Raw genomic sequence first — 143,854 nt, forward strand, 5'->3', positions numbered from 1 at the left:
GGAGTCAAAACTCAATAAAAAAATAAAAAACGAATCTTGTATTAAATTGTACGACAACAAGTATAAAAGACTAAAAATCGACATATTACTGTATTCGAAATCGATTAACTGCTTTATTCGATTGTATAACGAAATAAAATTTTAGTTCAAGGGTACTTAACTCATAGATTATTTTTACTTTTTCTGATGCAATAGTTTATAAAACGAGTTCAAACCAACATTATAGATTAGGTAGCTTCAAACGTTAAACAACGCAGAACAATAAAATTACTGTGCCGTTTTTTTGAAAAAAACATACATCTATGACAAAGATGATAGATACTTTATCATACAACAAAATAATATTTATTAAATTTTCATTAGTAGGTCCTATCCTTTTTAAATATTAATTATTATTTATGGTGTCATAGTCTTAACGTATTTCAAATACTGACAACCATGCTACATTTAAAAAATATAATATTCTATTTGTCGTTTAAAATAAAATAAAAATCAATAAGCACGATTGACGAAATGTGGAAGAAATATGTGTAACAAAAAAAAATTATAAAATAGAGAAAAAAATTGTAAAATTTAGTAAATTACAAAATAATTATATTATATTTATACATAAAATTCCTAAAAAAGAAAGCTTAATTTTTATGTGGAGAAATAAAGAAGATAGTTTTAATTTGTAGTCAGTGTAATGGCGGACAGAAAAAAGTAAGTATCATACTGTTCCATGCATAAAGAAAAGAAATCAAAATCATTATAAAATGAACTCGCCCTCGTTCCGGATCTAAATTTTTTTAACCCAGTAGGAACTTGATAGTGTCCCTCTAGTCTATATAAATAAAAATGAATGTTGCTAAGCGCATAATTCGAGAATGGCACGACCCACGAAAGGTTTCGATACAAAAAAAAAATTTTTTTTTTACTATTAACTTTTGACAGAACGAAGTCTGTCCGGGCAGCTAGTATTTAATAAAAAATGTTTAGAAAGATTCATAATATCCAAATCCTTAATACGTAACAAAATTATTTTGTATCAGAAACGCGCGTATCAGCGTATGTATGGAACAACATATGCTGAAAAGTATACGCTTTTTTAAATAATTTAGTTGCAACAATATAATATGAAATGAACGCTCTCAAAACTGCTGCCTGAAGCAGATGCTCCAGTTTGTCACTTCTCTTGACTTAAAAAAAAGAAGGAGATTTCTTAATTTGAATTTTTTGTGTGTCACAGCTTTATACTGTTTGTACTAGACTTTGAGTTTAAAAAACACTTTATGTTAGCTATCTTAATAACTAATTGTTTGAAATATTAGTAATTAGTTTCTTTTATTTTTAGATCACAAGCAGCTGGCGATGCGCCGGAAAAGAAAAAAGATGACAAAAGTAAAGTGAAGATAAAAGAGGAGCCCGTGGCTGAACCGGAGGAACTACCTAAAACACAATCGCAAATCGCGCGCGAGTAAGATGTCACAGTAGTAGATAATAACATGATTTATATGTAAAACTATCTGATCCGGCGAACTTCGTGCCGCCAAAATATTTCTGGAGCCTTCTATATTAAAAACGATATAATACGTACGTCGATAATTTGGCCATGCAGTAGATAACAGTAGTTTTCTAATTTTATTTTGAAAACCGGATGTCTGGCACGAACTTGGGGAGGAACTTTTTTATGTTTGTCCAGCAGTGGACTGCAATAGGCTGAACTGACTGATTGACTTTTTGATTTTTACGCGAATTTCACTCATTATAATGAAACAGCATTGTTTGGATTTTATTGTGGTTTATTATTTTTTTTAAATGCCCGACGTTTCGGATACTTTACAGCAACCATGGTCACGGAAGGAGGTGAGGTGTCAAACGTCCTAACGTTACAAAGTTATTCGAAAGTACCCTATGTTGCATCAATATTTTAATTAGTCTTGAGAGGACTTATACACAGGTTGGGTAACTATAGTGGTGGGGGTACGTCGGCTTAATAGTTTACAGCCGCCAGAGGCATGACGATCGATGGTCTTCACTCTTCACGCATTTATGTTTTAAAATATAACCAATTACAATGAAACATCACTAAATATAACCAATTAAAATGAAGCGACACTCAACCGGCGTGCGCAGTGCGTACTGCGCAGCGCACCACGTTACAGCACACATCGATAGCATTGACCAATGCAATACAACATATAGACAGTGACATACAGCGGCGTTAACGCGAACGAAATGTTATGACATTATCGTGCTAATTTCTCACCATTGAAATTGGACTTAGTTTCCTGACCTGTACATAAGACCGTGTGTTCTCTCTACGCAGAAAAACGATAAGTTAAAATTTAAGTATCTCGTAACTGTCATATACCCTTACAAGATACAAGAGTATACAAGCTTGATTGTGACTGTGGTCTCTCTTATATACGCCAAACTAAAAGATTTAATCGAAGTTTGGATGGTTTGTGTAAATTTTATGCATCCCACTTGTGGGACAATTCTTATCAAAAGATTTATCGATCTGTGAAGAAGCTGTTACTGATACTGTAATTCAAGGAATGAGATGTTTCATTCCAGATGCATTTGTCCGTGTTGGTGAGAGGTTCCAGCCCTGGTTCGATGCCTTTTGCTAAAGGGTTTATGGCTCAAAGCAGGAGATTTATCGGGCTTGGGCTACGGGATTGGCTGAGACCCACGGGCACACAGTCTCAAGACGATATTTAACAATGCTTCCAGGTCTTGCACAAAGCCAACTTCTAGGGCAAAGTTCGCAGATTGAGCGATAGGCTATTGAGCTTCCTAACTGGGACCCGTGCACTTCAGTCTCTTGCAAAAGCTGTTGGAGATAATTTCTGTGACTGATTACTACCATAATTACGTGAACCTGAGAAACATCTGGCATATCTTGCGAGAGGGAAAGTGATCCTTCTTTATACTCTCTTTGCATTGAATTCTACTTTTGGCGACGAGGGAAATGCATTACTGATCATCCCTTGGTACATTCATGCGATAACGTAATGCGCGCTTAAAGCAAATTGCTGAATGTCATGCTCTACATTTTCTCGACATAAAGACGTCCAGAGTCTTCGTGGTATTCCAGAATTCGTGCTTGCAGATATTTGCTTTGGGTCTATTACGGTTATTCCGACTCTCCTACACCACTGTTATAGTATTTGTAGAAAGTAGCAATTGTTCATCCTATCCCCAATAAGTGCGATAGCACAGATTCCTCCAACTTTCGGGCAATTGAGATTACCTCCTTGCTTTCTAAGGTTATGCAATGTGTAAATTTTACTTAGCTCCGGTTACCTAAAAGACTGCCAGCTAATAACTATGGTCGCAGTGCTGGAGATCTTTTAGTGTACTTGAAACGCCGCTTAGTAAACGAATTTGAAAGCAAAGTGAAAGCTATGACTGTCATCGAAAGCCATCGATAGGGTAATCTAGGTATAAAGGATCTAGCATAAAGATCTTTTAGCGAAATTACTCAAATCAAATCAAAATAACTTTATTCAAATAGGCTTTAAAAGTACATTCATCGTTATTATACAAATTAAAATTATAATTGTTTGTAAGAGAATCGCAGACTTAGATAGATAGATACTCTTTATTGTACACAACAACAATCAACACAATAACATATTACAAATAAAAAAAAAAAGTGTACAAAGGCGGTCTTATCGCTAGAGTAGCGATCACTTAGTAGGTACTCATAGTACCTTTTCACAATATCATGATTCCAGGGAGGCAGAATACAGATCGATGTTAAGAAAACAACGTTTCAAACGAAGATGGCCGGAAATAACCAAGGTCAAGATTCGAACCCGACCGTGGCACCCACCTCCACCACCGCAAAGAATGCCGCGGATTGTATGTCATTGATTTCTGAGTAGTATTTATCGTAGTTGATGTAAGTCTTCAAAGCATTTACACAATGAGTATCAGAAAAGCTTTCAGACCACAAGGATTCTTTTTTTGGACAAAATCAGTTTATTGGAAGTTAAAATATCACGCGGTGTGTCTCAAGGCGTCTGTAACCGTGGTATTTGTATTATGTGTATTCACCATTTCATCATTACATCAGTTACATCAATTTATTGTTTATGCTCACTAATAGGAACTACTAGGGATGCAGAGAATTTTCTTATAGGCTCCCACAGACATGTCTGTGTAGGCTCCATACGAATTATTTAAATTGCAATACTATGCAAGGCAAATTAAAACTAGCCCTTTTTAAAGTAACCGTTTAACTAACAGATGATAGATTTACCTGAGCTGATAACTCGTAAGTGGGTCCCCCCTTACATGAAGAGGAGAAGCAGAAGACGGAAGTTACCAAGAATACCGCCAGAAGAAATGACACAACCGTTGTACGAAGGAGCTAAGCTCAAGAAGGTAGGTTCTAGCAAATAGGTAGACTCTTGACGTATTGACGTATCGACGTAAGTTTTGTCCGAATATAATATACAAAGCACTTTATCATAAACTATTCTAAAATTCCCATAAAATGTCATAACTCTGTTTATATTAAAAATATTTTAATAGTTAAAGCATATTATTAAGTAGTCAAAGTAATAATTATGTTTGCTCGCAAACGAAAAAAAAACCGACTTCAATTACATAGACAAGTAATACAACGTAAGGTGACGAATATAATTAAAAAACGCACTAGTCGTCACTACGATTTTCTGGAGTTCCTCTCGATTTTTATGGGATCCCATCATCAGATTTTGGCTTCCTTATCATCGTACCTCCCTTGGTATATCTCCTTTTTAACAAAAAAAGAATTATCAAAATCGATTCATAAACGGCAAATTTATCCCCGAATACAAAAAAAATATGTATATATACATACGGTCGAATTGAGTAACCTCCTCCTTTTTTGAAGTCTGTTAAATAAAAGAATGGATTTTTCAAGATCTGGCACAACTTCTGTCAAGTCGAGAAGAATAAGATGATGCTTCAAGGTTCAATTGGTTGCAACTCGAAGAAATATTCGTCGACTGCTTGCGGTATGATCTTCTTCACAAATACACTCGTACTATAAACTGCCATGTGATTTCATCCGATAGTATTAATATGATCAATATTTATGTAACCTGCTTTGTTCCTACACTCCATGATGTGTAAAGCCCATAAAGTTGAACCGGATATAAATTTTCAATTTTATTTGATGTAAATGTTACTCGCCATGTTAATTTAAAGGCTGCATATTTAGTGGAAACTAAAAACATTTATATCACTGGTTTTATCAGAATTAGTAATGGAAAAAAAAACAAACTGTCTCCGTCGTGTCATAGAGTTTATATTTTTTTAAACCACTAACTGTAAAGCAAAATAGGTTTTCTTAAAAAGAATTTGCTTCTGCAGTATAAGTAAATTAGGTCCAAAATATCGATCGAGTCAACTTGTAACATCCCACTGCTGGGGATTGGTCCTTTTTCCTTATGTAGGAAAAAGAGGTTTAAGCCCCAGTAGAGTATAACAAAGCTTAATTCACCGCGCTGCTCCCCTGCAAGTTGGTGGATAACTCCGGTATCGGATGCGTTTAAAATGTAATCAATACCTAACAGTTCCTAAAAGTAATCCACCAATGTTAAAAAAAATTATTCTACATTATTAAAGGTTCTCAAACAGCATGCATAGCAGTTGTATGCAGAGCTCTTCTAGAAGAGAAGACTCCCGCAGAACTTGTTAAATTTGATGTAGATGATATTATTGAATCTGGGGATAGATACTACAGGCAATGTATGCTCGCTTTAAAGTGTTATAAAGGTAAGATGGAATTTGAACATTTCGTATGTTTTATTAGGGTAGAGAAAAGCAAGAAATATCTGGCATATAATTAAAACACTGACTAGGAAAGTACTTCAACCTTATAAAAGATTTCAGTTGTATTCCTGGCTTGACTAAGGTAGCTAGAGCTCCTGCAGAGTTTAGGTACACCTACAGGTTGGCAACGCGTTTGCGATGTTCCTAGTGTTGCAGCCCATAAAGTACAGTGACGTTGTTTGTTACTTTAGTTTTATAAAAATATATATTGTACTAATCTAATATTGGGTGTCTCATTTCTGGACAAAGTCTCTTTTTCAACTTCCAATTTGTTCATTATATTGTTAATGTATGTACTACTAGACGTTAGATACGGAGGCCTATTACTAAAGTCTCATTTACACGTTTGCCAAATCCCATCCAATTTTTCAGGCAAACCCCAATTGAAACTGAATCAATTATTGACGTCGTTCTTTTTTCACGACAACAAGTACACTGTCAAGATGTCTGAGATTGAGAGAGGGTTGCTCGCTAAGCATCCGGATAATATACAGGCTGAACCGGATTTAATGGCGTTAGTTGATTTAGTACTATTATTCGAATAATTTGCTTTGTGGTTACGGCATCAAAGAATATAGCCACCCCCTCTTTTCCTGTGGGTGTCGTAAGAAAGAGGCGACTAAGGGTAACACAGTTCCACTACTACCTTGGAACTTAAAAAGCCGACCGATGGCGGGATAACCATCCAACTGCTGGCTTTGAAATACACTGACCGAAGACGGGCAGCAGCGTCTTCGGTGCAACAAAGCCAGCCCTGTGGTCACCAACACGCCTACCCATCGTGTTGCCTATGGGCAAAACACATGAGTTCACACCATTTTTGGCGTGAACTTGTGTAGGCCTATGTCCAGCAGTAGACTGTGAAAGGCTGCTGTGATGATGATGATGATGATGATGATGATGATTAGAATAATTTAAGTTTTAGAGGACTTCATTAGTTCTTTTCAGAGTAGTGTGAGAAGTTCAGCACTTACAGATTTTCATATAGGTTTTTATTTCTTTTTGACAAAATAGTAAATGGTCTGTACATTTAAGATATATGAGAAAAATATTATTGGACCTTTATCAACGCAAATAGCATCCAAACAATGATTTTTAGAAAATTTGTCCGTTTGTCTGTGCGTTTGTGCACGCTAATCCCAGAAACAGCTTATCCGATTTAGATGTGGTTTTTACTTATATATATAATGTTATCTTAATATATGGACACGACCGTTCACCTCTGAGGCACCCAAGAGAGAGCGATCTAATCAACTGTCAACGACATTGACATATTATTATGTCCGTAACGTCCCGTTACTACATACCGTACCCTTGTTTGCTACCCTATAACATAAAAATATGAGACCTAGTTTGGGAGACGCTAAAATAATAGACCATAACATCATCAGATTTATGGAGAAACGTATAGGAACAACATACATGATGATCTTGTCAGCTGGTGACAGACATTTCCTGATATGGGGTCATCCCCCAGAATCTGAAAGTGGGAGTCAAGTCAAGACTGTCAGCTATATCTTCGACCCCCATATGTTGAACGAGTTGGGACAGCCGCATAAATTGTAAGTTTTTTGGGTTTACGTATAGATAATTCGGTCTGTTCTGTTTGCGTATAAGATAAAAAAAATGAAAAACCAAGTGGTGTCATGGGACACCAGACTGGAACGAAGTTCCTTATTATAAAATATTAATTTCAAGTTCTATACGAGATAAAAAGAAAATAATTATTTGGGTAAAAATCAAAACAACTACTTTACAAAATTACCTTAACACCTTTATTTTATTTACAATTATTTACCACTACATAGTATGAAACAAAGTCGCTTCCCGCTGTCTGTATGCTTACATTTTTGAAACTACGCAACGGATTTTGTTGCGGTTTTCTTTAGTAAATAGAGTCCAGAGGAAAATTTATATGTATAATACATGCACATTATAGTAAAGGAACACTAATAGTTTAAGAGGTTTCTAATGTGATGTCGTAAATAAACACATTTTATAGAGATGGTAAGAATATGAAAAAATCAAGACATAGGGGCGTGGTCATGTCAGTCAAAGGTTTTATGTTACAAAAATATTTGATCTACTGTCATTATCCATTCAGGAAACAGTCGACTACGTTTGTATGGATTCCGCAGTCAATCTGTTGTTTGTTTATTTGTGTATAATATAATAATAAATCAATTTGAAATTATTCTTTTTCCTTACATAGTGTGTATTTGGACTATACTCAGCAGTGGAATGTTAAAGATTGAATCAATCATAAAAAATGATCAAAGTGTAACGTGTTCTTCAATTCAATTTGTCGTTTTATGGCTTCTAGTTCGCCAATGTCATGTGGAAGATTTCTACTCTTTTTTTTTAACAGAGCCACCTAGCGTGTACTATAGAAACTACAAAGGTTGTTACATTAATATCGATAGTATTAAATATACGCGGTATCAAAACAAAAAAAAAAAAACTACATGACAAGCATTAACGTTCGATTAAAGTAAGAAAATTTATGTGGTTTGTAGCTATATGTAGCTTGCTCAAGAGTAGGAAATTCGAAAAATTTATATATATATACCCCGGACACTAAAATAAATGTTTATTCACAATTAGTCTAAATAATGAGAAAATGTTTTCAATAAATATTTTACTTATTACGTCATAGTTTTTTTTTTTCATCTACCGTTTAATCTCATATCAACTCCCGAGCGAAGCCCGGATCATAGCTAGTAAATATATTATGTTTTTTTTTGTAATCGAAATTACAATATTTTTTAAGCAGAAATCTGGTTTATCTTTAATTACTTACAATATATATTTTTTTTTCATTGTAAAATCGTTCTTGTGCTCGTATAAATACGGTTCTCAGACTGAAAGATACCTTTTTCCCCCTCAGTATTTTGATGGTATAGTTAGAAAACATTGTTTCATTAGTTACAATGTTCTTCGTATTAGGTGTCGATAAGTAGACGACAACTCTGGTGTAATAGTGCATGTTCCGTGTCGCCGGCGCCTAAGCAACGATGGTCGCGTTTTCGATTCCCGCTCTGAGTGAATATTTGTGTTTATACAAATATTTATTTTCCGGTCTGGTTGGTTGGCAGTCCTAGTGGGTCTCCCCACCGTGCCTTGGAGAGCACGTTAAGCTGTCGGTCTCGGTTGTTATCATATACACTTGATAATGATCGTTATTCATAGTCGGGAATATATTCGCCAACCCGCAGTGGAGCAGCGTTGTGGATTATGCTCCAATCGTCACTGCATGGAGAATGAGGCCTATGCCTAACTGTGGGATATTACAGGCTGAAGGTTATATTAGTTGCGATGGCATTTGCTGTAATCGAATTATGACTCACAGTACCATGTTTTATGGCCTATCATTCTCATTTAATCCCAAACTTCCTTTTTCATTCTGAATTATTTCCTGGCCTCAACATAATTATATATTAAAGAAAGGAGATAAAATATTTTGCTTACATAACAAATACAGTTAAAAACCATACCTACAATAAAGAAGAATTCACTTAAGTTAAAGACGGAAATCCATACAAAAAAGTAAAATTGGAGTGTCTCTTTGTAATATTTAAATAACCACTTTTTACTAAATGCATGTGGATGTATACACGGTACATATTCCAAAATAACATTTTTTACAATTTTAACTGTCTGTTTGTTCCGGCTAATCTCTGAAACGGCTGGACCGATTTTGGGATAAGGAGTAACTTAGGCTACTTTTACTTTTAAAAGTTATTTACTTTATAGCTCTGCGAACTGAATAATAACTCTATTGTTAAATTCCACGCGGACGAAGCCGCGGGCACAGCTAGTGCAAAATATAAATTATTTTGTAGATTCGGTGCCGGCGCCTTCCTTCGTTACGCTGGGATAACCTCATTCGTTCTAGACTTTTTGTCAAACTATGGAGACCTAGATGCAGCCAAAAAGGGCACCCCCCGACCTGCCATAACATTGACTAGCGTGGAGGTAAAATAACAGAATCACTTGTAACATTTTCTCGTTCATCTACTATAAACAAATAAAAAATCAAATAATAATAATAAATTCCTTATTTTAACCGAAAATTTACAGATTTCTTCAGCGTACAGATATTAGAAACACGTGCATTACAGTTAACATAATATATTTATAAATTATATATAGGTAATACGATAATAGTACATTTATTACATTGCCATTTATCATAGGAACATAACAATAGTCAATGACAAAAAAAACTATAGTTTTATACAACAACTCAATAAATAATTTACAACAGTGAGTAAATAAAGAGTAATGGCATCGTCATCGTAAACAATTTTTTTTTTTGTAATGTGCAGGTAATTGTGAATACACTGCCGCAAATAGTAATCCCTATAATATTGGTATAGAGATACGATACATCCAAGATAAATTTTGTATTTTTATATAAGTTTTAATAAATTCTATAGGTGGTCCAAAAGGAACCGCTTCTACGTGACCCTAATTATGAGCTTGATTTGAAAGCTCTCAAAGTCCACTGTCAGAGCGAGTGGGAAAGCATGAATAGGAATGCGCTGATTGAGAAAAAGTTGAAGGAGGTATTTTAATTTTATTTCATCCAACATTAATATCACTTAAAAAACGAAATCACATCAAAAAGAAAAAAAAAACAAACGATTCAGACAGGCGTTCTGATTTACTACGATTCAATTGGTCAAGGAGCCTGGCTGAGCAAAGTGATAGCGATGACTCAATATTTTCTTTACTGGAATCTCTCCTCGGTCGTTTGCTTCATTTCTCAAGGTCGTGTCCACTCTGATCCAGGGTCTGGGTCACGATGTCTATGAATTTTCTCCAGTCCGTCCTGTCCTCTACTTTCCTCACGGCTTCGGTCACTTGGAGACCAGTGAGTTTGGCAACTTGGTCCGACCACCGTGTGGGGCAGCGGCCACTTGGTCGTTTCCCCTCTACTTTGCCAAGCACCATCAGCTTGTCTAAGCTGTCAGGCTTTACTGGAATAGTCTCCTAGAATAGATTCTTTACCAGAGAGAGTATTAAAGAAAAATAAGCCAGATATATTATTGAAACGTACCTTTAGTAGATGACAACGTATGCATTGAACTGCTCATTGCCAAGAGAATAGGCAATAAATTATTCTTGTCACAATTCTCTTCGAACATGGCTTGAACTCGTACAATCTTTTTCAGGGTAAATATCCTCAAGGTTCTCTAAGTGCGGTGAGTTTGGCCACTTCAAGAGCCACTTCGAGGAAGAAAGTTCAGGATTTCTACCAAAAAACACCAAAAGAAGTAATAGAAAAGTCCAAACACTATTTTGTTATTGTTTTTATATCGAATAGAGAATAGTTTAAAAAAAAATATGTAGCCAATTTTTGTCTAGCTTAAATAAATATCGAATTCCTTCCTTAGCTGCCTTACCCGCGGGTTCGATACTCGCTTATGACAAACATTGTCCATTGTTACACATACCATATGCATGGTTTTAATGGTATATGCGTTTGTGCTTGTCTATTATGTATGTTTCTGCAATATGGCTGCTGTTGAGTGTGAAGTGTTTATCATTAGCTTCTTACTCTTTTTCATCCTTAAAAGCTAGAAATGTATATAAAAAGGGATTTAGTACATTTAGAAAAGGGGTAAACGAGCGAAAAATACCACAGATCTTAAATAACTATTGCTGCCACCTATTGTCATCTGCAACATTAAAAAAAAAATTGTTAATTCGTTGCTGACCTTAAGGTTGAGTTAGTACTGAATATAGTCACTTAAGAGATACTTTATCAGCCATTTAATATATCTTCTAGCCTCCCCTCCAACTCCCCGTCCCCCCAGAACGACCACCCCCTGCCCCCACTCAGGAGCAGATAATGCAATTGAGGGGCGAAGATTTCTTCCTATACTGCCCCAAATCAGACGGGCATGCATATGGCAGGTATGGTAAACATAAGTTAAATTTAAAACTTAAGTCAAAAAATCTTAGCAATGCTTAAATAACTATACAAAATAGTTTTTATAATAAAAGGCGCTAATCATGGTTAAATTAAATTTATATAATATAGAAAACTGCTGAAAACTACTGTGTGGTCACGGCAGTAAAGAATATAGCCACACCCTCTCTTCCCGTGGGTGTCGTAAGAGGCGACTAATGGATAACACAGTTCCACTACCACCTTGGAACTTATGAAGCCGTCCGATGGCGGGATAACCATCCAACTGCTGGCTTTGAAATACACAGGCCGAAGACGGGCAGCAGCGTCTTCGGTGCGACAAAGCCAGCCCTGCGGTCACCAACCCGCCGCCCAGCGTGGTGACTATGGGAAACACACACGAGTTCACGCCATTTTTTGTGTGAACTTGTAGAGGCCTATGTCCAGCAGTGGACTGCGATAGGCTGAAGTGATGATGATGTGATGAATATAGAAAACGTATTAAAAAGAATTGACTTTAAGTAAGTTACTATTGAGGTAAATTTTGTATATTGCAGCTTCGTAATCAATTAAAGATGATTTATAAATTTCAAAATTTGTATAGATGTAGTTACAATTGTTTGGATGTAATAGTGCTAGATGTTGCTTTAACGACGGTCGTCGTCGTAATCAGCAATTGCTTACTCTATCGGCTTCAAGAACTAAAAAATTTATTGTTGCTTTTGTTTTTGTAAATCAATTAATTATTGAAATTATGTGTATATGACGGCTTTAATTTTGAAACAACGTCAACATGATTGACGGTCGGAAATTTTTTACTTATTTGCTAGTTTATAGTATTATATGTATCTGGTCTAGCTGATACTGGGTCTATCGCCGTGTATCCCTGCCCTGAAAGTACGTAAGATTGTTATATCTGGTTGTCATCATTAGACTTCTGCGGGGGTAGTCGAAATAATCGAGAAATATTTCACCTACCCGCAATGTAAGATGTAAGGTATTTACGACATAAAATTATTGCGTTAAAACCTATTTTAATTATTTTATTTAGTAGTTATAATTTTGCAATAGAGATGACATGATTCCACGACCGAAGTCCGAGACAGTACTACACAGCGTGGTCGAGATAGCCGATCAGAATTACCATTCTCAATATCATCAAATAGATGTGGATAAGTTCATACTTCGAGCCACTAGACACATGGCTAGCTTAAGGTAAGGAGTGAGTTTTAGGTAAATATGTACTTTTCATATAACTAGGTTGTTAAACAAGCGAACGGCTCACCTGATGGTAAGCGATTACCGTGGCTTATAGACGCCTGAAAAACCAGAAGCATCGTAAACGCGTTGCCGACCCTATTCCCAAATCCCCCCCAGGAGCTCTGGTCACCTTACTGACCAACAGGAACAAAATACTACTTGAAAACAGTATTATTTAGCTGTGGTCTTCTGTAAGGTCGAGGTACCCAAGTCAGGCTGCTCCATATTTTGGGCAGGGAATTCCTGCTGTGCCCTACCTCAGATTAATAATAATGTAATATTATTTATCAAACAGATATCAGACATTTAAAACGTATACGGGGGTAGCGTGTTGCGTGGCGGCGCTAGCGATGTTGAGGAGATTTAGAGCTAGAGCCTGGAATGAGGACATCTTGGACGAGACATTGGACCTTGGATATAATTTATTTAGGGTTAGAGAAAACATATATATCGTATACACACAGTATATGAAATATAACAATATCACCCATTATGATATATACTCGTTTGTCGACGACGCGTTGGCGCAACGGTCACAGCACTGGTTTGTGGCTGTTCCGCTGGCCATTGAGGGTTCGATCCCCGCACATGACAAACATTTGTATTGGCCATACAGGTGTTTGCCGTGGTCTCGGTGTTTATGCAGTCCTTGTGGGTCTCCCCACCGTGCCTCGGAGAGTACGTTAAGCCGTCGATCCCGGTTTTTATCATGTACACCTGATAGCGATCGTTACTCATAGTAGGGAATATATCCGCCAACCCGCATTGGAGCAGCGTGGTGGATTAAGCTCTGATCCGTCTCTTTCATGGGGAAAAAGGCCTATGCCCAGCAGTGGAATATAACAGGCTGAAGCGATTACTCATATAAAAGCGGAGTTTGTTGCCGATTCATTACTGCTGAATTTACATTATGAATCGACGGGATCTTCACTTTTAATTATAATTCATTTGTATAACGACGATTCGTAAGTGCTTTCGAAGCCTACCTAAGTAATTCTTGATTTTGATTCCATTATCTACAATAATATTATAAAGCTAAAAAGTATGTTCGTCTGCCTAAACGAGCTGATCTCAGATCTACTGGTTCGAATTGAAAAAAAAATTTTTGTTCTGGATAGCCTGTTTGTGGAGGATGGCTATAGACTTGTTTCCTTAAATTAACTCGGGTAAATCTGCGGGGCGCAACTTGTTGGTGATAAATGACAACCGCCTTTGGGTAGTGATATAAGTAGTCCACGTAGTCATGGGTACCATTCATACTCTGGGTAGGCATTTATAATTCGTACAAATATTTGTTTCTGGTTTGGGTACATTTTCTTGTGGGGGGTATATTCTCTTCACGGTACCTCGGAGAACATGTTTAGATACTGCCTGAGTCGTTTTATAATGGAACTATTAATAGTTCCATACTCGATTAAGATAGGAAAATATCCGCTTGCAGTAGAGTAGCGATTATATTAGAAGAAAAATAACCCACTGGTTTCTTAAAGGGTTTTCTGCCGAATGCACCAGAAAATAATTTTGCAGTTAGTAGTGAGTGGTTTAGTATTAAATGGCAATAAGCGGTATTAAGTAGATGATAATATATGTTTTAGGAATCGCTAGTTGAAAGAGGGGGACCAATAAGAAGACTTGTTTTAGGTGAACTGAAAGAAACGTTCGCGATAAGAGATAAGAAGTATATGCACAAGGTAAATTAGTATTTATTTATTGTGGTAATTGTATATGTATTAAAATTTTTTTATACAAACAGGTAAGCGATTACCGCAGCCATAGACGCCAATACCAGAAGCGTCGCAATTTTATATGGATTTTAATTTTATCTACTATATACAGCTGTCCAGATCCGTAGCCAGAACAGTAGAATCATCTGAGTGAATTACATTTTATAATATTTTTGAGTACGAATTCCTAACATTTGTTAAAATATAGCTTGAATTCATTAATAACCGTAGCATCTTTTTGGTAAAATAATTTTCGAAATCAGCAATTTTTATGTTTTTCCAATAGCTACATCTAATATATAAAATTCTCGTGTCGCGGTGTTTGTAGTTAAACTCCTCCGAAACGGCTTGACCGATTCTCATGAAATTTTGTGTGCATATTGGGTAGGTCTGAGAATCGAACAACATCTATTTTTCATCCCCCTAAATGTTAAGGGTAGTCCACCCCAATTTTTTTTTTAATTTTTTGATAAATTATCTATTCTTTATTTTATTATGATTTGACGTTCAAAAATACATACAACCCTAAATTTTCACCCTTCTACCTCCAACCCCTAGTTTTAAGTAGCGTTTAGCGGCAAGAGAACGTTTGCCGAGTCAGCTAGTTTAAAAATATAAATCTATATTCTTTGTAATAACAGTGAATCAAAATTAGTTTTTCTCCAGGAAAGGGGTATAGCTGTTTGGGGTAAGCTTATATCGACAAATACAAAAGTTTTAGATCTCTGTCGAGGTATCGAAGCTTTCTTTAAGGAATCCGATGCTGGTTTACTTCAGGTAAGATTTAATGTACTACTTTGTGTAGTTCTTGTAACAAATATATAAAAGTATTTTAAGCTATTGCATAGCTTCTATCGCGGGCCTTGAGCGCGTGGACCGAATCCAGAAATTCCGTAACGAAAAAACCTCACGCTCCCCACTCCGACGGGCACGGAGGTGTGGCTTGAAGGCCGTGTATCGTCTAACGTCGTTTCAGTTCGGCAGTCTTCGACACGGCGTTGTGTGCGTGCGATTAGACGTATTGTACGACTCTACGAAACTCGCACGAATCGAGTCGAGCTGCTCCGAAATCGGACGAATACATAAGCAGCTGTTTATGAGAAAGTATATAGGTGTATAAAAAATTGTAAAATAATAAAAAATATTTTAAACAATATTAACTTTTTATTTATTTAATCAAAGAAACAAATCTGTTTTCTTATCGGTCACCACGCTCAAAAAGTGTAACTTGAATTAATATCAAAGAAAAAGAAATACTGCATAAATAAAATAAATAAATAATTATAATTGCATAAGTTGATACAAAATGCTATGCAATAGCTTTTTTTGTTTATAAAAAAATAAATTGTACGTGTATATATACTTAGTATATATTTTTCAAGATCATTGTTGATATACTAAAATGAAACTATATATATAATGTGTTGTTTGTTTAGTCTAAAAATTTACATAACCTAAAATTTTATCTCTTAAAACCATTTAATTTTTAAGACAATTTTTTCAAACAAGCGTACGGCTCACCTGATGGTAAGCGATTACCGTAGCTTATAGACGCCTGCAACACCAGAAGCATCGCAAGCGCGTTGCCGACCCAATCCCCAATCCCCCCAGGAGCTCTGGTCACCTTACTCACCAACAGGAACACAATACTGCTTGAAAACAGTATTATTTTGCTGTGATCTGTAAGGGCGAGGTACTACCCCAGTCGGGCTGCTCCATATTTTGAGCAGGAAATTCCTGCTGTGCCCTACCTCAGTTAAACTACTCAGTTACTATGTGAGAGCAGTGTTATTTAGCTGTGATCTTCTGGAAGTTCTAGGTACTTCCCCAGTCGGGCTGCTCCGGATTTTGGGCAGTATATTTCCTGTCTTGCTCCAATAATGCTTTTAATTGATCGAGTTTGGCCTTATTTAGATTCCTGGTGAGTTTGAAGTTGCGATTTGGAATGAAGGTGGTAAATATTACGTCTACCATCCGTGGCCCGCGGACAGATATGGTTACAAGGTAGGGGAAACGACTTAGCCTATAACACTACATTGCTAGACATAGGCCTCTTTCTTATCAGATGTTCATGATAATAGTCAAGATCGATATATTTAAGTACTCTCCGAGGCACGGTGGAGAGACCCAAGGACAGACATCCAAAGAGGAAAGTACTTTGTAAAAATACAAATATCTATCCCGAGCGGTAATCAAACTCGCAAATCTTGAAGCGTCTACACGACACAAACAGCGCGATTGCAGTTGAAATATATGGAGCTTATATATTATTCCTAAAACATATAATGCCAGAGAAACTAAAATTTATCGCAAGTTTTGTAGTATTTCCCCTTTTCTTTTAGAATTCATCAGCCATCATTTTGACCAAAGTTCATCGGAGGATTGCAATATTTTCTCCTTGGATTTGATGAAAATTGCAAAAAATTAGATTACAATACATTTGCTAATAGCTATTATTTACCGAATTGCGGATATGTGCAAAAATTTAAATCGCGTCGTCGTAATTGTAAATGTAAATCTTTATTGAACTTTGTACATTTTAATTTATCGTGCCCACAACAAAAATTAAAAAAGACGTGATCAACACACATAGTGGAGTGTTTCATCATTCCAGCCTATACAGTCCACTGCTGGACATAGGCCTCCACAAGTTTACGCCAAAAATAACGTGAACTCATGTGTGTTGCCCATAGTCACCACGCTGGGCAGGCGGCTTGGTGACCGCAGGGCTGGCTTTGTCGCACCGAAGACGCTGGTACCCGTCTTCGGCGGGTGGAGTATTTATAGGAATAATTACTATAAGTTGTTCATAACTTCATTCAAAGAAAGAGAGTGAGAAAAGGTTTTGTAGAAGAAGTGAAGTATGTGGGGTAATCTGCTATAAGTTAATCTCACATCATCAGGTTGGACTTCAAGACGGCGGTAAAGCCTGTCTCCTGAACTTCAACAGAGTGACTCGACTCTGCGAACATTTTCTAGACAGTGTTGCCGATTTGAAGAGAAAGCCATTTAGTATATCAGATATTTACGTGACTGAGCGAGGAGTTATGCCCGAGCCGGTTAACAAGTTGAAACGTTAGTCGTAATATTTTAAAATCTTTAATATACACAAGGTCGTATGTTCCTAAGATAAGCCATTTAATGTTTGGTATAGGTAAACAGTCTTTTGATATAGCTACATTTATTTTCGTAGGTACATACATATAAATATTACAAATATAAATTAATAATAATAATAATAATAATAAATAAATAATAAATATCTACACAATACACACACGGTCGTCTGTTCCTAAAGTAAGCAACTTAATGCTTGTGTTATACCTAACAGCCGACTGGTATAGCTACATATTTTTTTTTGATAAACATACTTATAAATAATACATATATAAATATATAATTAAATATATACATTAAACCCATACTCATGGTGGGAATCGAACCCACAACCCCCGGAACAGAAAGCAGGGTCACTACAAACTGCGCCAACGGGCTAGTCGCTAGTAGGCTAGTAGATTAATATATATATTAATTTGCTTATGTATATATTACGTTCAGATTCGGTGTGGGAAACGATCCCACAACCCCCTGAGCAAAAGCACGGCACTACACTGGTCATCGGGCTGTTTTTTTTTTAAATTGACTATAATCTGTGTGACAATCAGCTGTTACATTTTGTGGATATACTCGTACTAATCCAAAATAAAATTTAGATTTGTAAGCCAATCTCAGCTTTAAACTAAAATAATCTTCGTATTTCATCCCAATCCCAACGATACATACATAAAACTTTTATGAGACTACTTTTCATGATATCATTTCCTATGATATTGGTATGAATATTCTTTATTCCTAAATTTATGTTAGGACTTAGTATGAACGCCGGTATTTCTTAATCCTCTAATTGCGGAAGGCGATAATGTATCACATCTTGAAAGACTTAATACAGCTCTCAAACAGTGCGTACATGTGAGTAAGGTGGAGAGCTCCTGGAGAGGATCGAAAGTAGGATCCTGGTGTTACTGTCATCTAACTATAAGTTGGGAACTTGTCATCAGGTGGGAAGTATCCTTTTTTGCCTTTCTAGTCTTATAAATGGTATATAAATGTATTTTTAAACAGCGGTTGCCCCCAATCGTTGGGTGGTTCGAGGTCGCTTCCACGAGGCCGACGTTCGATTTCCGGAAGAGCATCGTGGAAAGCAAGCTACACCAGTGTCGATAGCTGCCATAGCTATGGCACATGTCCTGGAACCATCAAACTGGACGCCTGATGATATTGATGAGGTTTGTATCAGAGTAGTTTGGTTGGGTAAGTGCCTCAATTCTAAAAAAGCCCACAGAAAACCAATGCTTCTTTCTAGCAGTATCGTGTTCCAGTGGTGAGAAAGGTAGCCAGAGCTCCTGGGGAGGGTCGTGGATAGGGTCAGCAACGCACTTGCGATGCTTCTTGTGTGGCAGGCGTCTATAGGTCACGTTAACCGCTTACCATCAGGGCCGTACGCTGTTTGCCACCTTCTTAATATAAAAAAGGATCTTGATGTAGGTGACCTTACCTTTCTTCTACCTCTTTTTTTTATATATCACTAGGTCGGCAAACAAGCGTACGGCTCACCTGATGGTAAGCGATTACCGTAGCTTATAGACACCTGCAACACCAGAGGCATCGCAAGCGCGTTACCGACCCAATCCCCAACCCCCCAGGAGCTCTGGTCACCTTTCTTATCAACAGGAACACAATACTGCTTGAAAACAGTTAAACAGTCAAACCTCCTATTTAGTTTGGTTCTGAGAGACATTTTTCTTTATTCCGAAAGTTACCAGACGTTTTCTGTAAGTAGTTTCGAAAATAGTCAAATACAACCTAACCAAGTTTTACGTAATTACTATGACTAAAATTTACTAGATTTTATACATGGCTTTAATGATTTGTCATTTTGGTTGAATATCTTTTGCTGCTAGTAAGTATTGTAATTTAAGTTCGGTTTAGGTTGGACTACTTAAATATAATTTAATTTATATCTATGACCTTTTGCTATGTTTTCCATATGTTTTCTATAAAATTTTATTTTGACATATCTATAGAAACAGTGTTATAAGATTTACTGTCAATTACATAATTTTGACGGAACGGTTTTTGCCCATTAAAGTAATTGTAGCCTATTTCTCAGTGGTGACGGCGTATTCTCCTCAAAAAAGAATTTTTAGATTATATCCAGTAGATTTTGAGTTTATGTACTACAAACAAAAATCAAATCCCCTAGTCTTCATCAATCCTTACTAATCCTCATCAAAAATCAATCTAAAAGTAAACTAGATATATCAATGTATCGTAATTTTTCCTTAAAATCAGACTCTCGTCCGAGGCGACATTCTGTATCAAAACACGATGGAACACCTCGAACGCATGGGCATCAATTTGGAAACCCCTCGCAGTGGGGAAGAGGGAGAGGAAGAGGAAGTGGGGACCACGGGCACGTTGGCGGCTGCCGATGTACTGACTAGATTCAGAGTGTCTGAGTACGATTGTATTGAAACTGAAGTCATGGATTGCGCTTATAGTGGTTAGCTGATTTTTGATTTGTCATCAAATTTCGACGATCGACGTAAGATTGCCAGTGTAGACTGAATGAGGATTGTGGAAAACCGGGATGTCTGGTGCGAACTTGCGAAGGCCTATGTCTAGCTGTGGACTGCAATAGGCTGAGCTGACCAACTGATTGACATCAAATTTCAGACTTTTGTTGATGTTTGTGCAAAGAAATTATGGTATCCATCATGTCATTTAGCAAATTTAAAGTTAATACGAATAAATAGTACCTAAGTAGTTGGTAAAAGATTACGTAAATGAAAAAGAATTTATAAAATTAATAATAGGATACATGACATATGTCAAAGTCAGTGTTGTGCGAATTATAAAGCTAAAATACTACATCCGAATAGAAACTCGGAGTAACATAGTTATCTTATTTTTACCTATTTGGAGATTCTCCAAAATGTATTCTTAATTTCCATTCCAAGTTCAACTCACAACTATTTTTCTTTCATATTATTAAGCTATTATATTTATTGAGGTAGGAAACAGCAGGATATCATTACAGCCTACACAGTCTACTGCTGGACATAGGCCTCCACAAGTTTACGCCAAAAATAACGTGAACTCATGTGTTTTGCCCATAGTCGCCACGCTGGGCAGGCGGCAGGCGGGACACGGCAGGATATATCTTGCTCAAATCTATAGTAACCCTTCTGGGGGAGTAAATAACAATACTCATAAATAGTGTTCTTGTCCCGTAGTGAGTAAGGTAAAATCTTTTAGGAAGGGTCGAAGGTAGGGTCGGCAATGCGCTGGAAATGCTTATTATCATGCGGAGAGTCCCCTTACTTGCCATCTCTAAAATAAATAAAAGCTAGGTATGCAAAAAATGACGCCGCGTTGGCGCAACGGTTACAGCTATGAATTGCACCTGTTGCGCTGGCGGTTGCGGGTTCGATTCCCGCACATTACAAACATTTGTATTGGCCATACAGATGTTTGCCGTGGTTTGGGTGTTTGTGTAGTTCTTGTGGGTCTCCCCACCGTGCCTCGGAGAGCACGTTAAGCTGTCGGTCCCGGTTGTTATCATGTACACCTGATAAGTGATCGTTACTCTAGTAGGGAATATATCCGCCAACCTGCATTGGACCCGCCAACCTGCAGCGTGGTGGATTAAGCTCTGATCCTTCTCCTACATGGGGAAAGAGGCCTATACCCAGTAGTGGGATATTACAGGCTGAAGCGTTATGCAAAAAATACTTCTGCTGTAAAATACTGAATCTATACTTTAAAAATCTAGGTCAACTCAACCCAGAACCGGATAGTGGTGTCCTTTCCCTCAAAGACTCAATACGCCAACTCTTTAAAGAGCATACTCATGCAGTAGTAACGGCTAGAGGCGGTTCCACCGCTATATGGAGATATGATGACAGTTACTACTTCTTCGATCCTCATGGCTGTGATGAGAACGGTTAGTAAAATAGAGTTTTGTGACTTAGTTGTGACTTAGTAATAATATTTTTACTCAGAAATTATTGGACCCTATGTCTTCTAAGACATGTTAAATATAATTGTGTTTATTCTTTAATTTACATGGACAAGTATTGTACGTACGTTGTAGTTGGGTGAACTCAAAAACTACTCGCCACATCTATGTCAAATTAAAACTGGATCACAAAAAAAGCATCAGCTTTTCAATAAAAAATAATAAAAAAAAACGTCAAAATCGTAAATCGGTACACCCAGTAATAAGCTATGAGGTAAAATAAGCAAATGCAGTCGAATTGTGAACCTTCTTTTTTTTTAATCCGTTATTTCGTCCATATTAAAGGAAATAGCAACTGAAAAACACAATAATTTATGTATATATAAAGGTTATCCTTCCGAAGAACCAAGATCAGCGGCGTGTTTAGTAAAAGTCAAGGGTTCTCCTGATGACCTAGCTAACGTGATCCTAGGAAACCTAGCGCCTGGACTAGACGACAGTTTTAACTTATCTCCTATAAATGTAAATGCAAGTAAGCTTAATGCTGAAATTGGAGCACCAGAAACTAAATTAGAGGTAAGAAGAGATATTAAAGGGAAAGAAATGAATGAGTCTGAAATTTAAGGCCAGAAAGGAAATGTTCTAACAGATATAAGCTGTGTAGTTACGGGAGCAAAGAATATAGCCACCTTCTCTCTTCCCGTGGGTGTCGTAAGAGGTGACTAAGGGATAACACAGTTCCACTACCACCTTAGAACTTAAAAAGCCGACCGATGGCGGGATAACCATCCAACTGCTGGAATGGAAGGATATGGCTTTGAAATACACAGGCCGAAGACGGGCAGCAGCGTCTTCGGTGCGACAAAGCCAGCCCTGCGGTCACCAACCCGTCTGCCCAGCGTGGTGACTATGGGCAACACACATGAGTTCACACCATTTTTGGTGCGAACTTGGAGAGGCCTATGTCCAGCAGTGGACTGCGATAAGCTGGTGTGTGTGTGTGTGTATGCTGTAACTGATATAATACTTTGAGAACTTTTTTGAGGAGAGTTATGCAAATGGATATTTTCTATGGTGTTTATTGAGTTTTGAGTTTGAGTTTTTCATATCATATTTTTAAACGAGAGAAGATTTTAAGTTAATAAGCTTGAGTTACTTAACTACTGTAACTTACCGTTTCTGAATAAACTCCTTTTCTCTTAAAAAGAAACTTAGTATAATATATTAAAAACTAGTGCAAATTTATCAAAACTTGTATTAAAAATTCCTCTCAATTATTCAGGTTTCTTGAACTTTTCCTTCACTGTCAAGAACAAATTTCTCTTCTTTTTTTTTTCTTTTTTTGCTGATCTTCGACTATTCTCTGTATTTTATTTTCTTATACACAGAGTAAAGCGTTCAATTGGATAGCAAAAGGCACGGCCGCTATTATGATGGGTCCAAGAGGAGAGAACACAGCGATTGGAAAGGCTGCTGAAAAAGCTGGTATTGGGGTAAGTGGTGCTAAATTTAATTTTAAGCTAGCTGAAACGACAGAGGTTTTTCTGTCTTGCCTCCCCAATTTCGCATCAAACTTCCTGGTTCTCCGTTATCCTCATCCAGCACCACCTGTGATCTTATGTAGATCATCGGTCCAGCAGGCCGGAGGGCGTCCTACACTACTTTTGCCAACACCCAGTTTCACTCTAGGATACGTCTGCTCCAGCAGCCATCGGTCCTTGGACCGAGATGGACAATATATTTATCAAAAATTAACACACACATATGGATATAAATAATTTACTTATAATTTAAATTTTACAGGCGGAAGATATGGCAGGTCGAACCTTAGCACTACCAGCTGCGGCAGCCTTCGCAGCTGCCACTGAGTCAGTGCCACCTCCTCATATGCATCAAGATCATATGTACAATTTCTTGGGTTAGTGTTAGTAGATACCTCCCCTCAGTTCCGTTTCTATCGTAAGGACACACTAGCCCCTGTTCATGGTCCCAGACCTTACGGGTGCCTCAGAAAGCTGATTAAATTTACCTTTATACCTGCCTTAAGTGAATGGTAAAAGGTATAATTTGAAGAGAAATTAAGCTATAAGCCTAAAAGATGGTAGAAATTTTTCAGAAAATAAAAATTCAATTCAAATTGTCAATATTTTTTTTTCTTTCTTTGATATGTATTATTTCTGTTTTTGGTGTACAATAAAGTGTATTATTATTATTATTATTATTCTGTTTATTCTCAACATACAACATATATCCATATCCGACATATATCAGAACGCCTATTTTACTAACTTTTTAAATAAATTACACGCAAACATACATAAACATACGTAGCAGTTTCATTTGAAACGATTTGAAATAATGCACCAAAGCCAGCTACTATCGCAAATTATAATTTACAATTTGTGAAAAATTAAACAATTGCCTCTATTTGATGTTCACATCGTTAATCATTCGCAATAATCGCCCACACTTGGTATAATTTCCGTTTGATCGGGTCCTTCTCGATGGGTTTGATGTAACGTGTGAATGTAATTTCTCTGATTAATATTATATGAGATTTGTTAAATTACGTAGTTGGTTATAATTTGCTACTTATAAGCTTTCTAGCTGGGCCCAAATTTATATATGCCCAAGGGCGACATGCCCTAAGACGGCTTTGCTTCCTCTGCACCCAATATAATATGTTAAAATGCGTTGTCAAATATTTAGCAACACAGATGTAGTTATAAATGTCAGTTAGACGAATATAACTAGAAAAAAACAAACATTTAACTATTACATTATTACTAATGGACACTCGGGTTCGATCCTAGCTCATGACAAACTTATATTGACCATACAGTTATTTTTCCAGTCAGATCGTTTAGTAACGGATAAAAGCTTGCCAAAAATGAATTTCAAATTACTTTTACAATTAAAATAATCTTAACCACAGATGCGGGTGTCGACTATTACCTAAATCATCTAAAAAAGACTGGTCGCAAAGAAATCGAACCCAATGACTTGACGGAGAAATTCGAAATGGGAGCAAATACGTTCTCCATCGAACTCGACGAACCTATACGACTACCTCTGAGACTTCCCGATGAGCCGGCAGGGGTAAGATATTACTTTATTCAAGTTGGCCTTAAAATAACTTTATCGCCACTATCTTAATATATATAAATCTCGTGTCACAATGTTTGTCCTCAATGGACTCCTAAACCACTTAACCGATTATAATAAAATTCGCACACCATGTGCAGTTCGATCCAACTTGAAAGATAGGCTATATTTTATTTTGATATATTAATTATTATATTTAAGAAAAAAATAAAGAAGGCGGTACAAAGTTCGCCAGGTCAGCTAGTATAATAATATATGTAATTTGTAACTACCCTCAATTCGGTATATATATTCTGCTCAGGATAAAAAGTAATTTGTTCAAATTTATCGTATTTAAATTTTATCAACAAATAATTGTGATTGCTCGCAAACGAAAAAAAACCGACTTAATTTACATTACTACTTTTTTTTCTTTTACACTAACAGAGGATTTTAAGCAAAATATGACTAAATGTTTAATTGTTTATTAACCGATTTAAAAAAAGGAAGAGGTTACTCAATTCGACCGTATAATTTTTTTAATGTATGTTCGGGGATAACTTCGTCGTTTATGAATTTTTTTTGTTGGAAAGAAGATATTCCAAGTGTGGTACCATGATAAGGAAACCAGGATCTGATTATGGAATCCAAGAAAAATCAAGGGAAACTCTCGAAAATCGTAGTGACGACTAGTGAGTTTGTTAATTTTTTTCATCAACTTACGTTGAATTACTTTTTTATGTAATTGAAATTGTTTTTTTTTTTGTTTGCGAGCAAATATAGTTATTTGTTTTGCAAGCAAACAATATTTCGAAGTCGGTTTGAAAGTACCTATTCAAACTTCTAACTTGTAATGTAATTAATAAACTCGATGTAAAGGAAGGTGAAGAAGAAGCAGCTGAGAAAGAACTCGGTGAAGAAGAGGAAGAAGAAGAAAAAGAACAACCAATGAAACGTAAGGATGTTTTATCCTTACTATAATAGAGCAAAGATTCTGACCCCGTATAGGGTAATATTTAAAAATTTTAATCACATACAAATATCAATTCCTTTAGTAAGGATCATTCAGAAATAGGATTAAAGATTAGAACCCTCACGCTTCCGTTAGATAAGCATACGTATTTGAAGAATTCTCGCAAAACAAGAAAACTTTGGAGACTGTTTCTAGTCATACCATTTATCCCAAATAATCACTTACAGAAATCAAGGACGCTCTGTTCAAAATGTGGAACGATCCCACGAAACCCACATCAGTCGCTCTGCTGGTTGGTGACTACCACCAGCTCGGGGTGTGGGTGTCTGCGGGAGGGAAGGTGGTTGCATTTGACCCGGCCCCCACCATGGCTAAAGGAATGTTGACCTTGCAGAGGATTAAGAAGGGTATGTGGAGTAATTGTTTCATTAAGTTTAATAGACAAGATTGTTAGTATAGACGCTTTTCAAAGCATATTGCCAGTCGCTTTACACTTGTAGTCTGTGGGTGAACTACACGAGGAAGGCATACAGTGGTCTGCGCGTCCATTATAATAATGCATTTAGGCTATTGATGGGGTTGTCTTGGCGGTGCAGCGCTTCAGGTATGTTCGCCGAAGCGGGGGTGGACTCTTTTGGCGCTATAATGCGCAAGCGTAGCGCATCAATGTTGCGACGGGTGCGAGCCAGCGCCAACACCATCCTGGGCGCACTGACGGATAGTTTTGACTCGCCGATAATGGAGCACTGGATACGACTGCACGCAGTCAAGTAGAACTTCTATCCTACCATCGGCCAGTCAAAAGTATCCTATTTTAGTATTTAGTATTTAATATTATGTAATTTTTCTAATTTTGTTTTAGTATTGTTACTAACATAGTTTTATAAGATCATTGTTACTAACACTTTTTATGGACAATTTTTGTCTGAAATAAATGATTATTATTATTATTATTATAGACTATAGAGAAACAAAGTATAGAATTTAGTATGTATTAAAATGTAAATATGCTATTATTTAATCCAAATGTTGAATTTATTTAGCAAAATAGGGTAGAGCAGGAATCATCTTACTCAAAATCAGGAACAATCCATCTGGGGAGGTACCTTAAAGAATATCGCAGCTAAATATTACTGCTTTCAAGTAGTGTTGTTTTCCTGCGAGTAAGGTGAAGAATTCCTGGGGGGATTAGGAGTAAGTTCGGTAACGCGCTTGCGATGCTTCTAGTGTTGCAGCTGTCTATAGGCTTATGGTAATGGCTTTCTATCACGTGAGTCGTACACTTATTTGTTGGAATGCTCTAGAAAAGAGGACTACCAGTAGCATTACAAATCATCACTCATCATCATCATCACTTCAGCCTATCGCAGTCCACTGCTGAACATAGGCCTCTACAAATTCGCGTCAAAAATGGCTTGGACTCATGTGTGTTGCCCGTAGTCACCACGCTGGGCAGGTGGGTTGGCGACCGCATTACAAATATACACAATGTTTTTCCTGGTTTTACGTAAGGTAAAGTTAAAAATAATATTTGTTACTTGTATCTAGTATTATTAGTATTCAGTATGAGAGAGGAAATAGAGGAAAAAAAATATTGTTTATAGCTTTTAGTTTACCTTGTTTGTATAATTGTACAACGTAGTAAATGAATAAATTATCATTGAAAAAGGTGATGAACTACGTATACAACGTCTCAAAGAAGAGATGGCGGGAGAAGGTGGCGGTGCAGAGGAAGAAGATGAAGAAGAGGCTGAAGGAGGTGAGAGGGAAAATGATGATAATGATATAAAACTAAATGACATATAGAATGGTATATTGACTACTACTGAAGCACAAGAAACTGCTATTAAAGTATTAGAAACTACTACTAAATACGTTCTTAACACGATGGATGTCTAAACCTTGATAGCTAATGGAAAAAATAAGATGAAGTCTATTTTTAATACTTATTCGTGCTGTAATTTTAAAAGTGAAACTTTGTGATGATGGAAGGATATTCGTTACTTTTTCACGCAAAAACTACTGAACTAATTGTAATGAAACTTGGTGTGTAGATTTATTCAAGTAGGCAAAAGCACCTCAAATTCGTTATTATCACCTGGCCTTAATCTACTCGAATTACATTACTTGAATTGTGAAATGTTCATATCTCCTAATCATTTACACCAGGGGTTCCCAAACTTATTTTGACTACTGCCCACTAAGAGAATAAATTATTTTATAGTGCCCCCTTTAGGCAATCTTTTAATGAATATTAGTTCATGTTCACAAGCTGTAGTCGAGAGTCCTTATAGATTGAATGACAAATTGCCCCCCGAGTCTCTACACAACGCCACCATTTTTTTTCTAGGTCTCTTACCCCCCTTTAGTACTGCAGCGTGCACAAGGGGGCGTTATAACCAACTTGGGAAACACTGGTTTACACCTACCAGTCAGCTGTATATATTTATCCTATTGTATTAATATTATAGAGGTTTGTGTGGGTGGATGTTTCTGATTCTTTCACGCAAAAAATACTGAATTGGTTGTAATGAAACTTGGTACGTAGATAGCTGGTTATCCAGAATAATACATAGGCTACTAATCTTGACATTCGCAAGGGATCAGGGGATTCCCCAGGGGAAGGGGGGAGTATTACGTGGACGAAACCGCGATGTGCAGATAGTTTTTAACATACACAATAAATTAAAAGAGTCTATTTAATAATAATGTATGTACGTAAGAAGTTATACTTCATTGGCTAACTAACTTCTTCTTCGTTGACTAGCTAACTTCAGGGTGTCGGTTTTTTTATGACGGTGTGCGCGCGCATCGTAAACTTACATCCATACAATTATGTATTTGAGATGTCAATTATAAATTGTTTTCAGAGGGTGAAGAGCAACCGGAACCGGAACCGGAATTCGTACCGCCGGAATCCTGTCCGGCTCTGATGGTGTTCGCCAGTCCCGGAGAGTTTATTGACAAACTTAGTAAGATATAAGTTTAATTGTCACGCTTAACTTGACTATACGGGACTTACAGGTATTGTCATTTTGAAACTTAGTTATTAGTTTATGGCTGAGATATGGCACAGCAGGAGACATCCTGCTTAAAATCTGGAGCTGCCCGACTGGGGTAGTACCTCGACCTTACAAACGATCACAGGTAAATAATACTGCTCCCAAATAGTCTCAATAGTATAGATTCTGGTGAGGGTTGGATGTACAGTCGACAACGCGCTTGCGATGCTTCTCTTGTTGCAGGCGTCTATAGGTTATGATAACAGCTTATTATCATGTGAGTCATACGATTGTTTGCCGACCTAATTGTATAAAAAAAATAGAAACTTAGATTGTCAATTATTTTTGTCTCCATGTGTATTTAATTTAAATATTCGCTCTCAAACGCCATCTCTTGGAATCTATGTAAAAGCATCTGTACAGCGCCCTTGATGTGATCCAAGTTATCAAAATATTAATATTCCTAATTAGATTATTGAGGTACCAGACTTAACAACAACACGAATATGAACTTTTGTCTTTATTTGAATAATAATAATTTATGTATCTAACTCTCAAAATTTTTGTAAGTATACACCAATATTTTTCATGATAGCTCTTCAAGGAGGCCTCGACCGGAAGCAGTGCTTGGCGCCGTACAAGTTGTATCCGGTTAGAGTGACGAACGAATTGACGTCAGTTTTGAAGGAGAGGAAGGGAGGGGCTCCTAAAAGCGGTGATGATGAAGCCGCAGCTGATGAAGAAGGTGATCTAGATACATCACTCTACACAATATTATCTGCCTCTATAGTTATAACTTTGATTTTTTTTTTGTAAGTAGAAGCTGGATCCAATTTGAAAGATTAAAACACCTTTCATTAGAAGAAGCATTTCGTGAAGTCATCTTATGAACCATGACGACCTACGAACCCTAATGTAGTGGTGCGCGTACCATGTAAGCGCATAAATAAAGGTGGTTGCAGTTACGATTTCCGCTCAGGATAGATATTTGTATATCTGCAAATATTTGTCTCCGGTTTAGATATCTGTCCTTGTGGGTTTGGTGGGTTTTTCCACTGTGCCTCGAAGAGCACGTTAAGTTCTTTGTCCCGGTTATCTTAATAGACACCCGATAGTGATCTTTACTCACAGAAGGAAATATATCCACTCACCCGCAGTGGATCAGCGTGGTGGATTAAGCTCCAACCCTTCTCGTACTTAAAGATAGAAACCTATGCCTAGGAGTAGGTTATAAAATTCTGAATCAATCAATAATTCTGAACCAACAACAATTTAATTAATTGAACACCATATCTATACGACTGGCCATCACATCTATACAACTGACCCGAACAACTCTATAATCGACCACCGCATCTAAACAACTAACCACTGCAACTATATAACCGACCTCTGCACCTATGCAACTAACCACTACATCTATATGTCGACTGACCACTGCAGCTATATGTCGACTGACCACTGCAGCTATATGTCGACTGACCACTGCAGCTATATATCGCTATCCACCCCATCTATATAACTGACGGTCACACCTGAATCAAATCAATCAATCAATCAAAGCAATCAACCAAAATAATGAGATTTAATTTGTAAGATTCGGTCTAGAGTATCACAATCAAGGTTTTAAACAACGAATGAGCTTTAGGCTGAGGTTTTCCCTCTGCGCTATAATTTAGGAGTTTTCAAGCGTCGAGTGTGACATCCTTTAAGGCCACTCTTTTTCTTCTTTTTTTCACTCTTCTCCATGTTGCACATATCCATAGGTGACAGTAGCCATATAACATCAGATTGCTTCATCTGCTCTTGTTATGCTATTTTTATCTGTTATTGTTATTAAAAAAAATGACAACATACCTTACTCTGAAAACTAACAACTAGTTCTCAAATATTAAAAAAATATCTTTCCTACCAGAGGGTGAGTCTCTGATAGAACCACTGGATGACGAAGCAATAGGCAAGTATTTTACACGCCTCGGTCGAGCTGTAGCGTCGGTTCGAGGCCGGGTAGCGCAAAACGAAGATTACTTCCTCGACCAACCGAATAGGGATAACCAGGTCAGTTGGTCAGGTTGAATAAATAAATCTATATCTATACATCTATACAAATAAATAAAATTGGAATGTCTGTTTGTAATATTAAAATAACCCCTTTTTATTAATGTATACACGGTACATATTACCAAAATAAGATTTTTGCCAGTTATGACGACGACGTTGTCGTTGGCATAGTAATATAGTAAATCCATCATAATCAGCTTATAAAAGAATTTAATTTTATTCATCATTGCAAAACAAGTGGAATTAGAAATTCCAAGATATTCTATTATTTTTATAGTCCCGCGGATTAACCAACGAATTCAGAAAAAAAACGTATTAAACGTTTACATAGGTATAGTAAAAGGTATTCAGAACAAAAATATTTTTTTCGAACCTTTAGTTCCTGAGAGTTGCTGCAAACAAACTCATCAGCTTTATAATATTGGAATTATCAGAGCTTGTCAAACTATTTTCAAACTACCTTCTTCTTTAAAGAAAAACCAACCTAACGAATCTATCCAACTTTATACAGGATGCAGCGAACGCAGTAATGGGAATCGTGGTAGACCACATAGAGCCCTATATACACTGGAAACCTAAACTCCTTGATGCTATACTAAAGTATGGTGATCGACTCTACACGCTGTCTCTACCAAATGCCTCTTCGCCTCCGAAACTTTGTCCCACTGAGATCCAGAAGGAATTTCATGTGACCAGCTTTAATGTAAGTTGGTAAAATATATTTATACTAGTCGCGCCTCGTTTCTTTGATTGTGTGGCTTTTAATGATTTGGAAATTTTGGAAGAAAAATTTATTTCATGTTATTTGGGTTTTTAGATTTTCAATTCATATTCAAGTTCATTTGTAAGAAAGCTTGTTTGTGAGAAAGAACATCCTTCTTTTTTTTTTGAAGTCGGATAACCAAACTGTTTACTTTGTGTTTGATAGATTTAGTTTTCTACAATAGTTACTATATTAGTTTCACCTCAAATTATCGATTCATCTTGTAACATCCTTTTGCTGGGTGAAATCCTCTTTTTTCCATGAAGAATAAAGGTCCTAGCGGTATTCCATGTAGGAGATTGTCCCATGACGGTATTTGTTACATTTAGGTGAAATTGGAAATAGAAGCCGATGCAGTCACCGGTGATATGAAGGCCCGTGAGACTGGAGCTGTTCTTAACCTTCGCAGAGGGCTCCTGAAGTTCTTTGAATCGGTTTGTACTTTTTTTGCCAACTAAGTTGTATGAATTAATATAAGTTAATATTGGACACTTCCTATCTGTCACTACTATATCATGTCCTGTGCCCAAAGGTTATCTGGAAGAAATCGCTCTTCAGCGATAAGATCGCCTTTGTACATCTTTTTTTGTAATTACTACTGTTTGTTTATATTTTGGTGTACAATAAAGAATATATTATTATTATTATTAGGTCTGCAAACAAGCGTACGGCTGACCTGATATGGTATAATGATAAGCAGTTACTGTAGCTTATAGACGCTGCAACACCAGAAGCCCTACCCTATCGCCCCATTCTCACCAGGAGCTCTGGTCACCTTACTCACCACAGGAACACAAGACTGCTTGATAGCAGTGTTATTTAGCTGTGATCTTCTGTGAGGTTGAGGTACTGGGGATAGTCAGGCTGTGCCAGATTTTGAGCAGGATTTTCCTGCTGTCTCCTACCTCAATAATTAAATTTGAAATGTACCTACTCTATATGGGAAAAGAGTTGAAGATTTATTTGCCACGTTGCTCATCAGCTAAGTTATGAAATCAATTATGGGTTATTATAATTTCATTTTTAGGTATTTTTTTGGCATAAAAATTACTATTTTCGTTCTCCTTTTACTGATTAAAAAAACCTCTTTCTTTCAGATTTACTTCAGTGATACCAAAAAAAAAAAAATCATGCTTTCTGACCAAACTTTCTCACAATCACAATTTCCCAAATATTCTAGAACAAATACGGCGTCCTGTGCGCCAAAGGCTACTGTGTGGGTATCTGGCGAGCGGTGGACGACAAAAGTTTTTGCCTGTGGGAGTCCCACGCTACGGGACCCACTGGGTGTTCGTCCCCAGGGGGGGCGGCGGCTCTGGTTCTCTTTGCGAATGTAGATCAGCTCGCCGATACATTTGCTAAGAGTCTGGAGAAGCTGGCGAGGCCTGGACCGAACAGGTACGTGAGATATTCATCGGGAGAAATTATTTGCCTATTAGCAAGTCTATTTACCGATGACGGCTATAGGCTATAATTATAATATTTTAGCATGTTTTCTTTTTCTTCTATTCTCTCTCTCTTATTTCTATTCCCTATATGGCCTACGTAAAGGCGTTTATTTAAGAATTTATTTGCATCCAGGTATACGATATCATCGGTGAAGGTGTTCTGGGAACTATCCAAGATTCCTAGTGCCGTCACTGCCCAGGGCGCTGTACCTGATGAGGGCTACGAGTGGAAGGTATTTAGGAATGTTTTATATTGCCTGTAAATTATAGGCCTACATGTTGTCTAAATACTGTAGGGCAATAATCACGTTCACGATTCAGCATGTAATATCCTACTGCTGGGCATTAGTATCTTTCTCCATATAGGGGGTAAGGAAGGGTGTATATAACGGCGGGGCGAGGTGGCGAATGCTGGCGCGACCTTATTTCGCTCCACCCAGGCGGACGACTGCTTACACGTGGTGGTTTTTGGTTAGTAGTAGTCTGACATAACCCTCTAGTGCCATCGCGCCGGAGGGTATCCATGATGGATTTTCCTGACGTAAAAAAAAGGTCACGTCCCATAAGGTGACGAATATTAGTGCGGCCCCATCTCACCCCACCCAGAGAGATGACACGCGGTGATTTTTGGTCAGTAAAAGTCTGACATAACACCTCCAGTGCCTCTGGCCTGGGGGTTTATTCAGGAAGATTTTTCCCACGTAAAAAAAGGTCACGTCCCTTTGATGCATTTCTATGTCGAAAGGGGGATTTTAGTGGCTATTCCGGAGCCTAACGTTAGTGTCAGTGAGTCCCATATATTTGCCCCGAGGGGAAGAAAGCGTAAAGTCTGATATAACCCTCTGGCGCCCTGGCGCCGGAGGGTATCCATGAGTGATTTTCCCCTCTTAAAAAAAGGGGGTGTATATAACGTGACCATTTTTATTTCAGTTCAAATCGGGACATCATTTTTTTTATCAGTAGGTTTATTTCTTTTCCAAAAAAAGGAAGAGATTCTCGACTCGACAGTATTTTTGACGTGTTTTATCTCATAACGTTTTGTTTTTCAAACTTTTTTTATTGGAAAGCCTTGAAGTTGGTTGTAGATCGATTAGTTTATAAGTTATTCTTAGTGACGGGATTTACTACACTATAGAGGTCATATGGTAACATACCTTTCATCCATAATTCCCTCGGGATAAGGAAGGCGCTGTGTAAAAAAATAATGAGCGTCCAGATAGAAATTCTTTGTTACAAAATAAAAAAAAATCTGCACTAAAAAGGACTGCACAAACACCCAGACCACGGCAAACACCTGTATGCCCAACACAAATGTTGTCACGTGCGTGGATCGAACCCACAACCGCCAGCGCAACAGGCACAATTCATGGCTGTGACCGTTGCGCCAACGTGTCGTCGTCCAACCTAAGAGCCCGGGAACGTAAAAATAAATTAACAAATAATACCTGCTGTTCAAGGTCTGAATCGACGACGCCTTTCGCATTCAAGTCGCAAAGTTTAGCAAAAATTATAAAAAATGTTATTTTGGACTTTGGTATATGTACCGTGTATACATACAATTGAATTTAGTAAGAAAGCGGTTATTTCTATATTACAAACAGACACTCGATAATACGACCTAAATAGTAATAGAAGATGCGTATTTTCAAAAATATTATACCCACGTACCGTTCTAATTCAAATAGTTTTAAGAATGAATTAAAAAATATATAATTAACATACAAATGTTGAATATATAAATTATTTTTACACATATTTCAAACATAGCGTTAGGTTGTAGGTATATAAACACTGTTTAACATACAAACGATTTATCAATCAATGTAATTAATTAGTTATGTAAGCACTTCAAATTACTGCAAATACTGAAAATTTTACATTTTTAATATTCGTAACATTTATGTAGATTATGATATTTTGCGTTTTTTGGTTCTGGTTCATGGTTGTTTTTCAATTTATAAACATTTCTAAATTTTTCTATATGACGAAATAAATCTTTACCCAGCAGTGGAATTACGTACCTTACGATATCAATCACACCAGCCTATCGCAGTCCACTGCTGGACATAGGCCTCCACAAGTTAGCGCCAAAAATCGGGTGAACTCATGTGTGTTACCCATAGTCCCCATGCTGGGCGGCGGGTTGGTGGCCGCAGTACTGGCTTTATCGCACCGAAGACGCTGCTGCCCGTTTTCGGTCTGTGTATTTCAAAGCCAGCAGTTGGATGGTTATCCCGCCACCGGTCGGCTTTTTAAGTTCCAAGGTGGTAGTGGAACTGTGTTATCCCTTAGTCGCCTCTTACGACACCCACGGGAAGAAAGGGGGTGGCTATATTCTTTACTGCCGTAACCACACAGCAGATATCAATCAGTCAATCAATAATATATAATTCTACAAAAGGTTCTGACGGCGTTCGTTGAAACAGCGAGAGGTCGAACAATACTCCGAGGGACTCGTCCACCAGATCTTGTAAAGTTAGTCATTATTATTCATTATGCCCACAGCTTGCCCTATACTAATATTATGAAGCTAAAGAGTTAACCGTCAAACGCGCTTATTTCAAGACGCACTGGTTTGAATTCGTGAATTCATTTTCAACCAGTCCCATACTCACGATTTGTCAAAATTCGAAGACGACATGTATGAAATGTAACCATTCGTTAGATTAACGAATCGTTGTTTGTATTTTGGAACCGGAGAGAGAACATTAGTCTTTGATAGTCCATTTATCGAGAAATTTAGACTAATACATCACGCAACCGATAGGAGCGTAGCATATATAAAAAATGTTGCATAAATGACGTTGGTGGGTAACTTTGGCGTAGTGTGTAGCTGCTTTTGGCTCCGAGGGTTGTGGTCAATTTATGATGTGATGACCCGAATCTGAGTGTAATATATGTATATATTTATATATGTATTATTTATATATATGGGGATAAATGTTTTACCAATTTTTCTTTTAGTTATACTTTGCGAATTGCTTGGGAAAGTAATGGCTAACTATCAAGGTTCTTAAAAGGTTATGTTTACGATTTTTTGGTATCGATTTGGAGTCGTCCAAAAATTGCACTTGCTAATAAAGAGGACGCTTTGCTTGACGCAGTGGTGTAGCGTGGATTTGACCGCTTGGAGCCCACCGAAAATTTGCCGCCCCTACTAATCATTTCATTTTTTTAACAAATCAATTTAAGACACTCGTTGCAAGCACAATTTTCATCATGTATATTAACCGAATTCAGTAAGGAGAAGGTTCTCATTTCTACTGTATTTTTATTTTTACATTGCGAACGCGATTTAATACCGAACGCGATTTTTGTCAATTTAAAAAAATCGTGATGATTTTGCCATACCCCTTCCGTGTGCCTTTCGACGCCGAAAATATGGCAAGGAAGGGTGCAGAGGTGAGAGGTGTATTTGTTTCTTTTAATATTGGAACTTCTTCTTCGGTGCGACAAAGCCAGGCCTGCGGTCACCAACCCGCCTGCCCAGCGTGGTGACTATGGGCAAAACACATGAGTTCACGTTATTTTTGGCGTAAATTTGTGGAGGCCTATGTCCAGCAGTGGACTGTATAGGCTGTAATGATGACTATTGGAACTATTGCATTTTAGATATGCCTGTAAGATTGTATCGTTTGTATTACGTTTTCTTAGTGTAGGAAAGTTTATTGTTAGAAATGTTTTATTGTCGTCACCGTAGGTTTACTCGCGACGCCTTGTTGCAATCGTCATGTGGAGCTATAGTAGGTGTGTGTATGTCTCACGTGAGACGACCACATCTCTGGACGAGGAATACTGTGGATGAGGTGATGACGGTGGCAGCTCAGCTTTTCTCTGCCTCCCTGGGCTCTTTGGGCTACGAGTTCAGACCAGGGGAGGATGTTCTGCTACCCTTGCAAGTGAGTGGAAGATTTGATTTCTTTTTTATATGGCCAAGTCGCAAAACAAGTCAATGACCCACATACGCTTCAGCCCGTAATATCCCACAACTGGGCATAGGCCTCTTTCCCCGCGTAGGAGAAGGATCAGAGCTTAATCCACCACGCTGCTCCAATGCGGGTTGGCGGATATATTCCCTACTATGAGTAACGATCGCTATCAGATGTACATGATAACAACCGGGACCGACGGCTTAACGTGCTCTTCGAGGCACGGTGGGGAGACCCACAAGGGCTGCACAAACACCCAGACCACGGCAAACACCTGTATGGCCAATATAAACGTTTGTCATGAGCGGGGATCGAACCCGCAACCGCCAGAGCAACAGGTACAATCCATGGCTGTAACCGTTGCGCCAATGCGGCGTCATAATGATAATGACCCACATATTGGTAAGCAATCACCGATGCCTATAGACGCCTGAAACACCAGGAGCATTGCAAGCACTTTGCCGATCTTACCCTCGACCCTCCCCAGGAGCTCTCCACCTTACTCACTATAAGTACACAACGCTTCTTGAAGATTCTACATATCTGTGATCTTCTATAAGTACTTCCCCAGACGAACTGCTCCAGATTTTGAGCAGAATCATACACTGCTGCACCCTGTAATTTTGTATCAAATGTTCACCTGCTCTGGTGTAGTAATGCTAGGAGCCACCTAAACATAGACTATCAGCTACGTAACTGCTTGCTATTATGTATTATTGAATCGTAAGTCAATTTGCGAACCTGCGTTGTATAAATCTTTTTTTTTCTCCAGGTGTTGAAGCGCTTCATCCTTGGCGTGAACTACGTTCGTTACGATTTACAGCAGGTGTATAGTGGGAAACTGGAACAGAGGGAGCCAACTGAGATGACTGTTAGGTTAGATTTTATTGTTTATAGCCATAGACTATAGGATAATAATTATTAAAGTAATAAGTTTAACTGAGGTAGGACACAGCAGGAATTTCCTGCTCAAAATATGGACCTGCCCAACTGGGTAAGTACCTTGACCATAAGAAGACCAAATCTAAATAGCAATGCTCTCGAGTGGTGCTGTGTTCCTGTGTGAGTAGGGTAGAGAGATCTTGGGGGTGATCTGTGTGGACAAGGGTGTAAGGGTTCTGGTTAAGTTAGGATGCCCAATTTCCATCAAGTGGACCGTGTGATTATTTGCTACACTGTTGGTAAGAAAGATGCGTCATTATTAGCAGTCCAAATACTTGGATTGTTTTTTATTGTACTCATATAATCGAATGATTTTGGATTAATTGAAAATTTTTATTATTTGACGTAACTTAGTAACTTGGCTTACTGCCGTATATCCACAACGACTCGTGAATAATGAACACCTTAATCTAATCAGCTCCCAGTTGGTGAGATAGTTTTGTTGAACATCCCAAAATGCAACGCACAAAGCCAGATCAAGACAAACATCTGCACGGTCTATATTATAGTTTACCTTTACTGGGATCAGAATCTGGGTACAGATCTCAGAAGCTGTGACCGCTGCATTAATGCATATACGGTGTCCAGTTGTTCGAGCGTCACTCTTGCTTTCTCTATTTCTAAGATTTGTTATAATTATAGTCTATTTGGCTATTATTGGCTATAATTGGTATTACCAATTTTATTTTATTTCAAAACACAGTTTCTTTGTAACTGCAGATTTTCTTACCGATTCTTTCTGCAGAATCTACATTCCGAATTGATAATAGTTTCACTTTTTTAATTTACTGACGATTGAAAGGTGCTATTGATACCTATTTGAATAAAATTATTATCCAGATGTGCCCTGGAGCGGTTCTTTGAGCATCATACACATGGTGTGTTATGGTCGGCTCCCCACGCGGTGGCTCTATGGCGTGTACAGGGTGCTCCGCCCTTTTACATGCTGGAGCCCCATGCCTGTGGACCAACAGGACTCAGGGTCGACGCTCAGGTCTGCAGTCTAATACGATACTTTATCGCTGTCAATAAAAATGTATGTTCGCAATACGCACATAATTTTCGAATGATTGTAGAAAATTGTTGTTGGTGAGTAAGGTAACCAGAGTTCCTGGGGAGAATGGGGGATAGGGTCGACAACGCTGGCGATGCTTCTAGTGTTGCAGGTTTAGTGATTCAACAATATATTTTAGTTACAGTTTAGCGTTTTAACAGTATAGATTCATTATTCACAATTTTATTTATTCAAAAACCAAATTACGTTTTTCTCGCTAGCCCTTGTCAAAAATCTTGGTCATGCGCTCTGAGCTCTTTCTAGAGCGTTCTTTTAGAAATACCAAATTAATTCTAATTTAAAAATTACGAGAGAAATAACTTGTCAAATACGCCGTATACTACGGCTATCGTGCGGACATGCTTGTTTATTAAATATATATAAAGTAATATTTTATAAATTAAATAATAAAAGTTGATATATGTATACAAATAATATACAAATAATATACGTAAACAAATAATAAATGCCAGGTAGCCTTCACAGGCATCTATAAGCTACGGTGAACGCTTACCATCAGGTGAGCCGTACGGTTGTTTGCAGAGTGCCTAGTGCGAGTTTTATTCACAAAAACATGAGAGAAACTCGTTTATACGTGAAGATTATTTTGCATGGAAATTTAAACACTGCAGCCTAGACGATAAAGAATAGTTTACTATACAATCGATACAGAGTCATCTAGCGGCAAACGCGAGAACTATGTTGAAATGCCGAATTTCCCATACAAAATGAAATTAAAATTTACGTCCGTTATTGCGAGATGGATTAAACAAAACTCGCACTAGGCACTCCGACCTAGTTATATGTAATTATATTTAAAAAAAATGTTTTTTTTTTGTATCCCTCAATATCAGAATAAGGTTTGAGTAAAACAAAATATTTAAAAAAATCATGGATTCATAAAAAAAATATAGTGTTACTAAGTGCAACACACTTCAGCCTATCGCAGTCCACTGCTGGACATAGGCCTCCCCAAGTTCGCGCCACACATCCCGGTCTTCCGCAATCCTCATCCAGCCTACACCGGCAATCTTACGTAGATCGTCGGTCCAACGGGCCGGAGGACGTCCCACACTGCGTTTGCCAAGACGCGGTCTCCACTCTAGGACCCGTCTACTCCAACGGCCATCGGTCCTGCGACACAGATGACCAGCCCACTGCCACTTCAACTTGCTAATTCTGTGGGCTATGTCGGTTACTTTCGTTCTCTCGCGGATAGTCTCATTTCTAATCCTGTCTTTGAGAGAGACCCCAAGCATAGCCCGTTCCATTGCACGTTGAGCGACTTTAAACTTGTGGACCAGTCCCTTGGTCAGTGTCCACGTCTCGGCTCCGTATGTTAACACAGGCAGGACGCATTGCTCGAAAACTTTTGTCTTCAAGCATTGCGGAATCTTCGAAGTGAAGACTCGACGGAGTCTGCCAAACGCCGCCCAGCCCAACCGAATCCTCCTATCGGCCTCCTTCTCGAAGTTGTTGCGGCCTAGTTGGATAGTATGGCCTAGGTAAATATAATCCTGAACAACTTCGAGAAGGGTACCATCGACCGATACCGGTATCGGTATGACTTGGTTGTTAAACATAACTTTCGTCTTATCCAAGTTCATACAGAGACCGACACGTCGGGAGGACTCGTTTAGGCCGGCCAGCATTTGGCCTAACTCATCCAGCGTCTCCGCAAAGATGACAATATCGTCGGCAAAACGAAGGTGAGAGATGAATTCACCGTTGACGTTGATGCCCCGTTCCCCCCAATCCAAGGTCTTAAAAACATCCTCTAGCGCAGTGGTAAACAGTTTCGGTGATATTACATCCCCCTGTCTTACCCCGCGCCGGAGGGAAATAGGTCTTGTTCTTTGGTCATTGACATGAACGGTCATCGTCGTCGCATCGTACATAGATTTTAGTACCTCGATATATCGCCAGTCGATATGACATCTCTGCAGAGAGTCCAGGACAGCCCAGGTCTCGACGGAGTCGAAGGCTTTCTCGTAGTCCACTAATGCCATACACAGCGGTTGATTATATTCTTCCGTCTTTTGGATAATCTGCCGAACAGTATGGATGTGGTCCACGGTGCTGTAGCCATTTCGAAACCCAGCCTGCTCTGGTGGTTGGAATTCGTCGAGTCTTCTGGCGAGACGATTCGTAACAACCCTCGAAAATAGCTTATAGACGTGGCTCAGAAGTGAGATCGGTCTGTAATTCTTTAACAGAGACTTATCGCCTCTCTTAAAGAACAGCACCACCACACTCCTGGACCACGCCTCCGGCGTGGTACCTCGGTGGATGACGGCGTTAAATAGTCTTGCCAAGGCTTTCAGGACAGGTCGCCCTGCGGCTTTAAGGAGTTCAGTGGTAACTCCGTCATCCCCCGGGGCCCTCCCGTTTTTAAGCTGCCCGAGCGCTGCACCAATCTCATCCTCTTCGAAGTCCGGGATACACTCCGAATAATGGCGCAACAATGGTGCCCGTGGATCTTCGGTGTCCCAAGTCGCAGGCTTGCGTGCGCTCGACGAGTACAGCTGTCCATAAAAATTCTCAACCTCTTCTCGGACCTGAGGGCGAGAGCAGACGGTTCTGCCATCTGCTGTTTTAAGCTTCGCAAGAAGGCTTCTCCCCAATGGTCTTTGGAAAACTTTGGACCCCCTATTCTGCTCAATCAGAGTAGCAACCTCTCTCGTATTTGAGCAGCGGAGGTCTCGGCGAATAATTTTCCGTACCCTCTTGGAAAGAGCCCTCTGTTCTGGCGAAGCAGCCGGCAACTCGCGCCTCTGCCGCATCAGATCCAAGGCTTCGGGAGAAAGTTTGGACTGCTTCGTTGGCTTTGTTGGTGGAAAGTGCCTGCGACCCAGTGTACACACCGTCTTCACCACGTTGTCGGTTATCTCGTCCACGTCGCTAGTAGTTTCCAGCGAATCGAATCGGTTTTGGAGTTCCAACTGAAACTGCTCGGAGCCACATAGTATTTGGGGCAGCGTAGGTCGGAGAGTAGATTTCATCAAGCGGGTCCGCTCCTTTCGGAGACATATATTCAGAGTGCCCCGTACTAGCCGGTGGTCGCTGCCGGTGTTAAACCTGTTAACCACTGAGACATCTCTGAATATATGCCTTTTATCCGCTATGATGAAATCTATCTCGTTCCTCGTCACAGTATCGGGGCTTTGCCATGTCCACCTCCTTTGGGGCTTCTTCTCAAAAAATGAGTTCATCAAGAAGAGCCCCTCCGATTCGAGGAAGTTGACAAGCGTCTGCCCCCTGTGATTCCTGTGCCCCAATCCGTGTGGTCCGATGCTCGATCCGTCGCGGCCTTGTACTCCCACTTTAGCGTTGAAGTCTCCCATAACAACGCTGTAGAAGGTCGAAGTAGTGCCATGTATGGCCCTTGTAATATCTTCATACAAGGCTTCGACTTCATCGTCAGAGTGTGCCGAGGTCGGCGCATATACCTGTATCACTTTCAGGGAGTACCTGTCGGTGAGCTTAAGTACAAGGTACGCTACCCGGGTCGACACACTACTGACTTCCACAACGTTGTTAGTGAGAGTCTTGTGAACCAGAAAACCGACGCCACCTTGGGAAAGCCCATCACCTTCACGGAAGTAGAACAAGTGCCCGGAGTCCAGGATCATCGTGTCCTCTCCCTCTCTTCGGACTTCAGACAACCCCAGTATGCTCCACTTAATGTGACTAAGTTCTACCTCAAGTTCGGTGAGGTGATGGTCCAACCGTAGCGTGCGTCCATTATACGTAGCCAGGAATATTTTTCTATGGCAGCCTCCCGTACCCCGGTGATTCTTAGCACCCTCTACCCCACCGTTACCATGGCCGCTGCCGTAGCCGGGAATAGTGGGGCTGCCGGGAACTGAAGGCCTTATTTTTAGGTTCGAACTCATGGGGGTTTTTGCCCATAGTCACCACGCTGGGCAGGCGGGTTGGTGACCGCAGGGCTGACTTTGTCGCACCGAAGACGCTGCTGCCCGTCCTCGGTCTGTGCATTTAAAAAGCCAGCAGTTGGATGGCTATCCCGCCATCGGTCGGCCTTTTAAGTTCCAAGGTGGTAGTGGAACTGTGCTATCCCTTAGTCGCCTCTTACGACACCCACGGGAAGAGATGGGGTGGCTAAATTCTTTAGTGCCGTAACCACACAGCACTAAGGGCAAGAAGTCAGGCAATTTACTCGTACTATAAAAGTATGATATATTTTTTAAATTTAATTGAAAATTGTCACAGGACGACGGTGCTGCTTGTGTTTTGACGTTTACATCAGCAAAGATGATGGCTTTTGCGTAAGTTAATATTTTCATGTTTCTTAGCTTAGTGATATCTCTAGACGTTCATACTTAGATGTTCTATTTATGGTGAACGGGAACGTGATGAAAAGTCTTAATTTCCATATGATCCATCATCCATATCATTAAGCTAAATCTCAGCAATAGCTCAGGAACAACTAATTATAATTGTACTGAGTAATAATACTGAGGTAGGGCACAGCAGGAATTTCCTGCTCAAAATATGGAGCAGCCCGACTGGGGTAGTACCTCGACCTTACAGAAGATCACAGCAAAATAATACTGTTTTAAGCAGTGTTGTGTTCCTGTTGGTGAGTAAGGTGACCAGAGCTCCTGGGGGATTGGGGATTGGGTCGGCAACGCGCTTGCGATGCTTCTGGTGTTGCAGGCGTCTATAAGCTACGGTAATCGCTTACCATCAGGTGAGCCGTTCGCTTGTTTGCCGACCTCGTGATATAAAAAAAATTGTAAAATTATTTTGGTGTTGGCTAGTCCATTTACCGAAGAAGGCTATATTTTAGTACAGCTTTCCTCAAATTAACACGAGCAAAACCACGGGGTATAAGTAGTCATATGAACAATAGTGAAAATACGCAAAATTAGGTAAAATATATTGAATTGCTAAAGCAAACGACCTAGGGACCTTCAAAAGAAGAGCATATTCCTTTTTGAAAGGCCGGCAACGCGCCTGCCAATACTTTGATGTAGCGGGTGTCTGTGGATGTTGTTTTTCACTTACCATCAGGTGAGACAACTGTTCGTTTGCCCCCTCTTCTATAAAAAAAAAGCAAAGACTTAATGAATGTTTGTCCTTTTCATGAATTTTGGCTGGTTGACGAATTCTTCATAAATCTTTAGCTTCGATTTGTATGATATGTATACTTATCGAGGTAGGGCACAGCAGGCAATATCTTGCTCGTTATTTGGAGAATCTCGATTGGAGTATTACCTCAACCTTACAGAAGGTCGAGAAATACCTGTTCTCAAGTAGTTTTGTGTTCCTGAGGTGAATAAGGTAGTCAAAGCTCCTGGGGAGTATTATGGTAGTCTCGGCTTCTTGGGAGCTCTCGAACGCGGACATTGACCTTATCCACCAAATTATTATTATATGAAAACTAGCGCCTCGGCTTCGCACGGTTGCAAAAACTATCAGTGTTCCTCTTTTATATTATACATGTATTATATATATAAACTTTCCTCTAGATCCATTCTATTTACTAAAAAAAATCGCATCAAAACCCGTTATATAGTTTGTAAGATCCAAGCATACAGACAGCGGGAAGCGACTTTGTTTTATACTTTGTAGTGATATACTTTAATCGTTAATCTTTCCCAAGATATCTCCAAAACATACCAGTGACGGAAAGACCTAAACATAACTTCCAATTATATGCCATCTCGGTGACTGTGCAACCCATTAAGAAATTGGGTGGTGTCGACCCACCACTGGTCCGAGCACCGCCTGGAATCAAACTTGTACCGGCCACTAGTAAGGTAAGATTCAGTGTAGCTGAGGGCTAAGAGGGACCGCGTGAACGTTGAGGGCACAACGGGACATATCCTGGTCAAAATTTGGAGCAGTCCGATTGGCACAGCACCCTTTATCTTTATTTTCTCTGCCCATTTGTGTGTGCCTCGTAAATAGATCGATTGTATCTACGATAAATATCCTTTGGAATAACGGCATTAGTACTGTTCGGGTTACCGCACACTCAGCAATTGTCTTTGCGATCTAATCACTTCACTATCAATAAAGTCCACTGCTAGACATAGACCTCCACAAATTCGCGCCAAAAATCGCGTGAACTCATGTGTGTTTCCCATAGTCACCACGCTGGGCAGGCGGATTGGTGACCGCAGGGCTGGCTTTGTCGCACCGAAGACGCTGCTGCCCGTCTTCGGCCTGTGTATTTCAAAGCCAGCAGTTGGATGGTTATCCCGCCATCGGACGGCTTCATAAGTTTCAAGGTGGTAGTGGAACTGTGTTATCCCATAGTCGCCTCTTACGACACCCACGGGAAAAGAGAGGGGCTGGCTATATTCTAATTACCGTAACCACACAGCAATGCGATCTAATAACCTTCTTTAATTTGGGTCAGTTTTTGTAAAATTGTTGTTTTTGTACATAACTTAGATTTCCGTACTACACCTATGACGTCTGTATTTCTGCCTACATGCTTCTGTCCGTGATTAACTTTCATTGTTCTTGGCTTACCTCATTGACCTTCCCTCATGTCACCTCTCACTCATATGTAAACTGTACACATTACAAGTACAATTACAAGAACGTTTGATAGTGTGAAGAATCACGTCGGCCATCGAAAAGGGAGGATCCTCCGACCAGACGGTTGTTGTGTCTGGTGGGCTACTGGCCCCGGCGGTTGTTATCGGGATCTTATATATATACTCCATCACTTTGATAACTTTAATAGCGCGATATAGGATACGTCAGTTTTCTCTAGTTTATATGCCGCGCAATAGATGTCGCTACAAACGTTTAAGCTCTTATCTCATCTTATATGGATAATATAATAACAACTTGGTAGGTCGGCATCGACGGTACCAAGCGTCGTGCCTCTGAATCAGACCGGAAGCATCCGCCGGGAAGTGCCACCTGTGTTGACGCTCAACGCGCTACCGAGAAGAGGGACCAGGAAGAGGGCAAGCTGAAAGGTTTGGATTGATTCGTTTCATTCGGACACCTGGTAGCTATCGGTGCTCATGGTAGGGAATATATCCGCCAATCCACTGTGAACAGCATGGTGGACTGCGACTTTTCTCCTTTTGGTTCTGATGAGTATGTATTGAAAGAGGCCTTTACCCAGCAGTGGGATGTAACAGGCTTATTCAATCACTAATCTAGAAAGCTATTTTTGAAGTTAAATTTCTTTGCCCTCGCTTAACTTGGGTAATAAGACAGTACGTCACACAGTTATGTGGTAGACAAGCAAATTCTAGTGAAGATAGAAAGAGAAAGAAGAAGTTTTACTTCAGCCGTGTCATCTAAAGCACTCTCGTTTTTTAAAATATAGATTTATTTATTTATTTCCATAAATATACTACCATTACAGGCTTATATATAGCCTAATGCGATAGTACATATAATACTAAAATATTGTAACCAAAAACAACCACTAACCATAACATATAATAAATAAAGCAGCTCTTGTGAATTCATTCAGAGTACAACAAAATATGTCCGATAATGTCAAAATGATGTCTAAGGATTTTAAATTATATTAAACTTGATTTTAAATGCATTAAATTTATTCCAATCTTCAGCAGAAGAATTTCAAATGTACAAAAAAAAACCTTAAATTAAAAAAATATTACTAAAAAGTAATATTTTTGAAAGTTGCTTCCTAATATTCCTGAATTCCCAAAGAGGTAGGGCACAGCAGGATATATCCTCTCATAATCTGGAGCAGCCCACCTGGGGAAGTAATTTTATATTCTATTGTAATGTATTCTAATTTCTATGACAATTATTTGTACACTTCCTAATCGCTTTTCTATGCCCTGCCCTATATATACCCAAAGGTTGTCTGGAAGAAATCGCTCTTTTAGCGATAAGACCGTCTTTGTACATCTTCCTCTAATTGTACTACTTTTGTTTGTATCTTTTAATAGTGTGCAATAAAGAATATTATATTATTATTATTACCTCAATCTTACAGCAGATCACAGCTAAATGATACTGCTTTCAAATAGTCTTGTGTTCCTGTGGTGAGTCAGGCAATCAGAGTTCCTGTACGGGATTGGGGGTAGGGTCGACAAAACGCGATGCAATGCGTCTGGTGTTGCAGTTGTCTATGGCTACGGTAATCGCTTACCATCAGGTGAGCCGTAAGCTTTTTTACCGATCTAGTTGTATAAAATAAATAAATAATATTTTCTCAAGGTCAACGCAACACAAGCGGTTGGCTGGTCCTCAACGACGGCACTCAATTCCTCTCGGCCCAGCATTCCATGAACTGTAGGAAATTCCCATATGGATCTAGAGGGAATCAGGTAAGAAGTATACATTTTCACTTTATTGAAGTAGGAGATAACTGGAAATATCCTCCTTAAAATCTGGAGTAGACCAACTGGTAAGTCTGATTGACATTGACATTGCTGTCAAGTGTTGTGTTCCTGTGAGTTAGTTGACTAGCGCTCCTAGGATTAGGGATGGGGTCGGCAGCGTGCTTGAAATGCTTATGGAATTACAGGCGTCTATAGGTATTGCCCTGCCATTAGTCGGACCTTAAGCTCGTTTGCCGTCTTTATAGTATAAAAAGATTTTTTTTATGTTCTTCTCTTCTTAAATCAAGCCATTCTTCTCCGTTAAGGCGTTAGCGTGCTCAATAATGGCGGTCGCGATGTCCCGCATCGAAGACGTTTGTCGGTGGTGCTCGTCAACGCTGGACCAGATCCTGGAGAGCGGAGACCAGCTCTACCAGGACAGCTACCTGCACTTCCGACCTCCTTCGAAGATACTCGCCATTGATCAGGTACGATATCTGGAGACTTGGGGGTTTCGGTAATTATAATTTTAATAACAGAGCTTTTTCTGGAAATATCTGGTTTTTCCAAAGAACTGATTTCAAGACATATCCGAGAATTGTATTCATAGAGATTAGTGATATTTGTTCGAAATCTAAAGCAGCCCGAGAGGGGAAGTAACTTAGTCTAGCAGAATATCAGACCAACTATACCTGCCTTAATATTGTTTAGCTTCTGGAGGTGCTCTGTATTGATAGCAGCGATAGAATACCGGCTGACTAAGTGCGTATATATTTCGAAACAAAAAATTAAATCTACATTTGCACTCATAATAAATTGAAAATCCCGTCTTAGGCTCCACTAAAAATCAGTTGGTATTGGACCTATGTTCACTATGTATTATTTTATCTGGATTAGTAGTTTTGTTATTTTTATTGATTACTGTTATAAGTTGTGATCAAAAAAAAAAAATCTTGCTTTCTTTTCTCTCTATCACATATTCTTTCAAAACCGTATGGGTATTTTGTTGCCGTGTACACAGGGTACATGGAAAAAGTGGCCAATGCCCACTAGTGGGATGTTAAGGGCTGAATATTTGCTTTTTATATTTTATGATGATTGATGAGGTTTTTTTGATAAGTTTGGTTAATATATTTTTTAGATCCTACGTAAATTCTACACACCAGGCAATTGCGTCTGTCGCGTCGTAGTATACAGGCCGCGACAAAAAGGCGTCGTCGACTCTGACCTTGAACAGCAGGTATTATTTGAGAATTTTATTTTTTCATTCCCGGGCTCTTAGAGGAGTGGGGAGGCCCACAAGGAAGAGCACAAACATGTAGAGCAAGAATCGAACTCGCTACTGTTGCCATTTAGGTGGCTTGGAACCTACTTATTAGTTCTTTCCTAGAATTGTTGCCTATATCTTTATTTTGCGCATATCAAATAAAAAACAGCCCAAGGTACCAAATTCGTGAAGTTTGATCAAAATCATCAAAAGTGGACGAAGCGAAAGAAGTGTGTAAGGATCGTAGCAAGTGGAAAGAAGTGGTCTCTGCCTATCCCTACGGGAAAGAGGCGCGATTATATGTATGTATGTATATCAAATAAAAAACAGCTCAAGTTACCAATTCGTGAAGTTTGATCAAAATCTTTTTAAAATAAAATAATACTTTAAATGATTGCGTTTGCTCGCAAACTGAACCAAACCGACTTCTCACACGGTAAAAACTCATACAGTGTTCGACAGTTTTTTTTTATATCACTAGTCACGGCAAACAAGCGTACGGCTCACCTGATGGTAAGCGATTACCGTAGCTTATAGACGCCTGCAACACCAGAAGCAATGCAAGCGCGTTGCCGACCCAATCCCCAATCCCCCCAGGAGCTCTGGTCACCTTACTCACCAACAGGAACACAATACTGCTTGAAAACAGTATTATTTTGCTGTGATCTTCTGTAAGGTCGAGGTACTACCCCAGTCGGGCTGCTCCATATTTTGAGCAGGAATTCCTGCTGTACACTACCTCAGTTAAGAAGTTCAGATATCGTAACACACAAAATACAGTCGAAACGAGAACCTCTTACTTAATTTCGAGGCCGTTTTAAATCATGATAATTATAACATTTTGAGATAAGTTGTCATATTTGAACTTTATTGTATTAGATGATGGAATTCTTCCGGGAGGAGAGATCGGGTGTTCTAGTCGCCGGGAAGGGTGATTTCGCCGTCGCACTCTTTAGGACGCCAAGAGGTAAAATAAACTCAAATATAAGGACTAATGCCCAGATCACGTCAAACGTCTATATGGACAATATGTTTATCATATGCGGGGATCGAATCCGCGACCGCTAGCGCAACATACAGTGCTATGACCGCTGCGCCAACGCGTCGTCATCAACATTAATATTTATGTAGCTTCCTTAATATACGATTACGTGAACTTTGTTACCTTATCAAAAAGACACACCATCGACAATATCAGTATAAATCTTTATATATGACTATCCCGTTGTCGTTTGTAGTGGCCCTGCTTTCTGTTCCGCGGGTTGAGGGTTCGATTCCCGCGTGAGTCTGGGTGTAATATTTGTATTTATATATTCATATATGTATTATTTCTATGTATATTTATCAACAAAAAAAAATTGTTATATATTGATATTTATTTATTATTATTTATTTTTTATTTATTTATATAAAAATTTCGTGCCACGATGTATGTTCCAGATAAACTCCGAAACTATTGAACCAATTTTTATCAAGTTTTGTAAGCATCTGCAATTTGGTCCAACTTGGGAGATAGGGTAGTTTTTATCTCAATTGGACCTGGTAGGTGGCGCTGCTATTGGTATGTAAAAAATCAAATTTGGTAGCTGTTTTTGGAAGGTCTGCCGGGTCCGCTAGTATTAATATAAAAAGAAATAATTATATTAGACTCAGATCCAGTCATTGCAAACTGCGCCAACGCCCTAGTTAAGTAAAAAGAAGAAATATACTTTATTGTGCATAAAAGTTAAAGTACATAGGTATCTTAAAGAAATAAAAACTTACAAAACAATAATATGACTAGCCCGTTGGCGCAGTTTGTAGTGCCTATTCTTTGCCTTGCCCTGCTTTCTGCTCCGAGGGTTGGGGGTTCGATTCCCACCCCTGAGTCTGGGTGTAATATAAATATTTATTAATATATTTATATATGTATTATTTAAAAGTATGTTTATTGGAAAAAAAAATGTAGCTATATACCAGTCGGCTGTTACCTATAACACAAGCATTAAGTTGCTTACTTTAGGAACAGACGACCGTGTGGGTATTGTGTAAATATTTATTTATTTATTTATTATTTATATACACAAAGGCGGTCTTATCGCTAGGTAAGCGATTTCTTCCAGACAACCTCGGGGTAGAGGAGATTTTAGAACAAAATAGAGTAAGTAAATGTCATTTACGACAGGTTATTACATGTTCGACGCGGCGGACCGCGATCGCTACGGACGGGCCGTTGCCCCGCCTTGTATAGGACATGCCCGGGCTTGTTTCTCGCAGTACCCCAATGTTAGTATTTACTTATTTTAATTGAAACGACTTGTATCGCTTTTGTAACTAGGAAAATAGGAAAATCCAAGTTCATATTGTTTACAAAATTTTACGATAGATGTCGCTACTAGTACTAAGAAAAAACATACGAAATACATAAGTTTCATTTGTGTCTCGTTCTCATTCGTTTGATAGGCTTCGTGCAAGACGTATTTATAAAGCTTTGCTGTTAGATTACTCTTAATTCATTTATATTTATATATCTTAGTTACTCCTATAGAGTTTACTGCTTTAAGAAACAATATGAGGTGGTACGAAATATAGGAAGTGAAATCGTGCGAAACAGTAACGCTTAGGATGACGTTTTACAACGCTTTGTCTCCTGTCAACCTATCTCTTGTCATGTAATGTGTACATGGCCGAAGACGGGCAGCAGCGTCTTCGGTGCGACAAAGCCAGTACTGCGATCACGCGATTTTTGGCGTGAACTTGTGAAGGCCTATGTCCAGCAGTGGACTGCGATAGGCTGAAGTGATGATGATGATGTATGTGTACAAGTATACCTACTTGTATACAACAACATATTTCGGTCAATAATTCATCAAAACAAAAGTATTGATTCATTAAATATTTAATTCATTTTAAAGGAATATTTTAATTTTTAAATACATACTTTAACATAATAAGTTATTTGTATTGTTTATATATTCAAGTGTTTTGTTTTAAGCAAACAAAATGTTAAGGTCACTTTCATTTTTATAATAATAATACCCTTTATTGTACACGACTAAAAGAAAAAAAAAACAAAATAATAACATAAAATGAAAGATGTACAAAGGCGGTGTTATCGCTGAAAGAGCGATCTCTTCCAGACAACCTTTGGGTATAGGACACGAAACACAATTTGCAGTTAGGAAGTGAACAAATAATTGATGTCCAAATTAGAATATATTCGAATAAATTACATATAGATAATATATAATAATGAACATACTAATTACATAATACTTACATATATAAAATACATATATCGTACAAAGACTATATGATATTATATCTAATATATATTTCAGATAAAATCATTGGTTGAGAAATTAGGTCCCAACATACCGCCAGTTATCAAAGAAGTTACTGAAGATGATGGTAAAGAGGTAAAACAGAAAAAAAACATGTATAATAATTCAGCCAAATTAATATATATATATATAATTTATTGATATAGTGCAAATTCTGCTCGAGATCTGGAGCAGCCCGTCTGGCGATGTACATCGACCTTACAGAAGATCACAGCTAAATAATACTACCCTCAAACGGTGTTGTGTTCCTTTATCTCCAGAAGTTTCTTTTTACTTCACTGTTAAATCTTTACATATATATATAAATATATGTTTCTTGTGTGCGTGTGTATGTTACTAAACTCCTCCTAGACGGCTGGACGGATTTTGATGAAATTTTTTGTGTGAGTTGAAGGGGATTCGAGGATGGTTTAGATTTCACAATTTTGTCCACTGGAAAATGTTTATTTAACTAATTTTTCATTTATAAGTAGTTGTTAATTTTGGAATGTTTTACATTGGATCCGGTAGACTGCGCTACCATCGCAGCATCAAATGTTAAATATTATTCTATTTTAATTTCAGTTTATCCCGATAGTTGGTGCTGCGATCGAATTGAGAAAAATATTTGTAATTTTGTGTTATGGCAAAACAACGTTTGCGGGGTCAGCTGGTTATTTATAAACTAGCCGCACGGACAGACATCGTTCTGTCAAAAGTTGATAGTAAAAAATTAATTTTTGTATCGAAACCTTCCACGGGCCTTAAGCGACATATAAAAAAAATTGCCAAATTGGTCGAGCCGTTCTCGAGTTATGCGCTTAGCAACATTTATTTTCATTTATGTAGATTACAATTTCAATATTATCCCCTATAAACAGGTGAATGTGATAGTGGACAAATCGAAAGGAGAATTGAAAAACGACGATGAAACAAACAAGGAGGTATGATTTGCAATTTTTTTTTTAAATGTATGATAATTCATTCGTATGGATAATATACAACTGTAGAGGTGAACGAATTTGCAAATAAGTAGGGGGCAATGATTTTGATTACGGCTGTTTAAAAAAACTTAAGACTCATTTATTTATTGATAAAAAGACACACTTTTTACTCACTGGAGCATTTGTAGCATCACCGCAGACAGTTCCGACTTAAGAACTATTCGGCATTTGGTTCCGACTCACTGGAATCTTCCACTGTCCCGGCAAGCATCATGAGATCTATGGACATGTGGATATGTGGCGACATCTATCTCGCGACATATAAACTAGAGAAAACTGACGTATCCCACATCGCGCTATCAAAGTTATCAGAGCGATTGAGTATATATACCAGAACCCGACAACAACCGTTGGGGGCAGAAGCCCACCAGACACAACACCCGTCTGGTCGGAGGATCCTTTTGGATGGTGGATGAGGAACTTTACGCCTCCAAATACATTTATACAATATCTCAAATAAAACTAAACAATTGAAATAAAATATGAAAACCCGCCTGCCCAGCGTGGTGACTATGGGCAAAACACATGAGTTCACGTTATTTTTGGCGTAAACTTGTGGAGGCCTGTGTCCAGCAGTGGACTGCATAGGCTGTAATGATGATGAAACACTAAAATAACACAAACTACATGTGTATTTATAAAAATTTCGTTTCATGGTGTTTGTCGGTGGTGCGATAAACTCCGAAACTACTGAATCAATTTTTATTAAATTTTTGTAAACATCTGTAATTTTGTCTAACTTGGGCGATAGGGTAGTTTTTATCTCAACTGGACCCGATAGGTGGCGCTGCTATTAGTTTGTACCTCCGAAACTACTGAACCAATTTTTATCAAATTTTGTAAGAATCTGCAATTTAGTCTAACTTGGGAGATAGGGTAGTTTTTATCTCAATTGGACCCGGTAGGTAGCGCTGCTATCGGTATGTAAGCAATCAAGTTTGGTAGCTGTATTCCGGGCAGGACAACGTCTGCCGGGTCCGCTACTAAAATTATATAAACATTTTTGAATATCATATCAAAAATTGACCACTCCAGCGGGGTTCGAACCCGCGTCTCCGACTGACCATGTCGGACCGACACGGTCAGTCGGTGACAATTTGGTCAAGTCAATTTTTGATATGATATTCAAAAATGTTTAGAATTCCTAATGTGTGGGTAACACAAAAATAAAATCGTAGAAAATTATATAATATTTGTCCGTCAAATCGGATGCAGCTGGTTACGGTGGAATAAATCGAAAGATGATATTTTTGTACTTGACCGCATAGCTCCAATCCTATCTCACATTTTTAATTGCTGTCTATCCTGTCATAAGTTTTCTAGTTCTTGGCAGAAAGCTCAAATAATTCCTACCCATATCATATATATCTTTCTACTTTTTTGTAATATATATTTTTTCTCTACTATGTGAATGTGTTTATTGCCTGTAAAGTAATTTAAAAAAATCCATAATTTTTACGACATTCTGTGATATTGAATCTGTGTACGATTTTTATTTTTGTGTTACCCACACATTAGGAATTCTAAACATTTTTGTAAATCATATCAAAAATTTACTGCTCCAGCGGGGATCGGACCCGCGTCAGTTTACAGAGCCACCGAGCCACCGTTAAGAACTCACTATAGACGGCGCCACGGTTCGCTTAAACCGAATATAAAAATCATCATATCGAAACTCTCGCTCTAGCGGGTACATCGTTCCATAGCTTAATTGGCTAGAGCGCCGACACGGTCAGTCGGAGACGCGGGTTCGATCCCCGCTGGAGCGGTCAATTGAATCTGTGAATTTTAAACCCAGTTGTTGTAAAAAGACACTCATTGTCTCCTGCCTTAATTAGAATTTCTCATTTGACGAAAATTTTTGGCAACTTTTTTAAGTAAGTAAAGGTTCTAAATTAGGCGAATGAGCTAATTTGGATGGCAGTTCGAAACTACAATCACCAAATTAGTTATAATTTCGACAGACGTTTGAATGCTTGCATATCCTTAGGAAACAAAACTTTCTTTGTCAGAAATTCTTGATGTTTTTACTTAACTTCTAATCTTCAATGAGAGTTCTTTCAACTCATCCAACCTAAGAATACCTTTTAGCACCCCTCTCCATTCGAAAATCATATAATATGTCCAGCGTTTTTTTGTTTCCTACATGAAATAATTGTTTGCAGGCGATATATCGACAAGTAATACAACGTAGGTAGGTGAAAAAATAGTCAAGTAAAAACGCATTATCAAAGATTACTCCAAAAGTTGTAATCAGATCTCGATGAAATTTAAATGTGACCACATGATAAACATCGACTTTTGATTAAATTAAAAATCATCAAAATCGGTACACCCAGTAAAAAGCTATGCGGATTTTCGAGAGTTTCCCTCGATTTCTCTGGGATCCCATCACCAGATCCTGGTTTCCTTCTCATGGTACCAAACTAGGGATATCTCCTTTCCAACAAAAAAAGAATTATCAAAATCGGTTTATAAACGACGGAGTTATCCCCGAACATACATATATATATATATATATATATATATATATATATATATATATATATATATACACACACGGTTAAATTGAGTAACCTCCTCCTTTTTTGAAGTCGGTTAAAAAAGAGTCGTATACGTAGCAGTAAGATGTTACAAGCTGAATTAATAAATCCAACCTAATAATACCTAGGCTTTATTAAATATAGTCTTATTACTATTTCCTACTTATAATTTTGTATTTTTTTATCGTAGGTGAGATTTGAAGAGCCCTCCACGTTTGTGATATACGGAATGGATGTTACAAGCTTAAGGAGGCTTAATCAATATGAAAAATAATAAAAATAACTTAGCAATGGGATACAAAATTGTTCGTTTCAAGGGAAACGGTTATTTTGACCTTTGAAAAGAAAAACCTAAAAACGATGACTGGAAATTTTGTATTCTTTCATTTTTTAAAAAGGGCTTCTTTCTAAATTCAGTTACCTAAATATAATCTTTTAACAATATTGTATTTAACTAGTACTCTGTACAATTATAATAACTGTGTTCAGTCAGTTGATCAATTAGTCAGTCAGGATTTCAATCAGTCGGTCAACCAGGAAATCAGTCAGTCGCAGTGAATACTAAAACGTGTTCGTCAGTTAGCATGACAGTACATATTGTCAACATCATAACAGTCAGATTAAGCTGGACTGTTATGACTGATTGATTGATCAATCAATTGGAAGACAGTTAAATTGAAAGGCTTATACTTGTATAAAAATAATATCGTCTTGTCATTGTGACCACATTTCGTTGATTATGTATTGGTTTTAAATAAAAATGTTTATAGTATTATTCGTTTAATTTATCTAAATAAATAAAATGTAATCCCAGAATTTCATGATTGCGCATAACTTCCAAACGACCACACCAAATTGAATTTTTTTTCTGCTGGTGAATGCGTGACGAGAGCGTTACGAAAAGTGGGATCGGGCGTGGTGCGAGCAAAAGAGAAAGGTGCGAGCGCACATTTTCTTTCTATCTTTCTCTGCTAGCCAGTTACGTTTCGTATATGTAAGACACAGTGCAGGCCTATTGTGCAGAAGTTTTACTTCAGTCGTGTGGTCTACAGCACACTCGTTTTATATTTTAACATTTTTATTTACTTACTAGCTGTGACCGCGGCTTCGCCCGCGTTGAAATCAGTGTGTCACAACGTCGTCAAAATCGGCTTAGCCGTTCCGTAAACGTTCCTCTTGAAGCCCTCTCCCCATTGGTGAAACCGCATGAAAATTCGTTCAGTAGATTTTGAGGGAATTTTATTAACCTCCCAATTAAACCCCCTTAGCGGTGGAATATCGCAAAATACGTTCTAAGCGGACGTCTACTAACTATAATCTACCTCCCTGTCAAATTTCATCTTTGTCCATCCTGGATGGATCCTCCAGCGGTTTTTGAGTTCTCGTGATGAGACCTTTCTCTTTTATATATATAGATTACAATACATTATTTGGACACCTCCTCACCATCAATAGATTCTATCATTTCATCTATTTTAAATTTCAAGTCTTTTACTTCAAAAACATAGGACTTTCATACAAACTTCCAACCTGTTTTATCTCCTTAGAGGTCGAGTTTTATAAAATCCGTTCTTAGCGGATGTTTACGCCCTATAAAGAACCTACCTACCAAATTTCAAGTTTGTAGCTGTTATAGTTTTGGAGATTTCGTGATGAGCGAGTCAACCTACCATCCCCGGTTTTGGGAGTTGGGAGTTGATTTCTAAAGATACATTATGTGAACACCTTCTCACCATCTATAAAGTATACATTTTAAATTTTAAGTCTCTTACTTCAAAAACGTAGGACTTTCATACAAACTTCCAACCCCCGTTTTATTGTCTTAGGGGTCGAGTTTCATAAAATTTGTTCTTAGCGGATCTTTGCGTTCTATAAGAAACATACCTGCCAAATTTCAAGTTTGTAGGTGTTATAGTTTCGGAGATTTCGTGATGAGTGAGTCAACCTACCATCTCCCAAAAGGAAGTTAATTTCTAAAGAAAAATTATTCGAACATTTTCTTACTATCTATAGAGCATATATTTCAAATTTCAAGTATCTTACTTCAAAAACATAGGACTTTCATACAAACTACCAACCCCCGTTTTACCCCCTTAGGGGTCGAGTTTCGTAAAGTTCGTTCTTAACAGACGTCTACACCCTATAAGGAAACTATCTGTCAAATTTCAAGTTTGTAGGTGTTATAGTTTCGGAGATTTCGTGATCAGTGAGTCAACCTACCATCCCCCGTTTTAACCCCAAAAGGGTGTTGATTTCTAAAGATACGTTATTTGGACACCTTTTCATCATCTACAGAGCATACATTTTAAATTTCAAGTCTCTTACTTATGAAACATAGGACTTTCATACAAACTGCCAACCCCCGTTTTACCCCCTTAGGGGTCGAGTTTCGTAAAGTTCGTTCTTAACAGACGTCTACATCCTATAAGGAAACTATTTGTCAAATTCAAGTTTGTAGGTGTTATAGTTTCGGAGATTTCGTGATCAGTGAGTCAACCTACCATCCCCCGTTTTAACCCCAAAAGGGTGTTGATTTCTAAAGATACGTTATTTGGACACCTTCTCATCATCTACAGAGCATACATTTTAAATTTCAAGTCTCTTACTTCAAAAACATAGGACTTTCATACAAACTTCCAACCCCCGTTTTACCCCCTTAGGGGTCGAGTTTCGTAAAATCCGTTCTTAGAAGATGTCTACGCTCTATAAGGAACCTATCTGCCAAATTTCAAGTTTCTAGGTGTTATAGTTTCGGAGATTTCGTGATTAATGACCTTTCGCATTTATATATATTATAGATAGATTAAACTCACTTAATTTCGTTACACGCGCTTCTTCATCCGTACTTCTTTCGTTTAAATCTAATATATAAAATTCTCGTGTCGCAGTATTTGTAGTTAAACTCCTCCGAAACGGCTTTACCGATTCTCATGAAATTTTGTGTACATATCGGGTAGGTCTGAGAATCGGCCAACATCAATTTTTTCCCCCTAAGTTATGAGGGAGTGGGGGGGGGATTGAGAAGGTTCATAAAATATATGGTAAAACAACTTTGCGGGGTCAGCTAGTTATAAAATAAATATCTACACAATACACACACGGTCGTCTGTTCCTAAAGTAAGCAACTTAATGCTTGTGTTACAGGTAACAGCCGACTGGTATAGCTACATATTTTTTTTTCGATAAACATATATATAAATCTTCTTCTTCTTCTTACGGTGCCTCTTCTCTACGAAGGTTGGCGACCATCATGGCTATCTTAATCTTCGAAGCTGCAGCACGGAAGAGAGAGCGAGTACTTAGATTAAACCATTCACGGAGGTTCTTGAGCCAGGATATTTTCCTTCTGCCTGGTCGGCGTTTTCCCTCGATTTTTCCTTCAATCACAAGCTGAAGAATCCGATATCTGTGTCCTCTCATTATGTGACCAAAATACTGCAGCTTCCTTTCCTTCACAATCCTCATTATCTCCAACCTTTTATTCATTCGGCGCAGAACCTCAACATTTGTTATTTTCATGGTCCAGGATATTCGGAGCATACGTCTGTATATCCACATTTCAAAAGCTTCTAGTTTTGAACATAATGACGAGGTCAAGGTCCAACTTTCGACCCCATAAAGTAGAACACTGAATACACAACAGCGCACGAGTCTCATGCGGAGTTTTAGGCTAAAGCGTTTATAGCACAAAATCTTTTTCAGCTTCATAAAGGCACTACGGGCTTTTTCTATACGGACTCGAATTTCCTGTTCGCTACTCCATTGTTCATTTATGTAGCTACCTAGGTATTTAAATTTTTCTACGCGTTCAATTAGGTTATCTTCCAAGAATAGATGTTCATTAATCACTGGGGTCTTGGATACTATCATAAAATTGGTCTTTTTCGTGTTTATTTTTAGTCCGTATTTGTTGCTCGCCACGTTTACAAGATCCAGCAACTTTTGTAGTCCTACAATATTCTCCGCAATAAGAATCGTGTCATCAGCATATCGAACATTGTTCACGACTTCTCCATTTATCACTATACCTTCATCGGTTTCATAGAGGGACTCGGCCATGATTCTTTCGGCATAGAGATTAAATAGTAAGGGTGATAAAATACACCCTTGTCGAACGCCACGCTTGATTTTAGTTTCTGTGGATAGTTGATCTTCTACCTTAACCATTGCTTTTTGAGCCCAGTACAGATTAGCAATCACTCTAAGGTCATGCTTGTCGATACCAGTATGTTCGAGAATCTCAATTAGCTGTTCATGTCGTACTCTATCAAACGCCTTTTCGTAATCAATAATATATATAAATAATACATATATAAATATATATATTACACCATCATACATTATTTGTTACTTTCCTAGTTTTATTCAAGCGTAACTTTTAAAGTACTTAAGTTGTTTGCTTAGAATAAATATCGCACTCGTTTATTCTAACAAATAATATAGGAACTTGTCACAGCTATAGAATAGATCTTGGAAAATAACATAGTCTACATTTCTGGCGAAAAAAGGCTTGAAAGCCTAGGGAAATATATGAATATTTATATGTTACTAAATACTAATAAAACGCAGACGACGTCGCGGGTAACAGCTATAGTAATATTTTAAATGCGGTAGTTTGTGAGGATGGATGAATATTTGTTACTCTTTCGAGTAAAAACTACTGAAATGATTGCAATGAAACTTGGTTAATAAATAGTTAGACCATCGTTAGAACATGGTCGACATACATACACGGGTAAAACAGTAGGCCACAGCGAATTTATTATAACTTATTAAAAATTACACGAATTATTGAGTTCCAAAGTTATGGTAAATACTTAAAACATTTTATAATGATCAAAAGTTTCTTTCACGGCATCTAAAGACGCGTACATTGTTAGTGCTTTGTATTCTGATGTATGTACGGTCGGCCAAGAAAATGGTGTACCAGTTTTGATTTAGTTTCCTGGTCATCGTAAATTACAACAAGGTTCGTTATTAAAAGATATTACTGAAAGAGACATATAATAATGACGTAAACCTAACTGATAAGTATTCATACATCATTATTATACATGACATTTTAAACCCTATTAGGTATAAATCGTTATCAATAATCAAATAAAGACGGCAATAGAAGTTGTTAGATCGATCTGCAAGCGAAACTTACCTTTATCACCTATGAATCTGCAAGCGGCATCCAACCTTAGTGTGCTACACCACTTTCATCGCCGACGGTACGTGTATTTATGCGAGTATATACATATTTTTATTTTAAACGTTATGCCACTTTGGTTACAGAGATATTACACATTGTATATTGTATTGTTGGTGGGAGTAGTCGCTTAAAACACTCACGGCTTGCGTTTTGATTCCCGCTTGGATTTGTACTTGTTCTTTCCGGTTTGAATATCTGTCCTTGTGGGTCTCTCTGCCGTAAATCGGAGAGCACGTTAAGCCGTCGGTCCTGGTTGTTATCATAAATACCTGATAGCGATCGTTACTTATAGTAGAGAACATATCTGCTAATCCGTAGTGGAACAGCGTGGTGGATTAAGCTTAAATCCTTCTCTTACATGAAAAAAAAGGTCTATGCCCAGCAGTTGGATCTTACAGGCTGAATGCGTGGGTCGACACACTGCTGACTTCCACAACGTTGTCAGTGAGAGTGTTGTGAACCAGAAAACCGACGCCTCCTTGGGAAAGATATCACCTTCGCGGAAGTAGAATAATTGCCTGGAGTCCAGGATCATCGTGTTATCGTCCTCTCTTCAGACTTCAGACAATCCCAGTATGCTGCATTTAATGTGACTCAGTTCTACTTCAAGTCCAGCCGTAGAGTGCGTCCATTAAACTTTGCCAGGTGTAGTGTTGGGTGGCAACTTCCCGTAAGCCGAAGATTTTTAACACCCTCCGTCCCACCGTAACTGCGACCGCTACTGTAGCTGGGGATAGTGGGGCTGCCGGGAACTGAAGGCCGAAACTTATGCCACGAACTCATGGGGGTTTTGCCTATAGTCACCACGCTGGGCAGGTGGGTTGGAGACCGCTGCTGACTTTGTCACACCGAAGACGCTGCTGCCCGTTTTTGATCTGTGTATTTAAAAAGTCAGCTGTAGGATGGCTATCCCACCATCGGCCGGCTTCAATAGTTCCATGGTGGTAGTGGAACTTTGTTACCCTTAGTTGCCTCTTACAATACCCACGGGATAAGAGAGCTGAATTCTAGACTTCCGTAGCCACGCAGCAATTTTTTTTGGTCATGATTACATTTTTTTCTTTTATAAAAACTTTATCCTTACAATGTTGAATAAAATAAAATAATTATTCAATATGGCGTCGTTCGGATGTTACTCGCGTAAATACATTTCAGTGATAAAAAATTTTTTTACTAAGCAGAAAATTACGCATTGTTTATGTAAAACATCATTAATGAATATTTAACACACATACATACAGTAGGAGGTACTGCATTTACCGTAACGGCTGTGCTATAACAACTGTTACTTTAAAAAAAAAAACATTATGTAGTAACAAAAACAGTAGTAACAAAAATAAAATCGTACATATTAAAAATAGCATGGTGTCGTCTCCTGTGAAAGATTTTCATTGTAATATGAAACTTTGAATAGTTACGGGTTTCTGTACAGAACTCACTATAGGCGGCGCCACGGTTCGCTTAAACCGAATATAAAAATCATCATAATATCAAAAATTTCGATCTAGTGGGTACATCGTTTCACAGCTTAATTGGCTAGAGCGCCGACACGGTCAGTCGGAGACGCGGGTTCGATCCCCGCTGGAGCGGTCAATTTTCGATATGATATTCAAAAACATTATGTGGGCACATAAAAACACCTAAAAGCGCTGTAAAGCGTCACTTGTCAGCGTCAGTTGTTTCACATGATTTCACGCCGCATATTTTTTCATCTCTCGTATACGGGGTAAACTTTAAACATAGTAAAACATTTTAGACATCATACTATTCTGAAATAAGTCTATTATGTGGAGCTCCTAACCGATTCAAAAAAAAAACAGAAATTATAGGACTGAGAAAAAACTATAATAATTTCTGGAATAGCTATTTTTTGGAATTGGAAATTAATTTTTGGAATATTTATTCCAAATTAAAAAATCACTTGTGCTGGAGCTACCAATAGCCAAGTTCGGCTTAATTTCAGGCATCATATTACTTCAACTTTATACTTCACCCTATCGTAGTCCACTTCTGAATATCCTGGTTTTCGCAATCCTCGTCCAAGCTCTTATCGTCTGTCCAGCGGGATGGAGGAGGACGTCCCACACGTGAATCCATCAAGTAGGATTTCAACTGATGTAGGCTATATCACAAAAGATCACACGATTGCGATGCTTCTGGTATTGCAGGCGTCTATAAACTACGGTAGTTGCGCACCATCAGGTGAGCCGTACGCTTGTTTGCTGACCTAGTTGTATAAAAAAATGGATGTGCTCTCGTGTGCCCGCTGATCTTACCTGAACAGAGTAAAACTGGATTGCAAATTTCAAATACTTGATCCCAACATATTACAAAAGCTGCGTAATACTCATAAAAAAATACATAAGATTTATATTTTTTTTCATATGCGACCGAACATAATTGCTCGCAAACGAAAAAAAACCGACTTCAATAACATCGACAAGTAATACAACGTAAGTTGACGGAAAAAAAAAATAAGAAACACAGTAGCCGTCACTACGATTATCGAGGGATTCCCCTCGATTTCTCTGAGATTCTATCATCAGATCCTGGTTTCTTTATCATGGTACCACACCAGGGATATCTCCTTTCTAACAAAAAAAAATAATTATCGGTTCATAAACGGCGAAATTATCCCCGGGCATGCATAAATATAAATATATACGGTTGAATTGAGTAACCTTCTCCTCTTTTGAACTCGGTTAAAAAGCATAACTATCTGAATTACACCTGGCTGATGCGCTGGTGGTACCTATCTATAATAATCTATAATCTATAGATATAGATATCTATATCTATAATATATATAAAAGCGAAAGGACACTCACTCATCACGAAATCTCTGAAACTATAACACCTATAAAACTTGAAATTTGGAAGGTAGGTTATAAGACGTAAGCATCCGCTAAGAACGGATTTTATGAAACTCGACCCCTCAGGGGGTAAAACGGGGGTTGGAAGTTTGTATGAAAGTCCTACGTTTTTGAAGTAAGAGACTTGAAATTTAAAATGTATGCTCTATAGATAGTGAAAAGGTGTCCAAATAATGTACCTTAAGAAATCAACACCCTTTTGGGGTTAAAATGGAGGATGGTAGGTTGACTCACTCATTACGAAATCTCCGAAACTATAACATAATACAAACTTGAAATTTGACAGGTAGGTTTCTTATAGGACGTAGACATTTGCTAAGAACTGATTTTACGAAACTCGACCCCTAAAGGGGTGAAACGGGGGTTTGTAGTTTGAATGAAAGTCCTATGTTTTTGAAGTAAGAGACTTGAAATTTAAAATGTAAATTCTATAGATATATCATAAATTGTAAGATACCCACGATTGTTGCTCTTCTAAATTTTCTGTGAAACAACGTTAAATATACATCGCGGGTTTGTGCAAGCGTTCAAAAGGTGTGAATTGGTGCTGCGTGAAAACTTGCAAGTATCAGTTGAAGCAATCGCTAAAGAGGTTAAGTGAAACAACACAATTAGCATCGGGAGCATATCGTAATAATTCGGTCGTCGAGGGTAGTCTTACAGTACTATTACAGAAGGTACGTAAGTACTGCCAACACTACAGCATCAAATATTTTTTGTGTTGGAGTCAACTGATCGCCCGAGTTCGTTAACGGGTGGTTATTGACATCTGACAACTTGTGCCAAGCTGTCGTCTGGCAGTGGACGGTTGACCTCTGACATTTGACGTCTGATGGCTGACGTCTGACGGCTGTCATCTGGCGGCTGACATCGACGGTTGTCATCTGGTGCCTGACATCGACGGCTGACTTTTTGGTGTTGCCACGTGCGTGAGTCTTCCCCAAGAATTAACTTTCACGACCATACTAGTGCAAATTTTTTATTATTATTTTTTTTTTTCCTTTATTCAATCACAATTTTGTTTAATTTCTCCGAATCATAAAAGATGAATTCAAATTGCTCTGGATGCGGCAATCCAATAATGGATCGGTGTTATATGGAATGTTCAAGATGTAAAAACAGCTTCGACCTGCTATGTATAAATATTCCAAAGGACAGTTTTGACCGCTTTTCTCAATCCTACAAGGACGTTTGGCTGTGTCCTTCATGTGTTTGTGCACTGCCTAAAGGTGACAATACTTCGACTCCGGTCCGTAATCCTAAATTATCATCCAATTTAAATGATAAATACATTTGCTCCAACGTAAACCAAACAAGAGGAAGCCGATCTCAAGGTGCCAAAGCAAAAAACGCGAAGTATGATTCACCACCCAACCCTGACCTAGGGACTCTTATGTCTGAACTCCATCTGCTACGTCTAGAACTTGCAGAAGTCAAAGAACAAAACCACGAGATTAAGAACCAAATGTCTAACCTTACAGACAACTTAAACAAGACCGTGCAAGAGCACTCCAATAAAATTCGAAACGCGGAACGTGAAATTGTCACACTGAAGGCGTCGGTCGGACTTCTTCAGCAACAACTAGCTTCTCGAGACCAGGAAAACCTTAGGAACGACTTAGAGATAATCGGAATTGCTGAGCAAAAAAGCGAAAACCTCCAGCAAATCGTACTAGACGCATCTCAAAAGCTTGGTATCCCGCTGTTGGAATCGGACATTAATGACGTCTTTAGAGTAGGCCCTAAAGGGAGCAAGGTGAGAAAATCTTCTGTGGAAGAACTGCCACGTCCTATCGTGGTGCGGTTACTTAGACGGCGTAAGGCTGAAGAACTACTAAAAGCTGCAAAAAACAGGCGTAGCTTAACATCTGTTGACATTGTTGATGGCTAACTTACGCCATTATATATCAACGAGCGTCTGACGAAGGATAATCGGCAGTTATTTCGTCAAGCTCGGAGTCGTACTAAAGAATATAAGTTCCGATACTGCTGGGTGCGAGGCGGGAGCATTTTTGTTAGAAAAGCGGACGGAAAACCAGCTATTCGTATATTTTCACCGATTGACCTGGACGAGAAGATTGGTCCTTCAGTGCGAACGGAAGGCCATGAGGAACGTACGCAAAATTAAGTCCCACAAAGCAATTTACAATTTGTTTCTTTCATCTCTTTGTATTTCTCGTTTTTGTATTGTAACACAGCCACGATTTCATATCATTAAAAAAACTACTTCACACATCCTGGCATACTCTCTCTTTATTTTATTACAATCTCACACTGACACACACTTTACTCTCACATACACACACAGAAGTTCAGTAAAAGTACCCGAGACGCTTTTGATCGGCTGCAGTCTGGCGGAGGTGCCCGTGATATTTTTTTTTTTTTTGTTTTTTTTTCTATATATAAAATCAAAGTATAGCTGACCTTTTACGAGACGTTGACAACTCACTTTCGATAGACTGTAGCTTGCTCGAAAGCGTTGACGCTTGCAATAGTTTTCTATCCATTGACCATAACTTTAAGGTTCTCTCATTTAACATTCGGAGCGTTCAGCAGAACTTTGATGCATTTTTGGTTACCCTACAACGTTTTAAGACTGAACTTGATATCATAGTTTTGACGGAGTGTTGGTTAAGTGAGAACACTGTGATACCGCAAATTTCTGGATTTAATGCCTTCCGTACACACAAGTATATTAACAAGAGTGGGGGAGTAGTTGTCTACGTCAGGGACTCCTGGAGTGCCATAGTGCAGGAGTCTTCCTGTGAGGATAGTAATTGCTTAGAGATTAATTTCGACCCAAATCTACTTGTTCTAGCTATATACCGGTCTCCATCTTTTAACAATGTGGACAACTTCTTATCATCTTTAGATAAAGTTTTGACCAAAGCTCGAAATAAGAAAAACGTCATCCTTACAGGAGATATTAACCTGGACCTGTGCTCCGTACCACTTGGAGACCAATGTAGCAAATATATTTCATTACTGACTGAACACCAGTTGTTTTCAGCCATTAATAAGCCGACAAGAGGAAAGGCTTGCCTTGACCATATTTTTGTGAGAGATCCAAGACAGGCTGTGGGTATGGTGTGCGTTTCTGATATAACGGACCACTATATTTGTATGGTAGGACTTTCTCTTCAACAGCTGAGACAAAATGCGAAACGCTCGCGAACAAAGACTGACAACGATGCCATCACAAATGATCTTAATTCTGTCAACTGGGCCAATGTCATTGACAACAAAGACGTAAATGACGCTGCGCAAATTTTCACAAGGACTATAAATAAAATACTTACAGAAAACACTAAAACAGTAATCACGTCTCGTTCGAAATTTATCTTGAAGCCATGGATCACACCTGGACTCATAAGATGCCAAAGACACAGAGATCGTCTTCACCTCAAAGCTCGTAACAATCCGAATAATGAAATAATTGTATTGACGTACAAAAGATATAGAAACTTTTTGAATAGCCTCCTCTACAGACTCAAAATTAATTATCACAAACAAATGCTGTTAAGCAATAAAAACAACTCAAAAAAGCTTTGGAAAACCATCAAAAATATATGTAATCTAAATAAAATGCATACGCCCTCCCTTGACCTACTGGAAATCAAACAAGATAAAATTTCGTCCCTTAATCACTGCAATGAATATTTCATCAATGTTGGAAAAGACCTAGCGCACAAATCACTCACTAGGCTGGCTGCCACGCAGGAGTCTCTTGCAGCGGCAATTAAAGGAATTAATTCTCCTATTAATTCTTTCTTCTTAACTCCTACTGATGAAGGTGAAGTAAACAGTCTTATATGTGATCTTAAGCCTCATAGTTCTCCTGGAATCGACGGGTGTCCACCAATCCTCATAAAACATATCAAGAATTCCATAGTTAAACCTCTAACGCATATATTCAATTTAAGTCTATCATCCGGTACTTTTCCAACAATCTGGAAAACAGCATTGGTGACACCCATTCATAAAAATGGTAACAAAGGCAACCCGTGTAACTATCGACCTATTTCTTTGCTCCCAGTTTTTTCAAAATTGCTGGAGAGATTGGTTTACAGGAGACTAACTTCTTACCTTGAAAGTAATAACCTAATCCCGGATAGACAATACGGCTTTCGGCGTGGGCGATCCACAGAGGATGCAGTAACATTAGTGTCAAATATAGTGTCGACCGCGTTGGATCAAAATAAGTGCTGTCTCGGCGTGTTTATTGACCTGGCCAAGGCATTCGACACTGTTTCGATTCCCATTCTAGTTAAAAAACTAGAGGGCCTGGGAATAAGAGGATTGGCATTGGAGTGGTTTAACAGCTACTTGTCAACGCGGTATCAACGGGTGCGAGTGGGTGCGGATGTTAGCGGTGAATTACCAGTTAGATTCGGCGTGCCACAGGGAAGCATTCTTGGACCTATTCTGTTCCTTGTGTATATTAGCGACATGTTTGAAGGCGTGTCGGGATTAAAAGACATCATTTGTTACGCCGATGATACAGCAATATTCTTTCAAGGTACTACATGGGAGGAAACCTACAAAGCAGCAGAACAAGGAATGTCACGTGTAGCTGATTGGCTTTTGAGAAACTTGCTGACGTTAAATATTAATAAAACTAAGCACATAGCCTTTCACAAAACGCGCAAATCACAACCTCCCGCAACGGCATGTTTAAAATTACATACCTGCAGCCTAATACCCTCATACTGTGATTGTCATCCGATAGCCCGCACAACCAGTATAAAATATTTGGGTGTCATAATAGACGAAAACCTGTCCTACAAAAACCACATAACCGATATGGCATCGAGAATTCGCAAAACTACCTTTGTGTTTAAGTCCCTCAGACACTCAGCTCCCGATAACATTATGTCGTATGTGTACAGGGCACTGTGTCAGTCCCTTATCCTCTATTGTATAGGAGTCTGGGGTGGTGCTGCCAAGTCAATTATGATCGGAGTCGAGAGAGCTCAGAGATCAGTTCTTAAGGTCATGCTTGGCAAGCCATTTAGGTATAGTTCGGATCTACTATACAAAGATTGCGAGTTGTTAAGAGTTCGGCAACTGTTCATACTAAGAGGTGTAATGTCTATGCATAAAGTTGCAGTAGCCTTACCAGATCACGAGCACAGACTTAAGCAGCGAGTATACCGAATTCCGGTTCCCTCTTCACGAACAACCTTTGCAAAACGACATCCTCACTACCTTTTACCGCGCCTATATAACCGCGTACACAGTAAAATAAAAATAAATGCTCTCACTACTCACGAACTGAAAGAAGTACTTGAACACTGGTTGTTGGGGCTGGGTTATGCAGAAACAGAAAACTTACTATAAATAATGGGGAAAACTTCTGTACCCACACACACGCACTCACGCGTACACGCTCTCACACGTACTCACATGCACACGTACACACACATGCACACGTACACGAACATGCACACGTACACACACATACACACACTTATAAATACACGAACACAACGAGAATAAGTTATTTTTTCGTTTAATATTATGGTTTTATTATTTTATTTTAATTTATTTTGTTTAGTAATTGTATATAAAATAGTTTATATCGGCTCGTGCTGTGCCTAAAAACTATTCTTCTGGTAATTGCATGCCTGGTTTCTGCGATACAAGCTGTGCTTAGTGCAGATGCCGTTAGAAATAAGTTCATTGTATAGTCTTTCATGGCAATAAAGATTATTATTATTATTATTATTATTATTATTATAGATGGTGAAAAGGCGTCCAAATAATGTATTTTTAGAGATCAACTCCTTTTTGGGGTTAAACCGGGGGATGGTAGGTTGGCTCCCTCATAACGAAATCTCCGAAACTATAACAGATACAAACTTGAAATTTGGCAGGTAGATAACAAACCTGTTAAATAACGAACCGTTATTTATGATATTATATCTGTCCCGGTCCGGAAGAAGCCACTTCGCCATCTAAGGACATCGTGGCAAGTTTGCCGGGAAAACTTTTTGACTCACTGATTTAAACGCGGGCGAAGCCGCGGGCACAGCTAGTTTGTTATAAGCGCATGAGATCAAACATTTGTATCGCCCATATAAAGGTATATTGTGATTTGGGCGTTTGTGCTTGTTTGTTCGTAGACCGCCGACACAGAAGAAAATCGTACCGTGTATCGTTGAGTGTAAAGCGTTTTATATTAAATACATAGCTTGCCATTTACGAATACACCCTAACTCACTTATAGTCAATTAAATTAATGATACAGCAAGACTTACTATTTGGTTACTTTGTAAACGCCTAAATTTATTTATTAACTAGCCGTGCTTGCGACTTCGTCCGCGTGGAATAGTGACTACATGTTCAACTTGATTCTTTAAATTGGCATAACTTTTTTAATTATTAACCTATTGACATGAAACAAACACTAAATATTAAGCTAAGCTTGCAATAATACATTAATAAAAACCACATCTAAATCGGATAAGCCGCTTCTGTTAAATAATTTTTGTCAGTTTGTCTGTGCGTTCACAAACGTCGAAAATTTTTATGTTTGGCACGAACTTGGGGAGGCCATGTCCAGCAGTGGACTGCAATAATGGAACTGACTGACTAACTGACATTTTTTAAAATTACTATAAGGTAACAATAATTTTAACTGAGGCTAATACAGCAGAAAATATCCTGCTCAAAACCTTGAGCAGCACATCTAAGGAAGTACCTGGACCTTACAGAAGATCACAGCTAAATAGCACTGATCTCAAGCAGTATTGTTAATGTTCCTGTGGCGAGTAAGATGACCAGAACTCTTGGGGGGGGGGGGGGGGGTTGGATGGTAGAATCAGCAACACGCTTGGGATGCTTCTGTTGTTGCTGGCGTCTATAAGCTACGGTAATCGCTTACCATCAGGTGAGCCGTCGTTTACCGCCGTATAAAAAAATCATTACTAATATAAAAATCATCACAAGACTAACAGACTTAATATGTACGATTTTATTTTTGTGTTACCCACACATTAGGGATTCTAAACATTTTTCAACAACAATTCTATTCGAATGAATAGTTAAGGGTCTCTGTAAAGAACTCACTATAGACGGCGCCACGGTTCGCTTAAACCGAAAATAAAAATCATCATATCAAGAATTTCGCTCTGGCACCATTTCCTGGCAGAATTTCGTTCCATAGCTTAATTGGCTAGAGCGCCGACACGGTCAGTCGGAGACGCGGTTTCGAATCCCGCTGGAGCGGTCAATTTTTGATATAATTTCAAAAAATGTTTAGAATCACTAACAGACTTAATAATATTATGTGAGTATTTTAGACAGTTACTAAAACTAATTTATTTATACTTGCCACGTAACATACCTGTATTTTGCATAAATTATTTTATGTACACTTTACCTGTAACGTATATAATGAAAATAAAAATATGCGAATTTTCATTTGTTGCTTTTTATTAAGTTCTTGTGTACTCATATGTGGAGACTTAGTTATTTTAAGTCAAAAAGAGGTTTTAACGATATTTGATCAAATACTGCAAATACGTAGGTAAGCCAATTTTACATAATTTTTAGAAGAATCGACTTCAAATAAAACAATTATCGAAACACCATACCCAGTAAAAAGTTATAAGGATCACGTAAAAAATACAGTCGAATTAAGGACCTCGTCCTTTTTGTAATGTCAGGCTAAAAATATGTCGCACTCAGAGCTTAATCCTTGCATGTTGATAGCTTTTATTTCATCATATTGTCAATTTTTTTTTATACTCCTAGGCTGGCAAACAAGCGTACAGCCAACCAAGCAATGTTATTTAGCTGTGGTCTTCTGTAAGGTCAAGGTACTTCCCATGTCGGGGTGCTCCAGATTTTGAGCAGGATATTTTCTGCTGTGCCCTGTCTCAAAACACCATGGCTGACCATGGTGTTTCGGTGTAATATAATGTTCTGTATGTACAAGATATTTAAAGATTAACCGATATGTCTATTCGATCTATACTTATTATATATATTATATATATATTATAGGATTTATTATAGAATTACATAGTTGATAAAGATGTGTGGACTTAGTGACGCTGTATTTTATGCAACATATTACTAATTTTGTACTAAAACACAGTTTATATATTATTTTTCAAAAGTGTAACTGCGGAGTTTCTTACCGATTCTTCTCTGCAGAATCTAAATTCCGAATCGGTGGTAGCTTTACTTCTACAAATATAATAATTTATTTTTAAAGTTTTAATTTGTTAAATGACGATTCGAAAGTGCTCTTGGAGCCTATTTGAATTAAGCTGTTTTTGATTATAATTTTGATAAAACTGTAAAATTTGTTTGTTTATTTCTTCGTTTTAACGCGCTAAACTTAACACGGATAGTTTATTTACAGAGAAAGGCTATAGCCATGTAAAGTTTATTTATTAAAACTTTATTGCACATAAAAATAAAGATACAATTTAGAATCATTAGATACAAAACAAATAAATATGAAAAGGCGGCCTTATCGCTTATAGAGATTTAGATTTTAGAACATTTGTTCTTTAATCTAACGCGTGAGATGCGACCTTCTATCATTCTATGGCTTTTAATATATACTAGTGGTCGCCCAGTGGTCGAAATTCGACCACAATTAATTTAAATTATAAGTTTGAACTCTTATAAGTTTCCTTTATCACATACTATACTTCTATAATAATAAAAAAAAAACAATATATTATTATTTATACAAAGCTCGGGTGGCTCCCAATTCGACTTCACCGGAATACTCACATTCTTTCACTTCTCCACTGCGTACTGCTTAATACAAAGACGCCTTCTTCTTTAAAAGAGCGCTTTGAGCGACTATCAAACTGTCACGACCGGTCTCTTCGATCGGATAATAATCTTATTCTTAAAATTCCTTCTCATGCTTCTTCTTTTTATGCCAACTCTTTTCCGGTACAAGCTGTTCGGTTGTGGAATGCTTTACCCGTAAATATAAGGCGGGCACAATCACTAGACACTTTTAAAAGTTACTTAAAGAAACACTGTTTAAACTCATGAGTCACGTTATAAGTTTACAAATATACTATAAGTTTATAAATTAATTTACTGCAAATGTATATATTATTGTATGTATATTTGTATTTTAATATTTTTTATATATTATGTTTATATATGTTTGAGTATATATATATATGTAATATGTATATATATTTACGTGTATGTTATATGTATATATTATATATCTACACCTCCGTGCCATCTAATTCTTTTGTCATGTCCTTTTCATGCTAGAGGTTGTCTGGAAGAGATCGCTCTTTTAGCGATAAGACCGCCTTTTGTGCATGTCTATATTTTCTTTTTCGGTGTAAATTTTTTTTCTCTGATAGTGTACAATAAAGAGTATTTATATTGTATTGTATATTCTTTATTATATCTTCTATAATTATATATATGCATCATTAAAAACATATAAGCATTCTGCACTCTTTCTCTATATAAACTATAAGTGTGCGAAATTTCATACTCCTCCGTCCGCGCAATTTTCTTAAATTATTTTATTTCTATGACTTTTGTATGTGAGTTTTAAGACTAATAAATTATTAATGTATGAACAGCTAAAAGTGTTGGTTTTTTTTTGTTATGATTGATGGATTTTGTTATTTATTTTATAACAATGATAATAATAATAATAACATTCTTTATTGTACACCAAAATATAAACAAACAGTGTACTAACTAAAAACAAAGATATACAAAGGCGATTCTATCGCTGAAGAGCGATTTCTTTCACATAACCTAATAATGATTTTCTATATAAACAAAAATAAGTTGTCAAAATGTACGAGTGTATGATTACGTGACTTCAGAGCCACTGCACTGCCTTGGATATTTTTTTTTATTGTCAGGGCAAGATTAGTATGAAATAAAATTAAAAAAAGTCGATTTGTTTTCAAAGAAAAAAATAGCCTTAAGTTCCGCGTCCGGGTCAGCTAGTACGCATATTTTATGAAACTCTACGATTCATAGACACGTGGACAAAGAACTGTAATCTATTCTGCTAGTAATGGTAGTTCATGAATAAAATGGTAATTGTTCTTTTATCTATACATCTATAAAAATAAATAAAATTGGAGTGTTTATTTGTAATATTAAAATAACCGCTTTTCACTAATGCATACACGGTACATATACCAAAATATATTTTTTTACAATTATTGTGTCTCGACTAATCACTGAAACAGCTGGGCCATTTCTAATGGGACCTTCACTGGCAGATAGTTGATTTATAAGGAGTAATTTAGACTAGTCTTATTTTAGAAATTTATTTATTTTATACCTGCGAACTGAACAATAAATTTTTTGTTAAATTCCACGCGGATGAAGTCGCGGCTATAATAATTAAATTATAATAATAATTAAGACGTTTACTGTAATTACGTTTTTTTATTCTACAATCTAATAAAATCGATCCACATGACGGTAAGCGGATTATTTATTGGTCCCAAAATGCATAGGAGCGCCTTTTGGAAGTTCCTTTTACAGCTTCGATCCTTATCAGGAGCTCTGGCTACTTTCACCACGGGGACTTGAGCGCAGTATTAAAATAAATAAATATCATATAACATACACACACGGTCGTCTGTTCCTGTGGTAAGCAACTTAATGCTTGTGTTATAGGTAACAGCCGACTACTATTTGGCCGTCATTTTTTGTAGCGTTGAGGTGCTTCTTTTGTGCTGTAACTTTTATTTTCTTGTACACATACATTTTCCCGACCAATTACGATAACAAAGTAAGAATCATACGATTTGGAGCGTCCGAAATTTGGCCGAACACAAATTTCGCGTAAAAAAATCATTTTTATTCATACAGAAGATAATTAAAACGTATTGCGTACTAAAATTCATAATTCACAAAAACAAACAACACTATTAAGTGTTCAGAAAAAAGATAATTAGTTTTAATTACAGCTGTGTTACAAAAACTGTTAGGAGAACAAAACAAGACCAAGGGCAGATATTTTTATCATTCACTAGCTGTGTCCTGCGATTTCGCATGCTTTGAAACGCAAGAATAAAAAATGAAATTAAATATTACAGCACTTAAATCCTTCTTTGATAAATGGACGGTCAGATACAGAAATAATTTTTTTAAATAACCAGTAGCTCTTGAGATCAGCTCTTTCAAACAAACAAACTTCTCAGCTTAATAGAGTAAACAAGTTAAACTAAGAAGTCATACAAAAAACGACAGTAACATAATTTTTTGTAAGTGTAGTAAATGATTTAATTTAACTGAATAATTATTTTAATTAGTTTTATTTCATATATCATAAAATATAAAAATAAAACAGGATAGATAAAAACGTTGATTATAGTTAAAAGAAACAGTCTGAAAGCGCATTTAGAAGCAGTATCTACTCGTTAATCCGATATATAAATCTCATTAAGGTTGGGCGCAGCAGGAAACACCCGTTTAAAAATCAGCCTGACTAGAAAAGTACCTCAAACTTACAAAAGATATACATAGACATACCTAAACAGTACTGCTTTTAGGCATTGTTCTGTTCTTGTGGTCAATTAGGTCACTAGAGTTCCTGTGGAGGATTGCAGATACACTCGCCAACGCCCGTAAAGCCTAGATTCTTAAAACCCTTAGCATATTCCCTCATTCAGTCATTCAGTCAGTCAGATCAGCCTATTGCAGTCCATTGCTGGACATAAGCCTCCCCAGAGTGAAATCTCGACGAAGCCTGCCAAACGCTGCCGAGCGCAACCGAATCCTTCTTTAAGTTTTCCTAATACTTTATACAAAGTTTTGACGAAATTAAAAAATGAGAAAATTACAAGTTTACTAGTTTGATACTCGTAGTTCTCGTGATGGGATAACGTCTGTTGGATGAGATAGTGACTAATCAAATTAAATTTATTTACAGACTACCTCACGATGTCACAAATCAGTGTTGCGGAGTACTACGCAGGAAAATCGATACTCGTAACTGGTGCTACTGGATTTATGGGCAAGGTTCTGGTGGAGAAGCTTTTGAGATGCTGTCCAGAACTGAAAACTATGTATGTGATGGTTAGGGAGAAGAAAGGAAAAAATGCTGAAAGCAGGCTGAACGCTCTTATGGAGAATCAGGTATGACGAATAGTAAAGAAGTTGTAATAATAAAATGTCGGTCCTTCTTCAATATTGAAGTGAACTGATTCTATGAACGCCTGACAGCTGTGTCAAGTAAAGGTCTTTCTTCTTGTATGAAGTGAAGTTATATAACGCTTAGTTCATCACGCTGCTCCGTTATGAACTATCGCTATCAGTATCAATCATAACAACCAGGATCTGCAGTCTTGCGTGCTTATTGATGCACGGTTAGAAGACCTAGACTAGAAACAGCTATTAATCGCTCATCATAACACTTCAGCTTATTGTAGTCCACTGCTGGACATAGGCCTCTCCAAGTTCGCGCCAAACAACCTGGTTTTCCGCAATCCTCATCTAGCTACCACCAGATTGCCGGAATCTTACGTAGTTTGTCGATCCAGCGGCCAGAAGGCATCCAAATATATAATGTAGCCCAAGTGGGAGAAGTAGAGAAATTATTAGGCAACCTAAAGTTGAAAAACTTTGTAGAAGATCTAAAACTAACTTAAACCCTGTATCTTTATGAAGACAACGAGACGGTTACAGACGGATTCAGTTCATTTCAGTGTGCTAATTAATTATGTGTATATTTTAAGGTATTCGAAAAGCTACTAGAACAGTACCCTAAGGCTTTCAACAAAGTTAAGCTGATTTGTGGAGATACCTTGGCGGAGGGTCTCGGAATGTCTATATCTGATGTCGAAGAATTGGAACGAGAGTGCCAGATAGTCTTCAATAATGCCGCTTGTGTCAAGTAACGTATACACCTACGAATTAGTATTTCCTAAAAAAGATGAATTACCTAATTACCATGTACAAATATCCAAGTGTCAGAGCCAAGTGCCGTGACCGCGATGCTGAGGCGTTTGTTAATAAATTAAGTTGCGTTGCGTTAAGGATGGACTCACAAGAACAAAAACCCACAACGGAAACAAATATGTAGCCAAATACAAATCCCATCCATCCCGAGTGGAAATTGTACATGCAACTGCAAATGCTCATGTTTGTGGTGCGCCGAGAAGCGCCACTAATTACCAGAGTGGTGGTTATAAAAGTATAAATTACCGTTTCAGGTTTGATTTACCGCTGCGAGAAGCTGTGAAGGTTAACACCGTCGGGTTACTGAGGATGTTGAAGTTGGCTGAGGGGATGAAAAAACTTGAGGTAGTATTTTCTGTTTATATTAATACATGGCTGTAACCGTTGCGCCAACGCGGCGTCACGGTTATAGCCATGACAATGAAGACCACGACAAACATCTATATGGCCAATACAAATGTTTGTCGTGAGCAGGGATCGAACACGCGACCGCCAGCGCAATAGCCAGTGCTGTGACCGCTGCGCTAACGCGTCGTTAAATTTAGATATATTAGTATTATTTTGTATTACTGGATTGGCAAACAAACCTATGGATCACCTGATAATAATAACCGGTTACCGTAGCCTATCGACGCCGACATAGGCAGAAGCTTTGCAAGCGCGTTATCTAGGTTACATAAAGGCAAACATGTATTCATGTACAGGCTTTTGTACACATATCAACCGCCTTCTGCCACGATGAGCTTGAAGTTTTAGAAGAGAAGATGTACCCTTCAAAACATAACCCCCTGGATGTCATCGATTCTCTAAAATGGATGGACGATGAAATGCTGAACGCTTCTCAGGCTACGTGAGTAAAATAAAGCCTTGTTTTTGTATTTAAAAAAGAAGGCAAAATTAACAGATATAATAAATGAACTAAAAACATATTTCAATACTCATATAACAGTAATAAATTAGTTAAATTGTTAAAAATCATATTAAAAATTAAGCTAATTGCACATTTAGCAATTGTCTCTACACATCAACGCCCGAGTTTTCTACACATTTCCTAATGACCTGATTTCCCCCGTTAAATATAGCCTATACTACTCTGTGATGACGCATTGTCTTGGTCGGTAAAATAGTATTAAAGTATATTCATTGTGAAGAAACGACAACGATCACGATTCAGCTAGTAACTTTCCACAGCTGGGCATAAGCTTCTTTCTTGCACTGTGTCTCATGACCATTGGTTGACTGGAAGAGATCTCTTCTAGGGATAAGTCCACCTTTGCCATCAACTATATATGTAATTTTCTGTATATTCTGTTCTTAAGTGCAATAAAGTATATAATAAGCCTATTTCTCTATGTAGGAGAAGGGTCAAAGCTTAATCAACTAAGCTGCTACACTGCGGGTCGGTATATTCCCTACTATGAGTAGCGATCGCTTTCAAGTGTCTATAATAACAGCCAGGACCGAAAGCCGATGCTGCTGCGAACCCGTTATCGCCGGTATGTGAGCGTCCAAATGGTAAACGCAGCGCTACGCCAGAGGGAAGTCAATGAACAAACAAACTGTCTAAGCTTTCTTCTTTGCAAAAATCTGTATAGACAAACTTTCAATGGTTTTCCCATGCAAGAGAACCTGGTAAATTATCTGGATGCATTATCTGGATCTTATCAACTCACCATAAAGTTGTTGTCATAAAAAAACTTAACCTGTCGTGTAACTTTAAAAATAATATAAAATTAACTGCATACCTTTAGGTCTGTTCCTAAAACTTTTTAGAAATAATAATTATCATTTTACAGAATCATCAAACCGCATCCAAACACATATAGTTACTCCAAGTGTCTGGCAGAGCAATTGCTGTCGAATTTTGCGGGAAAATTTCCTATTGCACTCAGTAGACCCTCTATTGGTAAGTTTTTTTTTACTATAAATGTGACAAACTAGCGTATAGTTCGCCGGATAGTGACCGGATACCGTAGCTACTGATATAGGGCACAGCAGGAATATTTCCTGCTCTAAATAGGACCAGTCCGATTGGGGTAGTACCTCGACCTTACTACAGAAGACCACATCTAAATAATACTGTTTTCAAGCAGTGTTGTGTTCCTGTTGGTGAGTAAGGTGACCAGAGCGCCTGGGAGAGGGGGGGGGGGTTGGGTCGCGCGTTTTCATAGCTTTTGGTGTTGCAGGCGTGTATAAGCTACTGTAATCGCTTACCATCAGGTGAGCCGTACGCTTGTTTGCTGACTTAGTTTTATTTTTAAATAAAATATCTCTATCTATATATCTATCCATAAATGTTAATGTAAGCCAAGTTCTTAAGTGGCCAACTGTGTTTACGCCTGTAACACTAAGCACACATTCAGAAACGGTGGCTCGTACGAAAAAAAGTATTTTTACAGTTTTTAAATAATTTTATGATCTACAATTTTTCTCTGAAGTATTTTTATGATAAAACTTACAGTTTTGCTGAAAATTACGAAAAACGCATTTTTTTTACCTTTGACCTTGAATTAAAAAAATTCCATACAGGGGAACATGTGGGGAACTTTCAAATCTATAAAATAAAATAAAATAAAAAAGCCTTTTATTTCTTGCGAATTTTGACAAAAGTACCAAAATAAATACATCTAACATAATTCAATGTATACATTTAACAGAAAAATACCCTTTTCCATCTAAGAACTTAAGTAATTTTGTTATTACACTTGGTTTTGCAAAAACTTAACTTTAAACTAAACTTTAACTCTTTCCTATTTTATACAATTAGAATTAAAAACAAGTATTATTCTATTATTATGTTAACAATATTAAATGAAGTTTATTCAAATTAAAAATATATAGATTAAGATAAACAAAATCTAATCGAATCAAGGAAAATTATTCAAATAAATCAAACAGGATCTTAGCTACACAATTTCAATGTATTATAATTTTTAGTTAAAAATAATTAAGAAAGTCAATAAAGTCAAATGAAATCAACAATTAAATATGAAAATTAAATTAATATATACAAATCAAAAGATAAGATTAGTAACAATAAACAAGCAGTATGTAATAATTAATTATTATCAATCAAATTCATCTTTCGTTTGTTATATGATTGCAATGTGATATTGCATTAACATGTAAATTTATAAATTAGAACTAAAAAAAATAAAATTCACAACACAAATTTATTTTATAAATTTTCAAAATTTATTCATCTTTAAAGTTGCATTCGAAAATAAAATTCAAAATTTAAACTATGATTGCATTAAACAGATTCAAAATTTAAAATTAAAAACTTATCAAAAACAAAAATGTATCCAAACCAAACTATTAAATATCATGCATCCATGCAAGAACCCCTCTTATTTGAGGGTGAAGGCCTCCTCCAGACTTTTCCACTTATCTCTATCTTTTGCAATTGTTTTCCAGTTTTTTCCTGCTATTTTTATTATATCGTCTTCCCAACGAGTTACTGGCCTCCCTCTCTTTCTAATACCCGTAGGGCCCTGCCATATCGTAAGTCGAGAAGTCCAACGGTCGTCGTTCATCCTGGCTACATGGCCTGCCCAGCGCCATTTCAACCTCTTTGAGAATTCGAGTGCATCTATAACTTTTGTCTTTTTACGTATGATGTCGTGTCGGATTTTTTGTATTTTTCTCACATTTGTCATGCTTCTTTCCATACTCCGTTGGCAGGATTTAATTTTGTTTTTCACTTGTTGTGTGTATTTCCATGTTTGACATCCGTAAGTGATAGAGGGGAGCACGCAAGAATCCATAACTTTTTTCTTTAAATTTAATGGCATAGCACCTTTAAAGATTTCTTTTAGGTTCCAGAATTTTTTCCATGCGCCTGAAATTCTTCTCCCAACTTCTAATTCGTTACTTTGTTTACTGAAGGAAATTTTTTGCCTAGGTATATGTAACTATCCACGTATTCCAATGGATTTTCGTCGAGATATAAGGTTTGTTTTGTACTGTTAGTCATAATTTTGGTTTTACTCAAATTCATTTCTAAACCTACTTCAAAGCTTACAGCAAGCAGCTTTTTCAAATCTATACATATAATAAAATGGTAGGAAAGTCAAAACTGTACATTGCATATTTTTTGTTAGTTTGAATTATTATTATTATTATTTTGTTTGATTAATTTATTTTACGATATTTGTTATTTTCTAAAATACTAAATTTCCTAAATACTTTTATGTACTTAATTAAAAACCAATCAACAAAATTTAAAAAAAAATCAAGAACTAGAAAATATATATAAAATTCAACATTTTTTCTCTAATTGTGTTGCTTCTATACTATCCGAAGAAACTTCGTTCCTACCTGGTGTCCCATGACACCACATAATTTTTTTTATTTTTAACAGTTTTACCAGCCGAGAGAGAACCATTTCCTGGATGGATTGACAATATCAATGGGCCGTCTGGCGTTTTATACGCGGCATCTAGAGGTGGGTTTCTTTTATTATTTTTACCTTACCGTAATATTTCACTTTTCCTATGGTCTCTTATTATATATTTTTACTAGTTGTGGCCGCGACTTCGTCCGCGTGGAATTTAATTAAAAAAGTTATTGTTCAGTTCGCTGAGTTATAAAATAAATAAATGTCTAACATAAAAGTAGCCTAAATTACTCTTTACTACATCAGCTATTTGCCAGTGAAAGTCTCGTCAAAATCGATCCCGCCATTTCACCGATTATCCGGAACAAGCAGACCGACAAACAGACAGACAAGCAGACAAAAATTGTAAAAAATATCATTTTGGTATATGTACCGTGTATATACTTCCATATTAAATTTAGTAAAAAGCGGGTATTTTAATATTACAAACAGACACTCGAATTTTATTTATTTATATAGATAAATAATTAATCTTTGAGTTGATTGAGTTTAAAAGTAAGTACAATTATTGTATTTACTTTTAAGTAATTAAGTTTTTTTTTCCAAAATTCAAAGTTTGCTATGCATATTTGAGTTTGTTGTTTAGACCTCTTTTATTGTTGTATATTATACTTTATCCTCCTGGGGTTCAAAGTGATAATACTAGGACAAAATCAGTTTGCAGTGAAGGCCCAAGTATGAAAACAGAGACTTGGAGTAATGGCCCATTGTGATAATACTAGAACAAAATATTTACCGACACCTGGTATGTTTAAATTACGCGCCATGTCATGCTTTCGCTGTCGGTTAGTTTGTGGATATATTAGGCATTATGGCAGCACTCCATAAAGGGACTGGGAAGGGGTATCTTCGGTCTTCTGTCACCAAACGTCGTGGCAATGACGTGTATAACGAGAAGAGGTTACTTTAACTTGTAAATATCTTTACAATCTTTATCTAATACTTACTGTATTTTTTATCGTTTTAGAGATAAAGAGTTAAATTATGCGTAACAATTGTTAGTTTACCGTAATGATGACATTTTCGACATGTGTTTTTGATGATAATTTTTTTGTACTAGTACTAGTACGCCGGGCGGGTATAATATAAATTGCTTTTTTTAATGGTGTTGCATCTCGTTCAAATAATAAGGTTTGGCATTCGTGTGATATAGAAAAAAAGAACGGGATAATTATTTTTGTACCTAATAGTTTAATTTGTAATAGTGTTATGTCATCAGGCACATACATTTTCTTTTTTACAGTGCTAAAAGATTGTCAAGTATTATAGTTACAAATATTGTTAATAAAATTGAACGTTTTTTATACGCATTATCAAAGATTACTCCAAAAGTTGTAATCAGATCTCGATGAAATTTAAATGTGAAGACATGATAAAGATCGGCTTTCGATTAAATTGAAAATCATCAAATTCGGTTCATCCTGTAAAAAGTTATGCGTCTTTTCGAGAGTTTCCCTCGATTTCTCTGGGAACCCATCATCAGATCCTGGTTTCCTTATCATGGCACCAAACTAGGGATATCTCCTTTTCAACGAAATAAGAATTATCAAAATCGGTTCACAAACGACGGAGTTATCCCCGAACATAAAATATATATATACGGTCGAATTGAGTAACCTCCTCCTTTTTTTGAAGTCAGTTAAAAAATAGACTAATTATGTTAAATAGCAGTATTGTTATTGTGCAATTTGTTTATTTTTTGTTTAGATTCCTATTCGCTGTGGGGTTTTTGATATTTTCTTTGCAAAAGAAGGCTAATAATGAAACATAAATGGTCTAAATAACATTGTTAAGTTAATTAAAATTTCATTTTTTTCTTTTTTAAATGTGATTATTGAGTTATTTTTGTGAAAAATCACTAATTATTGCAACTTCTATGCAGCTAAAGGTTTATTTTGTTGATCTGTACTAGTTTTAAGTGTTTAAATACTAAGTTTTCATAAGATTTCTAAGACTGTTCAGTTGGCTTTCAAGTTAATGTAACAACCCAATGTGATAAATAAAGAACAAAAGATTTTAGTATTTTTTCTTTTTGTCTGGCAAGCTTAAATCAATAATATAATAGCCCTAAAATATGACACCTGTAAATATTGGGATTAACCAGATACAAACAATTTTTGGTCTGGGCGTTCAGTACTTTATTAATTAGTTCTAATATTAGGACATTGGGTCATCCTCGGAAGTCCCCTCTATTAAACTGGGCCGCAGGAGGTTATATTTTTATAATTATGTTAGATTACTAAGATAGGATTGTAGCTTCAATAATGATAAAAGAATATCCATGCAATAACTTTTTTTAATAGATCTTTCTTAAACGTGAAGAAATGGTTTATGGACAGTAATAATTAAATATCACGGTGGTACAGAGTCCGTAAGTTTGACTCATTTTTAGCGGGGCTTACTCCCTTTCATCTCATTAAATTCAGATAATACCATCATTTCCTAGTTTCTTTAAGGTGTTCTCCACTCGATGTACTGCAAGTCTTCGATTCAAATAGACGCGGTCCCCGTGGACTACACTATTAATGGTTTGATTCTACTGGCTTACATGACTGGCCTGGAAAAGTAAGTTTCACCTTCACTCAACTCTGTAACTTTTTGTTTTAAATATTCAAATAACACTTATTATTCTATTGGAGCTGCATGGTGGGTTAAATCCTGATCCTTCTCCTACATGGAGAAAGAAGCCTATGCCCAGCAGTGGGATATTACAAGCTGAAGCGTTTCGATTGATTGATTTGGTTTCAAATATCCTAATAGGCGGCATATGCCATTCTCTTCATGTAATGTATGTGTCGGAGCTAATTCTAACAAGATGCTTGACTGCAGGTCGGTGAATATATTCCCTAAGGGTAACGATAGTTATCAGATATCTATGATAATAACCGGGACCGATGGCTTACTACTACTATACGTACTCTCTGAGGCAATGTGGGCACACTTGGGCAGACTTGGAGACCCACAGAGATAGACACCTAGATCTACAATCCTAGTAAAACAATCTTGTTATTAAATACATATAATGTTTACATAGTTACTAATAAGAACAAAAATAAAGATTCTATAACACTTAAAGCCGACCGATGGCGGGATAACCATCTAACCGCTGGCTTTGAAAGACTCAGGCTGAAGACGGGCAGCAACGTCTTCGGTCGTGCGGTCACCAACCCGCCTGCCCAGCGTGGTGACTATGGGCAACACACATGAGTTCACGCATTTTTGGCGCGAACTTGTGGAGGCCTATGTCCAGCAGTGGACTGCAATAGGCTGAAATGATGAAACTTAAAAGGTAGCTAATAAGCGTACAATCCATACGATGCTAAGCGGTTAAGGTAGTCTTTGGACGCCTACAACACCCGCAGAGGATGGAGCATCCGCAGAAGCTTCAGATACCTCTGTTACTACAAAAATACGTTGTTAGAGAGTAATATTATTTGACTGTATTCTTTTGTTAGGTTATTTTTTTTTTTTTATATCACTAGGTCGGCAAACAAGCGTACGGCTCACCTGATGGTAAGCAATTACCGTAGCTTATAGACGCCTGCAACACCAGAAGCATCGCAAGCGTGTTGCCGACCCAATCCTCAATCCCCCCAGGAGCTCTGGTCACCTTACTCACCAACAAGAACACAATACTGCTTGAAAACAGTATTATTTTGCTGTGATCTTCTGTAAGGTCGAGGTGCTACCCCAGTCGGGCTGCTCCATATTTTGAGCAGGAAATTTCTGCTGTGCCCTACCTCAGTTAAAAGTTCAGGTTAATGTACTTTTCAAGGCGGGATGCTCCAGATTTTAAGAAAAATCTTTCCTGTCGTGCTATATGTACTTAGGATTTAAAAAAAAATGAAAGCATCTTCAACAATAAAAGCATATTTCTCAAACATTTTTTCGTACTTTTACTTTTTCAGGCCAAAGGACATTCGGGTCTGTAATTTGACACTGTCGGGTTCGAAAACAATGACTTGGACCGATTGCTCCAAATTTTGTGAGTTTATTTGTTTAATATTTATATAACACTAACTTTACGTTCACAGATTCGTCTGCTTCGATTATAATATGATTTTGATTGTTCAGTTTTCTACTGATAAAATATAGTTTATGTCACTTAGTGCATTCTCGCTCTGACGCAGTTACGTGAAAGGTTCACAAGACTGAGTCGAAAGAGAATTACTCTACGCGACAACTCATCCCAAATTAGATTTTCATCATCTTCCTTCTCGTATATCCTCGAAGGCCAAATCTGAATTGACTTGCCTATGAATTACGACGAAAGGCACTAATGAAATGAAATTAAATTAAATGAAAATATTTATTTCGCCACAAGGTTGCACAAACGAAACGCTGTCAAACAAAATACATTTACAAAAAAAAAATTACAATTAAAAATTTAAAAAAAATTTAGATGGCGTCATAATTCTCACTAGGCCATCATTTTCGTGATTTGCGAGCAGTACTGGGCTGCAGCGTCTAAATATTTTTGTCCTTAAATTAGATCTTTGGGCCTTACGAGGATAAGCTAAGTAAGTAATCACCTCATTAAAATATATAGGTATTTTTATGACACTTTTCAGGGGGAAAATATGTGAAGCAGTATCCGTTATCCTACTGCCTGTGGTACCCGGTAGCGAAGGAAAAGAATTTTAAAATTGAACAACAGATAGATGCATTCTTCACACACGTCCTACCCGCTTATTTTATTGATTTAATATTGTTGTTACTGGGACAGAAGACGTTGTAAGTACTTGTAATACCAACTCTTTGAAATAAGTAATACATGTACTCTCTGATGCGACATTATTTTGTCTTGCGAACTATCAAACAGGAGTCTGAAATTTAACAATTTTTTGTTAAATTTTCCTTGTTTAAGAACCTATTACAAATCATTAGATATCTAAAAAAATGCCAAATTGGCTTCACCCTTATGCATACAGATGAGATTTTATCTTTATTACAACAAAATAAGTGTCGTAAACGGTGGGTCTAAAGCTATGCACACATATAACCTAATCTACGATCTACTTTTTTATTTATTTATTCATTAAATACTTCTTGGCACATTTAGAATAATATGAAAGAAAATAATAATTGTGATATCTTATAGATAAGCTCTATCAATAGAGAAAATATATTAACTTAGTCTACCTTAATACATACAAGAAATAATGCTGAGGTAGATTTTATATTTTGTAAGAATAGGGCGACAAAGAAGTTTTCGACCCACCAAATGGTAAGCGATCACCGTGGCCTATAGCCTACCACAGTAGCCTGCCACAGTAGCCTACCACAGTAGCCTGCCTCAGTAGCCTGCCACAGTAGCCTGCCACAGTAGCCTGCCACTCGATCCTACACTCGAACCTCTGCAGGACGAACACTATATTATAGTATATTTTTATATTGAAAGGAGTGCTGTTTATCATCGTTATCGCATATATAAAATAAAAAGAAAATTAAGAACAACAATTATATATATATATATATATTAGTACACATGTATATATGTCTAAAATATATAGTATTTTAACCTTTACAGCATGATAAATGTTTTAAACCGTCTGACGTATGGCCTCGAAGTTCTAGAATATTACACAACTAGGAAATGGGATTTTAAGAATGATTACTTCAGGTATCTTGGAAATAAGATACCAAAAGAAGAGAAGGAAGTATTCTACACTGATTTATCTGTAAGTTTTTTTTCGATTTTGCATACATACTAGCGACCTTCCCCGGCTTCACACGGTTACATGATCATCTTAGCAATAGAGTGGGACACGACCCAAAGGTCGCATAGGGAAAGTCCCATAGTTTTAAAGAGTAACTGCGGAGTTTTTTTCTCATCTTTTTCTGCAGAATCTACATTACAAATCGGTGGCAGCTTCACATTAACTGTACTTAATTAATTAGCACAAACACAATTTTAATTTCTATAGCGACGATTTTTTTTTTAATATTTTATTTATCAAATAAATAATAGTGTAACTTATCTATTACCGTAAAAAGGTCTACAAAAAATTCCGCAATGGTATATGTCTATCTTTTAGGGATAATCCTCAATCACCTTTTTTTAACCTTTACTTTTACGAGAAATAATGGTTTATTTACGAAGCGATTGTAAGCATTTATTTATTTATTTATTTATTTATTTATTTATTTATGCATTAACAAAAACTTAGAACTAACATTACAGTTACCCAATGCGTTAGTTAAGTTCATCAAACAAGTAACATTAAATTTAACAAACAATTTAAATAATTCAATAAAAACAAAATAATCAAAAAATACAATATTTATTCTTATCCAATTAAGTACCTTAAATACAGTGTACTTTGCACTTCAGCCTATCGCAGTCCACTGCTAAAAATGGTGTGAACTCATGTGTGTTGCCCATAGTCACCACGCTGGGCAGGCGGGTTGGTGACCGCAGGGATGGCTTTGTCGCAGCGAAGACGCTGCTGCCCGTCTTCGGCCTGTGTATTTTAAAGCCAGCGGTTGGATGATTATCCCGCCATCGGTCGGCTTTTTAAGTTCCAAGGTGGTAGTGGAACTATGTTATCCCTTAGTCGCCTCTTGCGACACTCACGTGCAGAAAAGGGGGGGGGGGGGGGCTATATTTTTTACTACCTGAACTTCACATATATGTACATTTAATTTAGATCAATATGGCACCTTACAGCATGTAATTTACATAATATTTTCGAAGATATTACAGATTTAAAATGCAGGGACAACTATAAAGACATTCTGTATTATTATATTTAGTATCAGCATTGCACCCGTGCGAAGCCGGGGCGGAATTAGAAACCACGCAAGTTTATGACAATGAAATTTAGTAAATTATTATATTATTAATAAATTCGAAAGTTCTGTTGAAGCCTATTAAAACAAAGTAAGATTTTGATTTTGATTTTGATTTTGTGAGTTCCGACGGTACAATCTTAAATTGTAAAAAAAAAATAATCATTACTAGGATATCTCGTAAGCGTAATTGCCACCTAAAACATAAATATTAAATTGCTTGTCTTAGCCAAACTGTACTTAAATTTGTTACATAAATCATATTTCTTTTGACAGTTAGTCGATATTGATGACTTCATGAAGAACTATATAAAAGGTATTCGCGAGTTTTATTGTAAGGAGGACGCTTCAACTCTACCTAAAGCGAAGAAACTACTAAGACGGTTAGTTCACTTTATACTAATAGTATAAAGAGGTACAGTTTCTAGCTTTTTTTGTAGGGGGTATATTTTATTGCGATTGAACAAAAAATTCAGTGAAAAATCTTATATATAATATTCTCGTGTCTAGGTGTTTGTAGTTAAGCTCCTCCGAAACGGCTTGACCGATTCTCATGAAATTTTCTGTGCATATTGTAGATCTGAGAATCGAACAACATCTATTTTTCATCCCCCTAAATGTTAAAGGGTCGCCCACCCCAATTTTTTTTAATTTTTAAATAAATTTTTTATTTTATTATGATTTGGCGTTAAAAAATACATAGGATCCTAAATTTTCACCCTTCTACCGCCAACCCCTATTTTTAAATAGCGTTTAGCGGCAAGACGACGTTTGCCGAGTCAGCTAGTAATAAATAAAATGTAAAACTACTCATAAAACATCTGTATTTATATCCATAAAGTGTTGATGTAAAGTTGAAGGTCAGCGCTCAATATCCGCGCCGATAACTTCATATAATTTCTATTTTGTTTCAGAATGTATTACCTGCACCTTTTCACCGTGTATAGCGTATACGCCATGTGCTTGTATATTATATACTGTATTTATATAAAGGTGTTTTCATGAAATGTTTCACTTTAGAAAAAAAATCTATGTTAAATATACAAATAATAAATAATAACGTGGGAAATATGGTTAACTTTTTTTCTTTTCCTTTTTTTATACTTAAGATTTAAATTTATATTAAATTTTTCGTATTTTATATTTTCTTTTCTACAAACCTTGTGCTGATAGTAAAGAAGCCAAAAAAAAACGAGTGTTCTTTAAACCACACGAACGAAGTAAAACTTCTGCACAATATGCCTGCACTGAGTCTAAGATAAACGAAACGTAACTGATGCTCACCTGATGGTAAGCGATTACCGTAGCTTATAGACGCCTGCAACACCAGAAGCATCGAAAGTGCGTTGCCGACCCAATCCCTAATCCCCCCCCCCCCAGGAGCTCTGGTCACCTTACTCACCAACAGGAACACAATACTGTTTGAAAACAGTATTATTTTGCTGTGATCTTCTGTAAGGTCGAGGTACTACCCCAGTCGGGCTGCTCCATATTTTGAGCAGGAAATTCCTGCTGTGCCCTACCTCAGTTATGAGAGAAAAAGAAGAGAAATGATTTGCGGCCTCTCTCTCTTGCTCCGTTCGCCTCGCCCGTTTACACTTTTCGTAACGCTCTAATCACGCATTCACCAGCTGCCCAAGTCAAGCGTGCGTAAAGAAGTTGTACTTCAAAAAAAGTTACGATCTCCTTAGAGTCCAAAGTTATGCATATTTTGTTATGTATATTTTTAATAATATAAAAAACATAGATATATTAATAAACTCCATTAAAGTTACCTACACTCTTTAGATTATCTGCTATGTTTGACCCCAACTATTGTTATATCGTCGGGGTAAAATATTTTTCAATAACGATGACGCGATACTTAGAAAATTTTGAAATTCCAAATCCCCATATTGAATATACGTAAAGACAAAATGTTCCTATATTATAATTACACGCAAAAAAATAATCTATTAAAATATCGTTAAATGTGTTGGCAAGCTAAATACTTAAAAATAGCTGGCTAATATTTTTTAAATTTTTTTTTTTTTATTTCACTAGGTCGGCAAACAAGCGTACGGCTCACCTGATGGTAAGCGATTACCGTAGCTTATAGACACCTGCAACACCAGAAGCATCGCAAGCGCGTTGCCGAACCAATCCCCAATCCCCCAGGAGCTCTGGTCACCTTACTCACCAACAGGAACACAATACAGCTTGAAAACAGTATTATTTTGCTGTGATCGTCTGTAAGGTCGACGTACTACCCCAGTCGGGCTGCTCCATATTTTGAGCAGGAAATTCCTGCTGTGCCCTACCTCAGTTAAACTTGTAAAAGATTCTCACAGAACATTAGACATTTTCCAAAAATGTTACAATTATTGCAACTTCCCGCGTTTAACAGTTCGTAGGAGAGGACAACGCCTGTCGCTTCAGCTAGTCTAATTATATTCGTTTATTGACAGGACCAAAAAATTTCTAATTATCACACATTGTATTTGACATATAAAAGTAGTATCGATACATATTTTAATCATTAATGTGTAAAATACCTATATTTCTATAGTCTTCAAAATTCTATTGAAGTTGTAATCTCGACCACACAGATTAATATCATAATAGTAATATTGTCATAATCCACTGTTTTGTCATTATTGCAGACTATTATTCTAAGCGGATGAATGAACTTAATCGTTGACATTAAATGTCAAAATAGTTAAATTGTTGTAACACAGCCATATTAATTCAAATTTTTCTAAAATGTTCCGAAAAGTAATTTTGAGGTATTTTAACACATATATGAAGAATTTTCGTCTAAATATAACGAAAATCGTCAAAAATGCTATCTGAAAGTAACGCACTGCTTATTCGATATGGATGGTACTGTTTTGAGTGAGTTTTAGATTTTTTTATACGACTAAATAGTTACAAGCTTACGGCTTACCTGATGCACTACCGTAACCTATAGATGCCTAGCCCTGCTGCATACCGTAACTATGGTTACAGCAGTAAAGAATATAGCCACCCCCTCTATTAATAATTTATTAAAAAAGATTGTCATAAACTTGCGTAGTTTGTGATGCCGTTTATAATAATATAGCGACCCGCCCCGGCTTCGCACGGGTGCAATGCTGATATTAAATATACTACAAAATTTCTTTTTAACGGTCCCTGTATTTTAAATCTGTAATATCTTCGGAAATATTCATTTAAATTACATGCTGTAAGGCGCCATATTGATCTATATTAAATGTACATATATATGTATTGTTTGCTTTAATTACGGCAATCAAGAATACAAACACAGTTCCACTACCACCTTGGAAGTTAAAAAGCCGACCGATGGCAGAATAACCGTCTACTGCTGGATTTGAAATACACAGGTCGAAGATGGGCAGCAGCCTCTTCGCTGCGACAAAGCCAGCCCCGCGGTCACCAACCCGCCTGCCCAGCGTGGTGACTATGGGCAACACACGTGAGTTCACGTCATTTTTGGCACCAACTTGTATCCTATGTCCAGCAGTGGCTTGCCATAGGCTGGAGTGATGATTCGGCGATGAGTCGACGGAGGCCAGTCAAGGTAGCGGACCGATACAGGTTCGCTACCGTACTGAGGAGATGTTTTTCACATAAGTACGTAGGAGACCGAAAGCCACTATGTTTTTATGCGTAATATCTATATTTTTGTCCACAATAAGAAATGTATATTTGTATCTATCAAATTTTTAAAAATACTGCACCAGCTTTCACCATACTCACCAGCCGTAAGCACTGCAGTCAACGCGTTGAAACCGTAAAACTGAACTCAATAAATTAATAGAACAAGATAGGTATATCAGTAAACATAAAATAAAATTGTGTGTATTTGAATAATTTACAGATTCTGAAGTCATTTATCATAAAATGATAAATGAATTGTGTGGAAAGTATAACAGAGTGTATACGAAAGATTTGCAAATAAGGGTATAAGATTTTATATGATTTTTATTATAGTTTACCTACAGAGCATCTAAGAATCATTTTTAAATGGAACTTACTGCTGTTGTCATTTGGAAACTCCCGTTATTCTGTGATGAGGAATTCAATCGCTCGTGGGCGTAGCTGCATAGTTGCAGATATATATATCGTCAAAATGGAATCGACAATAGCGGTAAATCCAGTAGAGATAAAAGTGTCGATACTGACTGTGAAAGCTTAAAAACTCATGTACAATTAGGAAAAATTTGAAAAAGTACATAGTTTTTCACACCTGTACTTTTGCAAAAAAATACTTCGGAGCAAAATGTACTAGAGTGCATGTAGTAAAACTGATTTCATTTTACATATATGATAGATGTACGGTGTCACTGATAGAGAAATTTGTGAAACCGTTGTTAAAGAACTTAAAATGCCAATATCTATAGACGAATTCGAAAAGCAATTGACTGATTTGGCCCAAAAATTGTTACCGAGTGCGCCGTTACAAAGAGGTAATATCTATAAATTTTATTTTATAAATCTAGTTCGTAATATCTAACATCAGGATTAATTAGATATTTTAAATTTTTGTAAAATATTTTTTGCGCGTATAGCTTATTTATTCTTCTTCTGCTTGGCATTATTGTTCCCAGCTTTTATTGCTAAAGTCTGCCTTCCGACTAACGCTCCTCCACTTTGGGCGATTATTTGTATCACTGTAGGTTGGGATCATTGGCTCTCACGTCTGCTTTATAAATACTGGTCATACATACAACTTGTTGATTAATAATTTGGTTACAAGTTAATCACTAACCTGAAAGGTCTTTGCTGAGATGACCTCGTTTGAAATTTAATTATATAAAAGTAACATTGGATTTGGTGGTAATGGAAAAACTCAAAAAGTTCTGGACCAATTTTAATTTTTTTAATAAGAAAATGCCACATTATATTATCTTTATGAAGAAAACGGAACAACCAAAATCGTGTAGTCCACGGAGATTAATCCACGAAAATCTATTAAAAAATAATGAAATGAAAATGAATATGAAATGAAGGTATAAGAGATCTCAGTGCAGCCTAATATTATAATAAAGTACTCCGAAATAAATGGTTTTCTTTATTTATTTTTTTATTTTCTTTATTTAAGGAGTTTTAGTCCGCAAGGACTAAGCCACTCCATATGAACAACACACATGTTACATAAAAAAAATATTATCTCGAACAATAGTTTAGCCGATTTTGAGAGATGATACGCCAACAAATAAATAGTTACAACAATTTATGATCAGCTTAAAGACTTACGACCAGCAATTGACTTCTAAAGGCTGATGAATGGATGGATGGAATGTCAGTTTGAATTGCCTACAGTTTTACTATCTCAACTAATAAAGAATAGAATGATGATATTTGAAAGCAATAAAAAGTACTTCATTGACAATATCTAAGTTTAAAAGAGTAGAAGGTGGACAAATTTGGCAATACTTGATTTGGCTCGATTAAAGGTTCTTATCAATAAGAACCTATATATAATAATCTTTTACACTTCAGCCTATCGCAATTCACTGCTGTGTGTGTTGCCCATAGTCACCACGCTGGGCAGGCGGGTTGGTGATCAAATTTTTTTACGGATATAGTACTTGCAGAAAAAAATGCCAAATAAATAAATACATTTATTATATAATAATATAACTATTTAATGTAGGGGCTGAACGTATATTAACTCATCTCCACGACTACAAAATCCCGATGGCGTTGGCCACAAACTCGACTGAACAAGCCGTTAGGCTACACGCTGCAGTCAGACCTAAGCTGTTTGGTATGTTTCATCACAAAGTAAGTGGAAATGTACTCGTATGTAGATTTTCTTCCCAGTTCTTCTGAGTGGAATCTCTTGATTAATTCAGTCTATGATACACCGTCTCACTGCTGGGCATAGGCCTCTTTCTCTATTTAGGAACCTTCTCCTAAGTCAGAGCTTAACCCACGCTGCTCCACTGCGGGTTGGTGAATATATTCCTTACTACGAGTAAAGTGTCTGTGACAACAAATGGGACCGATAAATTTAGATGCTCTTTGAGGCATGATGGGAAGACCAACAAGGACAGGACACCCAGACCGCAAACAAATATTTGTACAGACAAAATTATTCATTCCGAGCGGAAATCGAACTCGTAATCTTTGTTGTTAGGCGCATACACGGCATACGCACTACCACATCAGGGCGGTCATCTCATTGACTATAGTTTAGTAAATAATAAATTATTATTTCATAAAATGAAAGATAGCCAGAGGTTCTGGTGAAGGTCTTTTTAAGGGGCCTCTGTACGCTACAGTAACCACTTTCCATTAAGCGTACCGCTTGGCTATTTACATCCCCAGCAATATAAAAATATCGCAAGCGTTTTTTAAACCTATTTGAATAAAGTAACTTTTAATTTTGATTAATTTGGTTACCTACCTTTGTTATAAATTTGTACCGGTTACCGGCTTACGTGCAAAGTATCAAAAAATATCAAAATCGGTGCATCCAGTAAAAATTTATGAAGTACTCGAATCGAAAGCCTTACTCTTTTTTTGAAATTGCTTAAAAAGCAATATGAGTAACGATCGCTATCAGGTGTACATGATAACAACCGGGACCGACGGCTTAATGCGCTCTCTGAGGCACGGTGGGGAGACCCACAAGGACTGCCCAAACACCCAGACCACGACAAACATCTGTATGGCCAATACAAATGTTTGTCATGTGCGGGGATCGAACCCGCAACCGCCAGCGCAACAGGCATAATCCATAGTTTTGACCGTTGCACCAACGCGGCGTTACTCATAGTAGGGAATATATCCGCCAACCCGCATTGGAGCAGCGTGGTGGATTAAGCTCTGATCCTTCTCCTACACGGGGAAAGAGGCCTATGCCCAGTACTGGGATATTACAGGCTGAAGCGCGTAAAAATTAATATCTTATATCGCATCTTAGACGTATCATTTATTATTAGATAAATAAATTTAAGAAGGAGTATATGATTTCTTTTCCTCCAAGGTCAGCATTACTGATCCAGCTGTACGTCAAGGCAAGCCAAGTCCGGATATATACCTTGTAGCCGCTTCTAAATTTCCGGATAAGCCACAACCGCAACAGGTTGACAATGTTTTTGACATTTCTGACTTTGTACAGTGTATATCCGTTAAGAAAATAGTTAATCATCGCTGTCACTTACCTCTTGACCAAATACTTGATTGCATGCGCTAATGCGCCAAAATTGGGACCACACGACAAGTACTCGATTTTTTTTTTTAATTCGTTTAAAAAACATGCGCTACTGAAGTTATACGTATAGAACAGAACGTATAAACTTTAACTTGGATGACGCCACCTGATGACGACTACTTATGTATTAAAGACTCATTCGTATTACAGTGTCTTGTATTTGAGGATTCAGCTGTCGGTGTCACATCGGCAATAGAAGCGGGAATGCAGGTAATAAATTTCTAACATAAGTTTTTTTATTTATCTAATTAATCTCGGAATTTATTAGACCTTCCGATAAATGGTCAGACGCCGCGTAGGCGCTGCGGTCACAGTCATGGATTGTACCTGTTGCGCTGGCGGTTGCGGGTTCAATCTCCGCACATGACAAACATTTGTATTGGCCATACAGGTGTTTGCCGTGGTCTGGGTGTTTGTGCAGTACTAGTGGGTCTCCCCACCGCGCCTTGGAGAGCACGTTAAGCCGTCGGTTCCGGTCGGTACTATCATGTACACCTGATAGCGATCGTTACTCATAGTAGGGAATATATACGCCAACGAATTGGAGCAGCGTGGTGGATTAAGCTCTGATCCTTCTCCTACACGGGGAAAGAGGCCTATGCCCAGTAGTAGGATATTACAGGCTGAAGCGAAACGGTCAGAAACTGTCTGTACTTTGAGTCATTCATGCCAATTCTTGCTTTTGTTGAAAAATTACTTTGGTAACTCGATTGTCACATTGGAAGCTCTTTTATCCAGCAACACTTGAAAAAAATTTTTTTTTAATAGATATATTCTGAATTTTTATTTTGTTAGCGAATCTTTATTCTTATTTACTATACGTAGTGTGGAAGAGATCGCTATAAGCAATAAAGCTACCTTTCCAGACATAGGTATTTGTAATGATTTTAAATTGTATTTTTTGATACGCAATAAAGTTTTTGCAAAATAAATAAATTTCAATTTTTAATTTGTATAATAGGTTGTAATGATACCAGACCCTCGCCTTGATCGAGAGCACACACGTCGAGCGACCATCGTCATCCAGTCTCTGATGGACTTTAAGCCAGAACTCTTTGGACTACCGCCTTTTGATGACACTCCTAAACGGTGCGACAGGGTCGATACTTCCTAGTTGTATATAATATTTTGTTGTCTTTGATTTGTGTAATAAAGAATCTTAAATAATATATGCGCTCTTTATTTTTCCATGTGATTTACAACTTAGTAAAATTTGACGATCTTTTAAAGATTTCATAAGTATTAAAATATTTTTATTATTTAAAAAAACTAAATGATCAGGAAAGTACTAGACAACTTTTTTGTTGAGGTAGGGAATAGTTTATTGAACTTAACTTTAATTGAAATAGGATATATGCTATAGCAGGAAATATCCTGCTCGGCCATGGTCGGCAGTAAGAAGAAATGGAACGCCGTTTCCTCTTTTGCAGCACTGGAATGCTGTGGAAGGAAGTGGTATAGTGGGAGCGGAAACAGTACTCGTTCCCGATACGCCGGGGAAATATCCATACATAAATAATCAAGATAGTATAATATACGTACGTAAAGACGGCTTTACGGTAACATTGTTTTATAATCTATTAACAAATTATAATTCGTGCAAATTTAAAAAATAGGTAAAAAACACGTCCTATTTTATGCCTCATGCTGTTCATTCACTTATACTCATTCGCCTCTAAAAATATTATGATCGCATCCCTTTTTTCTTTTTAAAAGAAGATAATGAAATGCCCTTTTTAAAAAATATTAGTTATCAATACTCTCGGAATTCGTATTTGAATAGTTTTTATGTGTTTAAAATAATAAATTGATATTTGTTTTTAGTGAAATAAATAGTAAATGGAGTTTTACAAAAATGTCTGTGAGCTAATGTGTAGTGAAAGTGAATTACGTATTGACAGGGGTTTGTTTACTAAATAAGACTGTTCTAAAAAAATAGATATATGTGTACTTGTATGTATATGTGTACTTGTATCGTCAATCAATTTGCTTTCAAGGAGTTTTTATTTATGTGGATATTATTAGAAAAATTAGCAATTGACATTAGCCAGACATTTTTACAATATTGACAGATGAGTTTTTATAGACATATATTTGTACTATTCGTTATATTTTTACGTAATATAGAAACTGTCGGCAATCCTGACTTGGTATTAGACGGTGGACTTGAAAATCCCTCACCTTTAGCTGTTGGACTATTATTTTTCATTAAAGTTAATAATACTTCTGAAAATGATTACGATATTGAATTGACGCCTGATGAGTGCTGTCTCAATGACGATGATAATATTGATTGTGATTATTTGAATATTTTGGGAGGATGCTATGATCACGTACCAAGATGTGAGCTAATTTTGCTTGTATATAGTTACAATTATCTAGCTGTAAACATTAATGATTCAAAAGACAAAAGTTGATTAAACCTACTTCAATAGATACTAGTTTATTTTTCTAAAATGCATTGAATTATAGTAAAAGGGCTGGTTGTTTCACTAATGATACTTATTCAGATCCAAAAATTTTGGTGTAAAAATGAGAACTACTGCCCGATTTCGATCACAATTGATTTACAATATATATTATTATAGACAAAGACACATATATTTACTTTTTTTTTACTTTCCTAACTAAATACATTCTTAACAGATCGAACAAAAATTTTAAGAGTTGTAGCACCACTCTTAGATGTTTATGAAAGAAACGGCTACTGTAACGTCTTCATTGATTCAAAATCACATAACAGTCCTAATAAGAGAGATGCTTTAAAAATTAACTTCGATACTACAATAAGAAATAATGAATACAATTTAGGTCGTAATCTAAAGCACTGTAGTAACAGAGATGAAGATCCATTTGATGATTGCAAGCCAGTCAATTGTGATACTTATTACAATGGAAAAAGGTCTTATTTTAGTCGAAAATATAAAAGATGCGTTAACGTACCACCATGCGTTTCAGATGATCAATCTGAATATCCCACAGTTGTATACAATCCAATAATTAATACATGCAACGAAGAATCAGTAAATAAAAGAGATTTAGAAATTGTCAAGAACCTAAGCCGGAAAGCCAAACATAGAAAAGCTAAAGATGTATTAATAATTAGTAAATTTCGTCCAAACGTTACTGAATTTGTAAACACTATTGATTTAATTGATGACGTTATAAGAACTACAGCTAAACCTATAAAACATGTAATTAGTTCTTCAGAAGAGGTAAATCATTATTGTATTCAATCGTTCTGGAAAAGATACTTCGTTGATAATAAATGGACTATAATAGTATTTTCATCTATAGTAACAATACAGTGTTTCATGATTTTTACGATGTTTTATTGTTTATCTAAAACTTGCATTTGTTGTGAAGATAAAAAAGTTGTCCGGAAGTTTTTTAACTACCGCCAAGATGTTTCAGTAACTACACCATTGATTGCTACAAGTAATATTGACACAGAAACTGACTATCAATACATGAGCGAGACTTCTAACAATGTCGAGCAAAAGATTAAATGTTACAAAGCTTGCCAAAAAGAAAATCAGAATTTAAAGACAAGTATGTCTGATGATATACTATCTAAATGTTTAAATAGACGCGATTGGAAGAAATTTAAATCAGAAGCTATAACTGAAATTAATAAAGACACAGAAATGCAAAAGACTGACTTTGAAATAAGAGATATCAATTTATCAAAAAATGATAAATTTGGAAAATTTGAAGAAAATAAAGTCGTGTTTGAAGATGAAATTAAAAATGTTGATAGAGATAGAACTAAAACTGTTAGCATTGTTAGCAATTCAGAAATAATGCGACAAGAAAGTTCTAATATTGAAGCCAATAATATAGCCTCGGAAAAGGAAATCAAATGTCATAGCTACAGTTGTTTTGATGCACCTGATATAAAGCCGCTTAGAAATACTTGTTTTATCAAAGACGATAAAGCTAAAATTAATGCGCCATCGGTTTCCACCGAAAAGGGCGCTCAAATATACTTTTCCAATGATTCAATCGACGATTTCTTATCAGAACGAGGAGTTACTTATCTTGCCGGCGAAAATATATCAAAATACACATTTTCAAGTGATTTCAATAATGTTAAACAATCACCATCTAAAGTTTCCAGTAAAACATCGAAAAATTTTGTCAGAAATGTGCTTTCTTTGTTACGTAAGAAGTCTAAGCTTGGTACTAATTCGGATCCTGGTAAAAATAAAGATACCGATGTTAAATTAATACATATGTCAAAAGCAACTATTTACACATCAAGCAATGACTCGGACTACATAAGAACATTGAGGAGGAATGATTCAAGGACATCTTTTTAATTTTTAAGTTTTTTAGATTGTACCTACTTTTTAGGTGAAATAAATTAATTATCAAGTTCAGTCTCTTATTTTATTTTTAAAGTTGTAAGTTATTTTATTACACGTAAAACTAACAAATAACACATGATATGATAAAAAATTTGAAATACGCCTTTAATTTCTTGCATTTTTTTTTATTTGTACACATTTTATTCTTACACATTATTTTTATTTATCGATAGAAATCTATCATAACCAAGAATTACACGTACAGATTACAAGTACCAATACACATTTATAAGGTCGAGTCCTATGTGCGTCCTTTCAAAAGGAGAGTTCTGTAGGTGTAATAGATCACGTTACACGTGACAAAAAAGCTTCTAGACCATTTTAAAATGTGACTTTGTTTAAATAGATGGGCTACTTTGATAGGCTCGTTCCGCATTTCCTAATCTAAGTGCTATTTCCTTTTCTAAGTGCGTATGTGCTGTTATAATTTACAATAAAAAATCAATCTAAGAAAAATTATTCATTACAATGTATGGGCAGCATTCTTTAGTCATATGCGGCAGTTAGTATATATTAGACTTTATCAACGTTTTTAGGGCTAAAAAAATAGTATTGGACGATCATGCAGAAGAACGTTGATAGATTATAATAACTTGTTTATACAAGTAAAACTGAAAAAAAGGGCTACGACTTGAAACGTGAAACATGATTATATCTACAGAACTTTCCATTTAAAGGAACACAGTTAAGAGTCGAGCACTCTATATAATTTAGTTTCTTTTGTATTTTACATTAATTAATTAGCTAATTATTTTAACAGAAGCACTTAAATGTTTTACAAATATTCTAATTAGAATTAAATCTTTTGTGTCTAACAGTAAGGTCGTCTCGTTAATTGCAGTCTCGACAAACGCAAGGTGGACACAACGTCGTACTGGGTTCCGTGGGTGGGGTAACATACCTCTCAGGAGTTACCTGTGAAGTTAATTAAAAAATAAAAACATAAATAAATACATAAACACATCACACTCAACGGGCCCAATAGGATTTTCTCCTTTGTCGGGAATGAGAAAATACATCTATACAAATAAATAAAATTGGAGTGTATTGAGTTACTAAATGGATAATATGGGTGTATACACACGGTACATAATTATACCAAAAATAACATTTTTTAAAATTTTTGTCTGTCTGTCTGTTTGTTCCGGCTTATCTCTGAAACGGCTGGACAGATTTTGACAGGACTGGCTGATGTAATAAGGAGTAACTTAGCTTAACTTTTATTTTAGAAATTTATTTATTTTGTGGCTCTGCGAACTGAACAATTTTTTTTTAATTCCACGCGGACGAAGTCGTGGGCACACCTAGTATAATATAAAAACATAAACGCCTAAATCACAACAAACATTTCCAACAATCATGTCCAATATAAGTCTGCCGTTAGCCAGGACCGAAGTCAAAGCCACCAGAGCAACAGCTAGTGCTGTGACCGCTTCGCCCACGCGTCGCCGTTAATTGTAATAGATTATATATATATATATATATATATATATATATATATATATATATATATATATATATATATATATTTATTAGAGAATTGTGTGTTTATTGCATAGTTATCAGATCAATATTTACACTTATACACATTATACTTATAATTTAAATCAAATTATACACTGTATTTTAAGTTAGATCAACTAGACTATATGTGCCTTAAAATTTGTTGTAAAGCGCTGTGAGTCGAGCATTTAAAAAACTTAATAAATCGCGATAAAATCCGAAAAACTTGTTTCATTATAATGGGAAGACTATTTTTCGTACGAATGTTCCATGAAACGTGAGTGAGAGTGAGCTTTGCGAGCAGTCTGGTATCCAGCACAAAAGTGGTGAAACATAAATGTGGTATATAAAGAGGTCTTAAACCGTTACAATATAATGATCATACACTATTTTAGCTTCTCTTTGTAAATATCACCAGTTTCTAAGCGAACGAATCCGCGGGCAGCTGCTAGTATACTACATTTTTGAAACGTGCAAAATGTTTATTAACATTTTTCAAATAGTAATCTTACGTATACGGATAGTGTTTAAATACAAAACTCACCTTAATTCTTGGAAAATGTATATTCCCTCTCAATTTAAACAGAGAAATTGGTCCTCTTGTTACGCATAAACACTGAAATTTCACATTGATTATTCTATATCACACGATAATTCCATTGTAATGGTAGTAGTTGATTCCTATCCCTTCGTCAGAAATCTACATTTGTACATGAACAAAATGCAAATCAAATATTCATAGATCTCTTAACCTGTCATAACTCGGTATGGGAATTGGGTCTGAAATTATCATTGTTTTTATGAATTTGATAAGTTTTTGTCCATAGGGATTTTGAGCAAATATTTGTATTTACACAAATACTTCTAGATTTTTGTTCCTACGCGCTATTTTCTAATATATCTCGGTAACTGAAGTTCTAACCGCTGGCTTTGAAACACACAGGCCGAAGACGGGCAGCAACGTCTTCGGTGCGACAAAGCCAGCCCTGCGGTCACCAACCCGCCTGCCCAGCGTGGTGACTATAAGCAACACACATGAGTTCACGCATTTTTGGCGCGAACTTGTGGAGGCCTATGTCCAGCCGTGGACTGCAATGATGGATGATGATGATGAACTGAAGTTTTTGAAATGTACGTCAGTTTATTAATCCCGGTTGTTAGCATAAGCATCTGATAATGATTAAATGATTAAGAGCCCCACCCCCGCAGTAGAGTAGCGTGGGCGCTTTCCTATCGCTTCAGTTACTATTTTTTTACATTTTTATTTATTTATATTATATTTATCATTTATGGTAAGGATAAATTGAATAATTTATCGGTTAAAAAAAATAAAAATAAAAAAAGACATAAATAAACAGATCATAGTAATACTTACTCCAGGCTATTGGGAATTATATGAATTATTGTTTTATTTATTATTTTTATTATTTTATTATAATTACTATAATAACGTAAATACTTACAATCTGTGAAAGAAAAAAAAAATCGTTTTTAAATAAAAATAATTTTGTTATACAAAATACCAATATTAAAAAAAGTAACTTAATAATATTTGTCTTAAATATAAGCAAGGCACATCGTTATTTTGAAAAATATTGGTATAGCATAGCAGGATATATTCTGCTCAAAATCTGGAGCAGCCCGAGTATGGACGAACCTCGACCTTACAGAAGATCACAGCTAAATAATACTGCTTTCAAGCAGTGTTGTGTTCCTAGATAAGTAAGGTGGCCAGAGCTCCTGGTGGAATGGGGGGTAAGGCTTCTGGTGGTGCAGGCGTCTATAAGCTACGGTAATCGCTTACCATCAGGTGAGCCGTACGCTTGTTTACCGACTTAGTTGTATAAAAAAAGAACTGTTTGTATTGTTTTTAAGCGTTGACACGGTGGTGCGTGTAGTGTGTCACTTATCTGTTACTATTTTATTTTAACTAAAAATAAATATATTGTTGGAATATTATTAATTGTGTTCTAAGGTCGATTATTATTTTATTTATAAGTAGAAATTTTAAGAAACTCACTGTCCGCCCCTACGAAATTTCAAACAATAGGTGTTAGTAATAATTCGCTTAGTTAAAACAAAATCATATAATAAGTCCTTTACTCACTCTTGTCTGTAAAAGATATAAAATCAAGTTAATACAATCGTAATGTAGATTATATTATAGTCTGTCTGTGTTTTAAACCAATTTTATTTATTTAAGAAATTTCAAAAGGTATGTTAGCCAACTTCATAAAAGGGAAAATGTTCAATTCGAGTGTATTTCCTTAATGTGTTTTACCTCATAATTTTTTGCTTGTGGTACCGATATTATTTATTTATTTATTTAAACTTTATTACACAACTCCAAAAAAAAAAAACAACATAACAACACATCAAGATAACACGTTGCGCAAAAGGCGGACTTAAGGCCGTACAGCCTTATCTACCAGTCAACCTTAAGGCGTAAAAAAATAGTAAAAGTAAGTGTTGAGGTAGGACTATAAAACAATACAAGCAAAATAAACATACGCATATAAATACATAAATATACTTAAATATATACATATATACATACTACAAACAAAATATATAAAAAAAAAGAGAAAAAAAAAAATACGTACGATATTAATTTTCCTTTCTTTATTCTAAAACTGGTCTTGTTTTGCGGCCTTATTTAAATGAGTTGTACCTACTTAATCATTCGTATTTAATCGATTTTTTTTATATCAATTGATGTCGGGTTTTATTTGTTCGCGAGCAAACACAATTTTATGTAACTAATTAAATTTTAATTAACTAACAATTTTATAAAACCACTAGCTGACCCCGCAAACGTTTCTTTGCCATATATGTTATTAACCCGCTTAATCCCCCCCCCCCCCCCCCCCTTTATAACTTAGGGGTATGAAAAATAGATGTTGGCCGATTCTCAGACCTACCCGATATGCCCACAAAATTTTATTAAAATCGGTCGAGCCGTTTCGGAGGAGTTCAATGTTTAACACCATGACACGAGAATTTTATACCTATATTAGATTGTAATGAATTGTACGACGCAAAAAACGAGAACGAAAAAAAAAACGAGTAACTTTATATAATTTAATGTTAAATACATAATAATACAAATAATACACACGTCATTTATAATATATTATACATACATAAGCAAAATTGCTTATATACAAAATTATTTTAGTTTGTGCACGCTTGAACAAAACTGTGTCATATTAAAATAACTTAAGATCTATGTTAATAGAAATTAATCGCCGATGTGTAGGTATGTACGCGCATAACTAGCGGAAACCGGACATAACTAGATTGGATTGGATATTTTTACTTTTAATTTGTACGAAGGAGGTTGACGACAAAAATATGGGCTGACAATGTTCGTTAGCTAGTAATTTAATACATTTTAATTAAAGTAGTTGTAGTTACTTACATTAAACTTGAAAAAACATAATTTGTTTTATTAGATGATTTTTTCATATATGTATAATAATAATAATTTTACTGAGTAATACTTACTGTTATCTGTAATTTTGTTAATATAATATAAATAAAATGATTTAAAGTTAATAATAGATTATTTAAAGTAATTGCAAATATGATAACAAACGCACCCATTGCTACAAAAAAGCATAAAAATATGTATTTACGTGTAATACAAAATTGTAATCATGTAATAAATTATATTTTATATAAAAACATATGCGATTTATACAAAAAAAAAAATGCGTTGCTAAACGTTTAATTGAAGAACGGCTACCTTCGGTTTTTATTTAATACTCTTTAGAAGGTTCTTACAGATTAAAAAAACTAAGAAAATTGCGAAAAACATATCGATCATTTAAAGTGCGCATATTTACTCGAAAGTTTTTAAATTAGGTTAAAAGTTACCCGCTTTAGACAAAAATGTCTAGGTATATAAAATAAATTCAAAATTCTTACTTGAGTCTGTAAAATAATTTGTTATATTATACTTATTACTAATTTTTAGTAACATAAAAACAATAATTATTAATTTCAAATTAAATTGATTGTAGTTAAATTATAACAAAATTATCACTTACAACGAGTTGCTGGAAGTTAAAAAATTTACATACGATCAATAGACAATCTAGTTATAATTACGACTCGTCCATCCGCTCTAGATTAGGTAGAACATAGGATACGTTACAATGTATAAGATTCATAGAAATAAGCAAGAGACGCAAACTCAGCGTCTGGTCGGCCCCCCCTGACATCCGCTGGGCCCAAGACTGTAGTAGTTAAGCAGAGACATTAAAGCCTCCAAATCGGTTACATGTCTTTCATTTTATTTTAATTAAATTAAGTTAGTTAGTAGTAAATTAATATAAATTGTTTCAAACGCTCCGAAACCAAAAGTATCTTAATAACAATAATAATAATATTTATTTATTTCAAATATTTGGTACATAACAAAAACAATTTGTAACGATAATAACTACATTTGTATAAAACTGTGTCGCAGTCATTCACAAAGTCCTCACAAAGCGTCGTATCACAAAGAAGACCAGATGTTACAAAATATAAACACAAACACATGATCACTAGGAAAATAAACTAATATAATAACATTTGTATAACTCTTTATTGGAATAAATGAATTTTAGTTAAGGCTAAGACCGTGCGGTCCACCTGATTGTAAGCGATTGCCGTAGCCTATAAACGCCTGTAACACCAGAAGTATCGCAAGCGCACTGTCGACCCTACCTACCTCTTTACTTTAATCATCACATTCAAAAGGCAGTAAAGTATAAATATCGAAATTTGAAAAGCTTAGTTCAGTTTTGGCTTGATATGAAAAAAATATTTGGTATAATAAATTAATACAGTAATATATTTTTTTTTTTATCAAAGTAAAGTAACTTCATTCAGCCCTATTATTTTTTAATTTAGATATTACGTAATAACACATGTTAATTTTATGTAAAAAAAAATCGATCATACTAACCAGTACCTGAAAAAAATACTTATTTTAAGTTTTATTTTTATACCAATTAGAAAACACGAATTACTGATATTAAGAAATTCCCATAAAAATTGTATTGTTCATTAAAAATATTAAAATAATATAACATTAAAATAACTTACTTGTCCTTCCTAAAATAGTAAAAATAATAATAATAACATTAAAAATGTGCGTAAGATTGAAAATATAAATCTAGGTAAATTATTTATTTAAGTAAATATGTAGATAAATTGATAATTAAATGTTTTATGTAATCAAAGATTAAAACATTTATATAGTTAAAGATGAAACTTACTTTAATCTGTAATGTGATTAAAAATAATGACGTTATTTAATTAAAATTAATAAAAATAATTGTGAACGGTCCTACAGTGTACTAACATAAAGTTTCTGTTCATCACCATTAGTAATTATGTAGTCATAATGGAATCAAGCAAAAAGCAAATTCAAAAAATAATACGCTTTGGTACTTGATTTATTGTTAAAAATAAAACAAACAGGTATATTTACCTTTATCTGAAAGATAATTTAAAATTATTAGTTTTTTTCTCAAAATTTTAGATTTGAGAATGAATAAAATGTTCACTAAAATACCAAAATGTCATCTTTTGGTGTCCTTACAGTGACTTAATACCGGTCGCTTATTGAGGTTGGGCACAGCATGAAATACCTTTATAAAATATCGGCAACAGCTGGACTGGGGAGGTAACTCAACCTTACAGAAGATCACAGGTAAGATTCGGTGTGAGTAAGGTGGCCAGAGCTCCTGGGGAGGGGCAGTGGTAAGGTCGGAAACGCGCTTGTAATGCTTTTGGTGTTGGAGGCGTTTATAGGTTACGGTTACGCTTACCATCGAATGGGCCTTAGCCTTATTTGCCACCTCATATTAAAAAAAACGGGAACGTTTTTTTTAATATGAGGTATCATATTAAAAAAAACGTTCCCGTTTTTTTTTCTACAATAGAGTACATAAGTTTCTGTGTAACGGATGTGAAATGTAAAAAAAATAATTATATAATTAAAATTAAAAATAATACGTACATTTTTCTAAGTATAAAAAGAAAAAATATAAGTAGTAGTAATATGATTATTGAATTTTTTGTAAAGTTCATTTTTATTATTTTAACTGATTTTAATTATTTTGTTATATTAACTGAATTCCAAAAAAGGAGGAGGTTCTCATTTTGATTGTATTTTTAATGTAGTTACCTCAGATCTTTTGACCGACTTTGGGTGGACAGATTTTGGTATTTTTTTTAAACGAAAGATGGTTCGTGTCATGTGGTCCCATTCAAATTTAATAGTGATCTGATAAGTGCTTTTCGAGTTATATCTTATAGTGCGTATTTACTTGAATATTTTTTCGTCGATCTATGTTGCTTTATAACGCATAACTTTTCACCGGGTACCGATTTTAATGATTCTCGTTTTAATCGACAGTTGATCGAAGCTTGTCTTGTGATATTTTATATATTTTATAAATTGATCGAGATCTGTGTACTAATTATTGACAACGCGTATTTACTTGAGTATTATTTCGTGTACGTTGTATTTCTAGATGTAATTGAAGTCAGTATTTATCGTTTGCAAACAAACACCATTAATTTACTTACGATATCCTAGAAGTTAATATATAAATGCTTTAGAATATTATTATATAGACTAATAAAATAAATAGAAATGGCTAAACGTGTTGATGAGAGCACAACTCGAGAATGGCTAAACCGGTTCAGATAATTTTTCTTCGTTTTCTAATACTTAAAAAAAGTTGTTTTAAAAAAAAATAAGAATATTGCGTATAAAATTAAAAATGTTTAACGAATCGTTAAGAATAATCTTAATTAAACTGCAAGCGGTTGACCGTTCACATGACAGACAATATCTGTGGGGTCAGTTTGTTAATATTATTAAATGAAAATTTTGTTATAATACGCTAAGGTTAAGATGTTTGCCTCCCTTTTAGAAAAAAGCCTCACAATTACTCCACATAAATTATATATCATTTTATAGATAATTGCTTGCTTTACCGGCGACAACAACTAAAAAATATATTATTGCATTTATATTTGTAAATTAATTAATTATTAAAATACTTTTTTTGTAATTTTGTAAAGTGATAATTATTATATTTATGTAGGCGAATTATTCGCACGGGTATAGCGGGTAGTACAATATTTAAAAATGTGTAATTACCTTTTGCTGTAAGTTATATATTAATATTAAATGAGCGATTCCTACTACAGTTATAGTTGAGCTATTTATATTGATAATTATTTATTATTTATAGCCTCCACAGGTGACAAGGTGACAATTTTTTGGCTAGAGAATCAGCATAGCGATTCAACGGGGAAAAACTAATATCATTCTTGGCACCATCCCACGCGGACAAGATTTATACTATAACTATCTGTATATAATTATTTAGTTCTTAAGTTGTAAATTTAAAAAAAAAAATTAAAAAAAATTTTTTTTTTACTGTTTTCAAAACAGGAGGTTCGCAATTCGACTGTTTTTTAATGTGTGTTAACCTCATAACTTTATAATGGAACTACTTATTTTGATGTATATTTTTTAATCGAAAGCTGGTTCTTGCCATTTGTTTTTATTATAATTTGATCAATATCTGACGAGTAGTTTTGGAGCTATCCGCAAAAATGTGTATTTCATTGACAGTTTTTTCGACTACCTTCGTTACATTTCTTGTTAATGTAAATATAATTGAAGTCAAATTAAAAATTACTCGCGCTTGCGCGCACGCACGCACGCGTCAAAAGTCACTTACATTGATCTGAAATAAAATAGTTTCACTTAAAATTCTGTTAATAACATCTAAAATTGTACATTTCAGTGCTAATCATAAATCCTCCAATATTTGTAAAATTACTCGAAACGTTATGAATATAAAGACCATGACTTTTTTTCCTTATTGTTTTGAAAAACATCTCAAATATTAACTATCAATTATGTGTAATTAGCTTTACCCCGCAATTTTACCTGCGTTAATTGGAGGAAAAATGCACTAAAATGAAAATATTATATAGCCTCTAAGCCTTCTTTGGTTTTTGTCTTTCTAACACAGAAATTATTTTCCGATTCTAAACAGCAGTTCCCGAAGCTAGCAGGCTCAGACAAACTTTTCAGCTTTATAACATTGATGTAGATTGGATGTGACTTTGAAAAAAGATTCTTACTGAGAAATCCAGGGGATTTTAAGTATCAACGTAAGATTTTCTGGTTTAAATATCTGCTTAAAATATAAAGGAATGGCCGAAATATATGCACGCGGGATATATGCAAGCAACTGCACTAAATCGGAGAATTTTTGTGTTTGTGAATGACATAGCAAAATTTGTTTATAAAAATTCGTGTTTTTGTGAATTACACAACAAAATTTGTGTATAAAAAGAAATCGATATATATTTGAAAGAAACAAGTTTTCATTTAAAAATGTAATATTTTGTTAATACTTACAGGTTTCTGAAAATATTAAGGAAATAAAAGTTGGTATTATATGAATTTAAACGAAAGATTAGTTGGGTAAGGATATGTAATAGCAAACTTATTTGTTGAAGCTTATATACGAAAATTGGACGTTAAAAGATTACACATGTTGCCATATTTTGTCATAATTTGCGCGCGATGATGTTTAAGGCTGATTTTAGGCCTGTGCCACGGGTATTTGATACTATTTACTAAGATACGTTACGATCATCGCAACTACTAAGTTTCTTCACGTTTTATTTATTTATTAATTTATTATACTCTTTACGCAGGCACCCTACGCGTTGGTGCAATGGTCACAGCATTGGTCTGGGTGTTTGTGCAGTCCTTGTGGGTCTCACCACCGTGCGTCGGAGATACGTTAAGCCGTCGATCCCGGTTGTTATCATGTACACCTGATAGCGATCGTTACTCATAGTAGAGAATATATCCGCCAACCCGCATTGGAGCAACGATCGATTTTAGTGGTTATTCAGGGAAGTGTACAAAGAGAAGTATCGAATAGTGTCACCGAGGACAATTCCTTTTAGTGTTGTGCCACTAGAACGCTCTCTACTTTCTAGTTTCGCGCCAGGCGATTGTGATGAATATGTACGAGTAGATTAATGCACTCCGTATTATAATAATAATAAAATATCAAATATCGTGATAACACAAAACTAAAATGTTTCTTGTACAAGCTATGCGCTGGGCTGCAGCACTGACGGTAAAGTTAGTAAGTTTTAGAGGTTCGATGACATGTCCCATATATTTTTGATTGGTGAACCAAATATTAAGTTAAGTTTAATAGCATTGTCTTCCACCCTTATCTTCCATAGGAAATGAAGACTTAGCCTAGCTGTGGGATGTCTACAGCAAATAACAATAATGCGTATAATTTAACACTAAAATATACTTTAATATGTACTCATATGTACGTACCCCCTGGACAGTTCTGAAAAAAATATATTATTTATGTATGATGTCGTTCATAATTACCTATATTAAGTATAAGTATATTTTTAAGTTTATTATTTGTACTGTGTGGCTACGGTACTAAAGAATATAGCCACCCCCTCTTTTCCCGTGGGTGTCGTAAGAGGCGACTAAGGGATAACACAGTTCCGCTACCACGTTGGAACTTAAAAATCCGACCGATAGCGGGATAACCATCCGACTGCTGGCTTTGAAATACACAGGCCGAAGATGGGCAGCAGCGTCTTCGGTGCGACAAAGCCAGCCCTGCGGTCACCAACCCGCCTGCCCAGCGTGGTGACTATGGGCAAAACACATGAGTTCACGTTATTTTTGGCGTAAACTTGTGGAGGCCTATGTCCAACAGTGGACTGTATAGGCTGTAATGATGATGATGATGAATAATTTTACTTATTAAAAGTTTTTTACACAAATCCACTAGTGATTGGAATCTCCTTTTAAGCATGTTTTTGCCTGTACTAGGAGACTCCGCTCTTCCATTAGCGTAGTAGTAAAAAATAATCATAATTAAACAGAAAACAACAGAAACTTATTCGTTTTATAAAATAATGACAATAATTTTTGTTCTTAAGTTGCCTAAATAGTGATGTGTAAGGCGAGGTGTGTGGTGTGAGTTTAGGTGGATGCATTATTATTACGTATTACGGTTTACCTACATTACACATATTTCGCTATGTGCATCATTGGTGGAAAAATAAGCAACCTCATTGGACAGCCACATTTTTAATATTGTTTAAAATTAATGTAAGACGTTTCTAATGTCATTAAGATTTTTTATCTATAGTCGTAACTTTTTCAAATAAATACATTTCGACCTGAACAACAAAAAGTGTTATTTCTCTCCAACTCCAAAAGAAGTCTACACTACAGTTAGTATAGCTAGGTACAAAAACCCTTACACGTATATGTATATGTATGCGTGTTATATTGTATTTATATTTATATTCGTGTTATATTTAAACTAGCTAACCCCGCAAACGTTGTTTTGCCATATATGTTATTAACCCCCTTAATCCCCCTTATTACTCATGGGGATGAAAAATAGATATTGTTCGATTCTTAAACCTACTCAGTATGTACACAAAATTCCATGAGAATCGGTCAAGCCGTTTCGGAGGAGTTTAACTACAAACACCGCGACACGAGAATTTTATATATTAGATATGTATGTATAGTTTAAATATATCAATGGCAAAAATAAATATGGAACTCCCACGTCTATTGATAAGACAGGTACCTTAATAAATAAATCAATATAATCCTTACCATTTAATTTCAGGATCAGAAAGGTGACATGAAAGAAAAAAACAAACAAAATTAAACTATCAAAAAACTTTTACTTCTGAGCTTTAAATGCAATTGTATGTACGTAAATACCGTGTCTTGTTTTTTTTTTTTTTACTCAATTTTTAATGAAATAACCACAACAGTCAGATACACACACAGAAAAAATATAATTGTATAACACAGGCTGAAGACGGGCAGCAGCGTCTTCGATACGACAAAGCCAGCCCTGCGGTCACTTTTCACGCGAAATTTTGGAGGCCTATGTCCAGCAGTGGACTGTATTAAGCTGAAGTGATGAGTGATGATGATGATAATTGTATAAATTTCGCGTAAACGCATAGTCGTATACGCATACAAAAACCCTATCTTCTAATATTTTGACTACTTATATTCGTATTTTCGTTGTTTATCATTCTCAAACAATTATTTCATAAATAAAGCATAGCGTTAAAGCACATCCAGAGGTTCGTCTTGCGTCGTTTCTTAATTTAACGTCTAAATTATAAAAAATATAAGCGACTAGCATTTGACTAGTGAAGATTTGTAAGTAGGTATAAGGATTTGTAAAAACCCGGCCCTTATTAGGCGCAATTACCTTAGATGATACATATATATTTGATTGCACTTATTATGATTACACGTAAGTGTTCAATTACCAAAATACCTCCTGAGATACTACTTCAATATTTCTCTAAATATATTTATAAAATATCAACTTACGTATTTGTCCTAAAAAATAATAATACGATTATAATAAAATTATAAACAAAAAAAATGTTAAAATTACTCAAAACAAACATAAGCCATTAATGTATAAATAGCGTTCATACTTACTGTAAACTATAAAAAGAGATCAAAAATTATATATTAATTTATTTACTACTAGCTGTGCCCGCGACTTTGTCCGCGAGGAATTTAACAAAATATTTATTGTTCAGTTCGCAGAGTTATAAGATAAATAATAATTTAAAACATAAATAGCCTAAGTTACTCCTTGTTACATCAGCTATCCGCCAGTGAAAGTCCCGTCAAAATCAGTCCTGCCGTTTCAGAGATTAGCCGGAACAAACAGACAGACAGACAAAAATTATAAAAAATGTTATTTTGGTATATGTACCGTGAATACATATCTTTATTACATCAGCTATCTGCCAGTGAAAGTCCCGTCAAAATCGGTCCTGCCGTTTCAGAGATCAGCTGGAACAAACAGACAGACAGACAGACAAAAATTATAATAAATGTTATTTTGGTATATGTACCGTGCATATACATATGCATTTAGTAAAAAGCGGTTATTTTAATATTATTAACAGACACTCCAATTTTATTTATTTGTATAGATAACGTGCTTATTAAATTTTTCTAACAGAATTCTAATAATCATTAATTATTGAAATTCGATAACTTACCACATTCTGAAAATTTTAATTTAATTTGTTTTATTTTTTACAAACGTTTGATTATTTATTTACTTCTGTTATTTACTTACATTCCACAACATTCCATACTTACATAAATACAGCTATTTCATTTTTTTTTTTTTTTTTTTTTATAGAAGAGGGGGCAAACGGACAGTTGTCTCACCTGATGGTAAGTGAAAAACAACATCCACAGACACCAGCTACATAAAATATTAGCAGGCGCGTTGCCGGCCTTTCAAAAAGGAATATGCTCTTCTTTTGAAGGTCCCTAGGTCGTATTGTTTCGGAAATACCGTAGGTGGCAGCTGGTTCCACAGAGGGGTCGTGCGTGGCAGAAAATGGCGCAAAAATCGAGCTGTCGTAGACTTCCAGACATCGAGGTGATGTGGGTGAAATTTTGAATTTCGACGCGATGTCCGGTGGTGGAATTCTGCTGTAGGCATAAGTCCGAACAATTCCTCAGAACACTCCCCGTGGTAAATACGGTAGAAGATGCAGAGTGACCCGACATCTCTACGCAGTGCCAAAGAATCGAGCCGATCGGAGAGAATCTTGTCGCCAACGATTCGAGCCGCTCGGCGTTGAACACGGTCAAATGGAAGAAGCTGGTACTGGGGCGCTCCAGCCCATAGGTGAGAGCAGTATTCCATGTGGGGCCGGATCTGTGCCTTATATAATTGTAGGCGGTGGCAAGGCATGAAATACTGCTTCGCCCTACTGAGCACACTAAGTTTCTTCGAGGCTAGTTTAGCCTTTCCCTCCAGATGACCACGAAATTGCACATTGCTCGATATGTCGACGCCAAGTATCGCAATACTGGCCGAGGCTGTTAAGGGAGTGCCTTCAAATTTAAGAGGAACGACGAAGGGTGATTTTTTTTGCGGTAAACGCGCAAACTTGTGTCTTATTAGGGTTAAACTGGACTAGATTATGTCGTCCCCATTGCGAGACTTTGGCTAAAAGAGACTCGATTTCAGACACAAGTTTGTTCCGACACTCATCGACTCGTTCCCGAGAAATATTAGGACGGCCTGTGTATAAGGCGTCCCCGGTGCTGTCGTTCGCATAACAATGAATGCCACTAGTTTGTAACAGGTCATTGATATGCAGAAGGAACAAGGTAGGTGATAGTACACAGCCTTGGGGAACGCCAGCATTGACAGACTTGAGGTCCGAGCATGCACCATCAACAACGACCTTGATGTTCCTGTCTGCCAAAAAACTGGTGATCCATTTACATAATTTCTCGGGAAGCCCATAGGATGGTAGCTTTGTTAGAAGTGCCCCATGCCACACCCGATCAAAGGCCTTCGCTATGTCCAAACTAACCGCCAGCGCTTCTCCCTTGCTCTCGACTGCCTCCGCCCATCGCTGAGTTAAGAATATTAGAAGATCACCAGCCGAGCGACTCCGTTGAAAGCCATATTGGCGATCGCTAATCAGCTGGTGATCCTCCAAATACCGCCGGAGCTGGCAGTTGATTATGGATTCCATAATCTTTGAAAACAAGGAAGTTATAGCAATTGGTCTATAATTGGACGGATCTGAGCGGTCCCCTTTCTTAGGGATCGGGTGCACAAAGGCCATCTTCCACGAGCGTGGGACAACGCCTAACGAATAAGAGTGCCGGAAAAGACGCGTAAGGACGGGTGCCAACTCAGGAGCACAAGTTCGTAGCACTAACGGAGGGATGCCATCGGCCCCACTCGACTTATTGACGTCCAACGAAAAAAGGGCTTTGCGTACGGAGCTCTGTTGGAAAACTATTTCCGGCATTATAGTATCACACCGAGGGATCGTCGGTGGTATTTTTCCCCTATCATCCAAAGTCGAGTTGGAAGCAAAAAGAGAGCCTAAAAGATCGGCTTTTTCCTTCGCGGTGTGGGCCAACGAGCCGTCCCTCATGTGCAATGATGGTAGGGATGGCTTACAAAAATTCCCTTGGACAGCTTTGGCGAGTGACCAGAATGCACGAGTTCCCGAAGGAAGTCGAACCAATCTCTCCCCAATTCTGCCCACGTACTCCGCTTTTGCCTCAGCGATGACTCTTTTGAAGGACCTGGAGGCAAAGTTATACTCCTTTTTTAATGCGCTGGTCTTTACATCCTGGGACATCGATGCATTAGCCCAAGCTCGGTAGCTTTCCCGCTTATGGCGTGCAGCTATTTTGCATGGTCGACCAAACCAGGGCTTGGATTTACCGCCTATAGGCACCGCAGAGCACGGAATAAAAAGTTCCATGGCTTGCAGAACCACTTCGGCGACAGAATCAGCAACGATGTCTGGATCATCCAGCGAGAAGCAGATTCGCCCCCATGGGTAGGATGCGAAGAAGGACCGCATTCCATCCCAATCAGCTGACCTATAGATTATATCATTATATATCTATATCTACTTTATTTGTATATCATTCATATGAATTCATAGAACCGGACCCCACGCCTGCCCCCCAGCATCTTGAGCAGAGACCTTGCCAGCGACATATCACGCTTGTAGATGATTCATTATTATTATATTTATTATATAACTAGCGATCCGTCTCGGCTTCGCACGATTGCAAAATCTATCAGTGTTCCTCTAATATACTATGCATGTATTATACATATAAACCTTCCTCTGGAATCACTCTATTTACTAAAGAAAATCGCATCAAAATCAATTGCGTAGTTTTAAAGATCCAAGCATACAGACAGCAGGAAGTGACTTTGTTTTATACTATGTATCTAATAATTAGTTTTAGCTTTCTTGTTATTCTTAAGTTTTCTATTTCTTATTCTTAGGCTTCATGTAGTATTATTATCTAACCTAATGTTATAAAGATGAATAGTTTATCAGTTTGTTTAAACGCGCTAATCGCAGGTTCTACTGGTTCGAATTGAAAAGTTATTTTTGTGTTGGATAACCCATTTACCGAGGAGGAGAAGGAGAGGAAGAAGAGAAGCAGAGAGGAGGAACTTCTAACCGCTGCTACTGTACCGTGTCCAGTAACCAAAGGTTATCTGGAAGAAATCGCTATTTAGCGATAAGATCGCCTTTGTACATCTTGTATTGTATCTTTCTTTATATGTGTCTGTATTTCGATGTACGTTAAGAGTAAATAAATAAATAAGAATTTATATAATAATACTAGCTGACCCCGCTAACGTTGTTTTGCCATATAGGCTATAAGCCCCCTTAATCCTCCCCCCTCCCTTATTACTTATAGGTATGAAAAATAGATGTTGTTCGATTCTCAAACCTACCCAATATGTACACAAAATTTCATGAGAATCGGTCAAACCGTTTCGGAGGAGTTTAACTACAAACACCGCGACACGTGAATTTTATATATTAGAAGATTAAAAATGAAAGAAAAATGATCAAACATAGTTTTACGACTACATAAATTGGTATCAGCAAAGGGAATAATGATGAATCAATCAAACTTACTTTAGGCTGAAAATCAAAAAAAAAAATTAATAGATTGGTGTTCTTATAATCTCTTAATGTATATGTAACAATAATCTGTAACTTTTTACAATCGATTATACAAAAGTCGAGGCTCAAAAAGCGTTTTTGACGTAAAACATCTTTACGCACGCTTGTCTTGGTGAATGCGTGACTAGAGCGTTACGAATGTGATTGGGCGAGGCGAACGGAAGTTGAGAGGGAGATATAAGTTAGTGAGGATAGAAAGAGAGCGAGTCACGTTTCGTAACTTTTAATTCAGTCGTGTGGTCTAGACACACTCGTTTTTTTTTTTTTTTGTTTTTACTTATTTATTTTATTGTCATACACTACATTATTATATGAATTAGTACATACTTCTTAAAATTTAATCAAGCTTATTTTAAGAGTGTCGCACTCGCCAGACAGAAGATGACTGTGTATGCACAGAATATTTGCGTTGACATTATTAAATCCCGTCTTTTATAGCCATGGTCTGTTTTCCGACGCTCGTCTACGTTGCGCGATCCTTTCCACAATTAGGAGTTAGAAAATTGACTCTCATTTCCTACACCACAACATCTAGCCATCGTTTTCTTGGACGTCTGGAAGGTCTAATTCCAGGGACAGACGTGTCAAAGCACCTTCTTCCTACGTAGTCCTCAGACCGATTCTCAAAATGGCCACACCACCTCAGACGCCGCTTGTGGAGCTTAACAGCTATGTTGCGGACGCCTCGGATTAATGACTATTCCGAATCCAGTTACATACATACATTTGGAGTCAAATATTATCAATATCATCTTTAGGAATAAGTTTAATTTAAGTCAATTGAGAATTTACTTACTGGAGTCTGAAAATTCACACAAGAAGAACATCAATAACTTTATTAAAGGGGAACTATTCGATTTTATGTAAAATCTTTTACAACTTTAAAAATAATATAAATATAATTTAGTATACAAAATATTAGAAAATATCACTCACACACTTTAGTCTAATACAGTCCACTGCCGGACATAGGCCTCCACAAGTTCGCGCTGACAATGGCGCGAACTCATGTATTTTGCCCATAGTCACCACGCTGGGCAGGCGGGTTGGTGACCGCATTAGAAAATATAATTTAAACATTTTTTTTTTTTTTTGAATATCATATCAAAAATTGACCGCTCCAGCGGGGTTCGAACCCGCGTCTCCGACTTGCCGTGTCGGCGCTCTAGCCAATTAAGCTATGGAACGATGCACCCGCTCGAGCGAAATTTTCGATATGATAATTTTTTTTTTTATTTTTTTTTAATTTTCGGTTTAAGCGAACCGTGGCGCCGTCTATAGTGAGCTCTTTACAGAAACCCGTAACTATTCAAAGTTTCTTATTACAATGAAAATCTTTGACAGGAGACGACACCGTGCTATTTTTAATATCTAAGATTTTTATTTTTGTGTTACCCACATTAGGAATTCTAAACATTTTTGAATATCATATCAAAAATTGACCGCTCCAGCGGGGTTCGAACCCGCGTCTCCGACTTGCCGTGTCGGCGCTCTAGCCAATTAAGCTATGGAACGATGCACCCGCTCGAGCGAAATTTTCGATATGATAATTTATTAAATTATATTGTCACTTTTTTTTTGTTTAAAAATATAAATTACTTACGGCATCAGGCTACAAAAAATAATAATAGAAATAGTATTTTTCAAATGTTTAAGAAGAACAACAAAATGTTTAATCTATTATGTGTATATTTACCGCGAACTGGAAGAAAAAGTAGATTTTTTAAATTTATTTATAAAATATGGAAGGTATTAAGTAGTTATTAATTATAATCTGTAACCTTTATTTTATTTGCAATTTCTATCTTTTTTATTAAGCTTACAAGATAATGAACTCCAGCTTAAGGTGAACCGTACCCTTAATGGATTTTGTATATTGTTTTTAGGTTATAATGGGCATTATTGAAGTGACACTTCTTTAGGCACATGAGGGTAAAATTTTTACGGATGAAACGGCAACGGTTTTGTCGATGGCGCTGGAACGGAAACCTATACCTTTAGATTTGTATAAATATAAACGATTCTGAAAAATTAGTTTGTCAAAGAAGCTTCACTTCTGAAATGTGTTCTTAGTCATTTCAGTGTATTCAGCACTTCTAGCTTGACACACTGCCAATATACAGACATACAAAATACTTATAATTATACAACTAAGTTATACTTACAGTAAGCTAAAAGTAATAAAACATTTAATTATATACCGACATTTTAAATTCAGAAACGAGTAAATACGAACGAGATTAAGCGATGCGGTCGAGATAACAGTCTCAATATTAATTCGAGGACCGTAAAAATATAATACTCAGTTATTAATTTTAATATCATTTTTAAAACCTCCATTTTATAATTAATCATTAATAATCGTAGATATTCCAAAGAACGTACCATGACGGTTTCCGTTTTCTGTAAAATAAATAAATAAATTATTGACTATGTAAAAAAATATTTAACAAAAACATATGTAATTTAATTGTAAAGTGTAAAGAAATATTCAAAGTTCCTCCGAATATTGATATTAAATTATAACATAGGTTATATCACTATTCAACACAACCAACTCGTGATTTGTTACCCAACAATGTTGGAAGTAGTTGTAAATACTGTGTCATATTAATCATAGGGAGAGATTGTTGGAATACTGTGAGTTGCTGAATTTTGTTGAATCATTTCTAGCGCAGTAGTAATATCTAGTAGCAGGAAAGAACTTTGAATTGGTAATAACATCAAAAGTTTAAAATAATTATTAGATATATATTGTTCCTGATAGAAAAAAATGATATTGCAAACAATCCTACGGCTCACCTGATGGTAAGCGATTACCTTGGCTTATAGACTGCAACACCAGAAGCATCGCAAGCGCGTAGCCGACCCAATCCCCGATTGCTCCAGGAGTTCTGTCCACCTTACTCACCAACAAGAAACACAACACTGCTTGAAAACAGTGTTATTTAGCTGTGATCTTCTGTAAGGTCGAAGTACTACCTCAGTCGGGCTGCTCTATATTTTGAGCAGGTAATTTCCTACTGTCCTCTGCCCCAGTTAATTTGTTTCATATTGTTAAATTATGTTCGTGTAAGCTCTGACTGGCGACTGAAGTTACTCCTTAATAATAACTACTGTGATATTTGAAAGTATATTTTTATATTTCTCGCAAGATACGTCATGCGGTAAATCATCGCTCTCAGCTATGCTCTCAGGGCAGGTCGCGTTACTGCGGGACCTACCCCGCGGGAGCGAGGTGGCGAATGCTATCGCGACCCCATCTCGCCCCACCCAGGCAGACGACTGCTCACTCGTGGTGGTTTTTAGTCAGTAGGAGTCTGACATAACCCTCTGGCGCCCCCGCGTTGGTGGGTATCCATGATGGATTTTCCCCACGCAAAAAAAAGGTCGCGTTACTGCTCCTATTTCTCACGATTTCATTCCTCATATCTTTTTCATACCACGGATCGGTATTAAACTCCAAAATTAAATATTGAAACTAATCTAAGAAACACTTACCATGTCATCCTAAATGTGAATAATTAAACATTTATTAAAATAATAAAATTTATATATTTTTTTTAAATTTATAAAAGTTTTTAAAATGGAATTTGGTCGTATAAGGCCCCGGATGAATCAAAATTGTAATTATTTCTTTTTATTTTATTATTTATTTCTTATTTTTTTGTATCTCGGTTTTTATTACCGTTATTTTAAGTTAGTATTAAATATTAATACGTGAAGCCAAAACTTTGTACCCCTTTTTACAAAAATTGCGCGGACGGTGGAGTATGAAATATCGTACACTTATAGTTTATATAGAGAAGGAATGCAGAATGCTAACATGTTTTTTAAAATTGTACATAAAATATACATACGCTGTGTGGTTACGGCATCAAAGAATATAGCCACCCCCTCTCTTCCCGTGGGTGTTGTAAGAGGCGACTAAGGGATAACACAGTTCCACTACTACCTTGGAACTTGAAAAGCCGACCGATGGCGGGGTAACCATCTAACTGCTGGCTTTGAAATACACAGGCCGAAGACGGGCAGCAGCGTCTTCGATGCGAAAAACGACTGCGGTCACCAACCCGCCTGCCCAGCGTGGTGACTATGGACAAGTCCATGAGTTCACGCCATTTTTGGCGTGAACTTATGGAGGCCAACCCTATGTAGGCTAACTATGGATTTTTCCCACGTAAAAAAAGGTTACGTCCCTTTGATGCATTTCTATGTCGAAAGGGTACCGCTGGATTTTAGTGGCTATCCTGGCACCTAACGGTAGTGTCAGTGAGTCCCATATATTTGCCCCGAGAGGCGGAATGCGTAAATGCGTAAAGTTTCCCAGGGATAACAAAAACAAGATGTTATAGAATCCCTTTTTATATACAAATCGATCGACATTTTATTATTATTACTTGTCTAGTTATGTCATGTTAAAGATAAAATAAGCTTTGTTACTTTGGACGTCCACATTGACAAGTGGTGTCCCTAATTTATATATTACTACTTTTACCCGCGGCTTCGCTCACATTTAATTTTATTTTAATAAAAAGTATCCTATGTTATTTTTTATACCTCCAAGATTATGCGTACAAAGTTTCATGATGATCGATTAAGTAGTTTTCGCGTGAAAGCGTAATAAACTTACATTCACATTTAAAATATTAGTAGGGATTGAATTATATTTTGGCTATTTTCTATTATTTGTTGTTATTTTATTTCTTTCAATGTTTATTACGTTTCACCAGCTTATTTTCAACTCCCGCAGTAAAAAAGGGTGTTAAAAATTGTATGTGTCTTTGTGTCTAGCATCACCCTTATCGCTATTAAGCAATCTCTACCAAGCAAACCTTAGGCAGAGGAAATGGTCTAGCACTGCGGTTACAGAGACTCTAGTAGTTGTTTGAAAATATTTATTTTTTTAACTAGATACACTTACTGATACAATAGTTGCTCCCTGAAAATAATCAACGATTGAGTGTGATTACAAAAATAAGAAACTAGCTTGGTCACTGCGATTACAGACTCTAACTGATGTTTGAAATTCTTTCTTTTTAACTAGATATACTCACCGATGCAGTAGCTGCTCCCTGAAAATAATCAACGATTGAGTGTGATTACAAAAATTAGAAACTAGCTTGGTCACTGCGGTTACAGACTAATTGGTGTTTGAGATTCATTCTTTTTAACTAGATATACTCACCGATGCAGTAGACTGAAAATAATTAAAATTTGAGTGTGATTACAAAAAGATAGAAACTAGCTTGGTCACTGCGCTTACAAGAACTAGTGATTATTTGAAAATCTTTCTTTTAAACTAGATACACTTACCACCGATGGAGTAGACTGAAAATAATTAAAATTTGAGTGTGATTACAAAAAGATAGAAACTAGCTTGGTCACTGCGCTTACAAGAACTAGTGATTATTTGAAAATCTTTCTTTTAAACTAGATACACTTACCACCGATGGAGTAGACTGAAAATAATTAAAATTTGAGTGTGATTACAAAAAGATAGAAACTAGCTTGGTCACTGCGCTTACAAAGACTCTAGTGTATGTAACATAAGACATAACTCTGGAAAAACTGAAATATCCAATTTAAAAAAAAAAAATGTTGGAATATTGATATTTCTACAGAACAACGATAATAAATACAGAACCTAAATTCCACAATAATTATAAACATAACAGGGTGACAGAATCACAATAAGTGTTTCACTTTTCTTAGAACAGACGTAATAAAAAGGAGATCACTATCTATAGTAACTCCACAGTCTATAATATACTGATAGAATAAAGATGGCTTGAAATTTTCTATAAAATTAAATATCTCTAAAAGCCATATTAGATGAAATTGAAATATTATGCATAAACAATACTCATCGGAAATACTGACCTCGTTAAAAAAAAAGAAAAGCTTACAAAGGTCGCAGATTTTATATAAGAATGACCGTTGCAGGTTGTAAACAAAAAGTAAGAAGAGCGAGAGCAAAAAAACACAAAAAGTGGACTAGTGTTTTAATTTATAACTAGCTGTGCCCGCGACTTCGTCCGCGTAGAATTTAACAAAAGTTATTGTTCAGTTCGCAGATTTATAAAATTAAAAAATTTCTTAAATAAAAGTAGCCATAATTACTCCTTGTTATATCAGCTATTTGCCAGTAAAAGTCCCGTCAAAATCGGTTCAGCCGTTTAAGAGATTAGCCGGTACAAACGGACAGACAGACAGACAAAAATCGTAGAAAATATTGTTTTGGTACCGTGTATACATCGATATGCATTTAGTAAAAAGCAGTTATTTTAATATTACAAACAGACACTCCAATTTTATTTATTTGTATAGATAACGTGCTTATTAAATTTTTCTAACAGAATTCTAATAATATTTAATTATTGAAATTCGATAACTTACCACATTCTGAAAATTTTAATTAATTTTTTTTTATTTTTACAAACGTTTAATTATTTATTTAATTTTATTTATTTGTATAGAGTATAGATGGCAAATTATTAAAACAGTTTAACTTACTTGGGCCTGTGTAGGGAATAATACAGAAAAATTATTATTATTTAAATTTTTTTCAAATTATTTAATATAAATAATCAAATTATATTACTCATCTTTACGAATACATTACTTATAAATAGCTAGACATCACACGTAGTTTCACCCATGTACTTCATCACTCATCATCATCATAGGGCTCCATAAGTTCACGCCAAAAATGGTGTGAACTCATGTGTGTTGCCCATAGTCACCACGCTGGGCAGGCGGGTTGTTGATCGCAGGGCTGGCTTTGTCGCACCGAAGACGCTGCTGCTTGTCTTCGGCCTGTGTATTTTAAAGTCCAGCAGTTGGATGGTTATCCCGCCATCGGTCGGCTATTTAAGTTCCAAGGTGGTAGTGGAACTGTGTTATCCCTTAGTCGCCTCTTACGACGCCCACGTTAAGAGAGGGGGTGGCTATATTCTTTACCGCCGTTACCACACCATGTACTTCGGCATAGGCTTTTTCTCCATTTAAGAGAAGGATCAGAAAGATTTAAAGGTTTTTCTCGAGTCAAGGGGAAATATATTTCGGCTGACCTTTTTATCCATTGTTGTACAAAGGTTGTCGTTGTGGGCATTGGTTCAATTTCTGGATGTATATAACAATATTTCAAAAATAATATTTAGGCAAAATTTGCCACCCTAGGCTCCAGCGTTGTCCATGTAGATGGTCAAACAAGGGGGAGGGTTTCTAAACATTAAGTGATGGCGAGGGTTAGAGGGTAATGTCGTAACCGTAGCCTATAGACTCCTGTAATACCTCTTGGTATTGCATTAATTAGTCCATAGGCTACGTTTTCACTTATCATTAGGTAGACCATACATGCTTGCCACCCTTTTAATAGTGTTATATTAAAAAAAATTGATTTTGATTTGACTTTAACCATTGGATCAGAGTCCTAAGTGTGAAAGGTTATACATCATCTAGCGTCGAAAAATACACGGATGAAGCCTAGTGCACCGTCTTCTATAATGTGTATATATTTAGCTAAGTTAATACGTACCATTGTATATATATTAACAGTTAAATACAAAACAAATATAACAATAATCCTTAAATAACTTGCCATATTTTATTTGTAACAATAAATTAACTGTATTGAAGAAAACAATAATCTTGATCAAAACGTATTGCGCAAATTTTACGATTCAATAAAATATAATCTTAAATATATAACTTACATAAAAATGGAATTATGATTTCAATTTACACAGAAGTATAAAAATTTCTATTGTAAGGTTTATCTATTTCTGCCTCTGTCATTTATTACCTATGACCCAATAACCATTGGGGGTTACGAATCACGCCATCATATTATGTTCAATTCAGGTGTACCAAAAGGATCAAGTAGGACCCTTTTCTCATTGTAATTTTTACAATCCTATTTTATAACATATTATCGTTAAATGGTTTTTCATTACATTATATTACAAAAAAAAAAACGCTTCACACTCTACAGGCCCCAGTAGAATTTTCTCTTGTGTCATAGTGCTCTAAAATAATTGTAATATCTATCATATTTGTGCAAAGGAGATTCATGCGTTATCATCCAGCTCCCTCAGGCTGGAGGTATCCGTTAGGGATTTCCTCGGGGTCAACAACAAAAAGGGATAATAACATATCATGTACCATAAAAAATAAAATAAAAAATTAAACAAGTTGTCATTTATTTTATAAAACATTATATTTACAAATATTATACAAAACAATTTATTTCGCTTCGTCCGATTTTTCTTGGTACTTTACAACTCCTCTTTCTATTAATTCTGGAACTTCAACAGCTAGCCAGGGTCCAAGCTGAAGAAAGCAATAAAATATCATTATATCTTTTCAATTAAATTGTCTTTCTCTTCTTCTTTAGGATTAATGCCTTTCAATAGTGCCAAACAAGCACATGATTTCACCAATGTCACGTAGAATGGAGAATACACGATGATTAAATTGTCAATTTGACTTTTAGCGTCAGTTAAGCATAAAAAACTTCGTCAATGACAGGATAGAGAAGACAGAAGAGATATTGATCAGTGAGGTCGAGAATTTAACCTACATTAAATTTTAGAGACATTTTTAATTTTGCGATGAAAGAGTGAGTTTCTTCACCGAGTTCAATAAAAGGAGAACGTTCACAAAAAAAAAAAAAAAAAAAAAAATATATATATATATATTTTTTTTTTATTTTTTATTACCTTACAACTTTTTACCGGGTGTACCGATTTTGATCATTCTCTTTTTAATCGAAAGCTAGTTCTTATCATTCACAGAAGAAAAGAAAAGTACTTTCTGGTCCCATAACAAAGCCGTGGAAGATGACAGTTTTATTTATAACTAGCTATGCCCACGACTTCGTTCGCGTCGAATTTAATAAAATAATTATAGTTCAATTTGTAGTTATAAAAAAAAACTATGATAAAAGAAACCTAAGTTACTCCTTATTACATCAGCTATCTGTCAGTGGAAGTCCCGTCAAAATCGGTCCAGCCGTTTCAGATATTAGCCGGAATAAACAAACAGACAGACAAAAATTATAAAAAATGTTATTTTGGTATATATACCATGTATACTACATATATACTATATGCATTTATTAAAAAGCTGTTATTTTAATATTACAAACAAATACTCCAATTTAATTATTTGCATAGATGTATAGATATAAATGTTATATACTTACACCTAAAGCCATAGCATGGGCTATACCAAACTTTGGCACATTCCTGGCCCATAACGGCTTGAAATGGTCTGTTAAACAGATTTTACCTCCTCTGTACATTTTTGCCGTTTTACCATCTAGACCTGGTAAAGCCAATTCGGGCGCTGTAGTTGGATAAGTTACAGGTATCTGAAAAAAAATGTTAAAAACTAAAAAAAATAAGTAAAGATTTAGGCAAATGATTTAGCCTTTATATCTTGTGGTGCGTAGTATGTACCATAAATAACTGTATTCAAGATATAATAAGAACATTTATGGTAGCTGCTCTCCTTATATGTAGCGTGATTGTTCTCCCACATGGAGAAAGATACCTATACCCAGCAGTTCCTACTGCTGTTACATAATAGTGTTGTACCTATTACAGCCTACAACATAATCTTCTATGTCCAAACAATTGTCTGGATCCTTCCAATTCTTCCAATTCTTCTAACTTCACTCATTCAGACATAGCTTGCAAATATTTTTTTGTATGTTACTACCAGTGGTGTAGCGTGCATTGGAGAGGCCCTGTATCAAAATTAGCTGGAGGATCAAAATGAAGGGTAAATATTTCTCATAAAAGAAAAAGAGATTGCTTTCATTTCTGAAGTGAAAATTCTATAGGCACAAATGGTAGTTTTTTTTCAATATGTTTTTTCCCGTGAAGCATGAGGTTAAGTGACATTGTGGATAACATTTGACTAATTTTTGCTTACATATGTTAGGGGCCTCTGTAGCCCGGGGGCCCTGTATTATTGATACCGAAGATACGGCGATAGCTATGCCCCTGATTTCTACTCTTGTTTTTGTTTTCCTTTCTTCGAAAAGTGTACAGTAATGAGTATTTACTATGTATAAGTATGAACACTAACTCTATGAGACCCCCACAAAGAATTAAATGCTACGACGCTTTTTTTATGGCTCATACAATCATGTGTTGTGTACAAAGAATGAAAGCATGCCATAAACAATTACTGTGACCATGCACATGCAAAAATACAATACATATATAAGAATAATATATTCTCTAAGGTAGAATGTTGAAATCGAACCTACAATCACCATCACAGACCATATTTCAAACCACCGCACCAAACATCCATTCTATAGATGTCAAACAATAAAGAAAGGATAAAATATGTACTCACATCAAACTCCAAATCAAATTCATACTTCAGCAGATTATGAACGTACCAGCACTTGCCGAACCACTTTGTACCGGTTTTATCTGATTCTAACCGGAACCAATCGTTGTCTGCTTCTTTATTGTTCTGTACATACTGGAAAATAATATACATTTTTTTATACTACAAAGGTGGTAAACAAGAGTGCAGTAAGCAGCTGCTGTAGCATATAGACACCTGCAACACCAGAAGCATCGCAAGCATGTTGCCAACCCAACCCTAGACCCTCCCCAGGAGCTCTCTACCTTAGTCACCACAGGGGCAAAACACTAATTGAGAGCAGAATTATTTATTTTACATCTGAATTACAATATTATTGATAGTTAATAAAAATTTCACAAATTAATTATTTTACAATAATATCCTACAATATATAAACATAAATCGTAAGATTTTGCTTTAAAATTGGACAACGATGAGCTTTCTTGAATTAATTCTGGAAGATTTCTAAATTTAGCAGCATGTATAGGAAATATGTATGACTTAAAATTAATTGACATAAATAGAAAGTGTTTGAATTGTATATGTAGAACACTAATAACATATAGTATAACTAAATAAAGAAAAATATATATGAATGCAGTTTTCGTGTAATGTTTTACGTAAAAATTATTTTTAAAATAACTTCTAGAATGCGTAATCACTTAAATATTTCACGTAACTTTCATTTAATTGGGAAAGTTAATAAGAATAAATCTTTTACTAAAATTGTTTAGTAACAGCTAAAATGACTTAAGTTTAATCGTAATAAATATTGTTGATACATTTTTTATTAATAATATTTACAGAACCCAATTTATACCTTTATTAAAGCTTGATATTCTTCCTTTAATCTCGTCGGCCATAACTCCTTATCCCTTGGACCTGCTTTAGTTTTCAACAACGGAATGCTACTTAGCGTCTTCCTCGTACCTTCATCTACCATTCTTATAAGTTTCTGTGTTGTTCATAAAATGTTCTAATTACAAAATGAAAGTAGATTCCGCCAAGATTCCACACACACAGTTAGAATTGAAATGTCAAAACTTGAAAAGTCATAATACGTGTCAAATCACAGATGTTTTTGGTTTTTTTTAACTTGGATTCTTGTATCTTTTATCAATTCTTTAACTGACTTCAAAAAGGAGGAGGTTACTCTGTAAGATTAAATTATAAATTTTAGTTTTTAATAACGAATCTCAACAACACTGTTCTACATGAAGTCTGGCCTTTATACCGAGGCCAGCCTTTCGCTGGAAAGACCCTGTTGCCTGCATCCGCTGTTGCAGATCCGGGACCCTCCAATTAAAGCGGCTGAAGGCCGCAGGGGTTTGGTCGGTATTGCACCCCCAAGTGCTGAAGCCGGCATACGGTCTAGGACTGCCTACCCGGGCGTCCTGGATATCACCTAAAAATGGATTCCTCTGCAATACCAATAAAAAAGGATTTTCTTGGTGAAATTATTTTTAATATCTGTCCAATTGTTATCTAGCTAAAATATAATAATATGTAGGATGAGGTCACATTTGTTAATAACAATGTAAGGTAACATGAGGTAATATATTAATAAAATATATTTTAAATGTACAGCACAAAATGTTTGATATTGTTTCTATTTATTTCGCTGACTTTGTGTGCATATTAAATTTTTATCTTGTTCCAGCTTTTTCAGTTGATTTTCTATTACTTAGTTGTTCTTCACGCAGGCGGGTTTTTTAACCGACTTCCAAAAAAGGAGGAGGTTCTCAATTCGACAGTATTTTTTTTATTTTTTTTTTTTTATGTATGTTACATCAGAACTTTTGCCCGTGTGGACCGATTTCAACAAATTTTCTTTTAATCGAAAGGTGGTGTGTGCCAATTGGTCCCATTTAAATTTGAGATCTAACAACTACTTTTCGAGCTATATCTAATAATGCGTTTTTACTTGACGCTTTTTTCGTCGACCTACGTTGTATTATACCGCATAACTTTCTACTGGATGTACCGATGTTGATAATTCTTTTTTTGTTGGAAAGGAGATATCCCAAGTTTAGTACCATGATAAGGAAACCAGGATCTGGTGATGGGATCCCAGAAAAATTGATGGAAATTCTAGAAAATCCGCAATAACTTTTTACTGGGTGTACTGATTTTGATAATTCTTTTTTTGTTGGAAAGAAGATATCCTTAGTTTAGTACCATGATAAGAAAACCAGGATCTGATGATGGGATCCTAGAGAAATTGAGGGAACTTCTTGAAAATCCGCAATAACTTTTTACTGGGTGTACCGATTTTAATAATTTTTAATTTAATCGAAAGCTGATGTTTGTCATGTGGTCACATATAAATTTTATTGAGATCTGATAACTACTTTTTGAGTAATCTTTGATAATGCGCAGTTACTTGACTATTTTTTCGTCGATCTACGTTGTATTACTTGTCGATGTAATTGAAGTCGGTTTTTTTTTTCGTTTGCGAGCAAACACAATTATTGTTTATTTTTTAATTATTATTTTTTTATTAGTGAGCTGCTGTTTTTTAGTTTCTTGAGGTTGGCAGCACAGCCGTGCTGCAGTCTGCACTGGAACAACTGAAAGCCATTAAAACCAAAGAGCATTTAAGTAAAACCAATCAATCGAATGTATTCCAATGTATTCGATAAAAAGATAACATTAAAACATTTCTTAAGTACCTATATATTACTTTAGTAAATAATGAGTTAATGTGACGAAAAACAGAAAATAACAGACATACCCACGTATTTACATTACGTATTATCTGTGCTGTAAAAAATATAATTAATTCAATCCTAATTTTGTAATAAATAATGGGTTCAGAACAGTCGGTGCCACCAAAAAAGCAGCCACAAAGAGCCCCACCGGTACGAAGAGGCCATACCATAGCCACATCCAATTTTCCCGGTAATTAAAAAAAAATTGCACAAAAATAACAATATTTTTAATTTATATTATAATTTTAATACGTTATTAATATTTTTTTGTCTTAAAATGTAAATAAAATGGATTGTATTAATTTTTATTGAATCATTTAATTTCATGATAATAAAAATATATTTTTAGTGATATATGATAATAAAAATATTTTTTTAGTGTAATTTATTTAAACTGAGGTAGGGCACAGCAGGAATTTCCTGCTCAAAATACAGAGCAGCCCGACTGGGGTAGTACCTTGACCTTACAGAAGATCACAGCTAAATAATACTGTTTTGAAGCAGTTTTGTGTTCCTGTTGGTGAGTAAAGTGACCAGAGCTCCTGGGGGGATTGGGGATTTGGTCGGCAACGCGTAAAAACAAAGAAACAAATTAAATTTCTCTAAATTGAATTTAATTTCCTATGTTTTTCAGAGTCAAGGCGACCAGAACCGACACCAAGTGGTAACAATTCACCAGGAGCGAGTATGTGCTCAGATTCAGAGTTGCCGTACATATCGTATACTGTAGATAGACCTATCGGAGGTATGTATAGTAAACTACTGAAAAATTCTTCTCGTTACATTACACTGCTTTTTGCTGTAAGGGTTCTGCATACGATTTAATCTTTATTTCTTCAAACAATCGCACATCAAATAAACATATATTACATCAATTATACTTAGTCACTAAAAGAACATAAAAACGTGTGAACGTATCTGGTCTCCACACTAGGATTCCCTGTGTTGTTGGATTTCTGCCCATAGAGCTACAAATATTTTTTTCATACATTTATAAATAATCAAATCCTGGAACCGGAATAGAACCTACAAACGTTGGAACAGAAAGCGGAGTTACTGCAAGTCTGACTAATCAAAATATTGGTTGCGACATTAATTGTGTTTCTAACCTCATGAAATTCTAGTCTTCTGTATTAGAGGCGTTTATTTATTTTTAATTATATCTTATATATAAAATTCTCGTGTCATGGAGTTAAACATTGAACTCCTCCGATCCAGCTCGACCGATTTTAATAAAATTTTGTGGGCATATCGCATAGGTCTGAGAATTGGCCAACATCTATTTTTCATACCCCTGTTATAAGGGGGGGGGGATTAAGCGGGTTAATATATGGCAAAGCAACGTTTGCGGGGTCAGCTAGTGTTTTTATAGATTTCATCATTAACAAAATTCTGTGTGACAGTTACGATAGCTAATTATATAAAATTTCAGATTCACCCAAAAACTCTGCCAAGTCCCAACGTTCGACGGAGAGTAAGAAATCTCTGCTTCAACGAAGGCAACTCAGCTTACAAGCGAGAAGGAATAAGCGCGCCCGGGATATTGTGGTAGTGAAGCCAGCTACTGACACCCAGTTGGATGAGGATATCAGGAGATTACAGGTGAATAAATTGAGTGTTTGCTTAAACCGAAAATAAAAATCATCATATCAAAAATTTCGCTCTAGCGGGTACACCGTTCCATAGCTTAATTGGCTAGAACGCCGACACGGTCAGTTGGAGACGTGGGTTCGAACCCCACTGGAGCGGTCAATTTTTGATATGATATTCAAAAATGTTTAGAATAAATTGACCTCATCATACTGTAATCTATACTAATATTATAAAGCTGAAGAGTTTGTTTGTTTGAACGTGCTTATGTCAGGAACTGTGCAAAGCACAGAAAGTATTCTCAAAGTATTAGAAATCTGTCTTGAGAAGGCTATTTTGGAATGATAAGTTTAATAAATTATAGTTTGAAAAAATTGTAATTGATAGTTGATAATGAGTTAAACTTCATGTTTTTGTCAGTTCGCAAAACAAGACATTGTGTGTCAGATCAGCGTAAAATAATAAAAATATTTAATAAGTAGCTGTTCGGACAACTTCGTTCTATCAAAAGTTAATAATTAAATTTTTTATTGTTATTTTTTTATCTTCCGTGGGACTTAAAGAACATACAAAAATATAAATCAGCCGAATTGGTTGGGCCATTTTCGAGTTATACGCTTAGCAACGTTCATTTGCTTGCAGGTTCCTATATCTATGGGCTCCAAGGGTATTTAAAGCTCAGAGACCCTTATAGCGTGATTACCCTCATAGACCAGAGATTGCTAAAACCCGGGGTCTTCTATGGCTTGGAAGCTTTTATAGCTTGACGTAGGCCCAAGGCCTCTGTGAACCCCTCTTTATAGGCCTGAGCCTCCTATAGCACAAGGCCTCTTATAATTGATATGGATTATACCCTAAACCTTTCAATAATATCATCATTATCGTCACTTCAACCTATCGCAGTCCACTGCTGGACATAGGCCTCCACAAATTCGCGCCAAAAATGGCTTGAACTCATGTGTGCTGCCTATAGTCACCATGCTTTGAATAATGTACTATACTATAATAGATACATATACTCTATTTTATCAGGAGATACCAACATTTCTTCCGATAATGCGAGGAACACTCGGCCTGCCAGGCGCAAGAGATCCTGAAATTCTTGAAGGTATATTAATATTATTTGACCTTTTTTGAACTTAAGCTTTGCAAACAAGCATACAACTTAGTGGTAAGTGGTTATCGTAGACTATAGACGTCTGTAACACCAGAACCACGCCTCGGACCCTGTCCAGGAGCTTTCTGCCTTATTCACACAGGAGCACAACACTGCTCGAGGGCATTATTTGTCTGATCTTCTGTAAAATCGAGGTGCTTGCCCGGTCTGTGCCAAATTTCAAGCAAGATCTTTCCAGATGTAACTTGCCCCAGTAAAATCATTGATGGATTGTTTCAGTCTGTGACGTCTCTCTGCTGGGCATAGACCTTTTCATCCATGTAGGAGAAGGTTCAAAGTCTAATGAGCAGAGCAGTATTAAACTAATTATTATTTTATTTTCCCAGGTCTTGATCCCAGACCCTGGGTCAGGATGACCACACGCATCCAGGCTCACCTGTCGGCCTGTGCCCAACCCCTGGCCGCAGAGGAAATACATTTAGCGAATAAAATCAAAGAGGTAAGTGGGTTAGAATTGTTTGATAATGATTCTTCTTCTTCTTTTTTAAAGACTATGGCTCCATCATCTTTTCGCCGATGATTTTGCCAATGACAAGTACCTACTGAAAGTGTATAAGTCCGGAAACGGTCCGTTTTTGACAGTACAATAGTGGGATAAGCCGCTTAAACTGCAGTTAGTTGAAAATATTTGACATGACTATTATTTATTTATTGGTAAATTATAATTTTATATCATTGATTCTAATAAACTTAGCTAAGACAACAGAAAAAGAAGATGGCACTAAAGTTAGAAGAAAACAAACATTGACCGGCCGCGGAATGTTTTTGGGAAGCATATCATATAGTGATACAGTTAATTTCAGACAATTAAAAAATAAATGATCGAGAGATCCTTCCTCCAAGCCACATTCACATAAGGAACTATCACGAATGCGTAACTTAGCTAAGAACACAGGTGTGCAGGAGAAACCCAATCGTATACGGATAATTATCGACGTAGTTATTTTACCTAGGTCGGAGTATTTAAAAAACCATGGCTTGTCAGGGGTACACGGCTGGATATTGCCATAATATTTACCTGTAACTAGTCTTGAAGATTGCCATAATCTATCCCAAGATTTATCCAGGCATTGTTTAGCCAAACTTCTAAAGTCTCGGGTAAAGCATTTATTATATTTATCGCAGCCTAGGTGAATGGCGTCTTTTGCACATATGTCTGCCATCTCATTACCTGTTATACCGCTGTGGCTCGGTATCCAAGCAAGCGCTACTTCAATATTCGACTGATGACATTTGAACAGTGTTTCTTTTATCTTTAGAGTAATGGGAAGATTATTTTTAGCATGAAATGGACTTTTCAATAAATCCTGGAGGCAGCTTCGAGAGTCAGTGAATACTACAGATTTATTAAGACCATGAGATTCAATATACAAGACAGCTTCCAAAATGGCAATACATTCACCTGAGAAAGTTGAGGAGAGAGGAGGCAGTTTGTAATTCAAGATAATATTGTATTTAGGAATCCAGACAGCAGAACCAACGTTTAACTCGGGGTTAATTTTAGATGAGTCAGTAAAGAAATGTAACCATTCTGACCAGTCCGAATCGATTATTCTATTAAACTCAAGTGCGGCGCCAGGTGATTCTTTAGTAATTCCTAGGTTCAGGATAATTCTAGGATGATATATCAAGGAATCGTAGCTATACGTGAATAGTGGATTTTTGTCAAACTAATATATACCATTGATGTTGATTTTAAGAAAAGATTTAGTAAGGGGGGGTTTATCTTTATAGGTCCAAAAATTTGAATTATTAATAAGCTGATTGAGATCATGGAGCTTATTAATTAAAGGGTGAGAAAAGTTTTGTACGGCATTAATAAGGAACCTGTCACATAAGAACTGTCTGCGGAGATGTAAAGGAGGATCAACCAATTCCACTTGAGGGGCATTAGTAGGAGACATTTTCATTGCTCCAGCTATAATTCGTAGGCATTTCGCTTGTAATCTAGTCCAATATGAGAGAGCAACCCTATTACATGGTTCCAAAACGAAACTTGCATAGTCAAAATGGCTACGTATAATCGCATTGTACAACAACTTCTGCGAATAAGGGTGCGATCCCCATCTAACGCCCGAGAGAGATCTTAGAATATTAATATTTTTTTCACATTTGTTAGAAATATAATTTAGATGTTGAACGCCCGACATTTTGGAGTCCAGTATGACTCCCAAAAATTTTACGTGATTCTGAATGGCAATAGGTTGACTATTGATGTGAAGAGACACGCTATCTGGGACAGAGCGTTTTCGAGTGAAAACGATGCCAGAGCATTTTGGGACAGACAAGGTAAGACCATGATCATTAAACCAATTATTTAAGTAGTACAGGGCAGAATTAAGTCTAGAAGTGGCCTCGGAAAAAGTTGAAGAACAAGAATAAAGAGCAATGTCATCAGCATATTGTAGAATATTGCAAAAACAGAGGACCGATTTGTCAAGGTCGTAAGTATACAAATTGTACAAAAGGGGGCTCAGAACGGAGCCCTGAGGAAGCCCTTTCCAGACTATTCTTTTTGGAAGTAATAAACCTTGGACGCGAACCGTGATGTATCGGGCAGAGTAAAGATTAAAAACAATATTGATCATTTTCATCGGCAAGCTTAAGTTAAACATTTTCTGACGGAGAATATGGAGCTCAACGTTATCGTATGCAGATGAGATATCAAGGAAGGCACCAATAACATGTTTCCCAGAGCTAAGGGCACGCCAAACATCGGTGGTAAAGATGCTGAGGCTATCTAAAGAGCCCATACCCTTTCTAAAGCCAAATTGGTATTTAGACAATAGGCCTCGACTCTCTATAAGCCACTCTAATCTATTTTTAATGAGGTGTTCCATAATTTTAGTCATAACAGATGAAAGAGCAATTGGTCTATATGAAGAAGGATTCCTGGGGTCTTTATTAGGTTTTAGGATAGGAATGATAATATGAGTTTTCCACGAATCAGGGACAATTCCGGAGCTATAGATTAAATTAAAGATATCAAGCAGATATAGTTTAACAGAAGTGGGGGATTTCATAATAAAGGAGTATGGGATACCATCGATCCCAGGCGAAGAATCCTTAAGTCCATCAAGGGCAGAAAGTAGTTCATTTAAAGAGAAGGAATCGTTGAATCTTTCGGAAGCCATGCAAGAGGGAGGACATAAAAAAATGTTTTCAGAAGGAACATAGGGAGGAGCTAGATTATTAACAAAGTTAGGCAACCAGTAAGAGGAATCGTTAGAAGAGACGATACGATCATCCTGAAAAATTTGTCTGAAAGATTTTATTTTTCTCCACACAAGCGAGGCAGGAGCTCGCGGTGACAAAGACTCGCAGAAGTTACGCCACCCACTAGTCTTTTTCTTTGAGAGTAAGCGCTTAGTCTTAGCAGTTGTTTTCTGTAAATTTAGGTAATTAATCATCGATAAATCAGAAAGATAGGTAACCTCAGCAGCCTTGCGTTTCCGAATACTATCTGTGCTGATAATGATTGATTCAGCATCATTCCATTGCTGAGCATAGGTCTTTTTTCCATGTAGAATTTTTTTTCTCTTTTCTAACAAAAATGTTGCCGTTTCATTCGTTGAAATTTTACCTTCATGCTCCCAAAGAAGATTCATTTCAAAAGTTTTAAATAATTTTCGTAATTATCTACATTTTAGTAATATGAGAGGTATTTTAAATAATCGTTTATATAATTAACAGGCGGACACAGAGATATCCCGTCTGTATTCGATGACGGTTGAGAAACAGAGGAGCAATGCCCGTCACGCTGAGAGGTTGTCCAGGGTCAGGGAGGTGTCTCATCAGCTCTCCAGGTGTAACTCGTTACTGAATCAGGTAAATACTATTTATTTTTGCGGTACCCACACATTAGGGAATTGTAAACAATTTTTAATATTATATCAATCAACCATCACATGGGCGCTTCCCACAAAGGGGTACCAAATGGTCCGCAAAACAAAAAATTGCTGAATATATTATATGGAGGTGGGAATGAAGGGGGGGGGGGGGGGGGGGGGCTAAAAGATATTGTGCCCCGGGCGCGAATTAAGCTAGCTATGTCACTGATTAGGAGGAGTAGTCTAGACATGAAATAGGCTTACAACTGGACTTATAAGGTAAATGATATCTACGATTTTATTTTTGTGTTACCCACACATTAGGAATTCTAAACATTTTTGAATATCATATCAAAAATTGACCGCTCCAGCGGGATTCGAACCCGCGTCTCCGACGTACCGTGTCGGCGCTCTAGCCAATTAAGCTATGGAACGATGTACCCGCTAGATCGAAATTTTTGATATGACGATTTTTATATTCGGTTTAAGCTAAGGTAACTTTGCTTATGTATGAGTGAACTTTTTGTATGTGAATTTTTTATCTTCTTAATCGTCACAACAATATTATACAAATTTGTATTAAAGAAAATTAAAAAAAAAAAAAAAAACGGTGTATCGACAATCGATGTTGGCGGTACAAAGTTCGCCGGGTGAGCTAGTTTTTAGTAAAATACATTTACCGACATTTACCAAAATTTCGTCTAATACAGACTAGTTAAAATCACAATAATTGCCGACTTCAGAAAAAGAAGGTTCTCAATATGACTATTTTTTTGTTACCTCATAACTTTTTACTGGGTGTATCGATTTCAATGTTTCTTTTTATATTCGAAATCTGGTGCCTCAGAGTTAGCACTGATGCGAATTTAATTGTTAATTTTTTCTTGATGATTTTATCATATTATAAGTATTGTCTTTATGTTTCAGACGCTACAAGACATAGAGGTATTAAACCAGTTACTGCCGGAGAGTAAGAGACTGCCGCCATTTGTATGGAATGAAAAGAAAGTTGTGAATTGAAAATGTTCGTAGTTTAAATAGAATATAATTCAAAGTATATAGATAGGAAATATCAACAATAAATATAATAATATATGCTGTTACAATAATACTCAAAATCTTTTACTGTACTCACATATGTGTATATATATATATATATATATATATATATATATATACATACATACACATACATACACATACATATGTGAGTACAGTATATATATTACTTCAGCCTATCGCAGTCCACTGATGGACATAGGCCTCCCCAAGTTCGCCCCAGAAATGGCGTGAACTCGTGTGTGTTGCCCATGGTCACCACGCTGGGCAAGTGGGCAGGCGGGTTGGTGACCGCAGGGCTGGCTTTGTCGCACCGAAGACGCTGCTGCCCGTCTTCCGCCTGTGTATTTTAAAGCCAGCAGTTCGTTATATATATATATATATATATATATATATATATATATATATATATATATATATATATATATATGTGTGTGATAATAATGAATGTATTAAATAATGATAATTATAAAAATATACAAACGAATAATAAAATTTAATATTGGTTTGTCACTGATTTAAACATGTCTTAATAATGAACTTGTAATTCAAAATCACAAACAAAGCTTCCTTAATTCAGCCTGTAACATCCCACTGCTGGGCATACGCCTCTTTCTCCACATTGAGAATGTATTTTTAAACATCGAAGGGTAATCTAGGCGTAAGACCGATTTGCACTGTTTATAACATTTAATTTTTTAGTATACCCCATTTTAATACGTAATCTCAAATTTGTTTTTTTGAAACAGGTACATTAAATTAATAATTTGTAAGGTATTTATAAATTAAGTATATATTTATTTTAATGTAATATTAACTTAATATTTAAATGTATTTTTAAAAATAAATAAAGACAATATTAAAAAGTTTTTTTTTTAATTTAACTGACTTAAAAAGCAGGAAGTTCTCGATACGATTGTATTCGTTTTTTTTTTTTTTGTTACGTGTGTTACCTCATATATCTTTTTTTGGATTGTACTGATTTTCATAATTTTTATTTTATACGAAAGCTTGTGCTTGTCATGTGTTCTTATTTAAATTTGAACGAGATCTTAGTTTTTAAATAATAAATAAATAAAAAAACGCTGCACACAACGGCCCCCACTAGGACTTTCTCCTGTGTCAGGGTTCCGGAAACACGCAATACACAAGCACAAACGCCCAGACCACGACAAAACTATATGACAAGTTGTGAGCGGAATCGAATCCGTGACCGCCAGTGCAACAGTCAATGCCGTGACTGCTGCGCTAACGCGTCTTCGATTGCATATGTATATCGTATTATTACTATACTTGTTTAAGAATAAAAATAATTATAACTTGGATCAAGAGATTGTGATAATGTATTAGGGGAGTGAGGCTTTCTTCTTCACTGACCTGCAGGACAGTCGAGATGGAGGTCTATACTGCCGCTGATTCGCTAGTAAGGAAATTTCGCTGTCAAGATCTGAGGTCAAGGCAGGGGGGCTCACCGGAAATTTTCCGTCGGAGTCCTCGCCAGGAGTTCTCCACCTTACTCACACAGGAACACAACACTTGCTGTGATCTTCTATAAGGTTGAGGTACTACCCCAATCTAGCAGCTCAAATATTAGTTAAGATATTTCCTGTGTATCCTATTTCCATTTAAAAAATAAGGTACTATATGTCTATACCAGAGGCGGCTCGTCATAGAGCGCTGGTGCAGTGCATTCCTGCTCCAAATACATATATATTCATTAAATATTTAGAGGTAAACGTACCTACATATATTTCTTTATATTTAATACTATACTATACTACATTAAATTATTTCTATACTATGCCTATACAAAAGTGTATTATTATATTACTAACTTACATTTGGCATTAAGTTGTACGACTGGAGCGCTAGTGATTGCGTTCCAATGAAACGAAGTTTAGTACGATTCCTAGCACTGATTCAATGAGTGTGAAAGAGACACGCGTGAAGTGAAAGATTTCATATGAGAAATTAGCCTAATCTAATAACCGCACACGTGCGACGTTGCAGGTCGGCCGGGAATAATTTGCCTAAAATGCGCTGTTGCCGTTCTTAACAACAGACAGTTTCGGCTTCGTCAGTTATTTTGCAGTTTTTCTTCAAAATAACTAATAAAAAACGTTATTTTTTAAATTAATTCATTATACTTATAACAAGCATTAAGCTGACACCACGTTGCCGCAACGATCACAGCACTGGTTTGTGGCTGTTGCGTTGTCGGTCGCAGGTTTGATCTGCGCACATGACAAACACTTGTATTGGCCATACAGACATTTGCCGTGGTCTGGGTGTTTGTGCAGTCATTGGAGGTCTCCCCACCGTGCTTTGAAGAGCACGTTTAGCCGTCGCTACCGGTTGTTATCATGTACACCTGATAGCGATTGTTACTCATAGTAGTGAATATATCCGCCAACCCGCATTGGAGCAGCGTGGTGGATTAAGTTCTGATCCTTCTCTTACTACATACTTACCACTACTGGCCTATGCCCAGCAGTGGGATATTACAGGCTGAAGCAGGATTAATAAATTCTTTTGTGGATCCTCTGTAAGGAAGTAAGGGAGATAAAGCTAGCGCGCGATCTGCGCATGCCTCCAGTTAGGGACTTACTCTTTCGCTCGGGCACTCGGCACAGTACAACGGAGGCAGATACTTTTTCAGGCTAATTGCAGTGAAGGAAGGCAGTTTGAGCATTTGCTGTAAATGTTTCATCCTTGATTTTTAATTAGGGTATTTTGTTTGTTTAATTTAAGACATTTTGTGACTTAAATAAATTTTAACATTCAAATAATCGTTTTTTAATTTATTAATTTAAATTTTTTCTAAAAAATAATTATAATCCTAATTTTGAAGCAAATATACTAAGTCAACATTACTATGGCTCGTGACTGGACGACCTGAAAAGAGGATATCTGTATCACTCACACTTCATCAAATGGTTCCCTTCGTTTCACTCAAACTAGAATCTGAAGTAACAGGCTTGAGGAAACACTGGGTTACATAAAAATAATGTTAGACAAGTAAGGAAAATTAATTTACAACTGGGTTTCTTTAAAAAAAAATTCCCATAATTTAACAAATACTTTGCTAAGAATTATTTCATTTTCGAATCCTTATTAAATGCGCCAACTTTTGAAGTTACTTGCCAAGCTCATGTGGTACATTTTTTTTTCAGTACAGTCATTTAAAACTGGGCAAAGTATTAATTTTGAATTCTTGGTTGGAAAAAAATTATATTTCCTACTGAACTGGAGCAGTTGGTTGTAAATTTTAAGCAGCAGTTTTCAAAACCGTTATTCAGGATTACATAATAAAAAGAAAATTAAAAAAGTTAGAATTTGTAGCGACAGGAGTTAAAAGACCGTCACAGGATGTAGATTTTCTCGATTTTTTATAAATGCCTGTAATTTTTAAAATACATAGCAAAGATTTTGGAACGAAGTTCGTTACGGCAGGCTTGACATTTGGGTGGGCGACCGAACTGACAAAAATATGATACTAAAACCGTAAGAAAAATATATAACGGAAGCGACGTAATATCAGTCACACGACTGTATAACATGACGTTTGTAAAACTAAAGTTACTAACTTTTTTAATTTTTTTTATGTAATTTTATACTGTCGACAAAAATATATAAAGACACATGTTTTTTATTTCACTTAATAGTTTGAATTATTATTATTATTTTTATTTTGTTTTACGGTATTTGTTATTTTCTAAAATACTAAATTTCTTAAATACTTTTATGTACTTAATTAAAAACCAATCAACAAAATTTAAAAAAAAAAATCAAGAACTAGAAACTATATATAAAATTCAACATTTTTTACTAATTGTGTTGCTTCTATACTATCTGAAGGAACTTCGTTCCTACCTGCAGGCCTAGCATGCGCGCCACGACAAAATTTTGTCTACCCCTTTTCTCGTATTATCTCTTTGTCTACAGTAGCTAACATGCGTGCACGCATAGATATAGTAAAAAAAAGTAGATAATGCACGGCCTTTGTTGTTAGTGAAGCCACAAAACTCGGCTCCTTCAAGTAAATACACGCGCTCACGCACACATATGCATCAAACTACGCTCATTTTCGTTAGTATGTCACGAGGCTTCATACAGTAACTTTGCTTATAAAATGCCGTCTTGTGTGATTAAATGGTGCAAAAACAATACCAAAGTAAACAAAAAATCTAAAGGAATATCGTTTCACACGTAAGTACATATAAAACTTTAAATTTATTGTTATTCCAAAATAATATTGAGGTTATTCGGAACTTATAATTTCAATGTCACGAAATGACGTACCACGGGAGTGTTGACAGTAGTTCTTTTTTTCAATACCCCAAAATGTGGGTAAGTAAATTGTACGCAATCAGAAAAATAATTAAGTAAAAAGTAGACATAGTTATTGTTTTTTTTTCTCGTGTTATTTTATGTTACATAAATTGAATATAAAAAAATCAAAATATATTTATGAATTATTAACTCGTTTGTTTTATGTTTTAACTTTTTACAATTTTTGAGTAAACTAGGTACCCATATTTTACTATCAAATTTCATGGTTTTAGGTTTCCAACGAATATTTTAATAAGAGGTAAATGGGTAGCGGCTGTAAGACTGAGAAAATGACCACGATTATGCTGGCCATGCGCATAAAGTCAATTTAATACGATTAGTGATTGAAAAATATTTGAACATAACACTACATCATATTAGTAAAATGCAAACAATGACGATGACTCTGAGTTCTAAGCGACAAAAATTTAAAAAACTTATACAACATAAAGGATTCTAGGTTTAAGAAAAACAGTTAAAAAAAACCGACTGCAAACTGAAAAGAGATAAACAGAGGGGATAGGAAGTGTCCATCATACGATTATCTTACGAATATATTTTTTTATTATTCTACCGATTTTTTGTTTTATTTTTAGTAAATTTATTTAAAACTATAAACAGGTTTTTATTTTCACATACCCATTTTACCTATATTAAATTAATTGTTTAATAAAAAATTTAGGGACTTTTTTTAAAAGGTGTCAACACTTCACTCACTCACACATCTTTAAAAAAGTGGCTTCAGTTTTATGTTCTAGGTGCGTTATCTACCTTTTTTTACTTGATCTATGCGTGCACGTGATACTCTTCTCGTTACGTCAATAGAAGAGATAATCATTAAATTTTAGTGATCTGTGGTATTTATCTCTACGGAAGCTAACATGACATCGTAATTTTGTCGAATTTTGACGTTTTAAGAAGAGAAACTTCTCGTCTTCAATATTATCGACGAGAAAGACGATAAATAAAAAATAAATAAAACCAGTTGCCTATTTTTTGCATACCATGGCGTTTCCCTATTATAATTATATAATTTCGGTATACGAAGAGCGGGAAGCGCGAAAAGTCGAGTGAAGTGTGCCATATAATGGCACAAAAAGCGTATTTGCGCCCTGTTGCTTTTTATTCTAAAACAATGCGTGATAGAATTACAATTATCTAATGTGCGACAAGATATAAAGCACAACACGAGCATTTTGTTTTACATATATAATTAAATTCATTTACTTACGCCGTTTTATTTACCATATTATATTTTTTAAATTAGATATACACTTTTTATCTTAGCCAAAAGGCCGAGAACATTGTTATATAAAACATGTGTCACTCGTTTGAAATTATACTGTGAAAAATCCAAACGTTGGCTCATCCCGGTTTGGCACGATTGGTCAATAACCTTGTTAATTCAACTTTACGACATAAGAAATAAGAATGATATTTAGTTGTGATTATGGTTGATAATGTTTAATTTTTGAAATTCCTTCTTTATTAAAATTTCATAATCGAACGAATTACAAAGTGTTTTGAATTTTGGGAGTCATAGGCGAAATTTTAAGATTCTTGTATTTCTTGTTTTTTAAATTAGTTTAATAGTTAATAAGTCAGTGTTGTTAGTAATATTTAGTTAGTGTTTATATTCATTGTATATATAGTTTATATTTCGATTAAAAATAGTATATAGTTACTTTTGGTTTCGGAGCGTTTGGAAACAATTTATATTAATTACTACTAACTAACTTAATTTACATAAAATAAAATGAAAGACATGTAACCGATTTGGAGGCTTTAATGTCTCTGCTTAACTACTACAGTCTTGTGCCCAGCGGATGTCAGGGTGGGCCGACCAGACGCTGAGTTTGCGTCTCTTGCTTAATTCTATGAATCTTATACATTGTAACGTATCCTATGTTCTACCTAATCTAGAGCGGATGGACGAGTCGTAATTATAACTCCTCCATCCCTAAGAGGAAAATTATCGGAAGGATCGATTTGAGATTCATTCCGATGATTTTGCTTAAATAATAAACATTTTGGCGATTTTAGCCATATTATATAAAAAAAAAAAAAAAAAAAAAAAAAAAAAAACAAAAGAATTAAAATTACTAGAACTAATGTAACATATCCTAAAATTTCACTGAAGTTATTGTCTTTCTTATCATTCAAAACACTTTTAATCACTGCACTATGTTTCAACGAAAAGGCCATATATTTCACTTCATCTAAACTTATTCCTTTCATGTTGAGTACACTTGCCCTAGATAGAGTCATATGCATTTTTAATTGGGATCTTCTTAGCGACATTGATTCTATTAGAGCTCGTTGGTGCATAGGAATTGGTCGCTGGTCGACAATGAACAGCACGTTTTTACAAGCGGTAAGTACTTTATTCTTTTCGCCAAAAGGTAAGGATATTTGGAAATAATGGTTACAGATTTGTTTTGTGGTTCA

General features: G+C 36.2%; 7 protein-coding genes across 7 annotated transcripts; 6 read left to right on the forward strand and 1 right to left on the reverse strand.

Annotated features, from left to right (window-relative positions):
- The first annotated feature begins 685 nt into the window (after positions 1 to 685).
- LOC123668250 lies at positions 686 to 56,177 on the forward strand. Its single transcript, XM_045602020.1, has 50 exons — positions 686 to 702; positions 1,334 to 1,456; positions 3,726 to 3,852; positions 4,240 to 4,377; positions 4,901 to 4,994; positions 5,608 to 5,757; positions 6,187 to 6,328; positions 7,206 to 7,376; positions 9,657 to 9,789; positions 10,254 to 10,382; positions 10,992 to 11,093; positions 11,609 to 11,736; positions 12,803 to 12,946; positions 13,287 to 13,422; positions 14,587 to 14,682; positions 15,382 to 15,492; positions 16,630 to 16,719; positions 17,619 to 17,790; positions 18,838 to 19,001; positions 20,068 to 20,278; positions 21,551 to 21,721; positions 22,125 to 22,312; positions 23,125 to 23,229; positions 23,540 to 23,654; positions 24,672 to 24,835; positions 25,700 to 25,775; positions 26,021 to 26,200; positions 27,463 to 27,552; positions 28,664 to 28,765; positions 29,391 to 29,540; positions 30,711 to 30,853; positions 31,368 to 31,559; positions 31,949 to 32,053; positions 32,800 to 33,017; positions 33,201 to 33,300; positions 35,469 to 35,542; positions 36,768 to 36,966; positions 37,769 to 37,872; positions 38,779 to 38,932; positions 43,226 to 43,281; positions 44,622 to 44,778; positions 45,831 to 45,957; positions 47,186 to 47,295; positions 47,616 to 47,777; positions 48,431 to 48,529; positions 49,436 to 49,523; positions 50,721 to 50,821; positions 51,877 to 51,972; positions 52,758 to 52,802; positions 55,596 to 56,177. Exons 1-50 carry the CDS (start codon positions 686 to 688, stop codon positions 55,677 to 55,679), a joined length of 6,333 nt encoding a protein of 2,110 aa, XP_045457976.1. The 3' UTR covers positions 55,680 to 56,177.
- Positions 56,178 to 75,391: 19,214 nt separating this feature from the next.
- On the forward strand, positions 75,392 to 77,262 carry LOC123668120 (fatty acyl-CoA reductase 2-like). Its single transcript, XM_045601913.1, has 4 exons — positions 75,392 to 75,586; positions 76,186 to 76,343; positions 76,663 to 76,753; positions 77,113 to 77,262. The coding sequence occupies exons 1-4, from the start codon at positions 75,392 to 75,394 to the stop codon at positions 77,260 to 77,262; spliced, it is 594 nt and encodes a 197-aa protein (XP_045457869.1).
- A 6,008-nt stretch (positions 77,263 to 83,270) lies between these two features.
- On the forward strand, positions 83,271 to 88,668 carry LOC123668256 (putative fatty acyl-CoA reductase CG5065). The gene is made up of 6 exons (XM_045602027.1): positions 83,271 to 83,372; positions 84,716 to 84,792; positions 85,379 to 85,541; positions 86,338 to 86,488; positions 87,876 to 87,982; positions 88,514 to 88,668. Exons 1-6 carry the CDS (start codon positions 83,278 to 83,280, stop codon positions 88,602 to 88,604), a joined length of 684 nt encoding a protein of 227 aa, XP_045457983.1. The 5' UTR covers positions 83,271 to 83,277; the 3' UTR covers positions 88,605 to 88,668.
- A 1,786-nt stretch (positions 88,669 to 90,454) lies between these two features.
- Positions 90,455 to 95,975, forward strand: LOC123668121 (pseudouridine-5'-phosphatase-like). The gene is made up of 7 exons (XM_045601914.1): positions 90,455 to 90,473; positions 91,462 to 91,544; positions 91,915 to 92,050; positions 93,241 to 93,371; positions 94,579 to 94,677; positions 94,957 to 95,016; positions 95,768 to 95,975. Exons 1-7 carry the CDS (start codon positions 90,455 to 90,457, stop codon positions 95,918 to 95,920), a joined length of 681 nt encoding a protein of 226 aa, XP_045457870.1. The 3' UTR covers positions 95,921 to 95,975.
- A 903-nt stretch (positions 95,976 to 96,878) lies between these two features.
- On the forward strand, positions 96,879 to 99,156 carry LOC123668122. The gene is made up of 2 exons (XM_045601915.1): positions 96,879 to 97,149; positions 97,453 to 99,156. Exons 1-2 carry the CDS (start codon positions 96,879 to 96,881, stop codon positions 99,126 to 99,128), a joined length of 1,947 nt encoding a protein of 648 aa, XP_045457871.1. The 3' UTR covers positions 99,129 to 99,156.
- A 25,346-nt stretch (positions 99,157 to 124,502) lies between these two features.
- LOC123668259 (ubiquitin-fold modifier-conjugating enzyme 1) lies at positions 124,503 to 127,780 on the reverse strand. Its single transcript, XM_045602029.1, has 4 exons — positions 127,528 to 127,780; positions 126,690 to 126,821; positions 125,524 to 125,691; positions 124,503 to 124,649 (listed from the first exon to the last, which is right to left on the reverse strand). Exons 1-4 carry the CDS (start codon positions 127,648 to 127,650, stop codon positions 124,563 to 124,565), a joined length of 510 nt encoding a protein of 169 aa, XP_045457985.1. The 5' UTR covers positions 127,651 to 127,780; the 3' UTR covers positions 124,503 to 124,562.
- A 1,734-nt stretch (positions 127,781 to 129,514) lies between these two features.
- LOC123668124 (BLOC-1-related complex subunit 5) lies at positions 129,515 to 137,035 on the forward strand. Its single transcript, XM_045601916.1, has 7 exons — positions 129,515 to 129,608; positions 130,053 to 130,163; positions 130,851 to 131,020; positions 132,041 to 132,116; positions 132,512 to 132,624; positions 135,879 to 136,013; positions 136,943 to 137,035. The coding sequence occupies exons 1-7, from the start codon at positions 129,515 to 129,517 to the stop codon at positions 137,033 to 137,035; spliced, it is 792 nt and encodes a 263-aa protein (XP_045457872.1).
- The last annotated feature ends 6,819 nt before the right edge of the window (positions 137,036 to 143,854 follow it).

The sequence above is a fragment of the Melitaea cinxia genome, chromosome 30 (genome assembly GCF_905220565.1).
Source record: "Melitaea cinxia chromosome 30, ilMelCinx1.1, whole genome shotgun sequence".
NCBI lineage: Eukaryota > Metazoa > Arthropoda > Insecta > Lepidoptera > Nymphalidae > Melitaea > Melitaea cinxia.

Excerpts from the sequence above, each read along its gene's own strand:
- LOC123668256 (XM_045602027.1), top strand. The coding sequence starts at position 83,278 with ATGTACTGCAAGTCTTCGATTCAAATAGACGCGGTCCCCGTGGACTAC. Across the intron at positions 84,793-85,378 it reads GACCGATTGCTCCAAATTTT|GGGGAAAATATGTGAAGCAG; the intron begins GTGAGTTTATTT and ends GACACTTTTCAG. Across the intron at positions 87,983-88,513 it reads GCGAAGAAACTACTAAGACG|AATGTATTACCTGCACCTTT; the intron begins GTTAGTTCACTT and ends ATTTTGTTTCAG.
- LOC123668259 (XM_045602029.1), bottom strand. The coding sequence starts at position 127,650 with ATGGTAGATGAAGGTACGAGGAAGACGCTAAGTAGCATTCCGTTGTTG. Across the intron at positions 126,822-127,527 it reads AATATCAAGCTTTAATAAAG|TATGTACAGAACAATAAAGA; the intron begins GTATAAATTGGG and ends ATTATTTTCCAG. Across the intron at positions 125,692-126,689 it reads AATTTGATTTGGAGTTTGAT|ATACCTGTAACTTATCCAAC; the intron begins GTGAGTACATAT and ends ATTTTTTTTCAG.
- LOC123668124 (XM_045601916.1), top strand. The coding sequence starts at position 129,515 with ATGGGTTCAGAACAGTCGGTGCCACCAAAAAAGCAGCCACAAAGAGCC. Across the intron at positions 130,164-130,850 it reads TGTAGATAGACCTATCGGAG|ATTCACCCAAAAACTCTGCC; the intron begins GTATGTATAGTA and ends ATAAAATTTCAG. Across the intron at positions 131,021-132,040 it reads AGGATATCAGGAGATTACAG|GAGATACCAACATTTCTTCC; the intron begins GTGAATAAATTG and ends CTATTTTATCAG.
- LOC123668121 (XM_045601914.1), top strand. Across the intron at positions 92,051-93,240 it reads GAGTGCGCCGTTACAAAGAG|GGGCTGAACGTATATTAACT; the intron begins GTAATATCTATA and ends TATTTAATGTAG. Across the intron at positions 95,017-95,767 it reads CAATAGAAGCGGGAATGCAG|GTTGTAATGATACCAGACCC; the intron begins GTAATAAATTTC and ends TTTGTATAATAG.
- LOC123668122 (XM_045601915.1), top strand. The coding sequence starts at position 96,879 with ATGAGTTTTTATAGACATATATTTGTACTATTCGTTATATTTTTACGT. Across the intron at positions 97,150-97,452 it reads CTATGATCACGTACCAAGAT|ATCGAACAAAAATTTTAAGA; the intron begins GTGAGCTAATTT and ends CATTCTTAACAG.
- LOC123668120 (XM_045601913.1), top strand. The coding sequence starts at position 75,392 with ATGTCACAAATCAGTGTTGCGGAGTACTACGCAGGAAAATCGATACTC. Across the intron at positions 75,587-76,185 it reads ACGCTCTTATGGAGAATCAG|GTATTCGAAAAGCTACTAGA; the intron begins GTATGACGAATA and ends GTATATTTTAAG. Across the intron at positions 76,754-77,112 it reads AGGGGATGAAAAAACTTGAG|GCTTTTGTACACATATCAAC; the intron begins GTAGTATTTTCT and ends ATTCATGTACAG.
- LOC123668250 (XM_045602020.1), top strand. Across the intron at positions 12,947-13,286 it reads AGACACATGGCTAGCTTAAG|ATATCAGACATTTAAAACGT; the intron begins GTAAGGAGTGAG and ends TTTATCAAACAG. Across the intron at positions 28,766-29,390 it reads AGAGTTTATTGACAAACTTA|CTCTTCAAGGAGGCCTCGAC; the intron begins GTAAGATATAAG and ends TTTTCATGATAG.